Below are 144,179 nucleotides of genomic sequence, written 5' to 3'. Positions count from 1 at the left end.
TTGTGTTCGGCGCACGAATCTAGGACTCTAGAAACAAAAACACCAGTTTTAACAATGTTGGCAAGTTCATTTTTACATTTAAGATTTAATGAATCGCCAAACTTTTACGAAAATACAAACTGCCGCATTTATTTATAAACCACTCAAATACAATCAATATAATAAAAAAAAACACAACAACACTACATGAGTAGTAGGTCGTAGCTGAATAATAAATAAGAACTATAATATAAAAGAAACATACTTTTAATGACATATAAATACATCAGAAATAAATCTAAGTTCGAAGGAACGCTGATTTACAATATAAATATTACCCACGCAATGTTAGTTTATTTTATAATTTCACTTCAATTAATAATAATGTGAAATTTAAGAAATAAACATACTGCTATTCACTATTAACAAAGTGACCCAGCGTACGTCATCAGTTTTTAGAATGGTTCATATTTGGCTGACGCATTCATTGTTTGGAGCGTAAAGTCATAAACCGTGACATTTATTTTTCTTTATTGATATTAAATCATTCTGTTGGTTTACTGTCCAAAAACTTTTTTAAGAAATAGAATAAATAAACAAAGACATATTTAATTTACCTTCTGAGCAGTTCGACGTTTCAGTCATTATACACTAAGATACTCGTATTATCTTAGCTTATTGACACGGCAGCCTTCGGTGATTAAGGTAATCATGAAGAGACGCTTTACGACCTTTACGTGGCTAGGACAAGTGTTTCTGATGCCGCCAAAGAGTGTGACACTTCGTACCTTTATGGCACAGCCTCAAGAGTTCCGTTGCCATGGCCTGCCCTCCCTCACCCTGCAGCGGTGCTACAAAAGCGACCTACGTGCTGCAGGTCTGACATGGCGGGAGGCGCAAGAGTTAGCATTGGACCGAGGGAAGTGGCGCGAACTTGTGCTTGCCCTATGCTCCAATGCTGGGTATAGAAGGTAAACCATTGCGCACTACCATAAAATGCTATTATGAAGACCACCGGCCGCCACTGTATGACCACCTTTGAATTCTGTTATCTTTTGCTTGACCAATACTTTCCACCCCACTTGATCTTCTGCTTCTCTCAGGGCAGAGTAAAGGCTGCTCTTTCACTGGATCGCTCTAGTGCACCAATGCTCTTCCTGTGCTTTGCCTTCTCTGGAGGCTACTCAAAACACGTGTCTTTCCAGGTTATCCGGTACATGCCGAACAGTATGTCCAAAAAAACTGCAGAATGCATCTCAAACAAATTGCCAAGAGCCATTCCTTTATCTGTAGTCTGATTAGTGGTAGATGATTGATTAGAGTTTGTCATGTTCTCATTACACTAAATTTCTAAGACATCAATTACCTTCCGATCCCTTGCCTTTAGGCATATGACTCGACGCCGTACAATAATATAGAAAACACTTATTTTTGCACAAGCATCAATTTCGTGACAAAATGAGACGCCTCCTTAGCAATCGAGATCTTTACCTAGGTCTGAGACTGCGTATGGTACGTTGTTATGTTCTCTCAATTCTTTTCTATGGTATGGAAGTATGGACGCTAAACCAAGAGATGTCACGGAGACTTGAAGCTTTCGAGATGTGGCTGAATAGACGCTTCCTCAAAATTCCTTGGACTGACCGGGTGACAAATGTGTAAGTCCTCAACCGAATGGGGAAGGACCGAGAAGTTCTACGTAGTATCAAAACCAGGAAACTACAGTACCTTGGCCACATTATAAGAGGACAAAAATACAGCATTCCCCAACTTGTCATTCAAGGAACGATCGATGGTAAGCGTAGCAGAGGACGGCGCCGTATTTCGTGGCTTAAGAACCTCCGTGATTAATACGAGTGCAGCTTCACTGAACTGTTCCGGGTAGCAGACGACAAAGCTAAGATCGCCTTGATGGTGGCCGACCTCCGCTAGGGGATGGCACAATAAGAAGAAGCACGAATTTCTATTAAAACAAAAATTACCAAATAATTTAATGAATTATGATAATTATAAATAAAACTTTTAAAAACACTCACGACACTTTAGGCGAGTATCAAGATGTAGATAGGTACACACATCATTTTAAAGACTAATAAAAATAATATGTTATAACGTTATCAATTTTCTTTATGTGTACATGACTCAATATTACATTATGGGATCGATACACCTATTATATTTTGTAGCGGTTATTAAATTTGATGAGAACATTAAAAATTGCCATTTCGAATATAATATAATACGTATGTTATAACCTAATTGCAATTCACATAAATAATACAAGTTTAAATAACATCTAATAAGTTAGTGATACCCTGAAAGCTTTTGTTATACGTCTTTACACTGTGGAATCTATATTGTGCTGTAATATCATGTTAGAAAACAAAGATAATGAAATATCTTATCTCTAGTTCTCCCATTTTCCCATGTCCAATAGTCCTATTTCCTACCAGAAGTGTTTATTTTCTTTTGCCATTCCGACAAACGGCCAAGCGGACGTCTTCTGTCAATATTCATTACTTCTAGAATTCGTCGAGGGAAAAGTTTGGACAGATCTACAAACGACTGAGCTTTGTTAGGCGTAACGCTTATACCAGATTATTATAGAGGACTGTAAGCCTAATAATGTCAATATAATGAGAAATCTACCATTCTTGCCAGTGTTAATGGGAATGTCCCTGTAATATCCCTAATAAATCGGTAGATCAATATTGTTCTTACAAATAAACCTTAATTGTAATAAAAGAACAATTTTTGTGTCAACCAAATAGATTCGTATATCGATTAAGGGGGGACATGCTCGTCGAAGGTCAAAATTGAGTTTTTATTGTATTTTCAAACCATGATCCTGGACACTCCTTAAACGTTGTAGATAATCTATTTATATAATTTTGAAGCCTTATTATCCTTTATAGTTATTTTAAACATTTGATGACTGCATAAAGTATTTTTGTTACATAAAATAGTATTCTTTTAGACCTCTCGCTCTAACGTTTTAGAATATAGTCATATTTCGGTACATAACTGTGCAGTGGTGTTAAGATTTTTTACATTTATTAATTTTTAAACGCATTTATAAAACCATTAGCATAATTTATTACGAGATAATTTTTGTAAAATATTCACGATAAAAAATTATATTGATAATCTCTGTGATCCCAAATTTGACAAGAATTAGGCATTTTATTATTCAAAAAATCGGCAAGATTAACACATTTAAAGATGATTTTAAAGATATTTATTATAAGCTATGTCTTTGACCATTCAAGTGTGATAAACATCTTATGAATAATGATTGCTTTATAATAATTATTGACCTAAGAATTAGGTAGTGTTTTTTTGAAATACGCCATTTCTTTTGTCATTCCTCAGTGGTTAAACTACAACATACGGCCGTAGCCATAAATTGACAAACTATAATTGAAGTAGGGAGTAAAATGATATTGACGCGCGTGTTTGAACATGTACCGTTTAAAAAAAAATTTAAAAAAATTCGATTAGGTACATGTTCAAACACGCGCGTTAACATAATTTTACTCCCTACTTTAATTATAGTTTGTCCATTTATGGCTACGGCCGTATGTTGTAGCTTAACCACTAGGGAATGACAAAAGAAATGGCGTATTTCAAAAAAACACTACCTTATTCTTAGGTCAATAATTATTATAAAGCAATCATTATTCATAAGATGTTTATCACACTTGAATGGTCAAAGACATAGCTTATAATAAATATCTTTAGAATCATCTTCAAATGTGTTAATCTTGCCGATTTTTTGAATAATAAAATGCCTAATTCTTGTCAAATTTGGGATCACAGAGATTATCAATATAATTTTTTATCGTGAATATTTTACAAAAATTATCTCGTAATAAATTATGCTAATGGTTTTATAAATGCGTTTAAAAATTAATAAATGTAAAAAATCTTAACACCACTGCACAGTTATGTACCGAAATATGACTATATTCTAAAACGTTAGAGCGAGAGGTCTAAAAGAATACTATTTTATGTAACAAAAATACTTTATGCAGTCATCAAATGTTTAAAATAACTATAAAGGATAATAAGGCTTCAAAATTATATAAATAGATTATCTACAACGTTTAAGGAGTGTCCAGGATCATGGTTTGAAAATACAATAAAAACGCAATTTTGACCTTCGACGAGCATGTCCCCCCTTAACCAATTTTAACTTTTTAATTTTTTTAAATGTTTTTTAACGTTTATGAAAATTTGAAAATCGATGTAGTTGCATACCTGTTACTATTGTCATTATAATAAGGTAGGATGCAGGTAGCTTAAATGGTAAAGTACATTAGCCAAAATCCGATGGATGCGGGTTCGAGTCCTACCCGGAACCATTTTTTTTCAAGATTTTTTTAAATATATTTCATATTATCGTATTGTGAATATCTGTAGATTTTATTGTGTCATGATTAAATGAATAAAATTTCAGTTGATAAATGAATTTAAATTATAATTAATTTTATGACAAATAATCAGTGAACAAAAATTTAATGGGTGCACATTTAACGTTATTAAAACTGGTTCTGAAACTTAGGATAGCAAGCTGTTTTTTAGAGGATTGCCAACAGTAAAAAAATAATGACGATGATAAAAATTTTAATAATATTATGTACTAAATATTTATTTAATTTAAAAAGGTTACTTCACTATTATAAAAAAAGGTCGCGACTTATAAAAGATAAGGAGCTCAAAATATCATGGATCCATGTTTATAGGATCGATTCTTCTTATTGTCGATTAATTTTATCATAACAATAGCATATTTTTTTTATTTTTTCTGAGGTATAATGGGCGAATCGAGCCGAGTTGCTGTTCTTCTGCAAACTGCATAAACATAGTATACTAGACCAACTTAATTGCATAAGTATGAAATATGAAATAAACTGATTGATTTTGAGGTAGTAGTGTGTCGTGGATAAACTTTCTTAAATTTTAGATTGAGTCGTCATGCAACGAAAAAATAAATACGTCGTGTATGTATACAATTTAATATAAATTTAGTGGCGTCATTTATAGTCAATAATTGAGGTAGAAATTTTATATTTAAGTATATGATTTTATTCCTATCGGGTGTCTTACTTTTTTCAAAAAGATTTTTTCTATTAGTTATCATATATTTTCTCAGTGTTTTTCAAAATTATGTATGTTCAATAATTAGAATATCACATTCTTAAATCTTGTGAATTATTCATTGAATAAAATAAATGGTTAATTAAAAATAATATGATTGTAAAAAAAATGGTGAAAACAACAATTTTTTATTTCTTTGAAATTCGTCAGTGTTGGGTAGCGGTCAAAATTCGTTAGTTTGCATTGTGGAAATAGCTGTTTTGAATTTTTTTTCATATTTATACAAACGTTAACCGTAACACGGTATTCATTTTCGTTTGAATTGCATCCCGGAGGCTTATATTTTTTTTAATCCGTCAGTATTTGTAGGCGTATAAACATTAATGGCATTCCTCTGCCCAAAGAGTGGCTTAATTTGCATTTGTTTAAATAAAAAAAGCAAATTTTGACCAATGAAAAACGTAATAAATTCCAATAATAACTTATAAAGACACAAATAATATTGCGTAATATTATTGATCGCAAAGACGTTTTAATGTGTTTTTATAAATGTAGGTAGATAAATGAAGAAGATGCCAGTTTGTATACCATTATTAATATGTAATACCTATGCATATTTAAATAAATTGAATAATATTAATTAAAATTGAACACCTTTGACACATAATTATATAATAATGATCAAGACCAATTTCAAATAATAATTTACAAAACTGATTTAAGTAAACAAACTCAGTTTTTGTTATTATATTATTATGTGGTATGCTTTTATTATAATTCTATGTAAGTTAATATACTGCTTCTTTTATTTAACAAATAATTCAAAAGATTTGAAAATGTAACATTCTATTTATTGAAGATACATAATTTGAAAACATCTCATGCATATAACCACTAAAAAATATTTCCCGTCAAACACACCAGTCAGGAGATGAACGTCATATTTTTTCTAAAAAAGATCTTTTCTACCGGGTATATGCATGAGATGTTTTCAAATTATGTACTTATGTTGTATGTAAGTAGGTACTTGGTTTTTTATGAAAACTTATAGTCCGAAAATATTGTTATTGTCTCAATATTAATAACCCAGCTGCTGATACTGATATAGTGATTATATTTATCAATATTAAAACAGTTTTGTTGTTACATTATTTTGTTTTTATACAAATATATAGTTTTATATGCATGTATAATATATAAATGTCTGTTATTACATGAATAAAAAGTAATGAGTGCCTACGTTCTACGTTGAAAGGTCAAATATTAAATTATTTAAGGGTTCCATCACTATAAAAGTATAAGAAATACTGATATTATATTGAAATATACTTAAAATATTTAAATACATATACAAAAATATTACACATTGACATGCTATCGAAAACGACTACGATAAAAGTGCATCGGGAAAAAAATGTCTCTACGAATTCGTCATAAAAGTAATTTTTTGTACGTAGCAAACATTAAATGTAACACATGACTGCGAAGTTGACGCCCGCGTACTGAATAAGTAATTTCAATTTGTACTGACCATCCCTTTACTGCCGATTTGCTTCGAAAGCGAAAACATAGCGGGTCCGAAACTCAGAATCTAATTCTATTTCGCTTGACTTCGGTTCTATTTTAAAACATGGCTTATGTTAAATGTATGAAGATAAACATACAACCCGTACTCAATGATTTGAAAAATGATTTTATAACTTTTTTTTACAAAAATAGGTGCCTAAGATAATATGGCCATTTTGAAGAAAAAAAAATGTAAATTAAAAAGTAATATTAATTTATTTCTAATAATAGCAAAAAAAATGTAAAAAAAATCCAACATCAAATGCAAAATATTATAGAGCTCATATAGTGGAATGATTAACCAAAACCAACTAAAGAGCATAAATTAATCGAAAACTGGATAAATTTTAGTATACATACTATTTTGCCCTGATTGGCGTAGAATTTGCCTGTACTATTTGTTCATTCCTTTAGCTTTTTGGGGTATTAATTGATCTACGAGGTATTACAGTGGTATAATAGCAATGAAACGATCACAGAAAAACCAGGCTTGAAAATCATGCAAATATAATATTGTAATCTCGCCGAGAATTGCATCCGGAACTCTCGTTATGATAAACCAGTGGATCAGAAAATGGATTACGAGGATTACTAAGAAATGGGGTAAATTAATACATTCATAGCTGTATTATGAACCTAAATAGTGCATTATTTTGGTCTTCAAAATAATTGAGGTTTTTTAACAAATTTATTTATGGTGAATGATTTTTAATCATTCACTAATCCAATAATTTGCCTAACTAAAATCGAAAGATCAATCAAACATAACCTGAACCTTAGGAATCTACAGCTGCATAGAAGGACGCTCTGCCACTAGGACTACAGACTTAATAAATTATTTTCAAAAAATCTAAATATATAATATTATAATTATAATGTATAACTTTCCTGTACAATATTTGGCAACAATAATATTTTAATGTTTAATGTGAATTATACGTATGTATAATCTCTTTACGTTAATTAACTTTTCCTAAAATTTTGACTGCGTCAATGTCTTACACAGTCTGTAAATTAAGTTGTCAGATTAAGAAAGGATTAATAATAACTTTTTCGTAGGAATTATAGAATGCTTCGAATGCATTTAATAATACAATTATTAGCTACATATTAATTAATGATAATTAATTATTATTAAGCTTGAAAAAATGTTTTTAAAAATATCCAAAAGCAATTTGTAATTTCCAAATAGCTTTTCCCCGTTTTCGACAGATAGTAAAAAAAATAGATTCCCTGAAAACAAAATCTCCGGAAAACTAATTTGGTAAGTTTTTCTCACGATGAAACAACACCCATAAAGTACCAAACACTTTGTGAATACTTTTAAAAAATATGCGAGAAAATTTGGCGGGTCCCATTCCATGTCGGGTAAAAAAAAAGGAAATTTTCCCCTGGATATATATGAATTTCGGGCGAAGAAAAAGAAACAGAGGAAGTAAATAGCAAACGATAAATCATGCGTTATATGTAGGGAACAATGAAAAGTATTTCTCTTGCATGTTATACACTGGCGCACTATCAAATTCGTGATGGAAAATGAAAGAAAAACCACTGCAGCACATAAAAGCTACATCTATATAATATTATTCACGCCTTTTTTTATATTGCGTACATTGAATTAATATATTTGTACTTTAGTTAAGTACTTATTAAATATTTAATAAATAATTTATTTCATTTAAAATAACTATTTGGATGAAAATAACAGTACGTTTTCGTTAAAAAATAAATGTTAGATTATACTATGGGTATATATGACACCAAGGTATCTTTACATGCCTTATTTTGCATAGATTGGTTGCTTTTACTGTTGGATGTATCTTCGTTTTTCAGCAGTGGTATAACTCGAGTTTTGGCCTCCTCAATCGCTCCAGTTGACGCAATCCCATTCATCAAATTTCCATTTTAAATAATTAATAAATAAGTCTCTTGCATCATTCTTCACGCTCTCCTGCGAAGCGCGTCTATAGCCTACCTAATGGTAGTCGATGCATAAGTTTTTTTTTATAATATGTTATGATAATTAATTTCAATAGTAATACCTATAACTTATTTGAAACCATTATTTTAAAACGCAACGCGTTAATCATTATTCCAAAATTCCAAAAAAATATGTGTGTTTTGATGTCGGTTAAGAATACTATCATATCACGCATTCATGAATAACCTACCAACAAATAATGGTAAGTAATATAAGCTGGACTGACTATTATTTTGATTTTTTATAAGTTTCTTAAAAAGGTTAAAGAAAACTATAAATAAAACCATCATAAGTTTTTGCTTAATAAAACAAAACATTGTGGTTATAATAAATCTAAATTCAATACACTAAATTACAGAAAAATAAAATTTCGAAAACAAAATACATATTCCGTCACTGAAAATGTCTATGTTTTTGGGGGCGCATTGACTAGTCTTGCAACCCTTGCTAATTTTGCTTGATGGGCTTGACACGAGGAAACAATTCCGACTTAGAATAGATCATGATTACGACCACGTAGGTAATTGACAGGTGCATGTCAATTCAAATTCTTTAAGACACCAGGATTGGAAACCATCCCTCGCGATAACAAGCAAAAATGTGTCAAGAGCAGAATTAGTAACCTACGAGATTCAAAAGAGTGAACTGTAAGCATGCCTTGTAGAAAGGCAGTTAATTAAGTAATTAGGTTTATCTAAATATAGGTACTTAATAATGTGAAAAAACATCATTTTAATTCGGAGAACGTCTTTGGCGTTATGTCAAAGGTCACCAACAAGCGCTTAAATGTTGTGGTTATCAAAAGCAGAGAACGCAAGATCCATTTGCCAGTTTATTTTGTTTTATTGTAAGAATAAATCGTGCTCAAGATATTATCACTTTCACATCATTAGGCCATGGAATATTTTTATAGATATTATGCCGTGGAATGAAATTGATTTAATTTAAATAGCTACATTATACATTCGTATACATCACCGGAAATGTAAAATATATAAATTTATAAAAAAAATGACGCACATAAAAACTCAGTGGGTAATATAAATTTATAAAATTAATATATTTTTGCCTATTAGCAGCATAAAATCACACAACTGGCAATTAATTATTTGAAATAACCATCATGTAAAGGAAGTCATGCATGTAACATTCAGTACTAATAAGTAAAACATTATAAAAGGTTAATAGCGCTGCTCAGTAAACTAACATTTCAACGCCAACGCTGTATAAAAGTTCGCGATAATAAGACAGTTCTAAAGGATCACCTCCCATATATTTTTAACGTATTTTTATGAATATAATTAATTTTCAGGAAGTTTACTTTCGTTTCTATTTTTAAATAAATACCATCTAAACAGCTTAACATGTTTATGAATATAATGTTTTTTGAACAGAGGTTTATCTATTTTTATCAAATGATGAACAATCTACAAACTATAAATAATCAAATTATAAAAGTTTTATATGGAGAAAATAACATCACATATTGGTTTAGGGCCACCATCAGAGTCAGGCGGAATCGTGTCCTTGCTATATTTCTTTTCACCATCCTTTTCAAGTTCATACTACTAAAGTCACCCTAACAATGAATCTGTGCGAGTTGGAGTATGTCGATGACGTAGTCCTTTTCAACAACATAATTGAGTGCATTCAAGAGACAATCGACAGGTTGAATCAAAATTATTAGTCTCTCAACGGTTTAAAAATCGTTACAAAGAAAATGTTTTATGCAATAAAATCTGCCTAGATCCGGATTTTTCTCCAATTAAAGATGTGTAAGACACCAAGAGTATTAGCACTATTAAATACCTGGGACTCTGCAGAAGTTGAAACTTTGCAAAAGGAACTTATTATCCGAATTAGTTTGAACAACATGAAATGCAATGCGAAATATCTGAAGCTGATGATTATACTCACTTAAAACCAAATATCGCCTAAATGATGCGTATCTTCTGACCATGCTGCTTTACACTAGTTATGGTACATTACTAAGGCTTATAGTTATAGTTAACTGATATTAAGTATATGATCAGTCATCATAAGTTATTATAACTGATATAAAATAGATGATTGCGGTTGATACTGATTATGCGGTCATATAACTTTAGAAGTAACCAGAGGATAAAACAGCGGATTATACAGCCTCTTATTTAATTGAGAGTGAAAAGCGACTTAGGACTTTGCAGGAGAATTTTAATCTGGCGTATCGGTACTTTAAGCCAACTGGATTTTAGTGTCCTGAAAGACTGCTACATATTATCAAGCTATGGAATGCTATCAAGACCTGACTGGTGAGTGATATGGATTTTTGGAGGCGATATTTAAAAAAAAATATAATAATATATATAATGAATTTTTGGAGGTGATATTTAAAAAAAATATATAATAATATAATATGTAGGTACCTTTACTTCTATATCACTTTAGTAAAATATATTGTGACCTAATCAGGAATGAATATAAATATTAAAAGATTATTAGTTTTTAAGTCAACGAAATCCTTGCTAACTAATAATAATAAAAATAATTTTGTAATGCAATAATAATTATAATCACACCATCAATACGTCATCGTTATTTATGAGGACAAATTATATTATGTCCATCAGTTTTAGTCAAATATAATGCTGGCTTTATGCATTTAAATTAAATTCTGAATTTGTCACCATTGTCACCTTCGGCTTGTATTTACACATACAAATAATTTATTTTAAATTGAGCAAATAATAAGCAAGAAAAGTAAAAACATTTAAAATTATATGGTAAGGTAAAATAATTCAATAAAATTCAATTTATGTAATATAAAATTATCTTCTATAACGGATTTTCACACTACTCATTTTCACTTTCGTCTGACCGTTTTACGTACAACGGTAATAAGCATAAACCGTAAAAAATATTAAACTACTACGGTTATTGTATACATATTTTGATATTTTGATTTGGTATAAAACAAAATATAAATTCAAAATATGTGTTCGGTGACGGTCAAATTAATTATCGACTTTCCTATTGTGAATGTTAGCATTACAGGCTGGATAATAACTACTATTATCCGACTTAGAATATGCATATAGTGTAATAGAATAGCTTCAACCCTTTTGTATAATCCTCTTGAAGGTAGACAGACTACCATTAAAATGCACTTTTCAATTACTATGCACACTCACGTAGTTCAGCACTTTGAGTTCAGTTACCTCAACATCTCCCTCCTAGTTTAATAAAAAAGATTTACACGTAGATACTAATCTTGACAATAGCCTAGTCAAAGGTTTTTGTCAGTGGTGAAAATATATTTCTATATATTTAATTTTCAAATTCATTATACTTATTACCTAGTAAATTGGGAAAAATTCTTTTTTTATTGTGCCATTTTTCAATAAAAAAAAACATTTCAATATTGCAGTAGGTACCTACTTCACATTTACTTGTGGCATTAATTTCTTTAATATCTGGAAACCAAAAAAACTAATCAAATCACAGAGTTCCTATAGCTGAGAATTTTACTCCCGTCCATTAATGCATTCTGCAATAATTCTCGGTATAACGACTTTCAATGTAAAAGATATTAAGTACTGAATACTTCAAAGATGCAATTTAGTTGTGCTTCAAAGCTTTCAGGTAATTCTTATTATTTTTTTTTTATATATTACTAGCTGAAGTACCCGGCCCGCACGGGGTCGCTTCGTGGTTATATTTATCTTAGATATTTGAAAAATAATAAGAGGTAATTATTTCTTTAATATTAAAATATCTGTGTAATACAATATGGCAATATGAAAATAATTATAATAGGAGTAAAGGTCAAACATAAGAACACTAAATTAAAATCGAATCCAAAATATGAAAACGTTATTAATGTTATAAATATGTAGTAAAAAAAAAATCAAAATTGGATGGAACAAACAAACAACAAACTTTGTATGTTATATAATAATAATTTAGAAACCGCACACAACTGACAAAAGTTTCATCGCAATCGGATGAATGGTATAGGAACGCATACGAATAGTAGAAGAAGATGATTTTCTAATTCAGAAACCTTCGTGGGCATGCGCATGACAACTCACCAAAGTTTCATTGCAATCGGATTAATGGTATAGGAACGCATACGAATAGAAGAAGAAGAAGATAGTTGTACTAATTCAAAAACCTTCGCGGGCTTGCGCACAACAACTGGTCAAAATTTCATCACAATCGGATGAATGGCTTAAGAACGCATACAAATAGAAGAAGAAAAACATGATTGTAGTAATTCAGAAACCTTTGCGGGCAAGGGCACAACAACTCACCAAAGTTTCATTGCAATCGGATGAATGGTATAGGAACGCATACGAATAGAAGAAGAAGAAGATGGTTGTACTAATTCAGAACTCTTTGCGGGCGTGCTCACAACAACTGGTCAAAATTTCATCGCAATCGGATGAATGGTATAAGAACGCATACAAATAGAAGAAGATAGAATAGAAGAAAAAGAAAATAGTTGTAACAATTCAGAGACCTTTGCGGCGTGAGCACAAAAGTTGATCAAAATTTCATTGCAATCGGATGAATGGTATAGGAACGCATACGAATAGAAGATAGAATAGAAAAAGAAGATGGTTGTACCAATTCAGAAACCTTCGCGGGTGTTGGCACAATTACTGACGAAAAATTTATTGCAATCGGATGAATGGAATAGAAACGCATACGAATAGAAGAATATAGAATAGAAGAAGAAGAAGATAGTTGTACTAATTCAAAAACCATTGCGGGTGTTACCACAACAACTGACGAAGGTTTCATCGCAATCGGATAAATGGTATAGGGACCATACGAATAAAAGAAGATAGAATGAAGAAGAAGAAGAAGATGGTTGTACTAATTCAGAAACCTTCGCGGGTGTAGGCACAATTACTAACGAAAATTTTATTGCAATCGGATGAATGGAATAGGAACGCATACGAATAGAAGAATATAGAATAGAAGAAGAAGAAGAAGAAGAAGAAGATGGTTGTACTAATTAAAAAACCATTGCGGGTGTTACTACAACAACTGATGAAGGTTTCATTGAAATCGGATGAATGGTATAGGGACCATACGAATAAAAGAAGATAGAATGAAGAAGAAGAAGAAGATGGTTGTACTAATTCAGAAACCTTCACGGGTGTAGGCACAATTACTAACGAAAATTTTATTGCAATCGGATGAATGGAATAGGAACGCATACGAATAGAAGAATATAGAATAGAAGAAGAAGAAGAAGAAGAAGAAGATGGTTGTACTAATTAAAAAACCATTGCGGGTGTTACCACAACAACTGATGAAGGTTTCATTGCAATCGGATGAATGGTATAGGGACCATACGAATAAAAGAAGATAGAATGAAGAAGAAGAAGAAGATAGTTGTACTAATTCAGAAACCTTTGCGGGTGTTGGCACAATTACTGACGAAAATTTTATTGCAATCGGATGAATGGAATAGGAACGCATACGAATAGAAGAATATAGAATAGAAGAAGAAGAAGAAGATGGTTGTACTAATTCAAAAACCATTGCGGGTGTTACCACAACAACTGATGAAGGTTTCATCGCAATCGGATGAATGGTATAGGGACCATACGAATAAAAGAAGATAGAATGAAGAAGAAGAAGAAGATGATGATTTTTCTAATTCAGAAACCTTTATGGGTATGCATACAACCACTTACCAAAATTTCATTGCAATCGGATGAATGGTATAGGAACGCATACGGGACAGACACACAGACATACAGACAGACAGACATTCATTTTTATATATTAGTATAGCCTATACCCTTCCCGCAAGTGCAAGCAATAAGTTTACAAAGTTTTATTGCAATCGGATGAACGGTATGGCTGCGCATTAAATACGAACAAACAAACACACAAATATTAATTTTTATATATTAGATTATGTTAATAATTATGATGAATATATTATTATTATAAACATTATTAGCCACGAAGAAGTTTACTATCAGATTATTATTTAACTAATAGTTATAAGCTATTCCGTCTATATTGGCAAGATTTTTTAATGAAAATTATTAAAATTGACTTAATTGATATTTTTTTGTTATTTTAATTAATTTTATTATATCAATCTAAAAATATCATTTATAAAATTAAGAATGTTTTAAATAGGTACATTATTATTAAAATATTTTCAATCAACATTCCCACTCAAAATATAATAAAAATACATACAGCTTTATGGATAACAAACACTAATAATAATATACTCATCATAAACATGAAAATGTGTTGATATTCGATTTGAGAGCACACTGAAGTGTAATGAGTGAACTTATTGAAAAGTTATTCATTCGAATACAAATACTTTGATCGTATGATTCAGTTATAATTAATAATTTTCACTTAATTAATTGGTCGATATCGCTAGTCAAATTGGATACAATATAGTGTCACTATGCATTACTCTCCCACCAGGAAAATTAATTTGGACCGAAATTTTCAATCAAAAATAAATAAATTATTAAGCTTCCTGCTGAATTAATATAACATATTGTGAATGGCCGGCAGCTGGTAACAATTTTTTTTTTTTTTTTAATCTTTCGAGATTTTTGCAAATGATCGTATAATACGAGATATATAAAAATAAACTATCATGCACATAAGAACAAATAATAAAATTAGGATTTACACACTAATCCGGAATTATTTTATTTCAACACATCAAATAACTTTTCTGTGTTGTACTATAATATATATACTAATTTTATTAAAACTTTTCTTATAACAATTTAATCTCTTATCAGATATATGATAATATCCAATGTTTAAAAAATCTTAAAATTATTAGGAAATTTATGGATAATTGGATATTAACGTAGGTAATTCATTAATCATATTTATATCTCCTAAAGATTACAATGTTATAAGACTCATTGTAATACAAATTATGAAATTCATTTAAGGAGGTCATTAAGAAAGTATAACAACTTAAAAAGATACCTTGCAGAAAACATAAAGGCATATAGATTTCAATATATTCGGTTCAAAATATTATTATAATATACATTATTTCGTCACCGTTCAGGCAAAAGTCACCAACCCTGAAAATGGCAGTTTTGAGTTGAGTATGTCACCCGAAGCGTAAAATTATGTTCTTTAAGATGCAAAACTCACCACGGTACATTAGTTAGTAAAATTTTGCTTAAACCCGAATTATTTGTTTTTCACTAAATGACTTTCGATAAAATCTTAACAAGCAAAAGTCGTCATAGGGGGAATAGACATTATTGACTATATAAAAAAAATAAATCCTTCGTTATAAATATACAAGCAAAAGTCACTATACTATGGATGGTGAGTTTTACTGATCCTTCTTTTGGCTAACATTGTTCAGATTATTAACAAGCAAAAGTCTCCAAACCATAATTGAGCTACCTTGCCTCCTTCAAAACCTTCCAGATGTTTTAATTAGCATCAAAAAGTAAAATTATCTTAAAGAAGTTATTAAGAAGACATGAAAAAATAATTTAATGAAAATAAAACCTTAAAAACATTAAAATCTGATTTTTCCTGCATTTTCAAACTTTCAAATTGCGATATCTCAAAACTATGTTTTTAGGGTTGGTGACTTTTGCCTGAACGGTGACGATTTGTCCGTTTCAAGGTGTTTGACCATTAAAAAATGATGCCAAAAAATATTTGAAAACTTTGAGGTAATGATAATGCTTTATATTCATTGGTATGCTTAAATTGTATCGGTGGGTAGATAATTTTATATTTTGGTATTGTTTTTCCCTAATCAATAATATACTAATACTAATACTAGTATATACTAATCAATAAGAAATGAATAATTTTGTCGATAGTGATAATGAAAAAAATGAAATCAATTTGCTTTTAGTAGTTTGAAAAACCACCTGACTATTGTTCATTTCATATATTACGCCAATTTTATTGGCACTCTCCCTTAATTAAACTGTTTTAATTACATTCATTATCAAATTGAATCCCAATAATGAATATAATTAAAACAGTTTTCATAAATTTTGCACAACGTTTGGAAATGGAGTAAGTATTCAAAAATTCACCAAAGTCGATCGTTTCATTACGCCTCACTGTGTTAATAATCATAATAAATTATGTTGTATGCCATTAGTTAACAAATCAAATTGAATTATTCATTCAAACCATATTCCAGTAAAGTTAAGGTTGAGATATAAATCATATGAATAAATATATAATCGAATTTACACAATATTAATAAATCAAAACATGGCCCAATGAAACAGATTAAAATATTACAGGTAGCGATACCGTTGATTTATAATTGATTACTTTTCATACATTTTAATATTTCATTTATAAATACCACAATATTAAATTCTTTATTATATAATATAGTACTGTGACGTACTTACATTTGATAATTTAATTAATACCGATTCACCACTTCAACTCCTAAGCGAAGTATATGAGTATCCGCAGGGTAAAAAATTTAGTAGTATTAACCTTTTTTTTATAAGGACTGGGTTTTACCTTCGGACAACCATTAAGTTTTCACAGATACATTAAGGACCCACACGCTCAGCGTTGGTCAAAATCGAGATTTTATGGTATTTTCAGAGCATAACCTTGGACATTCCTTAAACGTTGTAGATAATCTATTTATATAACTTTGAAGCCTTATTATCCTTTATATTTATTTTAAACATTTAATGACTATATAAAGTATATTTATTACATAAAATAATAATCTTTTAATACTCTCGATCTAATGTTTTAGAATATAGTCATATTTCAGTACGTCCATGTGCAGTGGTGTTAGGATTTTTTAGTTTTATTAATTTTTGAACGCATTAACAAAACCATTGGTAAAATTAATGTTAACATTATATAGTGACAAATTTACGACAAAAAATATATTTTATAATCTTTGGGATCCCAAATTTGACAAGAATTAGGCATTTTATTATTCGAAAAATGTTTAAAATAAAATATAAAGGATAATAATGCTTCAAAATTATATAAATAGATTATCTACTACGTTTAAGGAATATTCAGGGTTATGCTCCGAAAATACCATAAAAGCTCCATTTAGACCAGGGGAGGGCAAACTGCGGCCCGCCGGGTATTTTTTTGCGGCCCTCCATCATTAATTGTACTTCAGATTACGAATAACTTTTTTATAATTTTTTAAAAAATATTGACAATAGATTAAAATTTGAAGAATTTGTTGTTTCGTAATTGTATTATCTCAGTACGTCTTCCTTGCGTCTTATCTCACACTATGTAACCACTATTTTCTACGTTGAACATCGTGACACATTTAAATACTTTTAACTCCGCGTTGCAAGGAAAAAAATATATGCCCATGATATGGTAAAAAGTTTGAATGGATTTCAATTAAAACTCAAGTTATTCCTTCGACAAATATCGAATAATAACGTGGACCACTTTCCTCAATTACCTCAATCAAAATTCTTTACGATCAAATATCTCCGATGCCCAATTACAATATTGATTAATTGATATTTAAGAATATCAACTACAAAATTAACACCTGAATTTAAAAAAATGTACAACAGTTTCATTCTTCTCATTATTTTTTTGTAATGTTTATTTTTCGTGATAATAAATAGTGTATATCTAAAAATGGTATTTTACTTGCGGCCCGCCGCTCATTTTGAATTCTTGAATTTGGCCCTTCACCCAAAAAGTTTGTCCCCCCCTGATTTAGACCTACGCTGAGCTTGTGGGCCGTTAAACCAATATGTTTTTTGAGCGTTTTATCTGAACCCTACTAATGATTCTAGAGACAAGTGCTATGTCAATACCATGGGCAGAGTATTATAATAATGACTTTATGGTAATTAATAATATTATTTTTATTTCGTCTTCTTCGATCACTACACATCCTATGCTGAACAAAAGTTTCTCCTATTTTTCTTCACTACGTCTTGTTTTGTGTTCTATAACTAGGTTACTGATTTCAACGGGTCTTTCAATGCATCTGCTGATGTTACATTCAAAACTTCTATTCTAGATCCATAATCGTCGACCCACTATCAGTTAGACTTATTAAGTTATATGATAGACAATGATTATTAATATTTGTGAGATTTATTTGCCAACAAATATCCGTATTTATGATATTTTGTCACGGTAAAATTATTAACAATTATCGCAATAAATTTATGTACTTGATTGACTATCATGGTCTATATTATTATTATCTTCGATCAGAGTGTCATCACGGGGAGCACATATTATTCGAATATCCAAGTTTTGAGCCATTGCAAAGAACCTGAATACATCTTTCAGCTTACTGAAAACAGCCTTAACACAATACGTATATTATATTAGGTATGTATAATATAACATCATGATCTTGTTATTTATGGAAAAATGTTTTTGCATGTGTATATTCCAAATTTGTAAAGCATTTCCACAATATGATTTTTCTAAAAATGCATCTAACTTATTTTACTTTTTATCTGAATTACATATCGCATAAAATATACTGTGTATTTGAATTGAGTTTTATTCATATTATGAAAAAACCAATATCTGCAGGTTGTCATGTATTTTTGAGTAGATTCAACAAAAGCAATTTATTGAATTTCCAGAAAAATAAACATCCAATAATATTAACAATATCTACCATATCGGCTATGATTTCTAGAAACATTTACGTGCTGTTGCTTTTGAATACTTCACATGTCATAGTATTAATATTTTTTGAGATGATAAGCAGCCGGATATTGGTTTTCCCATTCCGTGCGTTCTAAATGAAAACCTTTCCGACCCGTCACAGCAGCCAGCTGCTGACCCTGCTACCAAATTATGCGTTAATCTTCTTTAATCAGTGGCGGAATAAAATATCAAAAAAATAAAAATACATTTTTCTCCCAAATTGTTGGCATCATCGACAGATAATATTATATACCATAGCAGTATGTACCATATTCACAAAAACAATGGATTTTTTTTTGTATATAAATAAATCATCAGTGTGCTTTAAGTACCTACCTATCAATTGTACTTGCATCTACCCACTAGCTTCCATATAGTAGATAAATTGAAGTTAATAGCTCCATCAAACCACACGCAGTGTTAATCGGGCGTATCACAGGATCCTACGTTTTTTTTATAACTGGGAGTGTCTCAGGACCGTTTACTCAAGACTGAGATCGCCACCACTCAAATCTACTTTGACTAAATTTACCTGACTTAAATTTAATAATACTCATGAGAGATAGGATCACTTAAAGGCAAAAATAAAATCTGTAGCAAGTTATTAATATCGTAAAACCATACTACGTTGGCATAATGGCGAAAATATGAACTGGCTAGCTCCTCCAATTTTGACACACGTGATATCCGTTTTAAAATATGATCGCCCATAATTTATGTCAATTCAATAGGTAAAGTGTTGCCACAGTATATATTTTCCCCCGCTTTCTGGAGCGTACATTTGAGTATTTGGTCGCTCGTCAAGAGTAGTAGTACTGTAAAATGTCTGAACTAGTAACACTAACTGACGACAATCTTAAAACCATACCACTAGAATAATGGAATAATCAATGTCAACATAAAATCCGCCAAGAAGACGATTCTGTGAACAATAATCATCATTATACTACAATAATGTATTATTTATAGAAAACGTACAGTTCCTTAAATCTATTTAATAATACATATTTCTTTATGACTATAATAAATATAATTATTATGTTTTTAAAAACTTATTTTATAAGGATTTTTCCCCACAACGTTGACAAGATTTTTTAATCCATAATGTCCACTGTGCCGTGATCGTGTCGTTTCTTCGTAGCAAAAATAGTAGTTTACTTTATAATTTACTTGTATCTATTTCAGTTCGCGAACTAACTGTTATGTGCCATAACAGCTGATATAAATTTGAGTTAAATGGTACTTATTAGTGTTTGTTTTAATTACCATTTTCTCTCGAAGACAACATACAATATATACCGGAAATATGTTACTAGATTTTAAAAAAGTTTCATTCTTGGTTATAATACTAACTAGTAACCCATCGATTTCATCGTACTTTTACTACTCTTAATTTCATCCAGAATCAAATTTTATATTTTACTAGCTGAAGTACCCGGCTTCGCACAGGGTTGCTTCGTGGTTATATTTATCTTAGATATTTGAAAAATAATAAGAGGTAATTATTTTTTTAATATTAAAATATCTGTGTAATACAATATGGCAATATGAAAATAATTCTAATAGGAGTAAAGGTCAAACATAAGAACACTAAATTAAAATCGAATCCAAAATATGAAAACGTTATTAATGTTATTAATATGTAGTAAAAAAAAAAAACAAAATTGGATGGAACAAACAAACAACAAACTTTGTATTTTATATAATAATAATTTAGAAACCTTCGCAGGTGTGCGCACAACAACTGACAAAAGTTTCATCGCAATCAGATGAATGGTATAGGAACGCATACGAATAGTAGAAGAAGATGATTTTCTAATTCAGAAATCTTCGTGGGCATGCGCATGACAACTCATCAAAGTTTCATTGCAATCGGACTAATGGTATAGGAACGCATACGAATAGAAGAAGAAGAAGATAGTTGTACTAATTCAAAAACCTTCGCGGGCGTGCGCACAACAACTGGTCAAAATTTCATCACAATCGGATAAATGGCATAAGAACGCATACAAATAGAAGAAGAAAAACATGGTTGTACTAATTCAGAAACCTTTGCAGGCGTGCGCACAACAACTGGTCAAAATTTCATTACAATCGGATGAATGGCATAAAAACGCATACAAATAGAAGAAGAAAAAGATGATTGTACTAATTCAGAAACCTTTGTGGGCAAGGGCACAACACTTGATCAAAATGTCATTGCAATCGGATGAATGGTAAAGGAACGCATACGAATAGAAGTAGAAGATGATTTTCTAATTCAGAAATCTTCGTGGGCATGCGCACGACAACTCACCAAAGTTTCATTGCAATCGGATGAATGGTGTAGGTACCCATTCGAATAGAAGAAGAATATGATGGTTGTACTAATTCAGAAACCTTCGCAAGCGTGCGCACAACAACTCACCAAAGTTTCATTGCAATCGGATGAATGGTATAGGAACGCATACGAATAGAAGAAGAAGAAGATGGTTGTACTAATTCAGAAACCTTTGCGGGCTTGCGCTATTGGATGAACTATATTGGATGAATGGTATAAGAACGCATACGAATAGAAGAAGATAGAATAGAAGAAAAAGAAGAAAAAAATGGTTGTATCAATTTAGAAACCCTTGCGGGCGTAAACACAACACTTGATCAAATTTTCATTGCAATCGGATGAATGGTATAGGAACGCATACGAATAGAATAAGATAGAATAGAAGAAGAAGATGGTTGTACTAATTCAGAAACCTTCGCGGGTGTTGGCACAAATACTGACGAAAATTTTATTGCAATCGGATGAATGGAATAGGAACGCATACGAATAGAAGAATATAGAATAGAAGAAGAAGAAGATAGTTGTACTAATTCAAAAACCATTGCGGGTGTTACCACAACAACTGACGAAGGTTTCATCGCAATCGGATGAATGGTATAGGGACCATACGAATAAAAGAAGATAGAATGAAGAAGAAGAAGAAGAAGAAGAAGATGGTTGTACAAATTCAGAAACCTTTGCGGGTGTTGGCACAATTACTGACGAAAATTTAATTGCAATCGGATGAATGGAATAGGAAACGCATACGAATAGAAAAATATAGAATAGAAGAAGAAGAAGAAGATGGTTGTACTAATTCAAAAACCATTGCGTGTGTTACCACAAAAACTGACGATAGTTTCATTGCAATCGGATGAATGGTATAGGGACCATACGAATAAAAGAAGATAGAATGAAGAAGAAGAAGAAGAAGAAGATGGTTGTACTATTTTAGAAACCTTTGCGGGTGTTAACACAACAACTGACGAAGGTTTCATCGCAATCGGATGAATGGTATAGGAACCATACGAATAAAAGAAGATAGAATGAAGAAGAAGAAGAAAATGATGATTTTTCTAATTTAGAAACCTTTATGGGTGTGCATACAACCATTGACCAAAATTTCATTGCAATCGGATGAATGGTATAGGAACCATACGAATAAAAGAAAATAGAATGAAGAAGAAGAAGAAGATGATGATTTTTCTAATTCAGAAACCTTCATGGGTGTGCATACAACCACTTACCAAAATTTCATCGCAATCGGATGAATGGTATAGGAACGCATACGGGACAGACACACAGACAGACAGACATACAGACAGACAGACATTAATTTTTTATATATTAGTTTAACCTATACTCTTCGCGCAAGTGCAAGCAATAAGTTTACATAATTTTATCGCAATCGGATGAACGGTATGGCTGCGCATTCAATACGAACAAACAAACACACAAACAAACAAACAAATTTTAATTTTTATATATTAGATATGCTTTAATATAGAATCATCATCATCTTCAACACAATATAATGTGGGTCTTGACAGTTTCCAGGAATTGTGTCTACTCTACTCTATCTACCACTAGATTTTCTCTATCTTAGGTCTATGTATGCTGTCTTTCTTCCTAAACAATCCAACTATTGTGGTTTATATCTCCCAAACCTATTTTTTCCTCTATATTGAAAAAAATCCTCTAGAGTGGTGGCGTGTCCTCTAGCTTTAAGGCATTTTCTGCCTAATAGGAATGCTCCAATTTTATGTATGAGACGACATGGGGATAACTTCACAACACTTTTAGCTATGTACCTGATTGGGCTGATTATGATCCCAAATCCTCATGTATTGTTGTTCTTCAGGTGCTTAATTATTTACCGAGTCAACAATTGCCCATGATTGATACAAAGGCAGTTATTGGTAGACCACGATCGTGTCAATTTGAAGTGTGATCATCGCCTAAGCAATAATTCAATTCGAGTCTCATTAGAAACCCAGTCAATTAGACCACCTAATCAATCCGTGTTACCGGCACAGGGTGTCTAACACATCTGTACGACATTTGAAGCGCTAAATTGGATATGGTTTGAGCGAAAGTTGCGTCTCATTGCTCATACAAATTTGTCATCACAAACCCCAAAATCCCAGTGTACCGTGCGAGTGATAAATATAACCACTTGCATACTGTAACATGAGTACATGAACCTGGAACCTGGTCCAGCCAGGCACCTGAACAACATCAAGGTTAGTGCCTGGATCGACTACCATTTAAACCGCTCTCTCCTAGCGTCTACATCCACACTTATTCCAAATTACAGTCCACTGAATAGCGCAGCTAGTACCTTTCCCACATCATGCCATCCTTGTAATCTAAATAATATCCTTAATAGGTAATTAATGGTAATAAGATTTGTTTTCCAATTCAATATCATTTGGTTAATATATCATCAGAATATACCTGTCTACTCCTGCACCTAATGCGTATCGTCTTATATTATTTTCATAAAAGATTAAATGAATTTAATATTACTGTTTTGCATATAGTGTAATGTTAATCCTCTTTAAAGTCTGAGTACGCGCGCTACTAGATTATAGGGTCCCTACCCCAAACGTCAACATAAACGTTAACCTCACGTGTGGCGAGCCGCGAAGGGTTAAGATAAATGGAATCAACCGTTTATATCCCCTCTAAAACTAATAATAATAAAATAAAAATAGGCGCCATAGAAAGCATGATAAATGCAGTTATATTGTAAATGCCACAAATCATTATTAATAGTGCATTTTTCTCCATAATTAAACCAATGTTTAATAATATATATAGATCAGCGATGTGCAGTGACTTTTAAAGTAAAGCATGCTGTAAAGGGAAAAAAGCGAACAAGGATTCATTTAGTTTTTTAAATTCAATTTTCACTTAAATTTAAAACTCGTTTTTAACTAACGGTGGTGAATCGATTTTATTTCATAGTTGTGTAAATTAAAATTTTAATTAAGATAAACATGACACAAAACGTTTATATTTTAGAATAACTATTATACATGCCCCAAATCTACTGCATGTATGGACCGCCACTGATATTTATTTATATATATAATACCTACCAGTATATTTTCAAATAAACATTACGAGATAACATTATATTCAAATCAAAAAAATCTTTTTTCCAGTACTCCCAGACACGCAGCGTCCTTCTCTTAGTTTGATCATCGTGTAGGGCGTAGGTGATCTACCTCTTCCTCGTCGACGAACAATATTTTCGCCGACTATTAACCAATCCAACTTATTGTTTTTCTTTCTGCCTGTGTGGCCAAAAAACTGTAGTTCTCTTTGGAACCATACAGAGACACGGTTATTTACATTTGTTGTTCCAGAATGGTGATGTTTGTCCTTTTTATCATCCATGAAATCAGTGACGTCCCGTGGGGGTAGGCAGATTTAGGGTCGCTTGGGGGCGGCAGTTACTCGAAGGGCGGCAAAGCGAGGAAAATTATTTTTAATATAATATAGAAATATCTATCTAAACTTAGTAATAACGAAAATTTATCTTTCCATTCAAAAAATTAGCTCACTGGTTTTGTCGGGTTTGTGATATCTAGTTTACTTCCGTTGCTCTTCGACGTCCTTGGTGACCAGAAACGACACGTGCAGATTTGCGAATAATTATTCTGATATTTTGTTAGTAATGTATCCATACAACACATTTCTTAGATATTGGACTCATGAAAGGATGATAAAAATAATGTATAAAATATAAGGCGGCATTTTATCTAGGGACATCACTGCATGAAATACTCAGCATGCTTATAAATAATATGAAAACGGTCAAATTCTTGACCAGGAAAATTTTGGTCAATTATAATATGGTATTACTTTTATAAAATTTTCAAGGCTGTCATTGCTCCCTTTATATTTTATATTCCTCGTTTAACCTTATTTGTACACCCTTTGATAAGTGTAATAGAAGATTCAGGATAAAAAAATGTCAACCATCCCCAGTCCTTGAAATGCGTCGATGTTTTAGATTCATTTGTCTTAAGAGCCATGGCCCTACTTTCTACGTCTACGCGTTTAATACTTTGGACGCTTAAGACGCACACGACGCGTAATGACCAGGCGGCCGATCGATGTAATTAACGTGCATTTTAAAGGAGGCAATTAAAATCTCATTATCTATTCAGCAGCGAAAGCGTTAAGAAATGCATCCATTTCATGTTTGTATGAAGTACACCGTGATATCTCACGTCTCCGACATTTCAAGGAGAGGGGAGAGAATCGAGTGACTGTACATTTAAATCGATTAGGAAAACACGTGTTAGTGACATTTGGGGGATGCGGTATATTGTAAAGTCAAAATACAACATTTGGCAGCGACACTTTAGTTCATTAAGATACATTACGTATTACAAGTTACAGCAAATTATCAAGATATTCACGATAGAAATGTTCAAAGTATCCACAACTACCATACGAGGTAGGTACATACGAATGATGGAAAAATGAAGTAAGTTTAACTTCTATATTAAATACACAAAAGCCCTCAGGCTCATAGAGATATATGGATGGGTCATTATGATAAAAAAATTACGTTGTCTTGTATATAGGTATTCTACAGAAAGAATTGCATTGTTCAATATAATATGGTGACTTTGGAACTGCATAAAACACAAATCTCACAGTGGCCATCACACTCATCTCTTCGCGTGATGACAATAAGTAAGTTATCATGAAAATTTAAGCTGTACTTACCAGTATGTCGTGGCTACGGATGTCTTAGCGGCAATCCTACAGCGGAACTACAAATCCCCCGCTATTTCACGTACATATTTATATAACCCGACCTCCGGTTCCGTCCTTCACACTACATACAGAGCTGTGAAATCGCAGCCATAACAAATTAGTTGTAGAATATAAACGTTTAAAAATATTTATGAAATATCACTATTAAAACAAACTAAACATTTTAAAATAATATGCAATAATGTAAAATCAAATTGGGCTTAAATATTTTTTTTTATGATGAATTCATATTTTTAGAAACATTAAAATCATATTTGTAATACTCTACCCTTTGCATGGGTTAGGTTTGATCCCGCGGCTGGAAAAAAATGTATGCTTGCTACAGTGCAAGAACACAATCGGTTGGGTTCATTCCCCAAACAGACATTACTCATAAAAAAGTATGTATATCCGCTACTCCGTGAAGGCCTATATGTTGCGCTTGAGAGTGAAAATATTAAATTTCTTCTACTCTAACTCTACCATCCTTTTGTCAGAATACTATAAATTAAATATAATATATTATACTTACTAACATTGAACCAAAAATTGCATGCTAATAATAAATTCCGATTCATAGCCAAAAAAAAAAGACCTACCTACTCTTAGACCTGCAAATTAAAAATACTTATATATAAATAACTCAAAAAATATTAGTGTCACCTGTCGATATTCTTGTTTGTGACCCGATTAAAATCAACATGTTTACCTGTATGTTTTTTCTCGCCTTACCCCTTTTATTTTCCATGTACCTATCGCTCTCTCCCACACAATATTAACATATGTTTTCCCTCATGCTTTAGAGATAGACAGATAGATATACGAACACAAAATAAAAATATTATTGCAATTATTCCTAATTAGTTAAATTATTATTATGGGATTTATACGTAACGTATATATTATTATGTATGCCAACTTTTATTATAATGGAAAAAACTGCAATTAACCATATTTGAGTGCTTGTATGTATTGTGTGTATGCCCACGATGGCCGAGCGGCGTAATCATCGGCCTATAATGTCGTGGGTCCCAGATTCGAATCCTGGGTCTTGCAAATGCACATATTGTTTTTTAATGTGTGTTTCAGTCAGAGTACGGACGTAATAGGTTGAACAAGTGGCTAACATATATTTCTCGTAAAAACAAAAATCTGTTAATTCAAACCTCCACTCTGTAATGGCCCATATCGTCTTATTAGAATCAGATATGTTAAAAAAATGTACATAAGTTTTACGAGAAGGCAAATTTTTGAATCAGATTATGCACCAAAAATTTGTATCTAGTTTTCATTAACCATTTTTTTTATATAAAATTCTAGATAGAGATTTAAAAATAGAAGAAAACTTAAAGAAATGGTAATTACACTTTTATAATTAAATTTAGTGCCTACCAAATTTGTTATCTTTATCTAGTTTTGATTGGCCGAATTCAATGAAGTTTACTTACTTTATTACATAATACCTAGATACAATTTATAATAACATGAGTTTTGTTTAAATCGGACAAGCCTGATTTTGATTTTAAACATCACATAATATAACGACGTATAATATAGTTCATATAATTATGCTTGTTACGCTATAATGCTGTACTGTTATGCTTTCAAGTAAATTGGTAGCAGAATTACTCAACTAAGCACTACATCCTGTTTAGAAATTCATAAACAGTGCATTGATAATAATAATTATAATGTGCCCATTCAATCCACACTGACGTCCTTCAAAACGTGAAAGCACTGCATTCAATTTAGTAGGTATTTATTAATTTTCATATTCATGTAATTTTAAGCACACGTCATAATGTATCTACATACCTATGTTATTATTAAAACAGTCAGCACATAGAAATGGAATGTTAAATTTAGTTTTAGAGATTGAAATAGTATTCACTTTTATATTTATTAGTATAATCTTTATAATGTGAAAGTCTCTAAATACGGTTATAAATAAATCGAGTAATATTAAAATAATAAAAAAAGAACATTAGGATATATTTGGTAGGTACTACATAACGAGTAAGAAATATTGAATCTCCGGCTATTCAAAAACCTACAACATGTATTTGATCTGCCGCAAAGACTGGGCGAATGTTTACTATCTATTCATCCTAAACAGTATGTTAATGTAACGCAATAGAGGTATATTTACTCTAATTATGAATATTACAAAATTTACGTCTACTTTATTGGCATAACGTAATAAATCTTACTTGAGAATTCATATTATTGACAGACCATCTATTTTTGAAAATATGGAAGATCGTGGATAGATCTGTTTTTAGTATTAACCAATAAACATTCCTTATTCCATATATATTCCTTACAGTAAAAATAGTCATTTACCTTTTTGCATAGATTCTATAATCATGATATTATGTAGATCTTGCTCGACGATGTTTTTTAATAAAAAAAATACGAGAAATGATGGTTTATATTCAATCTGACATTGGAAAATCAAATTGTGAATTTACTATTACATTAGATTCGAACCCGTCACTCACGATTTCAGAGGTGGACCTTATGACACTCGTGAGTTATGGACGCTTTTTTGTTATATATCGTTTAATAAGATACATCTTCGGTGGGTGTATTTCCTAAATGTCAAAGTTCTATATTGACATTGGTTTCATCTACTCGAACTAATAACATGAAGTCATACAAACTAAAGAGACGTGTTCAATTTGTACACACACATCTGTCGCACATTACGGCAGCCGGCTTTTGCCCCAAAGTTCTGGCAAACAAAACAATCACACTTGGAAGACAAATGGGAACATTGTCACCGGGTAATTGTTGAGGCATTTTGATTGGGCCACCACGCCTCGCGCTGTGCACTTGACGGGTCATCAACTGCTGGACGTCTTTAGATATTAGACCTTAGACGTCGGCGGGATATATACGTAGACAGTTTATATTGGGTAACTTCATTCCCGAAAAATAAATACCTACAATCAAAATCTATATTTTTTCAAACAGCTCCATGACAATATGCCCATAGCTTGTTGAAATAAATATATGAAAGATAAAAAATTAATTATCTCTTTAAAAATAATATAAATAAATAAATATAAAACTATCTCTTTCGCATGTAATTCAATAATATTAGTAATATAATAGTCGTATAATAATTACCAAAATAATGCTATATTCTACCGAAAGTATGTAGTTTTTAAATATTTCAGACATACCTATACATTATTTTAGAAACTAACTTCTTTTACTTTCCGAGTGAGTAATCTTGCCTTTGAGCCATCGATCCGTTTATGCTTAATATGAATTATTTCCAATAATTACGTTTCATAATAATAATATGTACTTCAAATTACGCCAATCATTATTACTTTGTACTTCAAATATGTATATAATGTTACCCCTAATACATCTACAAATCAGCAAGAATATCATACTTAGCTATGCATCTATAATTTTTTTAAATACTAATTATATTTAATAATTAATGTAGAAATAAAGAGAAAAGAATCAATCAGCCTAAAATTAGTTAATTATACATTATTAACATGAAATTGAATGAATTCCATTCTCGAAATTAAAATACTCTACCAATAATAAGTACTATTGTAGAGACATAACAGGAAGTTGTCAGATCAATTATATTTTGAATTTCTGTATTGGCAAATTTGACTGATGTACACCGAGGATGACGCAATATGCATCGATTCATGTTAGGCAGTATAATAATTACCTTAGGGTTAATTACTAATCATCGCTTAACCGTAGGGCGCCTTAGGTCATACATATTAACATAATTAGGTATTAAACATTATAATATCGGCAAAACGTTCGTAATGCAAATTACATCTTCTATGATTGGCATAAAATCTTCCTTTTATCTATATTTTATGTTTGAGGTATTCTCATATTCTCACACACTCATTTATTATAAAACTTGGTATTTTTAACTCTGACGTCCTATTTTCGTAAATATGTTATACTGCTGACATTATTTTTATGATTTTTAAACGACACAATAGTATAGATAACATAATATTGGTTGCGCTTTTATAGTGGACTGTAGTTTTTGTATGACTGTGATGGTGGATGTGAATGCTGGAAGGAGGCGGTTACACGGCACATAGTCCATGCACTAACCTTATTGATGTTTAGCTATCTAGCTGAAGCTGATTCCTAGTGCATGCTCTCACGTCTTAGTAGGCACTATCTCGGTATAATTGGGTATATATGATAAAATAAATAAGGAGACACCTTTTGCCGGTAACACGGCTTGACAGATGGTTTGATTTACTGAGTTTGCACATAGACTCGACTAGAATTATTGTTTTCACGACGGTTACACTGTACACACTCCTGGTCTGTACTTAACTTTCTTAGCCACTCTGCATGCGCTTTGAATTACTCGTTAACGACAGTCAAACTGTAACAAGCCTAGACGCGCACGCTGTCATGATGTAACTGAAGTAAGTTTATTAATAACGGTCAACTGATGACTCGTAACTGATTTGCGCCTAGACTTTTGCGACAATACTTTGAATTATAGGTAGGAGGAAAATATTGGAACGAAGGCGACCATAATATTATTGGTCCAATCACATATTCTTGGCCAATGTTAGATGGTCATTATAACTAAACTATAATAAAAGTTGTATGTAAATTAATAGTTACATGTTTTCTACACTAACTTAGTCCATAATAATTTATTACTGTACTATCTATACATGCTGTATAACTAATTCTTGTACATAACTAAGTGAAGATGTCAAATTAAATAGTCCCATCTAGTATATAATTTAAACTAGGTTAAAGAATATAACGCTCAAGTTGTATTACCTTTTACCATTATCAAAATTTCTTAAGTAAAAAATTATAATATAAAATTACGCAGTGACTTACATTAATATTTTAAACATTTTGTAATAAAAACTGACAGTTTCCGTACTTATCCGAAATCATGGCTCTAATATTATTTTATTTGAATTTTACTATTGGATTGAAAAATATACAATATTCCAAAGCTAATAAAAATTTGGGATTACGGGCCTCAATGGATAATAAATATTTAACGCTGTCATTGAAATTCAATGTCAGTTTTCATAAAAAAAATATTAAATAAGGTCAAATTCACGACAACAAAGGATAATGCGAACTAAAAGGTGACCCTCCAAAAGATGCTCATTTCAGCCGACGTTTGACGGAGGTTGACACATAAAAATGATCCTTTGCCATCTACTTACACCCTGCCTTCCCCTTTGTACCCTGATACAGACGAAGAAATTTTATATCAGGAAGTTACTTACAGAGAAGCAGCTATCGGGTAGGTTACATGTCAATAAGTTGACAATATTGGCTGTTCAATCAATTACAGTGAGCACAATGTTAAAAAAAAAACACGGTCATCCAATGAGATAAGCTTGGGTAAAGAATAAGTTTTTTTTCTGGCCATCACTCAAGACTGAGAATTGTTATCACTCTGGAATAATTTCTACGGAGTAATATCTGCTTTTTCGACTATTCATTATAATCTGCAAACATTAAGGTGAATGATACTATCTGTTTACCAATGAATAAATAAACTGGAACTTGTCACTCCATCACATAGACGTTCGCACTCGCCCCTTTTATCTGACACTTCCCTAATTAAAAATTAACCGCTGAAACCCTACTAGGCTACGGTGAATATTATATCCGTGGAATCGCATAATAATACGACGCATTTACACAAATGACAGTCTTTCACGGATACACTGCTCATAGAGTATCAACGTATTGATTCCAGCCATTTCGCCTGTGTTACCATCAGCAGTCTTTTCTGACACTATATATCTCAAAAACGTAGTGGATTTTTTTATCATTGATCCAAATTATCCAGGATTCCACTAGGATGGAAAATATATATTATATTTCTTTCTTCTATTGTGTTAACTTTCAATTTACATTGTATTATTAGTTTAAATAAAACGCAAATTTTATCGTACTGATTCGACTTTTATTAATTATAACTGGACTGGTTTCGTCCATCTCAGTGAACTTTTTTTTAACTAAATGAATATAAATTAAATACCTACATTTATAGTAAAAAAAAACAAAGAGACAAAATACTAACAAATGCATTCAAATAATAGCTTATCAAACAGTATTAATCAGATTTATGTTATTGTAAAAATAAATTGAATTTTAATATTTCATAATGAATCCTAAGAATCTAACCCAAAAATTGTAATTATTTACATAAAATATTATAAAAAAATAATATACTTATCACAATATCACAAAAATATATCACAATAATAACTTATTATTTAATAGTATGATAATTTTAGGCTAATAATCAATTTATAATAAGATGTATTGTTTCAATTCAATACTCAAAGAATGGAACAGTATCAATTCTTATAAAAAAATATGTTAATCACAATAAAAATAAATAATATAAAATCTACGTGTGATGTTCATTCAATCAGCCAATATCCCAATCATTATACCGGAGAGAACACAAAACTCAATTGATCATTCAATAATAAATTGTGAATTAGGCATAAATGTTTACCTACTAATTCCTAAGATTTCCTGTTTCAAACGTAAAATTTAAATTTTTCAATGATGTTAAATGAATGGTTATTTACAGATAAATGGTTGCCAGACTCATCTCCTTTTTTAGCACAAGCTAAATGTTCTTTAATTCTAATATTAAAAAATTTCCCTGATTGTCCGATACATTAAGCTTCACACAAGTATCGGATTAATTAAATTAGTACGATTAATTAAATGTGCATAATAACCATTATTATAAGCAATTTGCTAGATAGTCCTTAATTCCATCTATTTATTCTTCTGAAATTGTCAAATATCTAGCAAAAATATAGCATCCAACAAAATAATTCTGATTCTTAGTTCTACACTCACATGGATACAGTAGCATGAACTATCCTTTCAAATGATAGAACATTTGAGAGAGAAATTGCCTATTTTAATCCATCAACCTCAGAAAAAAATTAGAATGCAAAGCTTGTTTTCATGACAACTAACGGACTTATGTAGGTATAGAAAACTTGTTGCATAACTCAGGTTAAGAATCCCTGATTTAAATTAAGGTACCTATTTATACAATTTACTTGTGTAGAACCTTCGTAATCATCAAGGTATTTTTTTTCTTCCCTATTCTATTTGAACAACACACACTCACACAAAAAAACATGTGACAGGAGTCTGATGGATACATTTATTATTAAATCACGTGGCTCATTGAAATAAACCAGGTTGAGTTACATCCAAGTGGCATTCTAAATAATTTAATGCTTGGTATGAAGCCACCCAAACGTCGCTAGCATTCCTTACCGTTTTTATGTTCGCCCTGAGGTAATACTGCATATTGTTATGAATACACTGCAAATGAAGTACCTAAGTACGAGTAAGTAGATATATTTTCCCGTATTATTTAACTTGAGGTGTGCCAACCTTAACGTCATAGTTTAGTTATACACATTAGATACTTTTAGACAGATATGATATAAGGCTACCTTGGTATGGACTACAGTCGAGTGAGATTTCTTAGAGCTAGTTTGGTGAATTTAAATTCACAATTTACCACGTGATCACAAGGTTTTTTTTTTTTTAACAAATGGAGTATTGAATACTACGTATACAATATTACAATGTTTTTATTAGGTCGTATTCTTATTTGTCCGATGGTTTTTTGTCTGGTACAAATCTTGCAATCGATTTTTAACTAACTTTCCGACTAGCTAGACATTTGAAACTTTTAGAATAGGTATAGAATAGAATACAATGCCAACGCATTTTTTTTTAAACTTTTAGCCATTTGTAAGTAGAATTAAATTCATTTTCAGTTAATTCAGTTTTGTATGAAAAGTTATTTCGGAAGAAATCCGTAATCAATCCACTATTATTGGTCGCTAGGGTCCTAACAACAAAATTATTAATAATATACGTGCGTTACCATGGAAATCAATATGAGTGTCAAAATGACATTTCAGTATTATTTCTATCAAATACATTTTTTTTGATCGTTTAAGCTAGTCAAGTCAAGTTTATATGATTCAAGAGAAAATTTAAAAACGTTGTGTATAAAAAAATCTTTTTATCTTGTAATTATTTTTATTTGACCTGACTCTAACCGTCTCAGTGAGAGGTTTCGTAAAAGGTTTTTTTACAAGAAACTGGTTGTAATCTACTTTCTTAACCTATTAAGTTCACCATATGAGTTCAAACACACGTCATTTGAATTGGTCTGATCTGGAATTCAAACTCAAGATCCATTAAGTCATCCGCCGATAAATTTACGCTCGGCCATTACGTTGGTTAAATATATATAATACATTGCTATGGAATGGGCGGGGGGGGGAGGGTGGGTTAACTTTAGGCCTCGCATCCAAAATTTTCTTTTGCTACATTTTAAACACGAAGTTAAGGCCTGATAATTATGCAGGAGCTTTGTTATTCGCTGTCCAATCTCGGCTGGCAAAAAAAGGTTTTTTCAGGTAGGTAGGTACACGGTAAAATTGCCATTTTGCGCGAATAGTAAGACTATTTTTTGAATTGTAATATGCGAATGGTCGAATACTCAAATTTTATAAAATTAGACTTTTTCCCGTTTTGAGAAAATATTTATTTATTTATTTATTTCACATACCCGCAGAAGCCATACTTTTGAATCTCCTGAGCAACCTATATTTTCTAATACCAGCAAACGCACGCCGAGATAAAAATCTGGTGGTAAAAGGCTCAAAAACGAAAGGCACCGAGAGTAGACGCCATAATATATCCATTATTCCTGACGGACACAATGAGACTAATCCTGCATCTGATGACGAAGGTGTGAGGAAAATTTCATCAACTTAATTGAGTAATCATCGCGAAGAAAACCAACATTTTTTTTTATCACAATACCAACCAAATACTCCAAAAACCGTAATTAGATAAAATATTTCAGTGAATAATAAAAAAAATATGTTATACGCACATAAAACCGAAATAGTAAATATCCGAATAAACAGTATGATATATTGCCACCATAATATTCAACTACTACTACTAATTCAACCACAACCAGAAAGTTTAGAAATCAGAAAAGTACCGTAATAGAAAAAGTGTTTAAAGACTTCTTCGAGTGTTATAGCCTGAACTCTTTGCTAACAACGATAATCCGTGTATTATTTTAAAACAATATAACAACATTGAGTTAATTTGATCTTCACAGATCGGATGTAAACAGTAATTATGAATAATCATGTGTTTTATTATTATGTAACTAAATACACACCAAACTAAGTTCGAAGAGAGGAGTTTTCTTGAAAATAAATTATTTCGTATTTTCTCAGGTTCACTGAACTCCTGAAATATTTTGAAGCTGTTTGAAAATAGATACTGTATCTTATAATGTTGATATAGCAACTACGCAATAATAATTATTATTTCATTATGTATTTGTGTATTATTAATAATTGTGTGGATCGTAATTAAACAAACATTAGACACTAACTATATTTCGCGATATTGTGGTCTTTACAATGTCGAATCTATAATCTGTTAAGGGGGCCATTTAGATATTGTCAAACTCGAATATCAATATACGGCATCTTTTCCATGGGCGTATCTGTTAAGCCATTTCAATCAAAAGAGGGGTAAAATTAAATAAGATCTCGATAGATAGAGTAAATGATGATTTTGACACACTTTAAGTAGGTAATCATTTACGGTGGCAGATTGTATATTATATTTTAATAGAAAATGGCTTAAAAAGACTAAGAAAAATAATTTTTAAACATTAAGCCACGTCAACAATAATATTTCAGACAACATTGGAAATACATCATAATACTAATACTAATTAAAATTTATCTACCTAACAATACGTTTTTAAAAATATATAGGTAATTAAATAAAAATATTGTGTTTTTTTAATATTTTTTTTATTATTCCAAACAAATAGTTACATATCATATCATATATAAAACATTAATAATTATTATAATATATTTAAGAAACAATAATAATATTAAAACGTAAAAACATAATAAGTGACAAAAGGTGTAAAATTAAACAGTATAAGTACCTACATAATATTATGTATTATGTAAACCAATAAAAAAATAATTATAAAACTATTGAAATAAGCTAGGTTTTATAATTATATAAGTTTAATGATTGAATATTTTCTGAAACTTTAACAAAATTCTACTCCGTTTTGACTATTTTGACTCAATTGCCTTTAGTTACATAATTTTAAAGATAATAAATGTATGATATCTAAAAAACAACAAGAATTAAATCAATATAATTTCATAAACATAGTTAAAAAATATCATTCCAGCATTTAATTTAACATTGTGGTGTCAATCACAATATAAAAATCGCTCTACTGAAAAGTTACCGACCGAAGAGTAGTTCCGACCTTATACGTAGGAGGTATCGACGGGTCTCCAAGCTGCGTTAAACCTCTGGTGATATAGGACAGATTTGAAGAATAACGCGGTTGAGTTTTTTCGTGTGTGCGTTCGAAGTGTTACCAAACGTACTGTAATAAGATTATTGTATTTGTACTTATACCCACAATGGCCGCGTAGCTTAAGCGTAGGTCTATGGTGTCAAGGATCCCAGGTTCGAATTCTGGGTATGAAAAATACATATATTGTTTTTCAATTTGTGCATGAGTCAGAGTATGGACCTAATAGGTTGAGCAAGTGGCTGACATCCAATTCTCGTAAAAATAAAATCTGTTCCAGACCTTCACTCTGCGGAGGCCCATATGATCCTATTAGGATCGGACATGATCGAAAGAAAGAAAGAATTTCTACTTTAGACTGTGAACCATGAACAATGGTAATAATAGATAAATATGCCAAATATTCACGCATTATAATTTTGTCAAAAATAATCTACTGAAAAAAAATTTCAAAATAGTCTCAATTCTGACATTAAAAAGAAAATTTTCGACAACTCATAATAATATACAAAAGTATTTTATGGTTCATAGTCAAAATTGGGTTACTAGCATATTGTAAGTTTGGAAAATAAAAAAAACTATGAGTACATAGAGATCAAACAGAGGTACGTAGACACAATTTTGGGCAAAATTATATGGATGTAATTAATTGTACTTATATACCTTTATACATTGTAAAATAATACAATAGTTATTAAATAAGTTTAGGTTGATATTTTATGTTAAAAAACTAAATTCATTATTTTTTTAGGAAATATATAAGTACATACTTGTAATAAAAATATTTTTTCTAAACCGCAAAAAGACCCTTTATACGTACATTATGATTATACTATGAATATACTCGTAATATAACAAAAACGTATTATTTTTAATAATGTGATATTTTGAAAGTAAAACCATTATGTGAGTTCTTGTGACTGGTTAATAAAAACGTTGATCTTTTATAAAGTCAGTTGTGTAGAGAAATTCATGCATAAATTAGCAAAATGCCCTTTTTTATGAGTGAGCCGAATAAAAGCTTCACAAATTCACGAGCCGTTTTTAACCAATGCTGGTGACTCCATGTTCCGTGACGCAATTAAGATTTTCTCTGTAATTATAAGGGTGTGGTACACCCCACGGTGTTTGCTCGGAGGGCGAGAACGGAGGTGGAATGGGTCAAACCCTATTCTCTGATTCCCCGCGACGGATTGATGATCCGACTCATGATTTACGTCATTATTATCAAAGCTTTATGACATTTATAAAAAGCTCGGCTTATCTTTTGAAAAATGTTGACTCACGCAATCGCATCAAGTGGTGTTGGAAACTTTTAAATGTTCACACGGACAATTTATTCGACTGAATTAATAACGCCTCACCGCGAGAATGAAAAAAAAGTGAAAATTTGCTTATCACGCAAAAGTTGCAAACATTAATATCGCTGAAATTCCTGACGTATAATTTTCTACTTTTTTCTACTTTCCTATAACATAATTATGGGTTTGTTATGTTGTAACATAATATTAAAAATCAACACAAGCCAACGAGCTTTACACTATGTGCAAATTGTTAGTTTTAGAGCACTAAATTTTATGGAACGCTTAAGCTGACGAATTAGCAGTCACAAAAGTGATAAAATTCATAAACATATTATATGTAATTATAATTATTATATTATATTAGCACTACTACATGCCATAAAAGACGGTCAATCTTTTCATATGAAAGAAAGATATTTTAACTAATGTGATGTATATTTTATTTTTACTTACATATAACATTGTTTTTTTATAATTTTTTTCTTCTCATATGAGGGCAATTAATTGTTATATTATATTAAGTAAATATGTAGATATTTTTATTTAACCTATTTAAATAGAAACAGTTTTATTTTCAATTTAAATTTCATGCTGGGAACGTCCTGAACTCTGATTTGTTATGTCTTATTATAGTAGTTATTTATTTAGAAAAGAGTTTTATGGCATTACAGCGATTTGCCAACGTGCCATAATACATAATAAATACAAATTATAAAAATAACTTAATTACAAATAACAACCAACATTACAAGAGAGTTTGTGCTTATGTAGATATTAGAGTAAAATGATAAATACAATTATAAATTTAACCTATTTAACACGTCCAAAAACATGATATAGTTAATAAAAAATAAATCAACCTTTATGGTGCTATCAAATAAATAAATCGCATGATACACAGCATCATGAAACATCACATCCGTCCTGCGACGGGGTATCACGAAGACCGTAGAGTTACGAGTGATATTGGTGGGAACACAATATGGTGTCCACAATATTTTGTATTTTTAAATAAATATATAAATAATATTCAATAGAAATTGAATACTTCATATTATTAAAAACGGTAGGTACACATTATTCAACAATTAATACAACTAGTTGAATTGTCGTGCCACAAAATTCGATCTGTGGATTCTGAAAAACATTTTTAAAACCACTGTTTTAATAAATAGCATTACTTTTCTTTGAAAATTAGGATATATATTATCATCATCCATTATGTCTGTTAAATATGATGAGAAAAGAACATTCTATTATATATCTACTTATATATATTATATTGACGTCGTTAGTATGCAGTAAAAACCATTTACTGTGATTTTTTCTTATGTATAAATATTCTCCAAAGCAGAGCTGATTTGTGACGCGACGACTCAATAATTTTCCTTCATAGAAAATTTTAGTTATAGAGTCAATATTGGTTACCCATTGTTCTTTCAATAAAATGATGAATTTATGTTGCTTTGAGAGAATCCAAAATTTAGTTGAAAATTGTTTTTGAACGGATGCGGGCGGAAATAGTGTAAAGTTGATAACAAATTAATTAACAATCAGAAATAACACAACTAATTTAAAAGTTAGTCATTTTTCGCCTTTACTTTTAGATATTATTTAACATTCGTTTAGTCGGGAAGTGTTTTTCTAAATTCCTTTGCCACAAACTGTTATGGGCACATATTATAATATTAGTATCGTCATGTAAAATTTATATTACCTATTACCTGTGTCACCAATAAAAATGTGTAAATGTGAGTTAATATTTCAGAAAAATATTCATAATATTATATTTTATTATCGTATATAGGTCAATTCAAGCTGCCTTTTATGTATTTTCTTTGTATTTCGTATGCTATGCTGTCTTCATAATATGAAAAAATCAACTCATATCTTCAACATAATATAGTTAAGAATATAATATTTTTGGTTTTCTACAGTTTTACTATTTGCATAACGCACAACGGTAAAGCATTTTGAGCTCCATTTGTATAAAAAAATTGACAGTACCCTTCTAAGTGAACAAAAGCAATCATGATAATAATTAATTTATCACGGAGGTGTAGAATTGAAAAGGCTTATTTGGGTTCTACCACTATTAGATGGACGAAAAGTATTTTTTTTATTCATAGATTATATATTTATGCATATAATATTTCTTTACTTTATTAATATATATTTACGTCAAAAACTTCGAGCCGAATAGAGAAATAATGCAAATGTTAGCTATTAATAATGTCATTGGCCATATCTAAGTGTACTCTTACCATATAAAATGACATTTAAAAACACCATGCGATAAATATGTAAAATAGTATACAGATGAGAATTCTCTAACAATGTGAGGTGTAGAAACAAAAAATGCGTATTGCCTCTCCTAATTCTATAAATAGCATTTACTTGTAAATTATTGTACCCCTAAACATATAGAATCCTTGGAATAGCCATCTTATTACCATTGTAGAATAATTCGAGACTTATTATAATTTTTAATGTTTGTAATAATCTTATTAGTATAGATCTACCATCATAAATTGGCATTTCAGCGAGGGCGCTAGTATGACATTGAGAATATTACCATAACTAACAAAAAAAATGGTAATTTTATAAATTTTTATTGGTAGTAGATTTCTGTACAAATATTATGCAATCCATAATTCGAGAAACATGTTGTAAAATTAAATGGCATTTGTAACAAATTTATCCTCGATAGACAATTTTAGTTTCAAATTTGACCGGCTGCCAACTTACGATGGTAGATCTTTAGTTGTGCATATTTGTGATTTTAATATAAAATTTTACATCTGAATAGGTGTGTTAATATTTTTAAAAACAATAAAAAAAATATTCACATTGATGTATAGAACTTGCTTACAATGTAGGGAAACAGTCTTAGGCTAATAAAATTGTATAGAAAATGTAAGAGTATAAACGTGTTACGATCAATAAATTGGGGTAGGTATAACTCTCATACATAATGTGCGAAGAGAAGAAGTTGTTTGCTGACACTACCAAGCTGCTCGCATGTGTAAACGACTGTGACAAGCACACGTTAACTTATTGTAAATGCAAATGAAACCACTTAATTGCAAGCTTCATTTGGAGAATCTAGCTAATTTTAAACTCTCCTGGGGAAACTGGATGGAGAAAATTAAATTAAACGTGTCGTAAATTCATTTAATTTATCCTATAGACATAATATTTATTTATGTATCGTATACAAATATTTTATACTTTTTAGATAGCATTATAATCGATAAAGAACATTGGGTTAGAATTTCAATGATGCACGATGAGTTATGCATTTGAATTTCATGGGGTAGATAAAATGAATGTATTTAAATCGAAGGCGCGTAATTACCTTAAACATAATCATAATAAAATATGTGTGTAATACTGAATGCTGATCAAAATTTTAATTCTTAAACACAAAATAAAATAATAACTTAATAACTTTTCAATCAGAAAAAAACATTTTTTTTTCAAAATACCTTAATAACCAAGTGTACAAATATTTTTTTAACAGTAAGACGACGTTTAATGAAAAAGAAATTTTAGTCATTGAATCTATACATACGGTTATATTAATAGTCTGGATTGAATATTGATTCTGTTAAATTTTAAATGTGAACATTCCATAGTCATAGATGAAGGCTGTTTTTGCGCACTGCATTAGTTTTAACTTAACATAATAATACGGTAGTGGCATTTCTGTTTATTGAATTTTAATTAATTATTATTAATTATTAATTAATTAATTTAACTAATTTAAGTATATAAAGATAACTGATAGTCTAGTAATCTTTATAAGAATCATTGATTAGATATTTGTGTTTCATTAAGCATATAAAAATGGCACTAATGATAAATTATTGAACTTTTCGGCAATGATTTTGGTAAAAAAAACTATAGGACACTCAAGTTTGATAATAATTTCTTGAAATATATTTGCTTATTTCAAAATTTATCAATAATTGATTGTTAATTAAATTTTATTTATTGTAGCCGTCAAGAATTGTCCAACCATTATTTATTGTGACATCCTTGTACACTATTATGAAATATGTAATGGGTACATACGATTTGGAAATGTATGATTGTATAATACTACAATACAATTATGCTTCTAATATAAAAATACGAAAATCCTCAGAAATATGTGAAACCTGATTATAATCCTCGACTAAATAGTGTACATATTCGAATCCTACTTAGCTTTAGATTAATTAAGTCGATATTTTTCAATGAGTTTCGTGAGAATAACTTTATTCTCTTCGTGAAAAATCAATATTAAACATAATAACTACCTACGACAAATATTATTGTCAGAATATTCACTTATAAAACTAACTTAGAAAAAATACTGTACTTTGTGAGTTTATCAAAGTAATAATATAATCTCCTTATTATCTGAATATTATATTATTATGCATCACTTATAGAAAATGTCATTATGTTCTATTAAATTTGAAGTAAAATATTGATATTCGTTTTGTATGGAAAGAGCCATTTTTTATGTTATTTACATAAAAACATATTTTTATTCGAAATTAATTTGTTTAACATCAAAATTTCTTTGAACAGTTTGACGTTGAAGGTTAAATTAGAAAATTTTTGACTTTAATAATTATTAATTAAGCTAATAGTACCAAAATGTAATTCAAAAATAATTTCAGATTGGACTCAAATTTTTGAATGCCAAGTAAACAAGAAAAGTATTTGCTCTCTGGAGCACTCCAGGAGCTGGAAGATATTTTGCTCTCCGTGAACATAAATAAGTTTCTTACTTTTGGCTGGGTTTTGTTTGAACAACTCTTTGCGATGAACTTTTAAAGTTTTCATAAGAAATGGACTCGGCCTTCATGAAACCCATTCATGTGCAAGAATTACAAATTCAAATGAAACCATAAATTAAAATAATTAATTGCTTATATTATATTTTATTATTAAACAAGCATATAAATACATCTAAATATTTATTCATTAATAAACCTTTTATATAATTGTAGTTGACAATCATTAATAATTTTAACTGACGTGAATAGGTACCATAAAAATCTGTCTGTTTTGATATTCCTAATGTATAAGAAATTTTATATAGAAACGCGGCTCTTAAATAATTTAGAAGACTACATTACTATGTAATACAATATATACCCCGTATTCCCATAATTTTTGTTGTAAAGTTCCACCAATATGTGAACACTCATTGTGTTTCTTATCATTTATTCACAGAACCACCCGTCGTAAATAGGGTGTAAATACGTAGGTAGTATTTTTCCAACGCTATGATTTAAACTTGGAACCATATAGACCAGAATTTTTTTTTGTGGCATAATATCGCCTCTTGAAACATGTATTGCTTTAACGTTCCCTATCCATAAAAAACATAATGAACATTTAATTTTAATAAATACAAATTGCTACTGTTCTTATAATAACCAAAATGTGTCACCGTATAAAAATACATAAAATGATTCGTGGGTTTGCGGAAGATTTGATCACAAACATGTTATTATAAAATAACAAAAAACCCCTTCAAATACGATGATTACTAAATTGAAAAGCTGGTTTTATAATAGAGGTTTTGATAAAGTTGTGAAGATCGATAAAATTATTGTAAACTCTGTAAGGAATGAGTGTAATTATATATGTTTTTTTCGCTTACCCGTGATGGACCAGTAGTAAGATGTCCGCTTATGAAGTCGTATGCCATCGTTTAATATTCCGGGACTGGAAGGAATCAGATGTTATTTTTCATTGTGTGTTTAGATTCAGACCACAAATATTTTAGGTTTAATAATTAGCTAACATTCATTTCTCGTCCGTAAGTGGCCTAGTACCTTCTAATCATCTTTTTGTCTTTACAGCGTCCCTTTATCGCCATTTTATCTTTCAGCGGAAATTGCATCCACTTTAGGAAAAAATTATCAAGCTAGACTATGATGACGTGATCTTTTATAGTACTAAGTACCTACCATCTATTACGAGCTTTTGTGGTGTTCGGTACCATTATATTTGGTATTAAAATAGTATTATTCACCTAAATGTCCTAAAGCATACCTGTCTAATGTTAGAGATAATATTAATACTATACAGTAATCTACCGCAAACCATGTCACACAATTATTTGGTCGATTCAAAGTTATTGTTTTAGTTTGGCAATGTGATACGGCTTCCCAGTCCGCAAATTAAACAGTACAAACCATTTCAGATCGGTCCTCCTTGGCGTAATGGCGAACGTGGGATAATAACTCAATGTGTCGGTGCGTCTAGCTGCGGCCAATGTTCCGTAGTTAAATCCGCCGTGAGACATTAATCAGTAAGAGCTCTGACGTAACTCAAGCACCGTTGGGAAATGGATGGATTCACCACCCTTGAAAAACTAGCGGTCTGACCTTCCTCGGCTTTTGTGCCCGCCTCGAAAAAAACGCAAAACCGTAAAACGATGTCGGCTCGTGTCGAAAAAAGACCACGAAACCTTTTCTTTCGCGTAACATCAAACGAGAGCATATTTGAGGTCGATGAAAAATTTCACAGATTTGATCTCGAGCGTTTTTATCTCTTTCTAATGAACGGACAAAAGAATTAGCACACGCGCTGTCAACTATTGTTTAACGATGTTTTACTGACAAAGAAAATCTGGTTTATCTACATTCTCAACAGTTAATATATTAATTTAGTAACATTCTTTAGCTGAAATGATTTATGAAAACTGTCAAAAACAGAACTGAAATTAAAATCCATTAAACTAGTGGAAACAAATTTACTTAAATACCTATAAGTAAGTATGTGATATATATATATATATATATATATATATATATGTATATATTGCTGTGTTTGTTGGGTTAAATTATTAATAAAATATTTTGTTTCAGAGTAATGTCTGTATTAAGTTATATAATAATATGATGATTCAACCAATCCCTCATATGGCTAAGTAAATAATAAATATTATGAAATCTAGTTTCTAAAACGTAGAGTTTGCATAGAAACAATAAATAACAAGCTGCTAGCCTTCGCGTAAATCGAAATTACTTGAACGTCATCGCTATAAATTATAAATGTGCAAGCCATTATTCATGAAAATAGTTTTCCTCGTAGCCATTAGCTTTGCATATAATTTTCAATAAAAAGTCTTGCCTTAAGCCATTTCATAATATCACTTACTAATATATATTATTTTAATTATCTTTTTATTGCTAATCACTATTGACTAGGTAAATACATATTTTTATAGAGTAGTGAATAGTTTATACATCTATATTTTTTCAGAATAGTAAGATTTCATATAATCTGAAAAATACATATTAATACAGAAATAAAATTACATAATTTACTGAACAGTTTTACGATGTATTGTGTATAGTAGTTTTGTAGTCACTAATTTGATTCGTGATAATAAAATTCAGAGTGACACTCAAAAAATCTATGCATATCTACATAAAGATGTAACCCTGTAGTAGGTATATTATAAATAGACTTACTACATACTTCCCGGTTTTAAGTGTAGCCGAAAATGGTATTGTATGTTTACACGCAAGAGATCAAGAATTTAATATATTAGATATGTATCTTATATATAATTGTAATACTTACGTATAGAGGGACAGTACACATATTTAGTCAAAAATTTAGACAATTAATGATAAATATTTTTTTTTAAATTGTATTTTGTCCCAGTTTGGAAAATAATAACTACGATAAACCTAATCATAAATATTGAAGTGTAACAGTTAATAATCAAATATATAAATAAATATTAAGTATAATTATTATCTAATATTATTTGGTAAGCATAAATTTCTTACATTATGGTCTATTATGAGATTGGATAGACGATGAAGGTCTCGGTCCGGTGTGTTGCGTTTTTTCGTACTTCTGCAGAACTAAACTACGTCGTCGATCTAACGGCCTCTAGGTCAACCTTCGTCCAGTAATTATTATAATTTATTAGACCTATGTATCAAGGTTATTTTTATGAGGTAAAGACCCTATAACATTGAATATCATTGTTCATATAATAGTATGTCGATGGTTTTCTAAGATAATTATTGCCTAAATATTGTGTAGAATAACATATTTTTATGAATATGAATTTGTGTAGTATTTATTAGCGACAATTAATTGTTCCATCGAATGAAATAAAATCTATAATACTCTCCAATATAATGATTTATAGCTAATACAGTAGTCTTATGAGGTCCCATTTTCAGTCAGAACCGAAATAAGTTTTCCCAATAATCCTACAGATCCGGCTTAGAAAACTAATAATCGGGTTATAAATAAAGGAGGAGATCTCTTCAAGACTGGATAACGTTACTGATATTAAACTAACGGCTTTAAACCCCATTTCGTAACTGAGCCAGGCTGGGGGCCATATTGGCTCGTAAATTTGAATATGTCTTGGCGGGGCCTGGTGCAGGCGACGCGTGCACCTCGACAATTGCACCCATTCTCCTTTGCAAACTTTATTAAAGAGGCCACGTTAGAATTATTCTCGTATAAACACGGAAATACAATTGAATATTATATAATAGTGAAAAAAAAAATATTTTTGTTTCAATAGAAGTATTAGCGCGCAATAAATTTAATATAATTATTATTAAACTAGGTAAGTACCTATATTCTTTGTGAAGACACGTGTTTTTGATAAACCTTTTTCAAAAAGAGATAGGTAATTTTCTATCATAAAAATCACAGAACCACACGTATATCATATTATTTATAGTTAATATCGATTAACAAAATAAAAATTTAAAGATTTACAAGTACTTATAATAATGCTAATAATAAAAATTGGGCTACAACTGACGCCTTCTACGTTTTGTGTATATTAAACATTAAATAAAAAAATATTCGTTTTTACAATGAAATCACATGGTCACAATAATCAATAAATTTCGTAAAAGAAAGTTTACGTCTTTAGAAAGGTACTAAATAATAGGATAATCAAATAGTTCCTAATTTGACTTACAACTACACATAAATACAATTATTATTATACTAACTTACTTCACGCTCTCACACTCCAGCACGCGAACATCTTATGATAATCATACAGTGACGCCATTTCCCTTTATCCATCACTACATCCAGCAGTTTCTTTCATATCTGACCTGCAGTACGTAGATTATTTTATAGTGTCACTGCAGACTAACTGGCGTATGCATATAACAGCAAACTGCATTCAAGCTATTTAATGCAAATTTGCGTGCATAAACCTAAATAGAGAAAACCTAAATACGCGTCATGCCGTGACTAATGTTACCAACTTTTAAATTTTGATTCCCCGATAATGTGTAAAAATGTGCAAACGGTATCACATAAATTTAATAATTATAAATGAGTAATGATCATGAAATTTAAATAATGTATTTGTTATAATATCATATTTATTTTATACTCCTTAATGCACGAAAGGATAAAGTATACCCAGTAAACATTTCCATAATATGGAATACAGCTTCGCGGACTCGTTGACAATATTGACATTTCCATCGATCCTCGATATCTGTATACATTTTTACAATTTTAGCATTTTTACGATCATGAATCCATCTATAGCCCAATGACGACGGGCAGTTAACTTTAATCAAGATGAACTAAACCTACTAAACTCTTGTTGTGATGAACTCATATATTAACGTAACACTGACAGATCGCGCAGATCGCCGCCATTTTAAGTTTGGTGCGCATTCCTGTACGTATCTCCGTGACGTATGCATTTTTTATAGTTTTCTAATTCGGCCGATAAACCACTAACTGCGTTAAGTGCGGTTCAAGACTGTATGAATACGGCTGAAAGAGTATAATGGTCGTATACGCCAATGAAATTCGTGCATCTGTAATACAAGAGTCCAGAATGTTACGCCATCTAGAACGCATGTTACAGTCGCGTAAAGTGCCCCTTCGTCTTCATATTACTTACGGCAGATGTATCAGCATACAAACTTGGGATTGTGTAATACTATCATACCAGTGTACATACCTCTAAAATAGATATCGATTATCGAAGATCAAACATTGAGACCCTTGGGTATTGGTAAAATGTCACGTCTCACGGCTATATACGAGCATAGGTGGCACGCACATGTTGAACGACCGATATTTTGTTCAATTTCACTAGGAAGCATCATCAGGAATCATGACATTAGTATTTAAATTTGGTCACCAAATCAACAGGCAGAATGGAAACTCACAGATTAGAATGAGTATACGCAGGCTCTGGTTTAGGTATTTACCGTATTCATATGAAGAGCCACATGGTTCAAGTTAATAGCGAGCCTTTTCACGGTGAGCTCCAATAATTTTATTGTCAAGTGAAGGATATTATACTTAACTATATTACACATTATATTATATAATATTATGATAATAAAAACAAAAACGGTGCAAGTACATAGCCTCATTGAAACTTAACGTAATTTTCCCGTAGAAATGTGTGTTTGTGTAGGGGACACTTATCATGGTTTACAACGATCAGCCAGAACGATTTACGATGAGATATATCAAAATAATTCTCATTATTTACAAAGCTGCATGTAACAGATATGTCCCTCTTACATCTGCTGCAGGAGGCATTGGATGGTATGTGGTCTAATCAAGACTTTCTTAGAATAAATCCCCAGTGTTATGCATGCAAAACTTTTAGTGATATCCAATCATGGACAAAATAATATCCACGTGAACCTTCTCGGAAACACTGAGAAGAGTAACACATCTGTAGTAATTGTTTAGTTGAGTAGATAATCGTAGTTGAAAAGGATTGATTAATTATCTAAACTATAAACATATTTCTATATTACTTTCAAACTCTAGTAATTTTACCTATAATTTGAATACAGGGTTTCTTAATTATTCCTTTTGATCTGCGATAATAGTTTTATTTTAGCGACCCAAGAAAAAATCTATCCATCAAAGTCGAGACCTTTCCTTCCGATTTTTTCCATCTTGCTGGTTCTTGTACAACATTTTCTTAACTCCAGAATTCTCAATTTTGTTTTATTTTTGAAAAATATGTCCCCCCCCGCTTAATATGCCAAATGACCCAATTTTAGATCGCGATATAGGTTAAAGATCCCCAGCTTAATGTAATAAAGACATTTTTTTAACTTTTTTCTCATGTCTTTAGGCTACATCTACACAACAACAAAAAAATCAATGACATTCACTTTGTAAAATTTTTAATAAGTTTTATTTTCAATTATATATTGTTAAAACAACCAAAGAATGATTGAATAATGCGGTTTTTTCGTAATGTCTCAGATAGTCGATGATAAATCTAAGATCACTCTAATTGTCGCTGATATATGTTATGAGATTGGCACAAAAATAAGAATATTTAAATAGACATCTCAAAGTGAAGATAATATAAAAATAATTAATATTAAAATATACGAAAAACTGAAGTCTTCACATTAAATAAATTGTCCATATATGCTACTAATATATGTATAAAATCATCAAGAAAATCAAACACGAACATAGAACAAAGAAGAAAACAATATACTTAGTCGAAACATATTAATAATTAAGTAGCTTTGATTGAGATCAGAGCCGATCAAAGAGTAGAATACATTTGAGAATATGTTTGTATGAAGTACTCACATATAATCAAGTGAGGCATTCTACGTTAGTGTATAGAACAGGGTATTTTTATAAAGGCATATAGGTTGAATACAGTATAATATTCTATTCATATCTTATCATAGACGTACAAAATAATTATACTTTCAGATACAATTGAATTTATGAGTAGCTATTTATTCTATAAATAAATCTTGAAAATACACAACATATAATATAACATGTTGTATATTTAGTAAAGTATAGACATAAAAGAGCATCACTTACCTCAAAAGCGATCTACGCGCTGTAGATCACATAATAGTAAACGCAAAACATGGCGATGGAGCGAGGAAAGGGTTGCAACCTTGTAGTTCTTCTATGTTCCATCACTGGATTGTAACAGTGTAAGTTATGAATTAAGCTTATACTGGTTTCTTAAATAATATTTATTATTCAGTTTTATTTTTGAAAGATGGTTATCTGTATATTTTTATTATGTCATTGCTGACGATACTTAATTATTAGTGTTGAATTAATATAATATACCCACTCTATTTTATTTTATCTACAAAATTATTCAGGCAGTTAGACCGTTTCAATTTAAGTGTTGGCAGTAATTATACGCTAAACTCTAATAATAATATTTTTCTAGGGAGATTAGCTAAAAATCTATTGTTTTTTTCATAAGATATATTTAAAATAAATAGTCATTTTCGTTTATACGTCATAAATTATGTTAACAAAATGGATGCATAACTTGGACTAAAAATAGATTTACTAAATAATATTGATTTTATTCCAGGTATAATAATATTCTAATTTGCATCCATATAAGTGCTTAATAGTATTATTGTAGTTATCGAAGAATCATATTATGCCCATTAACCAATCGTAGGTTTATAAGTTGGAAGAAGTCCTTGGTAAAAAAATAATTTATTAATAAATATTAAGTACTTCAATCGGATTTATGTGATATTGTCAAAGAAAAAAAAATAAAACAACTGGATTATTTTTAAAGTTTATTAAAAAATATATTTACATAAATTCAACATAAATAATTATTATACCATATTATTATACTTCAAGTTATATACAAATACAATGAATGCTACATAAAGGATATTTTATTAATATTAATTTCACGTAACTTTGGATAACAGTGTTAACAATGCTTAGTAATAAGCAATGATATGATTTGAAGTATCAGTATGTTAACATTTTTTAGATAACTTTAGTTACAATCTTTAAATAATACATATCATAATTAATTTCTAATATATTGGTACTTAAATATAAATGCATTCATTATATCTAAGCTTATTTTAGTGGTTAGTAGGTATGTTTTTTTGATAAAGGATTATTTTGTATTCAATTCCATTATATAAACATATTATGTTTACTGGTGAGTTTATAATATTAAAATTACCTCAAACAAAATGAATTTTGAATATTCCGAATAGAATATTTATTGTGTGTTGTACTTACACAAACAAACTTCTTGGTGTTTTGATATTTTCATGAAAACTTTTGAAACTCAAACAAACCCGTTGAATATTGGTAAGTATAAGGTTTCCAAAAAATAAGTAACAATAAATTTCGTATTAAAATTATGGATAAATTTTATATATAAGTACAGGTAAACTTGTTGGTAGGTACTGATTATTATTGTAATATTTATCGCACTTTGAATATTTATTATGTCTTTGTTGATTTATTTAAGAAATCGGTTTAATGGAAAATAAACTACAATGGAATATTGAGCGCAGACAAATAAGTAATATATTTTAATATATTTATATTTTTATCATGTCTTTGGTAACTTTAAAAATGAAAATTCATCGGTATTATTTATTCAATTGTTTGTAATTTTGAATCAATCGAATTTCTGAAGGAGAAAATTATTAAACATTATTTGTTAAATTGCGAGGGAACAAAATGTTCAACACGCAATTATTATTTTGTACTATCATAGTAGTATTAATTTTATTTTATAGTACATATTATTTTTAATAAGCTTGTGAAACTGACCTATGCATCCCATGCAATTGTTCTTGCAATCGATTTTCCGGGTAAAAAAAAACAGGACAATATTATCGCTAGGTTTGTTTATTATTTGCAGTTGCATAATTTTTCGTAATACATGAAAAACATACATATTATTAATTAAAATAAAACACAATTTGATATTAATTCCATAATAAGTCAAACTAGTAATACAAATTGTGTTTATTTTAATTAATATCTATAATGTATTTCCATAAATTATTGATAAATAATAATATTGTAACATACATTATTATACTTGTATATCAGTTATTTTTTTCTTATGTTTATTCACAAAATTATAAATATTTTATAAAAAATGTCACTTCCATAAATTCTGTGTATTTGTATAAAAAATATGGGTAAGTAGGTACAGGAAATATAAATTTATTTATTCATTTGAAACAAAGTTTTTTTGTTAATTCTATTTTATCGAAGATATTAATGTTGATAGCTGTTGCTATAAACCCATCTTCAGAACGGCTGAGAAACACAAGCATCAAAACCTTTTTCATTATAATAATGTACTTGTACCACGTAAACGCCAGTTCGATTACATTATAATAATATGTAAGTATTTAGTTTTACTATTATCGTCAACACAATATTATTGAGTCTTGGCGAATATAATTCTATAAATTAATAAAATAAAATATATAAAGGAACATAAAATATGTAAATACAACAAATTTTATTTATAAAAAAATCTTTGCAATATTAAAAAAAATCTCTGAGAGAATTCCATCTATTTTGACGATTTCGTATATTTTTATTTAATATGCAAACAAAATCAATATATTATTTATTCACCTTCTTCGATTCTGTTATTTATACTGTTATTTTTGTAATATTATTTCCGAACCTTAAATCTACCTAATCAGATTAGTATAAACACACTTCACAATCAATAAAAAGAGTATATTTCAGGTTTGCATGTTATTTAACTAATTTCGTCACCGATGAAACCGCAGATATTGTGTCGCGTGATGATAAATGGCTGATAGTGTAAAAAGTCCCAGTACGTATCGCCCACTGCTGGAAATTCCTGCTGACCCCGTCTGCATGGCAGCCGGTATTTCCCCTAAAAACAACACATTGTATGTTACTATAAGTTAAATTTTGTTTTTTTTTTTAATAAATAATTACTAAATAATGTACTTTATAGTACTTTTATACGCATACCATATTAATTATCATACATTTTATATTGGTTAGTATAAGTACAAAAAACTCATATCACAGTGGTTTTCAAACATTTTCATTTCACGATATCATAAAAATATGTTCTAGAATGCCAATTGAAAATTTTCTATTCGCTTTCACATTCAAGAGGTTTTTGTGCTTTTATGAGCTGTCAACTGATTTTGTTTAACATTTTCCGTCCTAACGAAATCAGATAGGCATTCACACGGATGTTTTTTATGAGATATTAGATACTTGCTCAATCTATTATGTTCATACTCTGGATTGAAATACAATATCAACATGTGAATTGCCGGATCCAAGATTCCAACTCGGGACCCACAGCATTATAATCCGAAACGTTACTGCTCGGACAATGGACAGTATATCTATCAAAATTAGATGAAGGTGTGTTGTCTCCTTCAAATATGTGCAGTATTTTTTAAAATATTAGTTTTCCATTCCTAAATTTCAACAACACTTTAATACGGATTTCGAAGTAAAACATACTTTATATTATGTTTTGGAAAAAAATAATATAATGGATACAATGTTAAAAAAAAGAACTTAAATTTACAATAATTAATAAATCATTCCGTAGTTTTTGTCATTATGATCGTGTATTGAATTAATATTCTCTGAAATTTATTTATTTTTCGAACAGCCTGGGGCACTCGCACTCCGAAAAGTTCATCGCGTCGCGACACATACTTTTAATACCAGTGCTTTATAATATATAGCTTAAATAGTTATATAACATTGTATATTATTATTTAACTTATACGTAGGTACTCAATATATACTATAGAAATTACTGAATTTTTCGTCGTTATTAGGATTAAAAGATACTATGTGTTTTAAAAATAAAGACATTATTTTTTATCTAAGCTACCTACTTAAGCGCATAAATTGAAATAGTAATCATAGTTTTTATACTTCTGCTCAATTGGATACGAAATGACAAAATATCTATGTTTTATGTATAAACACCCATGGTGGCCGCGCGGCACAAGCGTTGGACTATCACGCTGTGGGTCTCAGGTTCGAATCCTGGGTCTGGCAAGTACACATATTGTTTTTAGGTTTGTGTGTGAGTCAGGGTATGGACCTAATAGATTGAGCAAGTGGCTGACATCCATTTCTCGTAAAAACAAAATCTGTTAATACAAACCTCTACTCTGTGGAGGCCCATATGATTCTATTAGGATCGGACATGGTAAAAAAAATAATGTATAAAATACATCGAGAGTGCTAAGTAAAATATGAGTAAGGGAAGTTTTAGGGAAAATGATTAATTTATGGCGTCGATGGTTTGTAATGCCATCTTCAATGTCGCAAAAGTGAGATATGTGTTAATCCTCTAAAGAAATTATAACACTTTTGATTAGTTAATGAAAAATATGCTGCGACACAAATAAAATTCTAATTTAATATTGGTCTCCTGCATGTTCGTAAATTGTTACGCAGGATTTTTTGTCTTTAAACTCTCATATTAAAACGGACGAAAAAGATTTTGGTCGTTATTAAATTACGCGAAGGAAGAAAATTTTAATTTTGGTTTTCACCAAGGACAGACAGATAAAAACTTTAAAATGTATTTTGGTGTAATAATGCTTCAATAAGTACATACATTAAAAATCCTTAAATAACTAAATCATTATTGCAATATGCCTCAGAGCTACCGGTGGTTGGCCATGATGCATGTTTAAGAGTGAAACCAAACTTTGAAATTGAAATTTCAAAAACTCTTTTTGTTATGTTTAACGAACCGTAATCAAAACTTTAGTAGTCACACAATAATAAAAGGGAAACTTTTGCTTTATTTTAGTTCCCTAAAGATTTCATTGTGATAAAACGCCTTTATTTCGTTTAAAATAATCAAGCAACGATACTATCGACAAGTTTCGTTTTTCTGTATGAGAAATTTACAACAAAACAAAATGTTTTATTTTGACTACCTACCTAACGTAGGTAATTAATAACACGAGAGAGTTCATTGATCTAATGACAATTAAAAATACAATTTTTGGTTTGATTAATTTTGTCTTTTATTATTGTAATTATAATTTTATTCTTATGTTACAATAATTATACTGAATTATTTCTTTAAATATATTTAACAATTTTTGAACAACTTAAGTTAGTTTTGTTGAAATATGATATAATATTTTTATATTGTGTCGAATTTAGACATGGTTAAAATAATTTATAATAATAAATATAAAATAACATTTTCAGCATAATAAAGAATAAATCTTTAATCTTTGTTTTTATATTTAATAGCTAATACAATGTATAAAAAAACACACAGACTCGAGTAAAGTCGTCAATAAAGATTAAAGTTAGTAAAGTGTAAGAAATGATATAATAAAAAATACAAGCGTCCAACGAAAGCACAGTTTATAGCAGTTTTTTCTTTAATTGTAATTTTATCATGGAATTAATTTGTTTTTAATGTTTTCATATACTTAGGTATGTATTGATTATTTTAAACACGTGATTATGTAAATTTTCAGTGAATTATTTAAAAAAATCATCTTTCTTATTATCTATAGATACTTTCAGCAAAACAACACTAGTACTAACTTCATTTTACTTTAAATTAATATCGGTTGCTGTTAAAAATTGGTAAGTCGATAATTTAGGTATTTAGAGTTAACAACAATTATGTGTCAATATATAAATATGTATGCTAGAAAAAAGAGGGTAAGTCAAAATTCAAATTGCAATTACTCCATAACATAATTTTGAGTATTACTAACTTTTTATCAACATTGTGTCATTGATACGTAATAATTTACTAATAAGAACATTAGAGGCAAAAAGATTTCTCTCCATTTCTGAAATGCACAATAGTCACTCTTTAAAATATACAAATTAAACCAAATAACTTTATTATAGTTCATTTATGCAATGGTCAAAGTCGCGCAGAACTAATCTACACTTTTTAATATACTATATTTAATAATATCTATAATAAATTTTGTTAATATAATATAGTAAAACTTAATAAAGCTTAAAATTCATTAAAGCTGTGTGATTATTTTTATGCGCATTTCTCAATGTGTAAGTCCTTTTGAAAATGAGAATACATAATTAATACCGTTTTAAGTACATACACAGTTGTTAATATATATCATTAATATTTATTCGGTGGCGAAGACTCGATGCTATGCTACTAAGCGATTCTTTAGCGCTTATATTAATTCGTAAAAGTAATTTAAGCTCAAAAAATTTCTTGACACAATACATACTTATATTTTATTTCTATCCGTAAATAATTTAATTATAATATAAAAATTAGTCCCACTTATAAATATGCCCGAATTCTTGACTTTGTAATCGTAATATCTGACAAGATTTTTTACTCACAACACACCTAATCCATTTAGAACCCTATTTAGTACTGGATTTGCACTGCATTTGAAAGTAAGCAGACCAAATTTAGCAGTCTTCTTATCAGTGAATATAGTCTCTTTCATGGATTTGTCTATTTAAACCGCTTATTATTTAAATTCTGATTAGCCCTACAGATTTAGCTATATTCTAAAACTGAAGGTTAAGGAATTTACGGTGATATAAATAATGTGGACTTTCCAAATGCTATACATATCTCCTGATTTAGTGAATATTTGAATTCAGTTTGATTTTCTATAGGTATTATAGGTATAACATGTATAAAACTATATTAATTTATCGATAAATTCATAAATGGCTTTTAGATACATGCCTGTGATTCCCAAATGCCTCATATTATATGGACACGTCGGCTGCATACTCGTAATAAACTTGTGGTTACATAGCGAAAAGGTTTTTCATAACAATTAGTCACTCACCATCAAGCACGTGAACCCGAATGCTGGCAACATCTGCATTGGACGGGCTGCATGAGTATTTTCCGGAATCAGCGAGGTCCGCAGCACGCACTAAAAGTATTGACGTTGTTAATAGCTCCCCTTTTTCTGTCACGACCGACACGCCACTGCGATCTTCATTGAAGTTTATCACCTGCACATAGAAGTACCCGTTAATGATTTTTTCAATAATTATTAGGTAACTCATTTTAACTTTTAGATCCATGTCACCGGCTTCTTTTATTCCTTTTCATACTATTGAGAGATATAATATATATTACATGTTTGAAGAACGTGTATGTTAACTACAATCTCATGTGACTACCCAGGACCCTTATTTCCTCTATCAAAAATCAGTACAGTCCCGCTAAAAATATTCCGAATTTTTTGGTGAATTTTATGTAAAGTATTACTTAAATATTTTATAAATTGAGTACCTATGAAATAGAATACAACTTAAAGTAGTTTTCGTAGTCTAAAGCGCAAGGCGCTGGTCTCTGGGGGCCCCAAGTTCGATTATCGGCGAGGTTACAATATATTAATGTTTTACTACACTACTTAACTGGCATTGGGCCTCAAGGCTCGTTATAGTAATTATAGGGTAACAGATCAATTCACTCAATACATTTAATATTTTTAACAAAATTAAAAATATCGATTTTGGTTGTTTTAAGAAATGATTTTAATATTTTATGGCCAACCAAAATATTATCATTTCTCTAAATAAAAAATAGATATAACCGCACGCCTTAATGCAGGGGTTCTTAACCTTTTTGCGGTAGCGGGCGCATTTAAGATTTGGGATAATAATGGCGGGCGCACACCGGTCTCCCAAAAAAATAAAATTGCTGGAATCTATTTTCAAATTGCTCTAACAGCGCCTTAAAATGATTAATAAATAATTTTATGTCAAAATATTTTCACCAATCACTTTTTTCAGCCTTAGAAAATATACAAGAGAATTTTTCGAAAAAATATTTATCCAAAACTGTATTTTAGCTTTGAAGGTTTTTATAAAACTAATCATTTCTGCTATATCTTTATTTTTTCCCTGAAATTCAAGATTTAAAATGTTTTATTTTTCAGCCATAAACGCCAAGTCCATCATCAGCCAATGATGGCTATCTTATTTTTCGAATGTTTGACCTTTTGAAATGAAATTTTTTAATCTCTTTCAGAAGATCAAAAAATCGACTAGGAGATATACCCTTACTTAACCATCTCATATCTGTATGTAAAATAAGATTAGCTTGTGAGGAATTGTCCTATTCTACAAGGGCTTTAAATATTCTGTGTGATAAAGGATTTGTTCGACTATTGTTGATTATTTTCAGAACGATACTTATGACTTGCTAAAAGGAAGTACCTACGTGAAGTATTCATATCTCTTGCAAACGGAACTGAATACATTATTGTAGCCCACCATTACTAGAGCACCATCAGTAATATTATTGCTGATACCTTTTTTAAAGGCATATTAATTTCTGTCACGTAATTTTTAAAGATATTAAAAATATCTTCGCCCCTATTCACTCTTGCATTAGTAGTAACTTTAATAGTTCTTCTTTTACACTAAAATCACTGAATATCATCCTTACGCATACTGCCAATTGCGCTGTATTAGATATATAAATATATAATCACATTTTTTCATATCATTTTTCAACCGACTTTGTAAATCAGTTGACATCTTCTGGATTCTCATAGTAGTTGTGTCATAATTTGCCGAAATAATTTCTCGCTTAAAAATCCCTCAAATAGCGTATCGGCACCAGTAAGAAAATTTTTCTTCTTTCTTAATTAATTCGTAGTCCAATAAAAACTTATTCGTAAAAAACAAAAAATGGCTATTTTGTTGCGATTTCAATAAATAATAATTGTATCAAAAATATTTTTTTTTTCATTATTTAATACTTTGCCGGGGGTGCACGAAAATGACTCCGCGGGCAAGCGGTTAAGAACCCCTGCTCTAATGTGTAGGTTGTCGTTCATGTAAAACCATTACATTTTTTCATGATTGCTAAAATCACTTAGCACGACTAAATATAATATCGCGTGAACATTTTATTATTATAATATGACATTTCATTCTGCTATTTTAATCATAATATAGCTATAAAGGTATATGAAAGGAAAAATACGTCACAATCTTTGTGAATAATACAAGCATAATATTATAATCAGTAAAACCCACATACATAATTTTCTACCAATATTTTAACTTATATGACGTATGTGTCTCCATGTTGTGGAGGTTATATTATTATCAAACGTTCTTAACCATTTTCCCAATCCATTAGATTCACGCACCGGATCAAATGCATCTTACATTGTTACCAGCAATATAATAAAATTCATCCCATCACATCAAACTAATTTACATGTTATAAAATTGACGGATTTATTATTATAGTACTAATTCAAGTTTTATATTATATATATTATACTCGTATTATATGTTCTCATCAATATAATATAATATATAAACAAAAAATCCGGTATCTTAAATATATATTTAAAAAAAAGTCTTACCTCACCCTGGTGATACCAAAAAATGAAAGCAGGTGGATCTGGACTGAACCTTATGGTGCATGTCAGATTTATGGTGCTTCCTTTATCAACATGGAGGTCTGGGCCTCCCAGAATCCTTGCAGTAGGGACTGCTTTCAAAAATAAATAATAACATCAATATTAATCTTTTTATAATGCTGGATATTGTAATAGTTATTTGATATGACACTATATTCAGTAAAAATATCTGCAAATATATATTTTACGATATTATGCTTTTTTTAACATGTCCATATTGTGTTTGTTAAAATTCGAAAAATAAAAGTAAACACACTTTTATAATGTTTTTTTCAATATTAACAGATCTGGTAATATAGATTCTCAGAATATTTTGTAATGAGATATTAAAGAAGACTATTTATTTACCTTACAAATATAAATAATTTAATATTATAAATTTACATTTACTTTTATACTAATAAAGTTATAATGGATTTCAAAATGAAAAATGTTTTTGTTAAAAATGTTGAAAAAGTCATACGTATTTGTTTTTATTGAAATAAGACTACAATTTACAGATGGTATTGATTAGTTTTTAAAAATCAATAAAACCCTGCCTAAACCAAACCATAATAGTTTTGGTATATTTTGGGCGATACGACAAATTGTGAACACTTTTTCATTCATACTTTTTGTTTTCGTTGGAGTAAGAACACATATTACACGTAAATGTTGTTTATTTTTTTTAATTTATTAAGCCCTGCCTCAACCAAACTATAATATATAAAACATATCATTCTATCTATAAAATATTCAAAGTTATGTATGATTAAATTGCATAATTTTAGATATTTTATAGATATACGAGTGTTTTTTAACTATTATCTATTATGTCTTGGTTTTCGAAGGGATTACATGAATTTTATAACTAACCAACACCATCTGTAAATTGTAGTCTTATTTCAATGAAAACAAATACGTATGACTGACGTCCACTATTTATCGCGGATCTTAACAGCCTACCTCTATCCTTCGCCACTGTTGCCTACTCAACCTACATAATTAAATTTAATAACTATCGTGACAGATTATGTTCGCTTTTTTGATTTCTTATACTTTACTTATCATATTTTTGCAGACTAGTTTAAACCCATGTATTTAAATGATACATTTCCGAAACTTTCTACACAACAAATTTTTGATATTACCCGATACTTACATAATAATAATGTATAATACAAATTTATGTATATAATAAAACTTTTATGCCGAAATCTTAAGTTTTTAATGTATATTATTAATATTTTGTCCTCACCATTGCATACGTAGGTACTTGATTTTAGAATCTATGTTTCATTCATAATAATTATATAATATATAAATCAATAACTCAAGCTGATTATAAATGCAGTTTTACATAAAATGATAATTAGTATACTACTCTCCACGTAATCTTGCATTTTGGAATATTTTTTTTTGAATTATTTGATGAAATCAGCCAATCAGGCGCCTGGCATTTACTAATACACTAATATGAAGTGCGTATTACACACAAGTCTTGTCATTGTGTACAATTGCAAAGTTACGTGGAGGATACTTTAATAAACAAAACATACACAATACTTGATAAAAACAAAAACATTGTAATCAATATTATACTAGTGGTTAGTTAGAAAATTTTAAAAATTAATAAACTTAGTATTTTAGTATAATATTCTCCTGTTTTGATTTTCCGTCTCCTACTCGTATCAAAGGTTTGCCACACCTCCCTAATATTAATTATATTAAATTCCATAACAATTATTTCAACATATAAGTTGTGGAATTAAATAATATACCTAATTAATATTACTACTAAAGTAAATTATATATCAATTACGTGTTAATAATAATTATTCAATGTCCAATATTTAATTTTGGGAAATACGATTACTTCAAAAGGGATTTAATCATGTCAGCTTTGGAATTATATTTTAACAGAACGGAAAATTAATTTTATTACCACTACAGTCAATATTAAACATGACCTGGTAAATTCGTAAATTGTTATGTCAAACGAGTTGACAGAGTGTTTGAATAAAAAGCGATTAAATGGTTGTAAATATTTAATGACATAATTACCACACTAATGAGATTTACCCAATCGATTAGTTTATTACAAGTAGATTACTGATGTTACATTGATTCTGAACTGCATGTTTAATTCTATATGGTTAATATGGTTAAATAATGTTTATTTGAAGTACAACCTCGGGATTCTTATTCAACAGAATATAATGCATTAAATATTGTGTAAACTTTTGTAAATTAAAAAGAAAATTCATGTAACATATTATTGATATTATTTATTAATAATTAAAAAAATAAACAAAGTAATGTAAAAAATTTTCCATTAAACGCAGTAAACATATTTAATATATATACTTTATTATGTCTTGTATCTTATAAAATTATTCATTTACAATTCAATATGGATCTTGCCTACCTCCCTAATAATAATTGTAAACGAATAATTTTAATTTAATTAATAAATAATTTAAAGTAAGACAAGTACTGTCTTACTTTCATTTTTCATAACAGATTTATTGTGAAAACAGGTGGTTAGCCATATTATGCTTAATCTATTCCGTGACATAATTTCAAAATCACACTGAAAAAAACTGCATGTAAATATTTTGCAGGACATGGGATTCAAATCCGTAACTCGTGGTTATAGAAGTGGGTATATGATAGGCACTAGATTTTTTATTGATTGATTGATACCTATATTTGAATATTGACATGTATGTAAATGAGCAACTACTCGAACGACATATTATAATATTAGATGCATGCAAAAGAATATATTTATTGATTAAATATTACGAATTTCATGAAATTATTAGTTACACTAAAAGTCACGTAAATTTATTTATGTTAGAGAAATGTTAGGAAAAATCTTGTTATTTATAAACAAATTATTTATTATTTTACAGTTTTTTCAACCTTGATCCGCATACATCGTGTGATAAATTTCGTCATGAAGGGTTGTCCGAGAACGCGAGGGTGGTTGCCATCGCATCGGTGAATCATTTTCATAGGATGGTATACCATAACCTAATATAAATCAATATTATTCAATATATTGATAAAAAAGATGATTTACCAAAATATTAGTATTTTTGCATAATACATTACACTTTATTATTTCTTTTGCAAAAAATAAATTACTATAATTTCCTTAGTGGAGCAAAATTGAGTCTATACAGAGTGGAGGTTGGATTAATAGATTTTTGTTTTACGAAAAATAGATGTCAGTCACTGTCTTGCTAAATTTATTAGATTCATGTTCTGGGTCCAAACACAATTTGAAAAAGAATAACACGTGACTTCACCAGACCTACGACTTTATAAGCACTCTATCGAATATAATATTCATATAAATGGTATCTATTATTTTATGAGAAAATGTAAATACCTTGAAACTATTTATCATTTAAAATATTGAAAAAATATATTTTTTTGTTTTTCTTTGCAATTTTATTCATATATCTAAAACTTAACACTAATTATTTTTAGTGATGTTTTTTTTTTTAATTTAAGATTTTTTATAATATTAAGGAATATCTAAAAATAGCTCTAGTGATTTGCCGAGTATATTTTAAAAATTATTACATGATTTGAATAAACGTGAAATAGAAACCATATATTAATTATTTTCATATTAAAATTTTTAACAAGATTACCAAATCGCATCAATGAATAGAAGGTTTATTAAATTTGAAATATTCATTCAAGATATTTCTGAGAAACAATACATTATATTATTTAATTTTACGTAAGTACTGAATTGGATATGAATATTAAAAAGACACACAGACAATAAGTATTCTTACCAACAATATTTAAGTTCACAAAGAAGCTTTTAACTGGTTGTGTGGAAATCTGGCACTCGTACATGCCAGAATCTCTTTTCTGAGCCCACTTTATCTGAAGCGTCCATTCATTTGATTCTTTTTGATGCGACGCCTGAAACCGCTGGTCTGTTGTATACGTGTAGCTGCCCACTGTCAATATGTGAAGATCTCTGTGTCGTATCCATGAAACCTACGGAATTACATTTAGTTTATTCATTAAAAGGAAACAAATAATATCAAAAGAATAATATTGCACTACAAAAATAACAAAGCAAACCGAATGTTTTGATTTATTATAATTTTATTTGAATTTATCATCTATTTTTTTATAATATTATGTTAGTATTTTTATGAGATAAAAGAGTAAACTAATATCAATAAAAAATTTATAATATTTGTTAAAATACTATGGCCTTTAATAGAGTTGTCTGAATTTGCTTTATTATAATTAAACTATAATGAAAATGAATTGATTTTTATATTTTTAGCCCGGGATAGTAACTTGCTTTTCCCTCCACCACCCGCCACGTTTCCACACCCGTTATGCAGGCGTATACCGTGGCGTAACGAACGATAGGCGAAATTTGTGCCGAAAGTGTCCCAGGAGCAACCTTGGTTGGCGTGCACTAGAGTGTGCGTGATCCCTAATTCCATATAATGTATTACGGTCAATTCACGATGAGAAAAGACCTTCTCGCTCGCTGTATAATGCCGCGAACTTTTTAGGGATAGTAACTGTATAAAACAAAAAATAATACACATATTATGCTGCATTTAAAAATTATAATCGATTTAGGTACCTATTCTTAGTTTTGCTTTTTGCCATCTTTGGCCAGTATCTATCTTGTGGGCTGTGCTACGTATACTAACAACTGAAAGAATTTTAAGTTTGTCACTGTTTATCTGCTAAAGTATCTTAATAACAACACAAATAAAGGAACTCTCCAAGTACAAGAACATCTCATGTATTAACATTAGTTATTAAATTAAAAACTAATTTTTGATATTTGCTATGCAATAAGTGATACCTACTTACATTATAATTTAAACGTATATTAATAATAGTACACATTATAATTATGTCAAAATATATTATTAAAATTTAGTTTCCATCTAGTACCCTCAGTTGACAGTGTTAATGTTCATATCGAGTGAGGTACGTCAAAAGTGACAGTTCAGTAAGAAAGCGATACGAATTCTCTTAATTTTTGAAAAGCACAATAATCATTCTTTGAAATGTTCAAATTAGACCAAATAACTTTATTAGTTTAAATTCAAACAATGGTCAAAGCAGCTTTCAGTAGACTCTATTAAAGAAATATAAGTAATAAAACTTATAATATACCTCAAATTCCCTCAAAATTGTCTCATCACTTTTATTTCAATTTGTAAGTAATGGAAAAGCCCCTTTGCTTTTTTAACCTACCTACTCAATTTTCGTATTTTTTTCTGATTTTATGTGGTATTAAAATTTATTTATTTAATTAATTTGTTTGTTTATTTATTAATTATGTATTCCAAATACTTGTACATATATTATTGATTAAGTAAAACAAAGAAATAACATTAACAAATAATACATTATTTAGTATATAATTAGAGAGAATAGGCGCTGAATTTTATTATGCATTATCGTGTATATAAGTAAGTATGCATATGAGTAAGTATTATAAATATTGTGAATTATTTAAAATAATAACACGTAGGTATATTATGTCCACCTTAACAATATTTTAGTATAAGTATTATAATACTATCCAGAAACATTGCATTTTGAGATTGCTAACCCGAAAGGACGTAAGTAACTAGAATTATATTCTGTTACTTATTCACGAAATTACTCATACTATTGTGGAACCATTAGTATGCGTCAAAGTGATTTCTTCTCATACGCATTAATAAGGCAGGCATAATGAAATTATTATTCCGGTTGCTATTACCGACTCTACTTACGTCTAACCAATTATTTTATTGCTTTCTTTCTCTCTCGGTGCCCATTCCACCGTATCTTGTTTCGTACCAAAACTATTGAACTTCACGATAATGGATATATTTACAACCTACTTTTGGGACACTGAAAATCATATTTTAGACAATACAAAATACATTTATCCGTGTTAATTTTATTTTAATAGATTCTTTTTTGGTTTATTACCCTTGATAAATATACACGAATATTTACTAGAATATGCACTGTAGTATTAATTTGGTTGCTTTAGTTCTTTGTTCGTAGTTTTGATACAATGTTGCAACATCAAAACTTGGAAACATAATTTCATTACAAATTTCAAATGAGTGAGCTTTATACTACTGTTGAATAAAAGTACCGTTTTATTTCCCAAGTTGAACACTCTGCAGCCGAAGTAAGCAGTTTTTCCGACTGTTGCAGTGACGTTTCTCGCCATTCCCACGTCAAAGTAGGGTTCTGCGGGTGACAATGTCGGCTCACTTTGTTGGAAAACTGTATCCAACAAATCGTTGTTACCGCCATTGTTGTGGACTTCGGCTTGAACTATACAATTTCCTGTCAAAAAGAGAAAAGGCTTTTGATATTATGTTATTATATTTCAGTCTGAAAATTGTTATTTCATTGTTTTTCGTGACAAAATGAAAGGCATTACAAAAGAATAATTTATTCAAAATAATTTAACCGTTTCTTTGTCCCATTTAAAATGAATAGTTTTAAAGTTTTACAAAAAACATTTAAGTACAAATAAGTATGTGAAAATTACTGTACAGTCATCATGGTTAAAACATATATTTTATAAGTTACTGTAATTATTACGCTTAAAAATAATATAATATTTAGAATAATATGATCGGAGGTAGGTATATCTAAATCTAATAAGTACTTTCATACATTTATTATGTACGGAATATTGTTAAACCACTTCACAAATCTATGGTTTCAGGGTAAAAGTGCTTACGTCAGTTTGGTTGCAGCTGAGATAATCGGTTTTGAAATAAATCACACTTTTCAAAATACTCTTGCTTAGAAGTTAATTGTTGTATTTTTTTTATTTATTTTATTTTATTTATGCATTATTAAGTTTTGATATTATGTTGTATTCAAAGTTTTGAATATAAGTAATTTTAATTAGAGTTAAACTGATTTTCTCGACTTAGCTATTTCAAAATATCTATTTATTTTGTTTACATGTGAAAAAATCTATCGTACACAAAAAAGAGCACAATCAGCGCTCAAAATGGAAATTTTTACGAACCGGAGCGCTCGATAATTTTATGACAATATGAACGTTGTTATCTAATTGTGTATGTATTTTATAAAAATAAGTCTGTTAGATTTTTTATTATATGACATATCTAGCTCAGACGGTCAAATTAATATTTCCACAAGACGAAGCGATAATTTTGGAGATTTTATGAACCGAAACGGCGCTGCGGTGCGTTCCGGTCCATTTCGAGCCCTGAGCACAATGCTCTACAAACATTGGCATTAAAATCATAATTTCGTAAAAACACGACTTAAGACCGTTTACCCTACAACCACAAAAAGTACAAATTTGAAATGTGGTGATGCAATAATTATCCCTTTAAAATTATATAGATAACATACCTATATCAAAGAAGGAAGTTTTAACAATAAACAAAATTAGTAATATTCTGTTTTATTCAAATAATTTGACATCATATGGATAATGTTTCAAAATATTTTTTATAGGATTTAAGTTAAAAGTTCATATTGTTAGGCTTAGTAATTATTTATGCTACCTACCAGATGTAAAATTATTGAAAAATGGGATGAAAAATATAATGCAATGTTACCACTACCCAGTAGTATTGTGTTCACATATCTTTGTTCTTTTTAGGATTTCTTTTCAAAAAAATATACCCCTGAAGAAAACATCGAGACCTTTTTTTCAATATGTATTAAACAAATTGACACTTGATCTACTCTCAACGTAGAGGGCATGTTATTTTAGATCCACTGACATTTAATTATTCTCACTGCGTATTGAAAACTATACAACTTCATTTATAATTTGACACGTTAGTGTACAACTGATGCTTTATAATATATTATTTTGTCTATATGTGCATATTTATGTTAAATGACAGTTGAAACTAAATATATTGATAAGTGGGAACCACGTTTCAACAAAGAAGATTAATTTTTTAGTTGAATTGGATGAAGCTGTGGTCTTTTTTTCTTTAAGTCGATTTAATTAAATTTGATTACTTTTGTTTATGTATCCCAAATTCCATTTATCTATTTTGATCAGTTTCCTTCAGCTGGCCTAATTTCAACGTAACGCTTAACGGCTCTGCAATACGTTCAATACTCTATTTATCACCCGGTTATACCTACTTTAAATTAATCTGATAAACTGTTAAATCTTCATAATCTTGTAATACTTTCCAACGTCTTCATGAATTACATGCTTACTAACAAATAAAACAATTGAGAACATCGATAAATTGAATACTGTTCTAAGTAAGAAGCCGAGCAAAGGATGAAAATAAAACTGATAAAATACAGGCATCGAAGGGGCATAGCTTTAAAAGCAGTCAGAATCTCGGTCGGGGCTTCCCGTGAACGTGAGCGGGCGTCCTCAATCTAGTCGGATTGCGTTTTGAAGCGCGGGCCATTTCCCCCGGCCGCCATTAGAGCGGCAATATATCTCGCAGTCTCCGCTGGACCGAGAAACAAAACTTGCATTAGCAATGCTCCGCCGGTAGACCGGGCTTGGGAATATCGAACAGGGCTGCTAGCAATCTTGAATGTAAATTTGAGGATTTTCGATATCTAGCTACGGTCTTTGTTTTATGTACCTAGTACAAAACGTCATCGCCGAACTTTAATAAAGTAACAGTTTACTTAATATCATTGCATGGGTCTAGACAGAGTGGAGGTTGAATAATCAGATTTTTGTTTTTACGTGAAATTGAACACAAATTGAAAAACAAACATGAAAATTTTCCAGACCTGGGATTAGAACTAGAGATCCACTGTATTATGAGCCAACGCTTTACCGCTCGACCATCGTGTGCGTAATATAACATAATGTCACCGACAGGTTTTTCCGCCCCTGAGGGGGGCGCTCCCATAAGGAGTAGTGCCACCCAGCCGCTCGGTCTGACCCTGGTAGTCAATGCGCCACCGATGAAATGATGATGACCCTTGGCAAAGCTGAACAAAATATTTCATGTGTTAAGTCCCGCAGTTTGCTCTGACAGGCCCCACGGCTTCTCAGAGTGAACTGTGGATGGTTAAGTCGGTCGCCACAGACCATGTAAATAATAGGTAATAGGTAATATAGTATAAGATTAAATTTTTGTTTTGTTGTCAATATGGTAAAGGGTAATTAAATTAAATGTGATTAGTTGTAATAATAATGTATAGTGTAAATTGTAAAATATTCATGTATAATGCAAAGGGTAACCAAGTAATAAAGCGGGATTTATAGATGGGCGTTGGGGGTATGTAATTAGATAGTTAAGATGTACGTAGTGATAAGTGCATATAGATCGATGTCGCTACGCGTCGCACGTACACGGCACAGTAATTGTTGATATATGCTCATAGGCCTGTTGCGAAGGCTCCCTTTTGCACGTATGTGCAATCACAAAGCGTAGCAACACTTAGGCAATCATCGATCCGATTATAATCACGATCCCGCGTAATTAATTTTCATTTCAATTTCGATTATTAATATCCGCGGTCATTCCGCGCGCGGCGTTTCCGAATCGGTATTCTGGCAGCTTTCCTGCTCGCACATACGACGGCGTCTCTGTCGTATGTGTAGAAACCGATTTCGCGATACAAATTTTCTCGCTTTGCAGTGACAGAGCCCCTCTCGCTCGCGTGTATGACGGCATCACGCTCACGCACGACGGGAGAATCGGATCAATGATTTTGGTCGATCAAGGAGACCACGTACTGGAATAAAGTGCGGGAAATCTTTGATCGGCTAGGTATGAGTATGTACTAAGCAATTATTACTGCCTATATGTTTGGTTGACGGAATGACATCCGTCAACTAGTCGTAAGTATGTGCCTGCGGCGACACCGAGCTATATTAGTTGTTAACGTGAGAAAGATTGCACGACCGATACATTTATATATTAGAATCAAGTAACTTCCCCGCGTAATATCGTTTTATATTAAGCTTTTATTTTGTAGTCAGATTGCCAATCTACCGAGTTCATGTTTTTAGACCAACGTCAAGTAGGTATTCAGGCCGTCGGGACGCCTCAAAGTTGAGCCCCCCGACGGTAGTTGGCCGAAAGATTGATATGCGCTGTCGTAGGCCTGGTGCCACAAATATGCCAATTTAACCACTGGCATATGACGCCATATCATCCAGGCTAACTTTGTAGTACTCTTGTTTCTGAGTGAGAGGTACCTTCGCCCCGCTAGAGCCCGGAAAGCCGGCCGCCGCGCGAACGCCCCTCCCTCAGCCATGAAGAGCGCCACCACGCGGGGGGTGTGCTGTATCGATAGGTAATTCAACCACGAATCCGTCGATGCCTCGCACGCCTTCGTAGGTGCGTTTTTCGTGGGGCTGGCCCAGAAACAATGCAGTATTGCTACAGCAATTACACGATCTCAGTACTCCTAGGTACTCGAAGGACGTACGTGACGAGTGAGCGACGCTGCCCAGCGGCGAGCGCCGACTCGCGCCTATAATTTTTCTTAGTCGGCCCTTACGTAGATGTCGCGGGTAATTAGTCATAGCACAATTTCCGCCACTCTCGTAAGGAAACCGTTAATTAATTTTGTCACCCGAAAAACGTTGAGCTAAGGGATGAAATCGGCCAGATTTGCATATAAACCCAATATTTTTAAATTCAATATCAGTCTTCGCTTGGATTTACGACCCTGAACCTGCGAAGGTCAGCGGCGTAATTTTATCCATATATTTACATACAAGTCCCCAGGACTTGTGAGGAAGTGTGCGCCAAGGTTCGATACCTACTGGTCGACCCCTCTACCTTCATACCTACTGTCACTCTGACAGATCGCGAGTGTCAGTCAGCGACTTAGTCGTTTTATTCGCGCATTTTTTTTTTGTCTTTGATTATTGGACTCGGTCCTCAACCTTTATACAACAAGGTCCCGTGCTCGCGCAATCTCGCTAGTGTTAACGTAGTGATAATAATAAGGCATTAAATCTTAAGTTATAATAATAAGTGTTCTCTGACTTTTCTTCGATTAATTAAATTAGACATTTCGATAAACATTGTAACTTTATTGTGGTTATGGTGCTAATAAATCAGACTATAATATAGAACTTTGTGTTTCAATAAGTATAAACAGTGCCTACCTGCTCTCCATCATCTGAATGTACCTCCACTCCAGGCCCGGAGCTAGCCGAGGATTCGGAGGCCTACATCGTGGCGCCCAACAGTATGGTGCTGTCCAGGTCGCATGAACCTGGTCGGATCCCAACCCTGAGATCCACTACAGCATCAGATATACAAATAAAATAGTGAGTACCATTGGTAAAATAACATTTGGTGTACCAAGCTCACAGGAAGAGCAGCGTAGTGCGAAAGGAACTTTTGTCGCTAATAAAAACTATATATAAAATAAAAAAAAATATATAATTATAAACACTTGTAAAATTTTCGTGAATTTTCAAAAACACTTAGTGAAATTTTTGCGATAAAATAAAAAGACTTGTGAAATTTTTCGAAATTATCTAAACACTTATAAAAATTTGGTGTTGAAAACACTTGTAAAATTTTCGTGAATTTTCAAAAACACTTAGTGAAATTTTTGCGATAAAATAAAAAGACTTGTGAAATTTTTCGAAATTATCTAAACACTTATAAAAATTTGGTGTTAAAAACACTTGTAAAATTTTCGTGAATTTTCGAAACACTTAGTGAAATTTTTGCGATAAAATAAAAAGACTTGTAAAATTTTCGTGAATTTTCAAAACACTTAGTGAAATTTTGCGATAAAATAAAAACACTTGTGAAATTTTAAAAATAAAACCCGTAGACTTATAAAAATTTTACGAAAACAAAAACATTGTTAAAAGTTCGCGTAAAATGCCGAACAAAGCGACGCAGCGATGCCAAACAAACGCTGATACCATCGTATAACTTGTCAGCATGCGTGGGCAGAGGCCAGGATCGGTGAGACCCTTGTATACAGAATTACGGGGCGAAACATGAACGAGCAGACGAATCCGGACAGGAGCCCGCGTGCGAACGCGAACGCGGCCCCTGCGGGACCGGAGGCATCTGAAGGATGGAAGGCGGCCGTGGAGAGTGCGGCTAACGCGCCCGGCACCGCATCATCAGCCATGGAGCTGACGACGGTCTTCTGTCAAGAATAGTGTCAGTGGGTGATGGGATGATGTCAGTGGGTGATGGGATGAATACGAAATGATGAATAGAGGACATGCATCGAGTGCCAGGGAGGTGGACGAATATTATTGACTTTTCTTTGAAAGCGTAATAGATATATTCCTTTTTTCTGTAAACCTGAATAAAATTTATATGTCATGTCCAACTTTACTAGGTACTGTCACATGTTATTAGATTTAGGGGTTTTGCATAAGTCCAGCGAAGCGTGTGAGTTGCACCGATGGATCCGAACGTGGGTGGCATATTTTGAGCCAGTAACCGTTTGGACCAAAGCCATGTGTCTAACAACACAGGAAATTAAAAAAAAAATATACGCGCATCAATTCGCTTCTCTTTTCTGTCGAAAACGAATCATAGCTTGGGATTGTTATTTTAGCAAGATTAGTAAACATTAAATCCCAAGTCTGGCAGCAAATAATATTAAGAAAACAAACCGTAATATTAAGTCAATTTTAGTATGAAATCGCCATGCTTTGATGTGGACATACCAAGGCCGACGCGGTGGGCGGCGCGAGCCAGCTGCCCGCCCGAGAGGTGGAGGAGGCTGCGGTGAGACTACAATCGAACAGCCGTTCGACAAACGGTAGGTGCTCTGTATCGACGCCGAAGCTGGCGTCAACATTGCGTAGTGAAATAACCGACTAACATTGTGTCAACTCGGACTAATAATTATTATGCTAACCGATACAGCTGAATCTAGCACCCTGTGTAATCGATTGGTGATTAATACTAAAATTGAAACTAACAATTAAGAAAAATTAATAGTAATAATAATTTTAAATGTGCATGGGAGATTTTTATTGGACATATAACTAGTAGAAGCGGAGGCGGCGTGTTGCATCAATTGCCGTAGCTTCTGGTGGCTTTGACCACGCGCTCAGGCGAGACACGACGTCCCAGAACCTGTGCACCGTGACCGGGATGACCAGGCGGAGGTGGCCGGAGTGCCCCTCGCGTCAAAGACCATCGCCAGGTTCACCGTGACAGGGGAGATGTAATCTTGGCCGGCTAGAAACGATCGCCCCAAGACATGCCATTGAGGGAGCCTGAAGTGATCGCGAGCGCACTGTCGGGGCACACTGGAGTGCGTTGATGTGCGATAGTGACACGTCGCCTCATACAAAATAGGTTCTGGCAAGAGTGGCGAGTTGCGTCATTTGCCGCAGCTTCTGGTGGCTTCGACCACGCACGTAGGCGAGACACGACGTCCCTGAACCTGTGCACCGTGACTGGGATGACCAGGCGGAGGTGGCCCGAGTGCCCCTCGCGTCAAAGACCATCGCCAAGGTTCACCGTGACAGGGGAAGATTTAATCTTGGTTGGCGAGAAACGATCGCCTCCGCAAGACACTGCATCGAGGGAGCCTGAAGTGATCGCGAGTGCACTGTCGGGGCACACTGGAGTGCGTTGATGTGAGACAGTGACACGTTACCTCATACAAAATAAATTCTAGCAGGAGTGGCGTGCGAGCGTCGTCAGCCTGAGCTTCTGGTGACCTTGGCGGTGCCCGTAGGCGAAACGCGACGTTCCAGAACTCACGCACGGCGTCTGGATGATCGACGAAGTTGCGCGGAGTAACCTCTCGTCCAGTGATCGCCGGAGGCTGCCGTGGTGAGGGAAGGTGGAATCCTGGGTAGCTGACTCGATCGCGCCCAGGACAGAACGCCGCGGAAGCGTGGACTAGCCATGGACACTTCGTAGGGGGGCGCTGGAGGGTGACGGTGGACGGCCGTCGCACGTAGCTCATGTGCAGCGTAGCAGGATGTGTGACGGTCCATTTTGGTTTCTTTTACAGGTTCTTTCCTTTTCCGCTTGGCGGGACGCACGGGAAAACGGCGCCAAAAAGGGTCCGTTCTACCGGCGTCCGAAGACGTACGGTAGGAGCCCAGAACTATACGTCGTTGTTTACTACCGCTATCCGGATGCGCGCCAGAAGGGTCACGCACGTAAGGCAACTAGTTGTGGGCCAAAGGAGTGCACACCTTAGCCCACTAAAACTCTCAAACAGAAGGCTCTTACGTGACGTGACAGCAAGGACACCGCGCGCATAGATGGGACAGGGGCCCAGGGTAGCGGAGTACTCACACGGGTATGAGTTGGGTTCCACCGCGTCGAAAGGGAGTAGGCGGAACGGCGATATTATTTTATTGTTGTTTGTTTTTTTTTTTTTTTCTGTACTAATATATTGCGCATGTAAATTTTGTCTCTTGTTGTAAATAAAAGAAAATACCATGTATGTACCAGCGACGTCGAGGATACGACCGGGGGAATCTCCCTGGCGTATGATTCTGCAAGTCCCAGAACGGGCTGCCTGGCTCACACCGGGAAACCTGTACACCCACCCCTGACGATGGACTGGTGGAAAGGTACTTTCTTAAGACCTTGTCCTAGTAAACACTCCACGTCAGGAGGGTGACAGGCAGACTATTTCGTCACCAGCAGCCCGGGAATGAGTTACTTAAAGTCCCATTTTTGCCTTATATAAAATTTCGTTTTTTCTTCTATATTCTTGTACCCGACTCTGGGCCAATAAATAAATAATAATTACCCTTTCCTTGTCATGTGCATGCCGTAGTGGTTATAATTATTTTAGATATTTTTTTTTACGTTGATAATTGTTGGTTTTGTCTTGTGCATGTATTGTTTTGTCTTGTGAGGCGGAGCCAAGGGGGCCGGTGGCTAATTGAGGTCAGATCCTGGCGGTGGTTTTGCTTTGGTTGGGGGGATTTGTCACCGACAGGTTTTTCCGCCCCTGAGGGGGGCGCTCCCATAAGGAGTAGTGCCACCCAGCCGCTCGGTCTGACCCTGGTAGTCAATGCGCCACCGATGAAATGATGATGACCCTTGGCAAAGCTGAACAAAATATTTCATGTGTTAAGTCCCGCAGTTTGCTCTGACAGGCCCCACGGCTTCTCAGAGTGAACTGTGGATGGTTAAGTCGGTCGCCACAGACCATGTAAATAATAGGTAATAGGTAATATAGTATAAGATTAAATTTTTGTTTTGTTGTCAATATGGTAAAGGGTAATTAAATTAAATGTGATTAGTTGTAATAATAATGTATAGTGTAAATTGTAAAATATTCATGTATAATGCAAAGGGTAACCAAGTAATAAAGCGGGATTTATAGATGGGCGTTGGGGGTATGTAATTAGATAGTTAAGATGTACGTAGTGATAAGTGCATATAGATCGATGTCGCTACGCGTCGCACGTACACGGCACAGTAATTGTTGATATATGCTCATAGGCCTGTTGCGAAGGCTCCCTTTTGCACGTATGTGCAATCACAAAGCGTAGCAACACTTAGGCAATCATCGATCCGATTATAATCACGATCCCGCGTAATTAATTTTCATTTCAATTTCGATTATTAATATCCGCGGTCATTCCGCGCGCGGCGTTTCCGAATCGGTATTCTGGCAGCTTTCCTGCTCGCACATACGACGGCGTCTCTGTCGTATGTGTAGAAACCGATTTCGCGATACAAATTTTCTCGCTTTGCAGTGACAGAGCCCCTCTCGCTCGCGTGTATGACGGCATCACGCTCACGCACGACGGGAGAATCGGATCAATGATTTTGGTCGATCAAGGAGACCACGTACTGGAATAAAGTGCGGGAAATCTTTGATCGGCTAGGTATGAGTATGTACTAAGCAATTATTACTGCCTATATGTTTGGTTGACGGAATGACATCCGTCAACTAGTCGTAAGTATGTGCCTGCGGCGACACCGAGCTATATTAGTTGTTAACGTGAGAAAGATTGCACGACCGATACATTTATATATTAGAATCAAGTAACTTCCCCGCGTAATATCGTTTTATATTAAGCTTTTATTTTGTAGTCAGATTGCCAATCTACCGAGTTCATGTTTTTAGACCAACGTCAAGTAGGTATTCAGGCCGTCGGGACGCCTCAAAGTTGAGCCCCCCGACGGTAGTTGGCCGAAAGATTGATATGCGCTGTCGTAGGCCTGGTGCCACAAATATGCCAATTTAACCACTGGCATATGACGCCATATCATCCAGGCTAACTTTGTAGTACTCTTGTTTCTGAGTGAGAGGTACCTTCGCCCCGCTAGAGCCCGGAAAGCCGGCCGCCGCGCGAACGCCCCTCCCTCAGCCATGAAGAGCGCCACCACGCGGGGGGTGTGCTGTATCGATAGGTAATTCAACCACGAATCCGTCGATGCCTCGCACGCCTTCGTAGGTGCGTTTTTCGTGGGGCTGGCCCAGAAACAATGCAGTATTGCTACAGCAATTACACGATCTCAGTACTCCTAGGTACTCGAAGGACGTACGTGACGAGTGAGCGACGCTGCCCAGCGGCGAGCGCCGACTCGCGCCTATAATTTTTCTTAGTCGGCCCTTACGTAGATGTCGCGGGTAATTAGTCATAGCACAATTTCCGCCACTCTCGTAAGGAAACCGTTAATTAATTTTGTCACCCGAAAAACGTTGAGCTAAGGGATGAAATCGGCCAGATTTGCATATAAACCCAATATTTTTAAATTCAATATCAGTCTTCGCTTGGATTTACGACCCTGAACCTGCGAAGGTCAGCGGCGTAATTTTATCCATATATTTACATACAAGTCCCCAGGACTTGTGAGGAAGTGTGCGCCAAGGTTCGATACCTACTGGTCGACCCCTCTACCTTCATACCTACTGTCACTCTGACAGATCGCGAGTGTCAGTCAGCGACTTAGTCGTTTTATTCGCGCATTTTTTTTTTGTCTTTGATTATTGGACTCGGTCCTCAACCTTTATACAACAAGGTCCCGTGCTCGCGCAATCTCGCTAGTGTTAACGTAGTGATAATAATAAGGCATTAAATCTTAAGTTATAATAATAAGTGTTCTCTGACTTTTCTTCGATTAATTAAATTAGACATTTCGATAAACATTGTAACTTTATTGTGGTTATGGTGCTAATAAATCAGACTATAATATAGAACTTTGTGTTTCAATAAGTATAAACAGTGCCTACCTGCTCTCCATCATCTGAATGTACCTCCACTCCAGGCCCGGAGCTAGCCGAGGATTCGGAGGCCTACAATAACCATATGTAAAAATATGTCTACCTTAAGCTTACATTTATTTAAATATGACAACCTCGGTCAGGTGGTATTGACTTCTGTAGTATGAAGTGGAAGAGAATGATAAAGGCGAACAGGGTAAGCACTCAACCATGTCAAATTTAGATCACGTGGTCATGACTTTGAATATATTGTGATAACAATATCACCAATATGTGCTATCCCATATAGGAATTTGATTATGGCGACGACGCTGTGTGGAATGCCGTACAGAAGATGGCGCGGACTGTCGAAGGATTTTTCGTAGTCCATGAAACCATTGGCTCGGTGTGAAGTATCAGCATTTGCGAGAAATTTGTTCACGCACTTGTTCGGTGACGCACTTTTGTGAGATAAATACAGTACGCAACATCGCTTTCACCTTTAAGAGGAGCTTTGACCATAGCTTAAGAGCTTAAATGGTTTATATACATATTAATGAAGCGTAGTTAGAATTGTAATAGCTATCTTGATATTAGACTTACGTTTTCAAATAATATATTTAAAAAAAAAATACATAATTATTTATTTTTAATTTTATTCAACAGCCCTGCCATTATCTAAGCGATGCGATTTCATATTAATCCATAGCTTTACAGTTTATCACAACTACGATTTAAAATGTTCATTATGAAGAAACATTAGTTACAATGGCTTTCACAGGATCACAAAAACATGGTACGCTCTATCTTTATAGGCGATTTACTTTTCAATGAAAGTTTATTTACTTACATATACTAATTATTGACTAAGATGGCATGAAGTACATTTTGGAGCCTGAATACTATCTTCAAAAGTGACCTCCCATTGTATCTTAAGCAAAAGGCGACCAGTTAATATTTGAAACCAGTGGTCAGGTGAAACATGGAGCCTAGATGTAACATAAAATAAAAATTTCAACTAGCGCAACGTGGTATGTATAGGTGCATCTTAGACATAACGCGGAAAGATAACATTAGAAACCTATAGATAAGGAGACGAATAAGACTACGAGATGTGATGAAGGTCGTTAATGGACATGTTGTTGGGTGAGTGGACAACCGTTAGACTAATGTCATATAGTGGTACCCAAGGAAATGAACGAGTTAAGCGATGGCGTGATCGGCAATGTTAGGAGACTACAATGAATCCGCCAGGATGCTGCAGCAGCTCGCAGATAAATAATTGTGTCTGAAACAACAGAACAAAAACAGTAAACCGAAAGATTTATTAGAATGTTGACAAGTGTTACTGCCACCTGGTAATATTTTCTAGTATTTAAATAATTATGCAACAACGTATTATTTAAAAATATGTGTTTTATTTAATGTACATCATTGTGGTTTTATATAATTTTATTTCCTTATGGAGAATGAAGAAATTCAACCTTAACCAAACATCAAAATCTTTATTATAAACAATCTTTAAAAAATGGTTTACCTAACAGTGGTTTCCTGTTGAATCCGTGAAACATTTCTGCGGTTGGAATGTTTTAAACCAGAATTTATTAACTTTCTTCTTAAGAACACAGTGGAGATTCTTATTCATAATAATTTATTGATAAAATATTGAAATATTTCGTATTACAACACTCAAACCAAAGTGCTTATAATGATATAAATATATACATACCTACAAAATATGCAACTTGCTGACAGTATGTAGGTATTTAAAAGTGGTTTAATCAATCAATAATAATATGTATACATATTAACAAATACGATTAAAGAAAATACATTAAAATAAACTGTTATAGAATGAGTATTAGACAATTCTTTGTATTAATAAATACTTTTTTTGTACTTGATAGAAATACTGAACAAATATAGAATACTGAAATGTCATTTTAACATTTTATATTGATTTTAATAGTAACGCACGTATATATTAATAATTTAGTTGCTAGAACCCCCTTAGCAACCAATAATAGTGTTTTAGTTTTTACGAATTTTTTCCGAAATAACTTTCCATACAAAACAGAGTTAACTGAAAATGAATTCAATTCAGCTTAAATATGGCTAAAAGGATTAAAATAATGCATTGTTATCGTGTTATATATTATAATATATTCTAAAAGTTTCAAATGTCTAGCTAGTCGGGAAGTTAGTTAGACATCTTCAATCGTCCAATACAAATCTTGGACAAACAAGAATACGAGCTAATAAAAACGTGGAAAATAAAAATAGCTTTAACCTTCGTATGCATTTCGTTTTATGATTATTTGTATCATTAAAATTTAGTAGAATAAGTTTTCTTGAATGTGTAGGATAAATTTAATAAAATTTATGTCATGATAAATACAATTTATTTTGAAGTGAATTTGTTACGCACGCAAATTGCCAATGAAGTGAATCCCACTGGAGCGTGACAAAAAAAACATCATTATTGTAGTCAATCGAGACAACACTTTTGTATATTATCGTATCGGCAGCGGTCGGTCTCGAAACAGAGATCTTTACATTTTCTGATTCATACGATGCCAGTTACGTTATTCCGGCCATTGTTTTATTGATAATTTTCAACAATGACATTTTACATTAAATTACCTTTTCAATGCGTCATTTCAAATTAAAATAACAATTAGATTAATACAAAAGAAAAAGTATAGGTACCGGAGATTTTTACCCGGTATTTTGTATCAAAAAGAGAAAAAATGATCAAAATTAATAGTAATTCCATCGTATGCCAGTATTAACTACAGTAGTTTTTGTTAATGAGATGACTTTATTAAAATATCATGTTAATAAATTTATGCTTATTTTGTTGTAGTACTTTTTATCAAAACCAAAAAAGCTGTTTATCTTTTCACCATATTTAAAATGGTTTTATTTCCACAGTGCGCATACATCATTTTATTATGCTCATTAAAAACATATTTTTTAATTTATTAAATTCCAACCTAAGTACCTACTATATAATTAACACTCTTTCAAAAGTTTTTTTTTATTAAATTGGATGTTTTGTAGTTCCGTGAAAAGATATTCCTAGCAGTAGTTCACTCTCTTTAAGAAATAATATAAACATGTAGATAACAATTAAAACAAATCGTTTTAATATTTTTTACTTAGAATATTGCATTTTTATTGTCATAATAGTGAAGTGGAAAATCAACATACTATAGTCAAGCTATCAATTCATTCATACATTTATTTAATACAATAAAATCATTGCATTTAAAAAAGAAATCTGAATCCCGTGAGGTAGATTTTATCAAAATTTATAAGTTTAAAAGTACCACTGTCACCTGTAAATCAATATCTTATGGTAGAGAATCCTGGACCATATCGATTGCTAATGCCTAAATTGTGGATAGGTTCAAATATATGGATCTCTATGCGATGGAGAGTTTGGTACAACTACGAATTTTATAAAATTAAATGGTAGGATCTACGACTATTATAATTATTATGTATATAAAAATTTTTGATAGTTTACCAGGAAGGAAAGTCCCGTGTAAATATCGAGACATTAGTAGAAAGTTAATGTGAGGAAGGATGCCAGTGAAATGTTGCTGGTGGACGACTGGAGAGCAAAAGCAGAGAATTGAGTATCGTGGAGACGGGGGATTTCCACCTAAGAAAAATTAGTAACTTAGTACCACTTCTTTTCAAAGCATATACGTATTTCGCCTCTTAATAAGATTTTACGTAAGTATGTGCATTCAAAGCAGTGTGTCTGATAATTATGGTAAACAATGTATTTTTATCAGTTTTATAATGGTGTAGTTACATACAAAAATATTATTTAATAGGTATACGTAATCGTGGTTTATTAATATAAGTATTAGTTGTAAAATAATCAATGAATGGGTATTGAAAGGTTTATGTATGTTCTATATATTTTCATTTACTCACTTTTATCTTATTGTAAAACTACCGCAGACAGTCATTGCCATATTTTGATCCATCGGTTTTCGAGACTTTGCTACCCAAATTTATAATCTGCCGTTTGTATGGTGAACATTAAATATATTTGGATTCAAACTTCATTCTAGGTTCAATTAAAACTAATAAATCATACGTAAGATAAGATATACTTGAGGTATTGAATAGTAATAATTGTCTAAAACAGTTTCAATGCCTGTTTTATAATTACTTTAATGGTGTTAGCTATAATATTATATAAAATACATTTAAGTAATTCAATAATATTTAGATTTGCGTTAAATTGGTAGAAATCCATTATAAATAATATATATATTTATGCTATGTTTATAAGCCTTAATTAAATAATTTAAACATTAAATTTCAGTATGCATTAGCCATTTGTGTTGAAAAAAACGACTTTAAATAAATTTTGATCGATTAGAATTAAAATAGTTTTAATCGATTAAATTATTTATCTACCTATATTAAAATTTTTCTTAGATACCTAATAATATAATGTCGTCATTTTTTATTTTTTATGTCAGTGTAAGGATATACTTTTTGTATATATTACATTATAAATATTTCACCAATGCACAGTTAATTATTACCTCCTTTATTTTGCTTAAGGCGATACATCAGTGAAACGGCAAATAATTTTCAACTATAGGCGCGACGAAATTTTGGACTCGCTGACATTCGGATAGAGAACGTCGGGTTGGGAACACGTCAATTTGTACCGTGATCGCGACGGGGGTATTAATTCTTAAATCGTGTAAAGATGACTAAAAACGTTAGGTACCCATTTACTTGAAAAAGAAAACATGTCAATGAATATAATATTATTATTGTTACTAATAGAACAATAAACAGAACATTAAATGGACGCATGTTAGATTTATATTATGAAAAATTATATTTCGGTCGGCATGCGTCATTTGCACCCGCAATCCGCTCATCGCCTAGCCACTGTCTTTTTAGACCGTGCCTCAACTGAGGTTTAGCCTTAATGCACCCTATACATTTAAGACCAAGAATCATGAGGTCGTGTTCAATAGGTATACTCACAATCGTGAGTCATAAAGTGATGAGGATAAATGACCACTCTGTTTGGTACCTAAAACTATGCCTACATGAAATATATTTTTTGTTGTTGTCAATAGTTGAGAAAGTCCTGCAAACTGGGAAAAACTGGTGCCGATTATTATTAAATTATGTGGAATAACAAACTACTATAATATTGTGTTTTATTTCAAGCTTTGTAGAAAACTTACCCAAGGATGTATGAAAAAATATGTAAATTCTTGTTAATTACTATTGAAAATGTAATGCTTGCATCTATAATAATATATCAAGGAATGCGATTTATTTAAAATAACAGATTTTTTCCTTAAGTCCCCCTATATAGTTTGAACGTAATCCCATCACAATTTTATCATGTTGTCAAGGAAAATACATAAATGTATGTAAAAGTATTATTTTCATTGGCATTGTAGTAAAAAAATTTTGAATAAATCTTATTAATGCTTTGCAAAATAATACCCATTATTTTAAGGAACCGAAACAATATATTATAATAAATACGGTACGAAAGTATACTTGTAATAATATTTGTCGTGAATTATCTGTCTATCAGATAACATATGAACTGTCTCTCTCTGAAGTACGTAAATTTGTATGCGAAAGATTTTGCTCTTTCGTTGCGCGATCGCTTAAATAGAATACGCACTTTGCATCCATCTCATACACGCTGCTCTTAATCGCTAAGTCACGTATATGCATTTTGCTCACATGCTTAGTCGTAAATTACATCGGCTTTGTTGAAATAGATACCAACCAATCAAAATTAGTAATATTAATGACAGGTGGCATCGCTATCAGGGATTTTTTTCTAGTTTATTTAATAACTATTTTTCAGTGGGTATTCTTAATAAAAACACCACTATTTTCATCTGTCATCGACTTCAAAATAACGTTTTTTAACTTGGAACTGCATAGAAGAGCCGTGCAAATTTTAATGTTGTAATATGTGAAATTTTATAAGTATGTATAAGATAATACCTGTTATAATATAAAACATTTTGAAGTGAATAAAACAACTGGTTATAATATTATACTCCTATATTGGTACCAGCAAACCACTGGAATAATTGAAATACACTATTTCCGCCTATGGAGTGGTCAAGTCTTCAATTTGATTTCCGTTTTCCCTTGAAAGTTTCGTCAAGAAGCAAACCACGCGCCGCTGCGAGCCTCCAAAATGTCGACCAATGTCGCGTGCTTTCACAGGTCATCGATCAAAGCTCGCCCACGTGTGAAATTTCCCTTATCGATCTTCTGGAAATGGAACACTCGCAAAGGCAACCAAAATACTGAATTTTATTAGCTCTACTGATCAATACCTAACAAAGCATGTATTAATAATATTTAAAAAAAAAGTGTATTTACGAACATGGAACATGTAAAGTTTTTGAGTTGGAAACTAAATTCTTAAATTAATACAAGATGGTACCTATCGAGATCGTTGGTTTGATGAAGCATGAAACCCAGCCAACACATTTTATCAACTTTACCATGCAATACATTTTTTTATGTCTTATTATTATCTAAATTATACTGTGCATAATAATATGTATCTACTTAATAAGAGTTGTGCACACCAGATCATTTATGATATTAAATAATTGTATCTTAAAAACCCATTCGCTTTCATGACACAAGAATGATATCATAAATTCAATAAATTGATTATACAATAATAATTGTTCGGGTCAATTATGATAGTGCGAATTCCATATAAATATCCTACCCACGTCCATAATTATTGCCGCCATCCAGGCAATGCACTACCAGACATATTAATTAATAAATGACAGGAAGTTACCTCTTGACCATAAAGCGCCAAGACATGCACTCGTTTGACCCTAGCGTCATCACAGGAATTTAATTACAAATTATCGGTTCGTCCAATGCTGCGTAACGCACCGTAATTCATAAACAATCAAAATCATGACCCAATCATCTATTAAACAAACTACAGAGTGACCCAAAAAGTACAATGTAACTGGGAGAGTGAGAACCAGACCTGGGAGTCAACCTCATCATCATTAAAGATCAGTTTTTGGAATCCTTGGAATAACCCCCCCCCCCCCCATCTAAATCATCCCGTCCTATTACAGTCCACTAAAAAGCGCAGCCAATAATATATCCTTGAATGATAAAATTTGGTTCTTTTTCGCATTGATGGCAAAAAATGCTACATTAACTATTATATTCAATGTTATCACATTAAAATTCATATAATACCTATTGAAATTATACGTATATATTGTATATTGTTATTAGGTAGGTAAATAGTGTTTTTGCGATGCGGTTTTCGCCGGGAATTATTTAACTATAATTTATACTACTATTAATCACATAATAATGCATCAGTAAAGGATAAAAATTAATATATTACGAGTATCATGGAAATGAACATAATTTTTAGGACACAGCATCCCCCATTGCATTGAATTTTATTAGTCATAGCTCAAAGAAATTGTCTAGAGATATCCTAATAAATAACAATATAGTATAAGTATTATATTATGTCAACCTTTTCTGATATTTTTTCAACCAAGTCAGTCACTCCGTTGACCGTTCTGTAAAAAATCATAATAGCACCATCACTAGATTACCTTGAGTAGGTACAATTTTTTTCGGAAGACGCGGAATTAAATTTCCCATCCCCTCTACGCCGTGTAAACTTAATAGAATGGCTTTCTTTTTATAATAGTTTGCTGATGTGAACTGTAAATTTCTTTATGCTCTTTTAATGTTGTTTTGTTTAAGTTTATTTGAAGCTAAATGTACCTAACTAGTTTTATTTCATTTGGTTATTTTTTTGTTATACTTGAATATAACGTTATTTTATGTCGTCACTGCTTAATTGAATTTTTTATGTAATCATTCAGATAGCTTCTACTTTCTTTTGTTATACTCATAGTATCCAATTTAAAACTGTCAACCGTTACAAAAAATATGACTTTTCATTATGACCGTACAAAATTTGAACATTTGAACATTACAATCTAGTACAAGTTTTCCCAGAGGTATCGTAGACGCACCGATAAAGGGTAAACGCGGATATATGAGCGATCATAGTAATTAATAAAAATTAACATATTAATAAAAGCAGTGTTTACATGGTAAAAATAACTATACTGATAAAAACAGGAAAATAATGGTTAATTAAAGGCTTGTAAATCACAACCGCATTTATTTTTAATGTTTCAAGTTTGAAAAAATCATAATAATTCACCGAAAGGAAATAATATTATAGATATTTTCAAATAATATTTTATAATATATATAAGATTTTTTTTAAATAATAAGAAGAATAAAATCCATATTTGTAGTATTTTATTACAAAATGGTATGTTTTTAAATATATTATATTGTAATTGTTTAGGTACCTCCGAGTTCACAGATACGTTATTTGGATATTATGGTTTGTATATCAAACTCCTATGTATGTATTATTACTACAGATAATAATGTAATGTACTGAAATATTTTCTGCAGAAAAAAAAACAAATAAAAGAATCTTATAAAATTTTACGGTAAATAATAAAATATATTAATATATGTAGGCACATAAATGTGCCCGTGGTCAGGGGCCGCCGGCGTAATGAGTTTACCAGATAAGTGAGATAAAAACACATCACAAATTTCCACTAATAGTAAAAAAAAGTCGCCTGCTGCGCTATTTTACTTCGTCAATAATATTTATACGATACAGTTTTGATTATTGGGCCGATACTTGAATACTCCACAATTCAAGTGGATATGTTCATAAACATAAAAAATCGCTAAAATACACTGAATACCCTAAAATTTTACCTAGAGCACCATTTGAAAAACGATACTATAGAGTGTCAAACTGTCTTTAATTTTACTCATAGGTAGGGGGCCCATCAACAATCCTAGCCTGGGGACCTGCTTCAGGATGTGAAAGCCATACCATACAGTCTATATTTGTGTTACCTCATTAATTATTTTCTTTTTCAATTGGGTCCACAATGAGTTGTGAAATTGGCCACCTCGATAATAGACCTTGGAAACAAAACCTAGTAGCCGAGCAATACATATGAAATTTGGACATTCATTTTCTATATAATATAGTAGTATATTATAATGTGCCTACTATTTCAATTTCACTTGTGAAATAAGAATAACTTATTGATTATTAATTATTAATTAAATTGTTTTTAACACAGATTTTTAGGATTTTGTTAAGTGAAAATATTGTGTCAAGCAACCATCTTAATTTTTTCCAACTTCTTCGCTTACTTACTAACTGCCGAACTATCAAATTGCTTGTTGTCAGTAAGGTAATTTTATTGATTTCACCGTTGACGTCTTTTACTATTATTATTGTTATCTTTTTCATTTAAGAAAGAATCTTTGTACACATTAAAATTGATATATTACTTAGTTTTCATATAATATTAGACTTTAGGAATATTAGTTTTGGTTAAAATTGCAGTTCACTAATCTAAGCCTATGCATTAAAGTAGGTATCGTTATATTGTGTTAATATTTTATATTGTATTACATAAAATCTCTTTCTATTAAGAATTTACGGTTAATATAATTAAAATGAATTATATTAATTTAACCCAGAATAACACCTATTATTAATAATTGTAAGTGGCAACATAAATTATTGCACTTAATATATTTCCAAAAAATGATAGCTCTACTGTCTTCATTTACTTTTCACCAATGGCGTCTCTATTTGCCATTTTCAAATTTATGATCAACTTTTTCGCCCGCATGCAATAATATTTTATTACTTTCTTTCACAACTGACAAACTGTTCTCGAAAAGTTTCCATAACCGAAAGGTAAAATTACTCAATGGTGTACACGGTGTGCCGCAAACACTATAACCGTTTCTCACAAAAGGAAAAACTTTGGTGATTTATTTGTAAACAAAGAATGAAACTCTAAAAGAATATAGGCACCTATATATATTCAGAGAGCATTTGTATCAAGCTATTTTGTCTAGAAAGAAATATTCTGTTAGGAAAATTTCATATGTTCGACGTGTCAAATTTAATATTTCTTGGCAAAGTTAATATATAACTTATTAACTTGTTTTCATTTCGTGACATTTCAGATTGTTTGCAAATAGTTTAACTCTGAATAGTGTAAGTTTTTAATAGAATTCTTAAGAAAGTGTCAAAGAAATTGTTATTCGAAAGACATGAATTTTAATTAAAATTAATGATGGAAAATAAAACAGAATGCTAATCTCTTTTATTTCCCAAATTCGTATTCCAAAATGTTTTGCTATAATAATGTTATATATTATTAAAAAGAATTAATTTATAATCGAAAAGTTTAAACCAATAATATTTCCACGTTCGTTTCATTAGTTGTGTCCGATAGTATAGAAATGAATAGATATTCGTATAGGTACTATTAAATTATATCATAATATGGCAATTGCATGGCACCGTATTTGGTAAAAAATAAAGACAAATAAGACCACAAATAATAAAACTAGTCTCAGTGAAATCGGTAAGACATCAATCCACGCAATAGCCTCCGGTTCAGCTTTGTGTATGGCTGATATTCTTCCGGAGAAGCCATATTATAAACATACTGCAAGGCTCAGTGATGATGAGCTTCTATTTCTAAATTTTACTACAGTCCCAAAGTGGGGAATTTTTCAAGTCTCACCAATGCACTATACACTAGATACACTAGATTTGGTTCAGATACACGCTATATTTTCAAATCGCTAATCAATTATGTTATAAATTTTGCCGAAAACTGGAGCCGTATAACTTAAAAATCATCCGATTTCAATAGTGTAGAAGTAAAAAAAATCAATTATAACCAATTATAATAATTAATATTGAAGAATCATATTACATTGACTACTTAATTATAATATAAAAAGTAATATCAGCAGCACAACATAAAACAGTATTAAAGTCTTAATATATACTTTTGAGTTACAACACGTAAAAATAAATGCTAACAAAACATTATTAGTTACACATGTCGCTTTAAGAAAGGCTTACTTTCACTTCTACTAAACCAATTAGTCAAGATGAATAGTTTTCTTTCGCTTGATTGAAACACAACCGGAGTAATCAAATGAAAGGGAAAACACGGGCACGACAGAGTATACGGGGTAGATTAAAAACGTCACATCGCTTGCAAGTGCAAAGCACGCGCGCCGAAGGTTGTTTTGCGCTGTCTGTCATACGTGACCTAAATTTGTAACGCGAACGTCTTATGTTTGCGGTCGTTTGTGGCTGATTATCAATTAATACCTGTGGATTCTACGTGCTTTATCTCTCGCAAAGCTTCTAGAACAGTGCTATCTTTGTATATCAAGCTTTAAGCTCTCTTGATGACATGCATATTGAATTTACATCTAAATTAGACGAAAACTATCTCCATAATATTAATTATAATGGTTTATAACATTAATTTGAAATAAAATAGTGATCTATTTTTCATTAATATTATACTAACTATTGTCGCATCATCGATCATTCATAGTACTGTAGCCAATTGTTTATATTATGTAAATACCCAAGCTAAATGTTCAATAATTGTGTATTTTCATTTAAGGGTATTTTAAGGGAATTCTTCATTCAGCAGTGCCTAAACTTCGGCTGATGACACGATAATAAAATTATTCTAATATATTAATATATATTATTCAATGACAATTAAAATTACTTAATGCAAATATCCTATAAAATGTGTTTTTTTTCCAAATTTTTAATTAAAACATTTGCGTTCAACGCACCCATATTTTCCAAATAGGGTGAAGTATATTTTTTTGTTTGGTTACTTTTCATAATCAGTATTAAGTATGTAATATAATGACGTCAATATAAAATAAATATTGTACAAGATCTACACTTCTCAATAAAACACTTTTACTTTTATATTAATTATAAAAATATAATATTATGTAATGTACTTATCTAAGACATGAACCTTAATGTTTCATGCTGCCATAAATCTTTATTATTTTTTACCAGAGTAGTTATTATACTTTTCCAGTATGTAATATATATTTTTCTTTCTTAGTTATTAGCAACCAATTGGAAAAGATGTCGTAAAGGTTGAAAAAGACGAACCAAACGCTAACTTAGAGAAAGAAAATAGATGAAACGGAATAAAAAAGATAGCCTTGCTTATGACGACGTAATGGCATATGTGTTGTCGTAAACAGGCAGCTTGGAAAAATATTATGTTAAAAATCGTCAAACATGTAATACGCAAAAATATGCCACGGGCAAATTTTAACAAAATATATATGTATTCTTTACAAACGGCATAAAAATATGTTTTTGGTATTTTCATTTTTTTAATAATGACATTTTAAAATACATGATAATAATATGTACCCAACGTAATAAATTAAATAATGCCACCATAGTCAAACAATAATTCTCAATTATCTTTTGAACATGATATATTATTATTTTTAAACGAAAATTCAAAATAATATAACATTTACATAATCATTATTTAATTGGGATAAATAATTTCTAATAATCAGCTGATAGGAATTTAAATAATTTAATTTTGATAAAATATTTTTAGTCAATGTTTTTTAAGTACAAATTATTTTAAAATTAAAAAAAAAACAGGAAAACGGGGTTTATTTTTTTTCCAAATCGATATTTTATCGATATGCTCGGGTGTTATGTACGTATATATCCATGTAGTTTAATACCCCAAATACCTTGTCACATCAAGATATTTATATTTAAAATTATAAACTTAAAATAAAAATTTGTATTTAATATTATAATTGGCTTATCGTCACCGGTTTTGCCTTTAGACATCTTTTAAGTCTGTGTGTACTCCCATATTTCTATACTACGTAGGTATACGTATGATAAGTATTTCAGTATTGTACAGTGCGACTAAATAAATAGCATTATATTATTTAATTTTTTATGAGTTGTATAATATAAGCCAAAAATAAAACCGGAGTTAGTGCGAGTGAAAAGCAGATATTTTCAAAAATTTGTGTTTTGAAATTCATAATAATATCTATATTTTATTACTGCTACATGTTATATAAAATTCAGTTCAAATTTTTACTTCACTCTTTATTATATTAAAAATTTTCAAAATGCATTTGAGACTAAGCCAAAACATCCCCTGCAGTCTTGCAGCAATTTTTATCTTTATTTTATCGCATTAACAATGGTGTTCATAATGCACTGTCACCATACGTTTGAGGGTAAACAACAATAAATCTTGCCTAGACTCAGACACCTCATTGTATCCTAAAAGCGATGTCATCATATTTCTTCTAGCGTTGACATAAAAAGCGTAACACTGTCAGGTCTGCGTATAAATAGCTCTAAAATAATATATGAAAATAAATGAATCTTCTAGCTTATTAATAAAAGCAGTCTTTTCAATTTATCTAAGTATAAAAATAAACTAAGCTACGTGTCTTGATTTACAACAAGAGTGATGGCACTAGTTACAATGTCAGTTACCTTTTACAATGATATTCACAAAATCCGTACGCCATACAAACTACTCCATAAAGAATATTTGCTTCGGCAAATGTAATAATGAAAATAAAAATATAATAATATATCATTTTCATGAAAAAATCATGTCTGGAATGCGTTTTTTGTTTTTAACAATAAATTGAGACTAATATGCAAATCATTTGTTTAAAGTAGTTTTTATTTACATTGACAATGAAGATTATATTATTCAAATAAGTATGTATGTAATAAAATAAGTATGCCTTTTTATTATGCATATTTTGCTTCGCGCCCGAATAATATGTCCGTAGTTCAGAAATTATGTTTTCCGTGAGCACGGTATCAAACGCCGGCGCGTGTACGTACTAAAAGAAATATTTTGCTGGTAAAATGGATGTGACACCGTCGCACCGCGTAGGTCCTGCCAATAAACCTAGGTATTTTACGTTCAACAACTGTAAATGCGCATTGTGAAATAAAATGACCTAAAACATATTCAAATTATTATAAAATGTTTTTTTTTAATTACCCAAGAATTACATTAATGGCTAATAGATGACACAAACTTTGTAACATTCAAAACTAAAAAACAGTGAACTGGATTTAGTTTAAAAAAATACATCTTAAAATTTATATACAAATAGAAAATTGTAGCCACTTAAGGATAATAAGGCTTCAAAATTATATAAATAGATTATCTACAACGTTTAAGGAGTGTCCAGGATCATGGTTTGAAAATACGATAAAAACTCAATTTTGACCTACGACGAAACAATGTTATATATTTAGTAATACTAACGGTCTTTACTAGGTAGGTATAACCTTATCATGTATGTATGTAAATAATTATAATATTTTTTTTAATAAAGCTTTTGTAACTCTGAAAGATTTCAGTTATAATTATTAATACCTATTTCAGGTTGTAAACCCCCTGACAAAACATGGTTCAGATTGAACTAAACTTAAATACATTTTCATATGGTTTGGAATATCGTGCCTGAGTGGAGAGCAGGGTTTTCTATATAATTATGTGTGTGTGTGTAAAATGCTTTACACAATAATATATTTGCTTATGGAAAAGGGTCATAAATAAACTCGCAAGAATATAATAATATTATATGTAACGATTATTTATTTGATTGAGACAGAAAGAAAAAAGAGGTGTTTTTCTAATGGTATTAATTATTAAAATAATTGTAACATAATATTATAATGTTTGTTCTACCATATTCGTTATTCTACATATCTTAATGTATTATATTTATTAAAATCTTTTAAAATGCTGAAATGTTTTTCCCTTTTAATATTTTTTATACAAATCATAAAATACGGTTATCATAAATCAAGGCACAGCGAAATTAAAAAATAATAATACCTAAGTATGAAGCAAAAAACGTCGAGTTCAGCTATCAAATTTCCCAATTTCAGCGAGAAAGTACATCACTTCAAGGTCAAAATTTCATTTTAAAAATCTCCCAGTGACTTTAAAAATTTATCTTGAGAAAATCAATCGAATTTTGACATTTTCTCACCGAGCCCGGATATTATCTTGATGTCATTTCTGCCTATGGCGTTATTTGATTTGCAAATTGCTTTTGACGCTTATTTGAATTCAGAAAATTTCTAATAAGTACTCATTTACAAATTCTTTATTTTTTCGTAATAAAAAGAAAACGTTTGCAAAAATCTGTTTCATGAGTCACTTTGGCACCAAAGGTCAAGATATTCATTTTTAACGTCCTCGGTAGGTATATGTTTTTCCATTTAATTAAAAAGTCCAAAGAATTTGACTCAATTTCAACGGGACTTTACAATCAAATTTCAATAAATATTGTAACAGTACCTCCAACCAATTTTGATTTTTGTTAGCTCATTTATTACTTTTGCGAGGACAGGCTGATAAATTCGCAACCTCGAAATAAGAAACAGGTAGGAAAGCACCGATTCTTCTGGAATTGTGGCCACGCCGAAATCATTTTGGTGTGGTCTTTCAAATGACACTAAGTCATTTGAAAGACCAACACCTAAATGAGTCGCGTGCACTACCACGAGAATCTGACACAATTCTACTAGAATATGATTCTATACAATTTAACTTTAAATAAGTATAATCTTCTTGATGAAGAACTATTGATGCATTAAAATAATGTTTCAAAAAAAACATTGTTCGAGTAATTTTTCCTTCACCGAGATAATTTTTTTGAGATTCGCAATAATATGGTTAAATTCTGACAGTCTCATGTCAGGTAAATGAAATAGATGGATCGACGTAATAGATTTTTGGGTTATCCCGGCGTATTCTTCCCTTTTCTCTCTTCATTGTTTTTGACTCGCAGAGGTCATATAACCAAATACCTAATAGATATTAAATTTTAATCTAGTATCATAAACGTCAAGTTAATGCAACTAAATCTTTTCACTAACCATGTAATAAATTAATCCACGACACACCTTAAGGTCACTTAAGATGTTTCTCGCATTAGTTTAAGACCAATTAAAAAAACCCTACGTAAAGTTGATAACAAATATTTTTAATAATATTAGTTTTTTTTCATATTATTACACTTTCTATTCTTTCTTTCTATTTACTATTTTATAATTATTACACATTTTGTACTTTTCCTTTTTTGTATTATTAGTTGAAGAACAATGGTTGTGCAATAGTACTATGGATATTTAAAAAAAAATAGTCACCTTAAAATCCGCTGAATCGACAAACTCACTCAATTTGATAAATTTACGTGGAAGCATAAATATTATGTAATTTCCGCTTATAAAAAATATTTACATTTAATATAGTTTGAAAAAAATATTTTAAATATTGTTTGATTAATAAAATTAGCAATCACAGGTGTATTTTCTTTTTCAATAATGATGTCTTAATATTAGTGTTTTTTTTACCATGTCCGATCTTATGAAGATTATAATAAATGAGCTTCCACAGATTGAAGGTTGTATTAATAGATTTTTATGAGACTTTACTATTTTTTATGAGATATTTGCTCAGTCTATTACGTCCATACTCTGGTCCAAACACACGTTTAAAAATAACATGTGCATTTACCAGAAGCGGCATTCGAACCCAGAATCCACGACATTATAAGCGGTAGAAACTCGATATTGCGGGCGTTATAAAAATTTTCGAAAAAATAAAAATCAATTTTAAATATAATTGTTATGTGTTACCTAACTAATGACGTATTATTATTTTTATGAATTTATAGTACCTACCTTTTGTTTTATTTCAGGATCTTTATTAAATAAAGATATACTACAATGGCTATATTATATTTAATTATTGCCATTAAAACTTTTCAAAGCTATTGTGCGTATCATGTCTGGCAAATAAATTAATGTAAATAAAAGTTTTTGGATCGCGATGTTGAAGTTCGATGACCTTAGGCAATTATATTATTAAAGTGAGATAGAAATCAAATATACGTATCTGCAGTATTAAATAATTCTTTTTGAGTTATGAATAATTGGATTCTAAAGCAATCAGATAATAAAATAAATATCGCACAGACATAAAAATCATAATAACGTGACAATATTCAAATTTTAAAATAATTTCATGGAAATATAATATAACAATCATAGAAAAGTAAATTTACAATATTCTCAAGTAGTTATTTTCTTATTAATTGTAATAATGGCATAAAAAGGTAAATATTGTAATCATCTTGATTAAGGTCTATTGTTTCATAATTTTATATCATCTATATCGCAACGGCAAAGGGTGGAGGTAGGGTGTTAAAATCCGACATAAATAATGCCAACTTAACTCAGTCAGTTAAACGTTTTTGTATTTAATGAACTAAGACTACAACGTGTAGATAGTGTTTTAAAATTCAATTAAACCCTGCCTTATATATAATATTCATTTATCTATAAAATATCCAAAATTATGCTACGAGTATTAAACCATACTTCATTTTAGATATTTTGTAGATAGAAAAGTATTTTTATCGATTATAGTTTTATTATGGCAAGGTTTAAATGAATTTTAACAACTAACCAGGACTATCTGACAAATTTTGTATTAGTTAAATAAAAACAAATAACTATGCCTGACAAAGTTTAGTGTACACTATTTATGTCAAATCGTAACAGCCTACTTCAACCACTCACCAGTGGACTATAATATCATCATGCGTAGGTACCTAGTAAATAGTGAGCGGTAATATACTTAATATAATAACTTACTAGAAAAATATTAATTGCTCTTTGTTAATATTTGTTTTGAATTCTTAGTTAACGTTAGTTAAAATATAAAGTAATCCAACGTGTTCAGTTGTATATGTAGCCAAGCATCTTCAATATAATTTTTGATAGAGCATAATTATTGACCTAAGAATAAGGTAGTATTTTTTTGAAATACGCCATTTCTATTGGCATCTCCCAGTGGCTAAGCTACAACATACGGCCGTAGCCGTAAATTGACAAACGATAAATGAAGTAGGGAGTAAAATCATGGTAACGCGCGTGTTTGAACATGAAACGTTTTTTAAAAAAAAAAATCAGAGTATGGACCTAATAGGTTGAGCAAGTGGCTGACATCCATTTCTCGTAAAAACAAAATCTGTTAATACAAACCTCCACTCTGTGGAGGCCCATATGATCCTATTAAAATCGGACATGGTCAAAAGAAAAAAAAATATTCAATTTCTGTGCGATATCTTTAGGTATGTGTATTTTTGCAAAACATGTTGATAATGTATTGCAAACTCTCGCAGATGTGAATACATCGAAATGAAAACGTGGAACAATAAATTAACAATTTTTGTCTTTACGCGTGAAATGAAAACGTTCGGCAAAACTACTTTCATATTATTATTAAATAAATATAAGTATGTATCTCTAAATACGCAGTTAAAATCAATAGAATCTTCATTGTGTGCATACAAATTAATAAAAAATATTTTTTTTAGAAAAATCTGAGACAATGTTGGACCGAGTGGGTCTCGAATTCACGTCTTTTATCTTATTTTTGAGAACTCCGGCCTTTAAGCTATCGATCTAAAATGATTAGAATTCTTTCTAATTGGTCTGTTTCTGTGATTTCTTAAAACTATGTAACTTATGTATTAAAAAATCATGCAATCTTAAATCTTGTGTGTACTGAGCATTGGATGTTTATATAAATAAATGCTTAATGAATAATATAATAACACTTAGATGACCAAAAATTTTTTTTTTAACTATAAGTAAAATAATGAACCAAACTGTATTATTATACAAGCTTAAAAACGTTTACCTACTGATCCTTGTTAAAGTCTGTAAGTTAGATCTTTTAATCCCAGAGTTCAATGGGTCATATTGTATATTAAATGTTCATGGTTGTAAATTATGCCATGTTATTTTGGTAAAACAATATTGATCAACATGAAAATTGTGGCATGTGATCATTTAAACAACAGCCAAACCACGTGTCTTTAATTTATACATCAGATTGCTTGGCAAAAATGAGTAAACTTTAATCGCAAAATCTGTAAAAGTTATTAGAAATAGCGACACAGCTTGGCACCGGAATGCGTGATATTGGCCCGTTAGCATTTCGTTATTAATTTAGCCAAGCAAACTTACACCCAGATCAAAAGCTATAAAAGAAAGCAATTTTTATTTCCGAGATTAAATAAAAGGGAATGATATATATTCCGCTTCGAATAAATGAACGTTTACGGAGAAACGATTGTTTCATATTATATTACCCTGCTTATAACAGTGTATTCAAGAAAATTTCTATTGTATTATTCGTAAGCTGTTTCATAGTTGTAAAACTTACCAAATAATTAATCATCATCAGCTAAGATGAATCTACTAATTAATAAAGTTAGAGTCAAATGAAAGGTGTATACTCAGAATCCTCAAAGTGGTAGGTACTCCACGATTAGAAAAATATATTTTTTAAAACATTTATGAAAAAACTTTGAGACAAACGAAACAACTATTGTCGCGTGAATAAATTTGCAGGGCTTAAAACTTATTTAAAATAATTACCTATTGGTAATAAAATAAACTTATATTTATTGTAAAATTTTGCTTTTATAAGTTGTTATTTGGGGGCACCGGAAAGTATTAGCCCACAATCCGTGTAGTAACGGGATCTGCAAAATACGTGTTATTACATTTTTTTTTTTTAGAATTATTAATAACCATATCCTTGCTTTTTCGTACAAGGTGGTTGTTAGTAATTTTGAACAATCACAAACACCCAGGCTTTCAGAAAATCACATAAATATTGTGTGTCCTGACCGGGAATCGAACCCCGGAACTCTCGGGTGGAAGACAAGCGCCTTACGCACAGCACCACGAGAGCCGCCCATGTAATTCCATTGCTCTCAATCATATTTGTTGCGTTTCTATATTGTACTTCCATAGAACTACAGTTTTTCATAGATTAAGACATGGTCTCTAGGCCTATCTAACGTACGCTATCTACTTCTTATAGAATTCTAGATTTATCTATAAATTATCTTTTCTTCGAGTTAAGTTTACTGACAATACAATCGATAATTCTCAAACGCTCCTTGTCGAAGGCACATCCTTGCATACACGATGATTCGGACAAGTGAAGAATATACAAGTCATGTAATAACTTCAGTTATACGGACTGCAGGAATGGCTGGAAAGATAACTAGAATATTTGAAAAAAGTCACGGTCATCATACGAAAACGCATAAAACGTACCCATTGTTTTATTGTGAATTAAATATATTTCGAATTTATATTATTTTATTATACACATTTAGAAATCTAAAATTTGATTTCCAAAATTACACAGCAATAATTCATGAATAAGCTGTAAAGGTTTGGTTTTATTTTGTTTAATAAAATAATAATTATTCTTATTAAGGGGGGACATGCTCGTCGAAGGTCAAAATTGAGTTTTTATTGTATTTTCAAACCATGATCCTGGACACTCCTTAAACGTTGTCGATAATCTATTTATATAATTTTAAAGCCCTATTATCCTTTATAGTTATTTTAAACATTTGATGACTGCATAAAGTATTTTTGTTACATAAAATAGTATTCTTTTAAACCTCTCGCTCTAATGTTTTAGAATATAGTCATATTTCGGTACATAACTGTGCAGTGGTGTTAAGATTTTTTACATTTATTAATTTTTAAACGCATTTATGAAACCATTAGTATAATTTATTATGAGATAATTTTTGTAAAATATTCACGATAAAAAATTATATTGATAATCTCTGTGATCCCAAATTTGACAAGAATTAGGCATTTTATTATTCAAAAAATCGGCAAGATTAACACATTTGAGGATGATTCTAAAGATATTTATTATAAGCTATGTCTTTGATCATTTAAGTGTGATAAACATCTTATGAATAGTGATTGCTTTATAATAATTATTGACCTAAGAATAAGGTAGTGTTTTTTTGAAATACGCCATTTCTTTTGTCATTCCCTAGTGGTTAAGCTACAACATACGGCCGTAGCCATAAATTGACAAACTATAATTAAAAAAGGGAGTAAAATTATGTTAACGCGCGTGTTTGAACATGTACATAACCGATTTTTTTTTATTTTTTTTAAAGGGTACATGTTCAAACACGGCCCCCACGCCCCCTAGGTTTCACGCTCGTGTGCTCTTACCACTAAGGTATGTGTGTCTTATCTTATTACTATGAAGTTAACTAGTGGTTTTAATAATTGTCACTGAAGTGCTTTATAAATTTTATTGTGAATTATTATTCGAATGAATAAAGAAAATAATTTATGAAATATTACTTATATTTTACATAATACTATAATATAGTACAAATAATATTAAAATATATCCATTATTAATCTAACCTTAAATAAGGTGTCCAGTGTAATAAATTTAGAGTATTTATTATCTATGTTATATTCTAATACTTGCTTGTAAGTGATAAACAATGTCAATAGACTTAGGGTAATCTCAAACAAATAGGAGTAGGTAAACCAGAGCGACTGGCGTTAAAACTTAATTTGTCGTAACACTTAAGTCACAAAAGGCATTGAAACTTGCAGGCTGTAATTACCTGCACCACTTCTTAGATTGGATTTCTGCAACGTCCTATAATTAGTTTGCTTTGCAAAGTCATCTTGAATTAAATTGCTGAAAATGACTCGGAAACTGTTCACGGAATAAAATGAGAGATCCATATAGACTGCATTTAAGTTTAGTTTTTATTACACAGCTTAATTAAATTTCTTTCAATTTAAAATTACTTCGGTGTTAAGACCTGAATAAAAATGTCAACTAAATATGATAAAACTATCACTTTAATAGTGTTGTATTCAATTAATTAATTAGTAATTCAATTAACATACATTCAATTGAAAAATCGCAATCAATTATAATACGAATAATAAATTTAGCATTCCGTTTGTTTAAAATCAATTATTCATTCCTGTAAAAAATGGTACACTAAAAAATGGGTGAGATTTTAAATAATCTACCTCACAGGAAAAATGCGGAAATTATTTTTCGCAACAGAGCCTTTTGTCAAGTCGTGTAAATGCGTTTTAATTCTCTTTGCAAAAGGCTTTCATACCACCGACTGGTAGACGGGTAAAATAAAAGCTACGCCATTAAGCTTTGGACTATTATATAAAAAAGCTTCTATCTTTCAAATTCTATACAAAAACAGTGGTGCCATTATATAAAAACAAAGAAAATATGTATTATTATATATTTGAGATACTTTAATCAATAAACCATTTATTTAGGACCATTTTCATTTCAGAGATATTTTTAAAGGTACGAGTATCATTAATTTATGACAATTCTGATAATAATGTTATTATGTACTTACTACACAAACTATTTATTTGAAATACTCAATTCAATATACCTATCTCCATGCCAAATATAGGTAATTTTTTTTTAAATTTTGGAAAGGTATCATTAATTATTCTCATAATTAATAAAGTTATTATGAAGGTACTAGATAGATAAAATATTTTCATTTGATAGTTGTGACGTCTTATCCAATGTAATTGAATTACGATGTAGTATTGGAATCTATATACCTGGTTGAGATTTTTAAGATGACTGTAATTATTTTTGGGGATGATGAGGAGGTCGGATCTAGGGTTGGGAGCGATGGAACAGAATGCCAGACACTGACCTTTGTGATGATGTATGATGGATCCGTGGTCTGGTTTCAACTTTCGCTCGCGCGGTGTTGATGTTTTGGGTCACCCGGTTCGTACACTCACGCACTTTGTGACACAGTTGTATGGATTATATGTGAGGGTGTATGAATGATGATAGATTATGAATGAGTCTGTATCTATTGAGTCAATCACTTAAGCGACGGAAAGCTATTAGAAGCCTTCACGCGCCCGCTGTCGAGATGCAACTCAATGTTCTCTGTAACACCGTCTTTCCTGACCCGTAATTGCTTATTGATTGTCTGGTAACAATAACACCGGGGATTAGGAGGTGGGTGAGAAGATAAGGAGTGTAATGGGAACATACATGGTTCAACCAATACCTACACTTGTTTTTGTGAGATGCAGTCCTAATTTTGTAGTAATTAAATGTAATTATTATAATTATATTTAAATATTATTATATATTTTAATAATAACAACCTAAAAAGTTTTCATTAATTAATTCACTATCTCAAATTTATTGATTTAATTGGGTCATTTAATATATTGATGAATGTAATAAGTATTATCTGGGAAAATTATTTGACTATTGCGTAAAAATCATGTCTCTCAGGTAAATCGTTATAAACAAAATATGTGTCCGCTACACACAGAGATGAATGTAGAAATTTTAATAATCACTCAAAAATGGGCATCAGCTGTATATTTTACATTAATATCTTCACAAACGCGTGTTTGTGAAGCGTACTTGTGCTTGATTAAACCTCATAATATGTTGGTTATAGTACGTACGTACTCTCGTACTTATTTATAATGTGTACCCACAGTGTTTCATAATCTCAATTCATATTAATAGATGGGTACATAACCCTTGTATTAGGCATGTCAAAATTATTAATAATTTTACATCACATCATGTGATTAGTCACATTAAAAAGATTAATTCATAAATGATTGATTTTTGAGTAATTTATCGTTTTTCATGTGCAGCATTGATAACCTAGGTCCTAGTACATACTTAATAAAAACCATATTATTTATATTCAACTATCATGAAGTCGTTACTGGTTTAAATCGCGCCGCCTGAAAAAAAATATTTATCCGTCAAAATATATTTTTTAATTATTCTCATGCTTTAAAACTCAAATCAAAAATTTGTATTTTTATGGGGTTAATTATTTAATTAATATTTTTTTATATTGTGAAATAAAACATAATAATATGTACCTATATGAGCATTATACAAATATTTTGTTTTGTTTACTTTTGACAAACAACATGTTGCGTTCATGAAAAAGATATTTGTGAAAGTATTGTGCTGAGAAATGACTGGTTGGTTCAACTGTAAATAATATAGAAAAGTTTCGCCACGAAATTCATCTGTGTCACCTAACTTCAGCTGTTTGTCATATCCAACAAAACATTGTTAATTTTAACTTTATGCTATTTACTAAAATTTCTCAGAAATTCAGACAGACATTCTACGAACATGACAACTTCAAGAACGCTTAAGGGTACTGATGCTGTATGACGATCAAAAATAAAGAGTTAGGGATATCTTTCGAAGCTACATCTAAATAATCTGTCAACTTTTTGGAAAATAATATATAATATAATGTCACTATAATATACTATATTATAATTTTCAAACTGAATGTCAAAAATGATAACTTTTGATAATTATATACTAAGATATTCTAAACCAAATCGCAAAATATTAAAATTTCTTAAAAAATGCGAGATAATTAAAAACTATATGGTTTTTTGTGCACTAGGCCACAAAATCTAAGAATATTAAATTATTCTTACTGAAAATTCATGATTTTGAAAAAAAATACCTCAAAAAAAAACTCATATTAGAAAAAGTCTTAGAAAAGAAGTTCGGTCAAGTGCAACTGGAATATCACAATTTTTTTGCAAATTTTTAGTCCTAGTTGGCTTCATTTTTTTTAGGATCTTTTTCAAATATGTATTAAAAATGATATGGTTTCCAAAAAAATCTTATATAATATTGTTATTTTTTTAATAAAACTAAATGTATAATGTACCTACATGTTGAGAAAGAATTAATTTTAATTGGTGCTATTACTACGAACACCTGAATATGGTTTTATTCTCAATTTCAAACATGGTTACAACAAACTAATTTCGAGTATTAATGCCGTTGATTAAAGAATATATTATAGCATAACACTTTTTCACAACATTTGCAGATTCTATGGTTCCCAAAGATGTCCCCAATTAATGTTCAACCTTAAACACCACGTGGACTCTTAAGCGTTTTAATACTATTTTTATAGTAAACATTCTATAATTTTATATTTAACAAATGTTATTATATCAATTACAAATGATTGCTTTCATATTCTACTTTTTGGAGTACCTTTTTTAGCAGTGGTTGGCGATGATTCATTTGTGTACATTATATAATGTTGTAATTTTCCGTCGCTTTCTAGCCCAGATTTCAATATTATATTTTGATCAGATAATCCAATGGCATTCAACTTTTATACATGCATTTATTATCAATAGGTAACAAAATATAATATAGTATTATAATAACACTATAATACTCAACGGAGTTTAGTTAAAATGTCCTGTTAAAAGGGAGAGTCAGATTATGATGGCATTTAAATTATCCGTATTAAGTATCAGATATTGTAACTTTAACCAATAAATAAAATTATAGTTAATACCATTAAAGTAATATGTATATTAAAGTTGTAGGTTTGCCTTAGATAAGTGGTATAGTATGCACCAAAATCAACTCAACTTGTTTGAAAAAAAATCCTGATCATCTTAAATCAACTGTAATTATCAACATGATAAGATTTTTATCCTTTAGTGGCTATTTTCTTTAAGCAATGATAATATATAAACGCGGCATTCTAATTTTCTCTTATGACAAACATCAAACACGATTTCCCTTCTGAATTTTACTGAGCGACTTTGAACGCCACACCAACCCATTAAATAATTATAGGTAGGTAGTTATAGTAATTGCCTCTACAATTCAATAAAAATCCAGAAAGGAAAAGAAAAAAAAATGTCAACACAATGACTGTAGGGTAACGTATTTAATATTTTTTCTCAAAAATAGTATTTAGAGTGCCGTGAAACGAAAAGTTTGACCACCCCTACCATAGGCTAATACTTTTAATAATGTCTATCCTTTCCTTACTTTCATATACATACATAGCTGCAATGAAAATATTATTGTAAACTTACTATCAACAAGGGAATCATTTATATATAGAAAAAGTTATTATCAACATTATGCTCGGTAGAAATATGTAATTTTGTAAGAAAATGTCTACAATAATACTTTCAAGGTTAATAATACACAGCGGCCGCAATATCATCCGGCGGAATCTAAGCTTTTATCCAATATTACTCCCTAAACGTCAAACTAAAAACTTTATAACTCGAAAGAAAATCTAAAAAGAATACTTAAAAATACTATTTATAAAGATAGGAATAGTTTTTTTACATAATGTAATTACTATATCTCTATAAAATAGCGCGTTGGTGTGCTTAAGGGGATTACTCTTATCTGTCCACTGTCTTTGTGAAAACGCTTATCTCTCAAGTATAATTACTATAAATGATATATAATAAGTATAAGCCTTTTTATTTTTCATGAACCATATACATGCCATCTTTCTGCGTTTATTCTAACAATTATTTTTAAATTCGTATGACAGTAAAGTTACAGTTGTTTTCGGGTTATACCAAAAATGTACATATCCCAAAAATATTTTAGATAGTATTAGATATATTTAAGTATAATATTATATATATTATATAAACATAAATATTCTTTTTTACACTTTATCAGTAAGTGTGACCCTATGACAGTTGTAGTGTAATGAAACAGTAGTGTATTTAGTAATAGGAGAGAAACAATCACTTGTGTGAATTAAAAATTAGGATGTAATTACATAGTTTACTATTTGATCAATAGAAAATTCATTTCGTCTAAAGTAATGTCACACCCCCAAATTTGACCATTTGGGGAGGTCTCCTCTGGAGGCCTACATAGGACGGAATCATTTTCGGGCGGACTTATAGTGGTATGATCGGGGTCGATTACGAACGTATCAATTTCTAGCACTCAAGAACATTAATGTATAGCCACTCTTTGACAACTTAATTAATACTTATCATTTTTAAATAATAATAGTCATTCTTACTTCATATTAATTTCAGACTAATAATAATGAGTAAATGTTTCTACGCCGGTCTTAGGAAGGAAATATTAGATGTCCTTGCTGGCAGATATTGTTTGTAGATCAATACTCGAATAGATATTTTTCTAATATTTATATTGAACACACGTGGCAGTCAGATGCTGTTCGATTTTGTTGACGGAGATTTTGTGAAGTGTCTCATCCAATGATATTATTAATGGACAACGCACTCAATAGTTAAGAAGCTATAAGACATTCGCACATGTATAGGTAGACGTCGAACAATTTCCATTATGCGATATTATGCATCGGGAATTTATAGCAATATCACTTTTATTGTAATAGAGCGTTAGAACAGTGTTTCTAGTGTCAATGTTCATTTGAACGAACCCATTTGAACCGAAGCATTCGGCAGACATGACAAAAATCATCGGGAATTTACAGCAATATCACCTTTATTGTAATGGCGTTAGAACAGTTTATGCCATTCGGCAGACCCGACAAAAAAGTGAGTGTCATTTTTTCCAGATGCTTAGTCCATATTAATGTCATTGGTCTCATCAGACATTCGGCCGTTAAAACTGCTAGCACGGTCCGTTGCATATTTTACCACGTTTTTATTAGCTTGTATTCTTGTTTGTCCGGTACAGAATTTTTCTTGTGGAGTACAAATTTTTTCTTATTTGTCCAAGATTTTTAACTAACTTCCCGACCAGCTAGACATTTAAAACTTTTAGAATAAACCAGAACACGACGACAATGGATTCTTTTAATACTTTTGGCCATCTTTAAGCAGAATTGAATTCATTTTCAGTTAATTCTGTTTTGTATGTTTTGAAAAAAATTCGTTAAAAGTAATATTTACTACTCACTATTATTGGTTGCTAAGTGGGTCCTAGCAACTAAATTATTAATATATACGTGCGTTACTATAGAAATCAATATGAAATGTCAAAATGACATTTCTGTATTTTATAATAGTTATTCAGTATTTCTATCTAGTACAATAAAAAGTTTTTATTAATACATAGAATTGTCAAGTTTATATGATTCAACAGAAAATTTAAAAACTTGGTATATAAAAAGTTATTTTTATCTTGTAATTATTTGTATATAATTTTATTCAAAATGGAACCACTGTTATTCGTATTCTGCAATAAACCTCGCCGTTTTCTTCACCATCCGATGTGTTTTATCACTTTATTTGTCACCAAGCAACAGACGATGCCCTCAGCTAGCCAACTGAGTGAGAGGGTGAACGCCTTTCTCCTTACACATTTGAACGGAGGTGATAGTAGCTATTGGATTGTTATCCTACGATGATACACATTTCCTCAAAAACAACGAAAAAAGTAACGGTACAAGTCGGTTATGGGGAAGCCAGCGGCAAACACATTTTGAAAATATACGATATATACTATTTATACTATATGCCGATATACTAGATTATTTGTTAGGTTGGGTAAATTTAGGTTAGGTTAAGTTAGGTTTACATTCTTGAATTCATGAATTTTGCCCAAAATCGGCTATGACAATTAGCGCGGTTCCCGCCTTGCTTCCCTATAAACCGACTTGTACCAAGGTAACAAATTGGCTTAGAAATTTACTATATTTTTAAATAGTCCTTTAAAAATGAATAGTTACGTAAATAAGTCTACGTTAGACTATATTATTTGTAGGTACTAATGAATGAGATAATGGATTGTTTAATTTAATTACATACATAGTCAACATGTTTACAAAACAAACTTCATTTAATGAGGCGTTTTACTAAGAACGTGAGCTTTTGAACTCATTAGCTAAATTGAGATGCACTCTTAAAGGACGCGGGCCGAAAGTAGGATACGTTTTTGAATTACAGGAATGTCTTGCTGCGAAAGCAACGCGTCGCGACGTCTCTTGCTTAGTCTTGACACTCTGCCAGTGACGCTCATTAGTCAAGTCGTGTTAATTGCATTGTAAATGTCGCAAGATTGCCGCCCATAAATTTATTTACCGTAAAAGTACACTGATAAAAAAATTACATTATTATTACTTTAACTGAGAAAAATGTCTTGACAACTGAGGTTCAAAATAAATTAAAGCATATCTTGGCTTATTCAGTGTTTTAACAACACTGTTGCTTGAACTGAAATATCTCTTCTGAAAGAATGAGGATTTTTTTTGACGAAAATAATTACTTAAATAATATTATTATTTCACCTAACAACTTAGAATACTATGACTTGGCAAGATAAATTATCATATTATTCGCTTAAAAGTGGCGTATTTGAGTTGTCACAATGTGGAAGTTATCAAAACATACCTTATTCCGAATAACGGAAGGTATTCATATGCTCAACTAATTAGGTCTCTTCACTTAAATTGTTGAGCAGCTTTTGTGTTGTATATTTTTTATGTCTACGTGCTCCTGTCTTCCATGGGCATGTATGTTAACTCAATTAAAGCACACTTGAGTGTGCTGAAACTAGTAATGCGTAACTGCTCCTGAGACATTTCAAGTCATAGCGATTGATGATGCTTTACATCCAAACGTCTCATTATACGTCTCATTATGATCGGGTGTGGTTTGATGGGACCATTCACTTCAATGTCATATTGGTAAATACCGTATTGATTACTAACATATATTTTATTGTACAATGTAATAGACGTAGCGTATGGGTCTTGACATTAGTGAAGGTTATAATATTTAAGACTTATATAAGACTTATTTTATAAAGATTGGTTGTTAACTATTCGCCAAACGCATATGGTCCTTGTACTGGATAATGAATATATAAGAAAACACAATATGCATCTTTTCCCGTCACGGAATCAAACTCACAGCCACTCACAGGTATATAGGCTAACGTTTAAATTATTTAAGCTATCGTTGGTGCAAGATTTAGGATGAGAATATTAGGTATAGATACCTACAGTTTCCTCCAAATATTACATTTAGCTCCTACCTAATGTTCTTTTTCTAACACACATAATAGTGACTCAACAACTTCGTTGCCACTTGCATGTACCGAGATGATTCCGCGGGTAAATATGAAATATCAATATCTATAGTACCTATGTTATAAAAAATATGTCACGAACTACAAACAGTGCTTATCAATAGTGTGTATGTGTAAATCTTGTCAACCATAGACAACGCCCAAGATATAAAACCGGTGCTTAGAGTGAAGGAAGTTCGTGCCACCTACACCACCAGGTGAGTGCCCGGGATCCCTTATTCTCACAATCGCAATTCACTTATTTTTCCACCATCTACATACTGTAATATCATTTACTCACTCAGTTTACTTAGTATTACAATAATAATTAAATGTGTAAGTATACTGTCTGTCTATATAATATTACCTATTATGTCTATACGTATTTTTTTTATTAATGTTGAAGGTTTAAGTATTTTATGTTATTTTTAGATACCGATGATTGAATAGAGATATTTTATAACTAATATTTTGAATAAATAATTTATATGTTTAGCTATTTCGATACAAGTCGCAATGAAATATTGTTAATCATAAACAAAATCACCACTAAACTTACAGAGTATTATAATTATTTTAGATAGCTTTATAATATTATTTATTATGTATAATGGTCAGGCAATTTGATTATATCCTATTTTAAAAACGGAAACCGCCAATGAAACCATCAATCATTCATTGAATTAAATGACAATTAAAATTGAAAACCTGTCAAGCGCTTTCGAACGCGAATAATAATTATATTAACAATAAAATAATTACCGTGAATTGTTCAATTTGCAGTTTTCTATGTAATATTAAAAACGATTGAAGAACTACTATTTTCTAATTTTCCATTTTATATAAAGTTTCACTGATATTGATAGAATGGTACTAGATGCTATAGGAACATAGTTTCTTATATATCAAAACATTTAAGAGTGAAAAACTGTCAGGAATTACTCACATTTACCTTTTAACTACTCTTATATTTTCTAAAACATTAAGATATTCTATATAATTCGTTCTACATACATAAAATTATTAGGTGTGTTTAAAGTTCTGCGATCAAGTGTTAGTAATCAACATCTAAATGGTTTGAATAACTTAGTCGCATTTAATGAATGATTGGTGTTCAAGTTTTCACAGATTACATCAAACAACAACAATCATTAAAGTGGCCGTATTATTTTTATAGCTGTTTCGGCAAGAATCCTAAAAGCTTATGGATTCCTTACGATTTTCCGCTTTGTCATACTCTGCTACGGCTCTATCTCTGACTCCATCACCCGGGCTTGGCTGCAATCCAAAAGCCTCGTTAACCAACTTTCGCTCTAAGAGCTTTAAAAAAACTAAAAGAGTGTCTTGATTGTAGGACAATAAAGCTTTTTTGTGTTTTTTTTCTCAGAGAGAGTTATAACATTTTCATTTTGATTAATTTTACCTAAACGTTTATCTATTATATGATCATGTCGTTATAAATTAACTTGGATTAAAAGCTTTTTTTTAATAAAAAAATATATTAATTTTTATACAAATTCTTCGAGTTGAGTTTTCTCTTGTAGCAATAAATTATAATTAAAATAGCTTAAAGCTTTGAGTAAATTATTTGGACATTAGATAAATTAGGTTACTAAAAATTATGTGTTTATCAGTTTAAAATATTTCATATATCTACTTAAATAGATTGTTATAATAATATAATATTTAGTCTTTGTCGGGACTTCATGACTGAATATCATGACTTGGTTGATTTAGCCGTCAGATAGGTTTTTCAACGATATAATATTATACTTTTAAAAATTGTCTTGAATGAATTTTCTATTTTTATTTTTCCGAGTTTAGTCAAATTAATTAAAAGAAATCAATTAAGTACCTAATTAATATCACTGACCATAATATTATTTTCAAAAATCTTTGATACCTAGGATCCAGTATGAAAACTTTACATTATAATATTATTATTTATAGTAGATGTATGAAAAGGAAGAATTAACACGCCATAATTAAATGCTTTCGTTATGAATTATTATTGTGACTTCATATTTTTATTATAATAAACTAACATTACTGAAACCACAAAAATAATCTTCAATATTCTGGGCTTCCCATAACATTAATTTTCGAGAGTAGTTAATAAACTTAGTATTTTGTATCCTTAACCCGAGCGTTAATGACTTTGTGGAAAACATTCGGATAATAGTCCGGGATGGGCTGCTCAATCATTAACGACCGGAACTTTACATATGTCAGATTACTAAAGACAGAATAGTTTATGAGGCATGCATGCCTAACATTTTGGAAGATAATTTTATATTGCTATTGACAACCTTGTAAACACAAACTGAAAAGAAGAAATAATTTTATTCAACATTTCATTCATAGTATTAATTTATTGTTTGGTTAATTGCTGTATTTAGGTCGATAAGTAAAATGACAAATTATAATTTAATTCAAAAACCATGAATATACTATATGGTTTTTCAAATAATATTATTAAAGTATTGTAAATCCATGACGTAGATTTCTAGGGCATTGGTCGCAAATCTATGTAACACGTGCCACTAGGTGACATGCAGAATTTTTTTAATGTTGACTTAGCGTGATAATGATTTTTTTTAACTAGAATATGTAAAGAGTATCATTATTTGGATAATGGTAAGTTAGTTGCAATTATATGAATACTGGGCTTCTTTTGCTGAAAAAGATGAGATTTATGAGAAATACTTTATTAGTTGCTCTCTCTTTTTGCTCACGAGAAATCAATGACATTTAATATGGACGAATCACGTGGAAAAGAAAATGACACTCACTTTATTGTCGGGTCTGCCGAATGGCATAATCTGTTCTAACGCCATTACAATAAAGGTGATATTGCTATAAATTCCTGATGCTTTTTGTTGGGTCTGCCGAATGGTTCGGGTCGAACGGGTTCGCTCAAATGAACATTGACATTAGAAACACTGCTCTAACGCCATTACAATAAATGTCATATTGCTATAAATTCCCGATGCGTGATATCGCATAATGGAAATTGCATGACGCCTACCTATACATGCGAATAAGCGAATTTATTTGCTAGCTACTGTATTGAGTGCGTCGTCCATTAATAATGTCATTGCGAGAAATATCTAAGGAAACCTAATTAAGTACCTGAATAGTATAAGTATTATATGTATACATGACCTACTGATAACCATTTAATGAGATACATACTACATAGTGCATATGAAAGCAATCGTATGTGCAAAGCACTGGTTGGTGAGCATGGCCACCCATAGTTACAGCTGAAAGCCGAGAGTTCACAACTAGGGTCAAAGCGTGGAGTGTCTGAAGTCAGTTACGGCGCGTGTGGGACAAAATCTGTTAGCAGTAAGAGTAATGAGAGTCGGTGACGTAAAATGCAGTGAATAAGAGAGGTCAGTCGCAACACCGACTAGATAAGACATTTTCGACATTCACAAGACATCGCAATTCGACATCGTCTCCGCTTCAAGTGTAATTTTACTTGTTTGTATGGAAAGCACACTTCGTAGTGTATGATTACCAAAGATAGCTGAGGATATTGGTCATATCCAGGGATGGATTTACCAGTGCAGGAGTAGGGACTCTGCGCAAGAGCGCCCCAAATTGAATATGTATAATATATATTATATAAGAGGAAAAATAACCAAAATCATTGGCAACCAATTTTAGAATCATGAAAAAATGTTCTTTTTTCAATATTGTAGAAATAAGGAAGACAGAGGGCAACAAAACATAAAAATATATTGAATGATACTGAAACACTTGCAACTTGCCAAAAAAAGGGGAAAAAAACATATTGTGGAAACAATTAAACACTGAGATTATAGAAGGCATTATAACGTGACCTGTGAGATTTGAAAAATATAGGAATAAATGATATCGATATTGGAGCCATGTACTTCATAATAATTATTCTATTACGTGTGATATTGAAGATACAAAAAATGAGATCATCGAAAATTAGTGAGTACCTACTTGAGATACTGATCGCGTCAATTTAAAAAATGAACACCATATTAAGGTAGTTGAAGCTTGTTAAAAATAAAATATTATGTATTGTTACTATAGAGCCCCCCAATTAGTGCTACACGATGGGCCTCCGAATTATTAAATGCGAAGCTGGCTATAATATCTATGCTGCGCATAAGTCAAAATATCGACTCGTATTTTTTGCAAAAATACTGATTTTTCCATATGTAGAATTTGTGTATCTACATAAAATAAAATATTTACAAGTTTTTGATTACATTTATTTTTAAATAATACAGCTGCTGCAGTATAATAGTTGCTCCGAACTGGTTTAAACTTGCCGATACACGAGGCGTAATAAATAAATTCATATACGACCGCAGAATTTGAAACCAGCGGTAAACTATTAAATTTACACGGCCCATTAGTCCCGGTTTTATAAATATATCGTTAAAGTTTTGCGGCCCACGGTATTCTCGTAAAAATGCCAACGTTTGTTCTAATTTGGCTATATTCAGCCATTTTGTGTCCTCCGAGCAAATGCGAATGTATGTATGCGTGAGGGTGGGATGTATGTTAAATTAAAACATTTCTAGACGAAACGTTATTACAAAACATTATCTACCCTAAATAAATGTTTCGAATGTTCTAGAAATATTGTGTTTTAGACGAAAAAAAATTAAAAGGGAAAATATTCTGTGATCCAAAATAATTAAATTCAAATGACAAACTAAATTTATAAATCAATAAAATAAAGTGCTAATACAAAAAAATATTTCATAGATATTTTTAAATATTTAAAACATTCTTTGAAACAATAATAAGATCCAAAATTCGATCAATCATTCTGATTAAGAAAAATGTAAAAAGGCAAAAGTAATATTATTACATATTAAATATAAAGAAGAAGAAGAAAAAGAAAAGAAGAAGGAGAAAGAAATATAATAAGAATGCTACGTATTAGGTATTTGAGATAGAATTTTGTAAAGGAAATAATAATGTGATGAAATCCATTACAGATTGACCTTAAAACACAATCACTGCTAAACTTTTAATTACCACATTTTAATAACACGTTAATTATATCTAATGACCAAGTACTCAAAACGCGTCAGTCGCGATGTTAGCACTAAATGAGTTAAGGAAAACGAATGAATTGTGTAACATTATTACCACAAAACACAATATTTTAATGCAGTGCTGTTTAACCTTTTTTGTTTTACGGCATCCGTGGTGTATATAGATTCCTTTCAGGCGTCCTAAAAAAATATGTTCTGACTAGCCATTTTACAGCTACAATCAAAGTCGAGGGCTAGTGAAAAGTGTAATTTTATCCTAATTATTCTTCGAAATTAATTTTCAACAGACAGTTTAACAATGGCTGCATCGGTACTAATATTATGCCGTTCCTCTTTTCTGGGAGGTTTGATATTTTGTACTATCTTACTGTTTAGTTTCTAGTTTTAATGCTACGTATAATTTCTCAGTCTTTTTCCATTTGCCGAGGACCTCAATATTTCATAATTGACATGTCGGTTCGATGAATTTTGACGGTTCCTATAGAGACGCAAAATTTTAAAACCCCAAATCTTCGTATTATTTCATTGTTTATCGTCCATACATTCATACCATAGAATATATAGTTGAAAAGAAATCTGTGATAAGTATGATTTTTATTTTATAAATACCTATATGTGAATGATTATTAATTATGAATGATATTTATTTTGTTACATAAATACGCGGCAGCAAAAATAAGAAAAATTACACACTTTAACTTTAACTGAGTCACACTTAATAATATAATAATATGTAGATAAAAGTTATTTTTTTTTTGTTAGTTAAAAGGATTTAAATTTCAAATTAAATAATACAAACTTTATAAAGTACTCACAGATAAATTAACATAAATATTCTTAACGCAATGACCTTTGTGTAACTAATTCCTGCTCTGGAAATACTCCATAGTTCATACTATACTTCTATTACACATCTTATGTCCACTCAAAAAACAACGCATGCGTCTGAGTGTATTGCGGTAATCATATTGTGTTTCTTATATATTTACGCACAGGAAAATTCACTTCAAGTGTTCGGATACTATGATCTCTCATGTCAGATTAAGTCATTTGGACTTTGTGAAACAGTTTTGATTTATTACTGACGCGTGTATTTGTATTATGGGAGAGAATTCGAAAGTCGGTGATTCATTTTGCATACGAGCAAAAATAAGCAAAGCTCTGCTATTATTGTCTTGCTAGAGATTGTTCAAAGCTTGACTGGAGCTTTCAGCTTCGCAGTATATTTTATTTCGAAAAATAGTTTACATTATTCTTTGTAGTATAAGGAATACAATGATTTTTTTAATGTTACTTATTTAATAAAAATAAACAAACATGAGTCGAAATGCTTAGGGGCTTTCAAATAAATATCGAAACTTTTCTTCCGATACGATAACATAATATTTAAATGCTTATTTTTGTCGAATTGAATTCATTTCAATATTCAATAATTTAACCATCATTTTTTGTAAAGTTTTTTTACATGCGGAGCATACAGATGTAAATTAAAAAAAATATTTTGTTTTAATATTCTTTGTCTGTTGTTCGCCAATATATAATGTTATATCGTAAATAACATATCAATCAATAAATAAACTGATTTTAAGTTAATATTATTTGACAGTTGTTTTGAGTCGATGTTTCAAAACATCTTGCTCCACAGTATGATCAATAACATATTTTAATGGATAACAAAATAAATATGTAAGTACTGTGAAATGGGGTAAGATTAGACCAACGTTTTTTTTTTCAAAAAAAATTGTTCCAAATTAATATTCTAATCCTTAAATTATGATAAATAGTCATTCAATAGATTATATAAATTTAGTAATATAATATCATGGTTATTGTTTTCCAACAAACACTGCATTTTTGTAATAATAAAAAGTTTCGATACATTATACCCCGTTTACACGTGTATAGATTTACTACTGACAGTAAGTATTATCGCGGCAATAACAAAAAATGCACGTGTAAACACCTATTATCGTGCAAATTGTAAGATTGCATGCATGAATCAAAAAAGTTCAGAAGCTTCTGAATTTTTACGCGACAATTGGACCGTGCAATATCTGCGCCTGCGCAGTAGAACAAAAGTGGCGAACCTACCGGTAAAAAATCGAACTATATCGCGCAGACACTCACTTTGAGGTTAACCGTTTTTCACAATCTGTCCAATAGTACGATAAAAAGACAACATCGCGTCTCGCTTACTCTTGAATAATGACGTGCACGTTTACGTGTAAACCATAAGTAAAGTTGTCATCCCGATAATTTAAAATACACACTATTAGTGCAAGTATATCCATGCTCGTGTACAGACGCTATTATTATAGATATTTTCATTTGATACGATACCGATACCAAATATCGACACATTTTCTTTCGATGTCCCCCCGGACCTGATGGGATCAGCAATGTGATTGCCAGAAGGGCGTGGCTTCAAGCGCCTCATGAGATAGTTGGGCTGTATGCTGACTGCATGAGCAGGGGCATCTTCCCGGACTGTTGGAAGAAGGGTCTCCTTAGGATTATACCTAAGATGAGCACACGACCACCGCATGACCCAAAAGCGTACCGTCCAATCACTCTTCTGTCAGTGCTGGGTAAGATATTGGAGCGGTTAATCAGCAGAAGGCTGGAGGACCACCTTGAGAGAATCTACCGTATCTCGGATAGGCAATTTGGCTTCAGACCCGGCAAGTCTATTGAGGACGCCATCAGATTTGCACAGAAATTTGTTGACGACTCAGAAGGAGTCATTGTGGCAGGCTTCTTTTTGGACATAGCCGGTGCCTTCGACACCGCATGGTGGCCATTAATTCTGTCTAAGCTTAGGCTCCGATAGATCCTGGGGGACCTCTTTGCCCTAGTACAAAGCTATTTTAATAAAAGGGAAGTTATATACGACTCTAGCACTGAATTCATTTACAGGGAGACCACCATGGGGTGTCCGCAGGGTTCCGTGCTAGGCCCCTTGCTATGGAATAAACTTTTTGACGATGTTTTGACGTTACCTCTGCCACCGGGCTGCGCGCTCGTCGCGTACGCTGACGACCTTCTTTTACTAGTTGGCTCGTCGAGCCGTCCGACACTCGAGCGCGTATCTAAGGACGCATTATCGAGAATCCTAAACTGGGGTATGCTTAATAAGCTTGCATTTGCACCTGGAAAAACGGAAGCTATCCTCTTCAAGGGCAGCTCAAGGATAAACATAAATGAGCGATCACCCGCAGTGCATTTCGGCGACTTTGCTATAAGGTTTTCTCGAGAGGTGACCTACTTGGGGGTGGTTCTGGACGAGAAGCAGACCTTTTTGAAGCATGCTAAAGTAATTATGGCTAAGGCCAACTCAGCCTATCAGAAGGTTGCTCGCCTGGCGGGAAACAATTGGGGCCTAAAGCCTCGGGCCCTGAGAATCGCCTACGAGGCTATATTCATGGGCATTGCTGGCTATGCCTCCAGCGTGTGGCATACCAAAGCCTCGCTGACAATTGTGAAGAGGGCTCTGCTTAGTGGACAGAGGGTTGCTCTGATTGGCCTTACTAAGGCCTATAGGACCACATCTTCGGATGCCTTGGCGGTGCTTGCGGGGGTCTTTCCCGTCGACTTGCACGTTCAAATTAGAGGATCGATCACTATCCTTATGAAGAGGATCAATACAACTCTCGCCCGTGTCCCTCTGACACCGCCATCAAGAGTAGAGGGCGTGAGCTACAGAAAAAATGTATCTGAGCTGGTCTACAAGACCGCATATGCGGCATGGCAGGCGAGATGGGTGGCCTCCCCTAAGGGCCGCCAGACTTTTCTATACTTTCCAGATGTCTCGGTGAGACACATGACGAGGAGACTGGTGCCGACCCACTGGACTAGTCAATTCATGACTGGCCATGGAAACTTTGCGGCCAAACTGCAGGAGTTTGGTTTGGCAAGACATGGGTCGGGTTGCTCATGTGGACACGACCAGCAGGACGCAGAGCACGTCCTGTAGGACTGTCTACTGATGGGCCTTGAACGAGCGGAGCTGTTTGCCCGGGTCCGACCCCATTTGGGCCCAATAGGACACGCGGACATGGTGGCAATCGAGGCCAATTATGCGGCCTTTACTAAATTCGCCAGAGCGTACGGGGAGCGGGACACTCTCGACTCCCCTTGCGACTCTTCAAATTAAAGTCACTCTGATAGTTGCCATATAAACTAACATCATGCATTCGCACTTCGGTGCAAGGTTGCATCACCAGTCCCGTGCGGACAAAATGAGGGCTTAAATTCTTTGATCTGGCACACGTAAGGGTTATGTTAGCCGGCCGCGTATGACGTGGCTGCATATACATAACGGGAGCGGAGGTGGAAGTTTTACACAACATGTCCTAAGTATGCTACGTGTGAATATTATCAATCTATTTAACCACAATTACAATACAAAATAATGTCATTGCAATTATAAATAAATAATATGATTCAAAATATATTTAATTTGGTTTAAATGTCATATTTTTATGACTAAACCATATTTAAATCTTAGTTATAGTACTTTCCAAATTATTGGCATTGCTTTTAGCTCCATAAATGCTCCACAAATTATATTTGCAATACGTATAATATCGTAAGTGATGGGTGTCTACGGTAGAAGCAAAATAAAAATAAAACGTATGAGCGATAATAACCAAATTGACCAAATATCACACATCTTGAAGATTAAATAGATATGGTTGGTACTAGATTTGGTGTTTTTTTAAAGAAATAAAAACTGGCTGACGCTTTCGAGATGTATTGCTGGCAACGACTGATAAGGGTGTCGGGATATCTAGACCAATGCTTTAATCTTGCAGGAACTGAGTATCAACGAGGGAGTATGTGTGATTTATTATGTGATTTTTACTGTTTTCCGAAACTGAGAAAGCATTAAGGAGTTAATTGCGCTTATTATTATTTATAGTGAAAGAGGTTGAGAAGGATAATCTAATGCCGGCGCTTCATTGGCACGCAAGTCAGACGATTTACAGTCTTCGGACATTTTTTCGCATGGAGCACCCCAGATCTGCAGACTTTTTAATCCGCAGACCAGGCTCGTTGGATTTCAAACATGTTTGATATTTTACTCTCCGAGTTGCCGGACTTCGTCCGTCGATCACTATGCAAATTCGATTTAACATTAATACGCGATCATTCGGGCCGAAAAAAATCTGTAATTGTTTTGAATATTTTTATTGATTAATTTGTTAATTTACAAATTAGAAAATGAGAGATTTATCAATTATTTTTTATTTGTATTTCTGAAATTCATAAATGAAAACGTAAAACTTGTGTTGTTTTCACTGCTATATTATTTTATGCAAGTCTACATATAAATAACACAAAATTATAGGATTATCGGAAGACATTACAATAATTGCAACTTTTCACTTTTGACAGCTCAACTTTTTATTCGTTCGTTGATCAGTAGCAGAGCATAGACAAACCGGACGTTTTATTGTCTTCGGACTTTTGGCTCGCCAATGGAGGGCTGGCATTAAGTGCTGTTAAAAATTAAATTTGTAGGTGGGGGTAAAGTGAAGTGCTATAGGTAGGGACGTCATATCGAAAGAAAATGTATCGATACCTGGCATCGTTATTGTATCGAAATAAGAGTACCGGTATTCCAGAATATTGATACTTTCTCGACATCCCTAGCTATATGTGCTCACTGTGTGAATAGTAAAAACATCATATTGTGGAATATGAAAATGCAGAGACTGCATTGGATTTGTCACATACCTACACAATAATACAATACTGTGTGAGCTACCAGCAGATATTATGCTATGTAGGTATACACCTTGAGGGCAAGAGAATACCTAGACAGGCTTAAACTGAGATTCAAAGCTACGCCAAGATGGATTCTAGAATGGTCTGCCAAAGTAAGTCAAATGTGATGTCATTGTATCGAAGGTAGACTGGAGAAAGTTTCTGGAAGCAGTCAAGATCTAAGTAGATACCTACCACTTTTTTGTTATTTTATTTCAGTAGTTTATAACCGATACTTGTAAAAAGTCTGTTAGGTTAGGTTACTGTTTCTGTTCACGTGGCCGTCGTATTAAGAAATATAATATTTTTAATTGTTGTGTACTCAAACAAAAAGTAATAATGATTGTTTTGTATAACAATTCCCTAATAATAGGTAATAATACTTTCAGTTGAGATTAGTTTAAAATCATCTGAGACTATTGAGATGCTAGGTGAAAATTCTATCCAATAGATATATCTGAAAAAGTAGTTAAATTATTGAACATACGTCATGGGAACCCAGTAGGAATTGAACCTGCGTCTCTTGTGATTCGCGCCCACGCACATCGACCACAATGATATAGGCATATTATTTAATTGCGACAAATCTTAACTAATGGCTTTTACGATACTCTCTGAAGCGCTTTCTACATTGAGTTACTATTGGCAATCGGTATGTAGGTATGTTCAATAAAAAGAATGTTACATTCTTAAATCTTGTGAATTATTCGTTCAATAAAAAAACAAGGTAGTTTTAATTATTGTTGATTATTAGAAACTTTATTCTGGTATCTATAACATATAAACATGGCTCATGTAAATCAATAGAAAAAATTGCCTAACATCCCCCTATAAAGTTGATACCCGATCCTATAATCATTTTTATACCACTGCCAAGGAATATTTATTTTATTTTCACAATTAGTAATTATTAATGAAATCCTTCAACTGGCCAGAACATCTACCAAACATGACATTACATCACCATATTCAAACCTAAGGGGATCGTATGGATCTCCACAGAGTGGATATGGCATTCACAGATTTTTGTTTTTACAAGAAATGGATGTTAGCCACGTCTTGATAAACCTATTAAATATATACCCTGGATCTCAACACACGTTGATAAAACTCCACGTGAATTTAACCCGGCACCCATACCATTACAATTACCGCTTGGCCATCGTGACATAATGTCGACCACAAAATATATCGTAATTTAATTTATTACTTTTGCAAATTTATCCCATTATTTTAAGGAACTACTACAATATAATAATATACACATATAATATATCATCATCAGCCTGAATCTATCTACTACTGGATGAAGTCCTCTCCAAGCTGATTCCACTTCTCCCCATATATATTATATATTTTTAATAACAAATATTTTTAGTGAGTAAAGCGAATGATAGCAACGCTCAGTTATACTGTTCATCTGTCATCGACTTTAAAATATAATATATATTTTTAATTTTGGGCTTATTCTTTTATAAAATATAAAATTATATACACAATAGAATTATTTGTTAGATACTTAACTTAGTAATAACATTATGGTCAGCGCCAAATAAATATTCGTTGAATGGTTAAACACTTAGGTAGGTAATTATTATCAGATTAGAAATAATCTCCTAAAAAAGCATATCTTTTAATGGTCTTTAGCTCTTTAGTGATACTTGAACCGACGAATTTTATTTCTGCTGGCATTAAGTAAAGAAGCTGAGCAAACAAATACTGTTTGGGGCCACTAATGGAGAAGGGTCATCAGCACGCAAAAACGTTTGCCCTATAAAAGTCACTTCTTCTAGTTATGTCTATTTCTACCCTTTTAAGTAGGGAGATATAAGGTGTTCAAACACATTGAAAATGTCATTAAGAATAGTATGTGGAATCCCTAAAGCTAATAGAGATAAAAATCGATTTGATTTACAATAGAATAAAGCCAACCAAATGATTTAACACAAAAAATATATTATTAATTTGGAACACCTCAGAAATACGAGAATACAATACTTATATAAATTGTATAATTGTAATATGTTATCTAGTCCTATTCGGTTTTTGAATGTTTTTTATGAAATGTATATAATATGTGTCGCTACATTTCAAAATCAGCCAAGTCCACCTTTAGGTATTTTTGACTTTTTTGTGAATTTCTGAAGAACTACTGCTTTCTAATATTTCTGCATTATCAAAATGTGGAATTTATTATTTTCAATATTCTATACTCGAAATAACATAAACTTTCACTCTTGTGACTGTGTATTTGAGAAAACAAAAAGCTGTTTTTCTTCTATTCATCTATTATGGACTTGGCTGATTTTGAAATCAAGCAACACATATATTATTATAATGTAGATGTATTAATTTAAGACAGCTGTAATATTCAAAAATCTTATGTAGCTTCCATTAAATAAAAAAAGTTTATTCGAAATTACATATTTTAAAAAAAGTTTCGGTTATGTGGAATACAGCGGCAAACACATTTTGAAAATAGCTGATATACTGGATTATTTTTTAGGTTAACCTAACCAAACCTAACCTAAACTAACCCAAACAAACAAATCGTCACTAATTCGAAAAAATGACATATTGAGTTAGTTATACCAAAATGTTCCTTATTTCAAACTTTACCGTCCGGAAACCTTCTTAATAAATAAACAGTTTTTATTTTAAAGTCATCCTTTTAACGATTACTTAATAAACTCACATGATAGACCATTTCAAACATTTTAACAACTTCAAAGTCAAATTACTCAAAACTAGTATTCTCCAGTTAGTGTGTTCTGCCAGAACAGAGACGAAATAATCCAGTATATCGGGTATTTTCAAAATGTGTTTGCCGCTGTATTCCACATAACCGACTTGTACCAAAGTTTCTTAGTTAGATATTTTGGTACTGTATTAATATTATTATGTTTGTTTTATTTTTTTCATAGAAAAGTTACCCACGTCTATGAGTACACCCACGGTGGCCGCGCGGCTTAAGCGTTGGACTATAAAGCCGTGGGTCCCAGGTTCAAATCCTGGGTCTGGCAACTACACATATTGTTTTTCAATGTGTGTGTGTGTCAGGGTATAGACCTAATAGGTTGAGCAAGTGGCTGACATCCATTTCTCAAAAAAAAAAAAAAATCTGTCAATACAAACCTCCACTCTGTGGAGGCCCATAATATGATCCTTTTAGGATCGGACATCGTCGCAAGAAGAAAAAGAAGAATGAGTACTCAATGGAATAATACAAGGATACAGCACATATTTATTTAATCTTATTTCATAATCCGTAAGCTTCGTTTCACATACGCAATAGTGTATTTTTAGGAACGTGGAGGTTCGAACCATTGGAAAAATTTGAGCCCCCTCCCATACGATTAAATTTATAAAAATATGTATAAATTAAAACTACCAACTTACCTACTAAACATTATATTTATTCAAGATGATTGTGATAACACAAGGTTGGAAAAAGTTGTATCGCTTTGCACAATATTTTTATTTAATTTGTTAGAAATACATATGCATCTTTTAAATTTTTCGTATATTTTAATATATAATTTTATGTACTACTCTTTTTAACTGTTTCAAATCTTCTGACAAATTTATTACGTCATATTCTTCAAAGAAAATAGCTTAATATGTAATATTTTACCAATTAATAATATAGAGAGAATGTTAAGCTGAAAGAAAAATATCAATTTATGTGATTAGATCATTTAGAATGTCATCTTCTGTATCCCAAAAGTGTACAGTTCAATGACAAAGATACAATTATTTTTGGGAAGCTACAGCACTCTAAATCAATTGAAGCACACTGGAGCGCCGTTTTGGTTCATACAATCCCCAAAATCATCGATCCATCTCATGGAAAAAATAATTTGACCATCTGAGATATATAGGCCATATTATAACGAAAAATCTAAAATAATTATTTTTTAAAAAGCATATAGAATTAGATAACTATGTTAATATTTTCATAAAATTATCAAGCGCTCTAATTCGTAACATTTTACAATTCGAGCGCTGGCCGAAATTAACCTTCCAAAAAATTATAGTAGAGATATAGGTACATAATTATAAATAATTTAATGTAGTAATTCTTATTTAAAATCGCTCTCATTTAATGTTTTAAATTGTCACTGATGACCTCTTTGGCTTAGCAAACATGATATTATAAAAAATATGAAAATTTAAATAATTTGATGAGTATTATTCTGTGAAAAAAAATAAAAAAATCAAGATTTTTTTGCTTAAACGAAAGGTAATTTCAAATGTAAGCCCTCGCTTCTCACCTGTCAAAATGCTGAGCAGAATCCAGGTCACAGTGTGCTTCCCCATCCCTTCTTTGGAAGCGTTTCGATGCTTTGCTTCACCGCCTGCACACATCACTTTGTTTTTTACATACACAAAATTTAATGCACCCGTTTTTAGAACGAATGTGACACATATTCATTGTTTTTACACTGATGTTTCAGTCCGATTCATTTTAAAATTTTCTTTGTATTTCGAATGATGAATTATTTAAATCTTTTATTATTTTTATGTAAATTCAGCTCAGACGTCTGTAAGATAAGCTCAACGTTATTTGGAGATGTAATACCTTATTTATATTCAGAATTATTTTCATCTTTTATTTAATCCTAAAAATCGACGGCGTGACTATATACCTACATGATTTACTTATAAAAAAAAAACTGAATTCCACCAACTCTTAAATTTTATTATAATGCTCAGTCGATTTCAATAAAAATGTGTTATTAAAACACCTAACAATAATATTTAAATACACTTAACTTTTAACAACAGCTATTGTTGATATAATAAAATAAATATTCAGAACACAATAAATTATTATTATCTAGTATTTTGAAAACTTTTAAGAAACTCACTTCTTTGTACCACATATTATTATATTAGTAGTGAAGTGAGTAAAATCTCTCCAAAAATACAAAAATTAAACTAAGATCTTCAAAGTGTTTTCTTACACGCAATTTTCGTCTACTTCCTATATACACATAGAGTTAAAATTCGGCAGACATTTGATATTGTGGTGACAGTGAATTTGATTCAAATCTTGGGTTGGTTCGCATCTCCAAACAACTTCATTAAAAAAAAAACTAACTATTGATATATAACCTTCACTAATGAATTACACTCAAACGATTTCTAAATAGAAAAAAAGGTGCAGTTTGGTTATGAGGAATACAGCGGAAAACATATTTTGAAAATACCCGATATACTGGATTATTTGTTAGTTTAGGTTAGGTTAGGTTAGGTTTATATCGCCTATTTTTAAAATGTGTTTTCCGCTGTATTCCTCATAACCGAACTGTACCGAAAAAAAATATAAAATAAGTAAGTATAGATTTTGTTGATATTTTTTTCCAAGCGGTAGACAGGAAGGAGTCTCAATAGTAACACATTATAATAAATTACTTTGTTTAATTATTTATTTTGGACTATCCTATTATTCTAAATTGTAAGTATTATTATTTTCAGATACCTACCTTACTAATTTAGGTACACATAATATATATTTTAAATACACTATTTTCACTAAAAACTGAAATACCTGTTAGTTCCTACACTTATTCTTAAAATCAAATGATATCTAAATAATATATTCGAAATACTTAGGTACATACGAATTCGTGTATGCTTTTTATACAATACTAAAATCAAAGCTATAAAATATATTGTAAATAAATAAAGCTACTTTCCAATCAGTTCTTATTATAGATTTTACTTATACACAAAGGCATGTTGGTATTAATATGTACGATGTATTTTTATTGAGTGCCCGTAAATGAACTTGACTTCCGTTCCATATCATATAAATTATAAATATACTTGAATGAGATTTTTAGGGGTTAGGTAAGCCACATAGCTTATTCTTAAAGTAATCTTTAACGGGTGTTTTTGCAGTTGGCCATATGGCCGGTTAACAGAAAACGGACTCATTCTAGATTCGTTTATTTACACTGCATGTCAACGCGGTTCCCGGTTACTCATCGGTAAAGCTAATTTCCCTTTCATCGCTTGCTTGTTCACACTTAGAATAGGTAGCGTGTTTTGTTTTTAAATAATGTTATTTTAGATTAATCTTGTATTATCTCTTAGTCAATCGCACATTGAAAATCGTCTCGACTGGGATATAGTCATTAATCAGTACTGGTCGCAACATGGAACTTTCTTCCGTGCGCATAGGTGAGGCTATACCAGGACATTGACGTCACCCAGAAAGCAAACTTGAATGAAATTTTGGAATCATATTTGCGCTGTATTTCAGATGAAGTTTGTTGCGTGCAACACCAGAAGTTTTTTTTTCAATCTACAATATTGCAATCATGCGGTGTGCGGTGCTATATTGAGTGAATTCCACAGAACAGATTAATAAATAGAAATGTAAAAGCCATCGCCATGGAACAAAGTTCTGAAGCTGAATAATTTATGGCCTTATATAATATTGAAAGCACGTTATAGTAACGTGACAAACTTAAATGCATATTATGATACAGAAGTAACTTTTGAAAATAGCATATTATTCTTTAACACGTGTTTAAGTTTATATCATTTTTTTTCAGACTGAGATCTCTAGGCTGTTATACCAAACCCTGTTTATTTAATGTTACCTGGTGAATGCCAATAAAATCACATCGACAAATTTGACGTATTAGAGTCAAAACGAAGTTTTATGTATATTATTACTGTAGTTACCTATGCTTATTAACGTAGAGTAGTTTAACTTTTCATGGTAAGTTGATTGTTGGAAATAACTTAGAATTATCTAAAAAAATCAATAGTTTGGTATGTAACTATTAATAATCTTACAAATAATTGCAATGACAAATTTATTATTGCATACGTCTTAAATAACGATAGATATTCTAGACATATCTGTATGAACCGAAATTTGCTTATCGAATTCAGACTTCTAATACCTTCTCAAAAAGAACAAAATAACCAAATGTTACTTATGTATTTAATATAATATAAACATAAAGCAGCTTGAAAAAAAATATAAGATATAGCTACAATAAAAATCTAAATGGTTTTAAAATGTTAGGTACCGGTCAATACAGATGTGAACATCGACAGCTCAAAAAAATCGTTCGTCATTAGATTAATTTCACGAGAAAATCTCAATCTCGAGATTCGGGATTTCCCGAAATGATGTAATTTTAAATTATCGAGATTCGGGATTTCCAGAAAATAATTCTCGATAATTCCCGAGACGTCGGAAAGATTAAAAAAAACCTGTAAAAATCCTAAAACCAGTGTAAAAACAGACAAATTCCAAAAAAATATGTTTTTTTTTCATTTATGTAAGAAGACAAACAAATAGAAGTAGGAAAACAAACATAATTCCAAATATTACTTATTAAAATAGGAATTCATAAAACACAGACTGTCTCGATGCGTCTGACAATCGCGCATGATTTTGAGACACAAAATTCCCTGATGTTGAAAAAATGCGCTCACTCTGAGTCGACGTTGGCTTACTTGTGTTAAGTACCCCGATCAGTCTTTGAACGTTTTGTATTTCCTGTCAACTTTTTTCATATAGAAAAATCGTTTTTTCATATAATATTTGATAATAAAGAAATCCCGAATCCCGAGAAAAGATTCTCAAGATCCGGGATTTCCCGAAATGTTAAAAATTTCAATTCTCGAGATTCGGGATCGAAAATCTCGAAAATTTCTCGAGAATTCCCGTCGGGAAATTCCCTAAACCTAACTCTAGTCGTCATAATAACTTTTTTTCAATACAATTATAATAATGAAGTTTTACAGTGTAAACGCAAGTAGATACTCACTTAAGCACCTATATTAGAAGGGGTGAAAATAATGGGTACATATTTATTCATTTATTTAGGTAAGTATAATATTACGTCTATCAAAAGTATTAGAATATTTATTTAGGTATATATTCGTATTTGGCGGAAGAATCAAAACATTTCCATTGTTATCCATTAAATAATACAGAAATGATTCATCATCTGTGATGAGAGATCGCTCCATTGTCTGAGGGTAAAAGACATTGTTAAAATATTTGCGTAATATTAAATAATACAAAGTATTTTGCATAGGTACTATTAAACTGTAGCTTTGATTTGTAAAATGTGATTATGAATAGAATATACCACGAAATATAACCATTTAATATAGGCACCTTAGTAATACAATTAAAAAGAGGGGGAAAATCAGGTATGACGATATAATATACATTAGAACTGTCATTAGATAATATTTGTTCCGATATTAATAGGTACAATACGTTATAATACAAACTACAAACAGCGGAAAAAATATTTTAAATATTGTTTTACAACCTAGGTATCTTTATTAATTTTTATATTTTTAAAATTAAAACTTCATTAATATAAACCTCAATTTAACTATTAGATATAAAAATTGCATGCAGTTAAAATATCATCATTACATGATGAGTTCAGAATGCAGGATGTACGAGGTGGCAAAAAACAATTACAATATAATCATCACCGTTTTGGTACTACAAGATATAATTATCCTCTTTCATGTTGTTCCATCCTGGACAATTCAGCGTCGATGGTTTTCATTTGATTTGGTTGCACATAATCAGGTGTCCCGTGGCGCAGTCCTGTCATCTCAATCTAAGCCTTACAGTTTTTCTCTTGACCTATGGGGATGCGTGCATAGCTGGATTACTGGTAAATCCCCTGGAATCTGACATTATATGCACGTAACCGTTTTAGATTTTCATTTTCACATAATGACACGTTATCTTTTCACCCCCTTAAAGAGTGTACAGCTCCTTAACATACCTCGATCTCAAAATACCTTCTTCTTTAACAGCCCCAAAAATTCTTCACAGGGCTCTTCTCTCCAAAATATCCATCATTATCTGGCCCTATTTATTTTGTTGTGTATCTAGTATTCTAACCCATACGTTTATGCTAGATGCAGTAGAGTTGTTTAAAGTGAAAGTGTCTTATTTTTCAGAAGTCTTTGGACACCAAAATAACATCTGTTCACGAGGTTGATCCGCCGATTTATTAAGTGGTTTGTATTTATGACAAGGCAAAGTTTCAAAAGTATCAACGTCAACGATACCGCTACTAATATCGTTAATTGTTGCACTGTGAATAATTGGCATACATTCTTTTTAAGTTTCGTTTATTTGGAGTTTTATGTTTGTAACAGCTTCGTTTACTGAAATAAATGCCTCTTTCAGGACATCTGGGAACATCGGCGTATGCTAAAAATCGAATTGATTTATAGATTATTATTGAATTGACTTTTCATTGACCCTTTTTGAGGGTTTCGATAAACAGAAGGCAGACCAGTACATCTTCCTGTCTAAGTCAATAGAGGCAGTGTTTTACAAGTTTCTCGGAAATATTTAGATCCACCTTGGTGACATAAATTAGTATCTATTTATTGTATTGTATCCAGTATATAAACGGATTATTATACTAAGCTCTATAATTATTACAAAATATATAGCAGGGTAAAAATTTTGTGTGTAAGTGATTGTACATTGGTAACGAGTATTTATGACAAGAAACTAGGAGAATTTTCTGTCAAATACAACTTACTGTTATTATATAAAAACTCACGGTGGTAATAATGAAATTTATATGGCATAATGTTATATCCAGAAATAAGAGTAGGTACCTAAGTCCATCAACGTATTATTAAATATTTAGACATTGAGTTAGTTACTAATAGAGTGGTAGTTAGTTATACCTATTATAATTTATTTTCTACACGATAATATGAGTAGGCACTAAATCAAATTTATATCATTAAAATTGACATGAAGTTGCTACTTACTAATGACGTTTTTATATTTATTTTTCATAATTCTTATTATAATATTCATGCTGTCGGGCACGCTTCTAGCATGATAAATGATCATCGTGAAGTGAATGTGCCAGTGGAATATATATATATATTTGTAAACAAGCATGCTTTTAAAGTTATGAAAAATGGTTTTAAATGAAAGCTCGCGGAACTCAATCTAAATCAACACAGCAAATAGCGAGAGCGTTCCGTTGGAACGGTGACAAAGATATTTCTGGATTACTTTCCACTTACTACATCAGCGGCATTAATCAAGCGGTCGAAATCCGTGAGGTAGCAACCTGCCGCGTTAGGATATTCTCTTTTTGCATTCTACGCAAATTGTTCGGTTTAAACTGTGGGTTGATATTTCACTAAAAATACGCCATAATTATTAATCACACGATATAGTACGTATTTATTATGAATAAAAAATGTTCATTCATTCTTACATCAATCATAATATACTTATAATAATATGTAGATTATATAAAAAAAATTTATATATTTACCTACTCATTTCCTAAAAAGGTATAATATGAACTATTGGTTAAGTGCTGGCATGAGTCCCGTATAAAAGTCTGTATTGGAAAATTTGAGTATGATTTTATAATCAATTTTATAATGTAATTATGATAAATATATGAATGATTTTTATGTCATTATGATGCTCGATCGTTTCCCATAATATGCAATATATATTAATTAATGATCAAATAAAGTATTTTTATATCATTAAATAATAGTGTCATTTTAAGCCTCTTCATTATTTTAAGTAAAGTCATATTTTGTTTCATAATCAAATTAGCACTTTTTCAAATTATTCTCCTTTTAATCATTATGCATGTATTGAATCAAAATATAAAGAGTAAAATAATAAAACAAATGTTTTCATAAGGCAAATAAATCAATAAGTATACATAAGGCAATCATAAACAATAAATTATATATTTTTTCCGTTGATAGTTACAGTACCTACATATTATTATGAGATATGTTTCGTACCTATCATCATCATCATCAGCCTGAATCTATCCACTGCTGGATGAAGGCCTCTTCAAGTTGCTTCCACTTCTCTCGGTCCTGTGCATTGCGTTGCCACGTACTTCCGCAGAACTTTATCATTTCATCGATCCAGCGGCCTCTAGGTCTACCTTGTGGACGTTTTGTACTTCTTGGATACCACTGGATGACTAGATTTGTCCAACGATTGTCTCTTCTTTATTTAATTATATTTAACGTAGGTATATAAAATTTAATAATTTTTTTTAAATGACTGTGTACTTTTTCTTATTGATATTTTATCATAATATTATGTAAAGGGTAATACGATATGACACTTTAAAAGTATAAGCATGGAATATAATACCAACAATTGAAAACAGGAGTTAAAGTGTCTATACTTCAATTATTGACACCCACACAGCTTTAATGTTATTTAATTTTATTTGTTGTATGATATTGAACGTCTCGATCTCTTATTCTATACTATAAATTATTTTGAAAGTACATTATAATATCATAATATCTACGTTAAAATAATACGAAATTTACATAACATATGTATTAAATGTTTTTATTTAAAATCTTGTGATTTATAACATACATATCACTTGCATACTTTTTAATTAAATAGAATCGATACCAATGAAAATAGATTTATAATTACATCTTATTAAAATAATTTAGATGAATTCAAATTGTATTATCAAAAAACTGGTCAGAGATTGCGAATAAATAAACAGTTTCAATTAATTATAATATAGAATATATTTATGACAGTTGACTATTAAAATATTTAAAATTACGATGTGTAATATGCATATATATGTAGGTAAGTATATAATTTTCCATGCAGCTACTGCAATCAATTTATTGTGGAATTATTGAGACCCCTTGAGAGAGTGATTTATAGTATCGATTTATAAGACTATAAGAGTACTTCGTGACTTCCTCAATAAATTAGTGCCACTTTTGCAAAATTTGAAGTAATTTTGAGGAAAGAAGAAGGAAGTTTTTGCGGACGGAAGCATACTCTTCAGTACTTCAGCCATCTGTGGTATAAGTAACCCTTTTGGGAACATTATCTGTACGGGATTAACGACTTGCGTTTTGTTTTCCCTTTCCCAGCTTAAAAAATGCTTCCTATGGCTTATCGTATAACACTGGAGTTTTTCATGCGGCAGAAATGCTATTGCGTAGAAGCTTAGAGATTTTATATACCGGAGCAGTGGCAAATTTATGACGTCATACTTTCCTCGTGTTTATGTTATTGTTATGTTTGGTGTATTTTAGACAGTGTTGTTTCAGCGGAAGCTATATTATTCTATTTCGGGAAATTATACATCGACAAACTATATTTATCTGATGCAAGTCAAATTTTATAAGACCATTTTTACTTTAGGTGAAGTTTGGCAATCTTTTACAATTAGATAGTTTGACAAAAATATGGTAAGTTTACGTAGATAATATAATATTAATTGTTACGTAGTTTTACATAAATACATTTTATACTAACCACCAAACAAAATTGGGCAGCAGGCGAATAATTTTAAGAAAAAGAAAAGAATGATAATAAATACGGCTTTTGTTATCATTTAAAGGTTTAAAGTAAATAGTACAACATTTTTCACGCCATTGACTTCTTTTCTTAGTTCAATTGCCATAATTATGTCGATAAGATTTGGCAACGATGAGAGCGCAAGAAATTTCATCCATGGGCGCAAGTTATCGATCTCTTTAGGGTCAGAACCATTAAGATAAACTCTTTTTAATTTCAACATATTATTCATAGTTTTAAATGATAACACTATCTGTTGTTTTTAATGTATATTTGATCCAGTGAAAAGATCCAATGAGTTGGGTAGAAGACTAACAGCTGTTACTATAAAAGATGTTTGTTAATAGAATCTACACCCTGTGAACGTCTATATGCTCCGCTTACGATTGAAAATGGTATTTTTTAATGAAGAAATTAAAGTAGTAAATTATGTTATACTGATTTTGTTGTTAAGTGTTATGTGTATATATATGTTGTTATGTGTTAATAAATATATTATCATTGAAATGTGTCTTTTTAGAAAAATACGGTTTAATTTTTTCTTAATATCACCAACATTTTGGCCTGTTACAAATGTGATACATTTCTTTCGTGTTAATCGAGTTTGAAGATTGAATCCAATTTTATTATGTTAGTATATTCTGCAGAGTATAATTTTATTTCGAGTGGCAAAAATGTTAGCCGATCAATAAAATATGTCCAATACCGACTAAAGTAAGATTAGTTACAATTATGGTAAATGTCGCAAATGGGGTGATGTTATGACAACAGTTTACGATAAAAATAGTTCTTCTTATTAAATGGGTTGCAAATGTGGCTTAAAATTATTTATGGTTTGATAGTATGCATAAAAGTAAACGTTCTTCGTTATTGGCAGCAATACTTCGATTGATATAATAAATCAGAATAGTATAATTGAATCTTCTTTGTACAAAAAAAAAATACATTGAGCAAAAAAATTCCACCTGTATTTTGTATTTTCTCTCGTCTCACTTCGTAAATATACGTAGAGGATGTAGGTACGTAAATTTTTTTCATGTCACGCCTCTATATCAATTTTGTTGCGAGCAAAACGCAATGAGAGTTTCAGATAAACTTTTATCAGATAAACACGTACAAAACTACATTAGGGAATGGATTTTTTATATGTTTGCGAAGAAATATGGCCACCGCATTGCGTTATTATTATGTTTTCTTTATTAATAATAATACGATATTCATTTTGAGAAGGTTATTATTAACTTTTGTATTTACGTGATAATTCTCCAATAAGTTTATAACTTCCATAGCTATTGGGCTGTGTTTGAAAAATGGTAAAGATATTTCTGCATTATACACACCTATTCTTATATATTAATTATTTATATGGCATCAAACTTCAATTGATTTTCTATGTACCTAAGTAAGTGCTAAATAATATGAAATATATAAGAAACTATTAAATATTTTTGTATTTCGGATATTTTAATTCTAATATCATTTTGTTATAAATTAACACTTAATTATTTTTTTGCTTAGGTATTTATTAAAACCTGAGTTTTTTGAATTAATGTAATTGTCAGGTACCGGCATTTAAAATTAAAAAAAACTTAAATAACGATATTATTTTGTGTATTTTAACATAACTATTTTATTATTGAGAATAACTGATTATAATATAATATAAGCTTCATAAGATATAGTGTCATCAACGTGTTTTTTTCTATAAAACATTATTTTATACAACAATCATTCGAACGATATTCTCGTTTTTTTTTAAAACCGGTTTTAAAAGAACAATAATGACGATAAAATAGGATACACCTATATATAATATTATATTTTAATAATTCATCCAATTTTTACAATAAGCTTGAAAATTCTCAAATATGTTTATGGCGCAATTAATCAAAAAAGCCCTAAAGCGAATTCTTAATGATCCATCCAAACTGTTTGACATTCACCCCTGTTTCAATTTATTTCTCATTAACGTTTCTCTGAAATTCGTATACCTATCTAAATAATGATATTAATAATTCCATCTAACAAATATTTGGTCAAATAGATGTCACTGCAGGCAAATCGTTTATAAACTCTCAATTTAGATATACCTACAATCAGTAAATAGGTACTGTCTACCAACATATTTCCAATATGACACAACTTTAACATATTATTATGTACACACATTGCTTTAATAAAAAAAATATGTACCTAATAATAAATACACTAAAATAAGCTTCTGAATACCATCGTATGTAATTCAAATCATTATTGTAATAAATTATATAATAAATCATTTCATAAAATGATTCAGTATGATATATTTCATTGTCAACTCTACAAAATTATTACACCTAATAAATTTAATACACACCCATTAATATTTGTTTCAAAATTATAAGTAGGTAATTATGTCGTTTGTATCATCTTTGTATGACACTGGAAATATTCTCATCTACATACTTTTAATTAAAATATTATTATTTATTATCTTTATATAATATACGTAGGAAGCTAAGTGAAAACAATATTTTTTTTACAACATAATTATAATATATAATATAATTATTTTCTCATGACATCCTAATTAATTTGTAAATTACAATTATAATGATTTTGACCATTTTAATGTGTCGTAAAAAGGTTATAATATTTTGACCTAAAAAAATATTTTTCTCTATTACATAAACGTATAGGTACCTCTTACAGTTTATAATATTACAAATAAACTATTGTAAATATCTTGTTAAATACATTTTTCTTTCACTAAGAAGTTTCTAGTAATATTTTATCCCGCTCAAAAAGTTTTCTTCCGAAACTTACATTCCTAGTTTATCCGTTTATATATCGTTCACGATATAAACACTGCACTTTTATATTTTATTATTCAGGATACAGCCACACTTAAAATAATAAACAGTATGAATAACAACACGCACGGCAGCGACCCTTACAAATATATGAGGCTTAAAGCATACACCCAATAATAATAATGAAGGGTTTCCATATTATAAGTATACGGTTTGACTATACGAAACGTAAGCTCGGCTAATGCAAGGTTAGGTTTGCCTCAAAACTCGAGAGTTGTTCATCGAACAGCCGCCGCTCGTAGACTGTCGCTGCGAACACTTTCCCGGTCGGCACACTGATACTTCCATTTTCCATACAAAAAATATCCAGCCTCTTATTAGACTACAAATGATCCACTGATTTTTGTCCATGGTGGTATGTATTATGCGAGTACATAAAGAACCTTTTTCTTTTGTACTGTGGCTACTCAAGAGACACATTATTATAAATCACGCCTTTCTCGAATCCTTCGCTTTATTAAATTTAGGATTCGTAGATTTTCATAAATTTACATAAAAAGTTATTCAAGAACTTATTTTAAATTAAATCTAGATGTATGGTAGTATCTACACTGAAACATTCTAGATTGAAATTGATTTTATAAATAGGTAGCATTACATTTTCTTTTTTCATGAAGAGATAATTTAATGCAAACCAATCAAATATGATTATATGTAAATATTATAATAATAGCATCTGTTTTCCTATCCACTCTCGCTGTCAACGTGTATTTATAAGAGCATGCATTACATAAAATTAATGTATACTGACATAAACAAATAATTTCAAAATTTTAATAAATTCTATTGTCATGTTTTATATAAAGTGTGATTTGCGATGATGATTCAAAAATTAAATAAGCATTTTTGCGTCTTTTATAATATGCTTATATAGTTTTAATATTATATGGTATCTTCTTCTTCTCTGGTACTACAGCTCGAGGTGAATCTTGGCCGCATCTAGTAGACCCTTTCTTCTCCAGTTCATCACATCCAGTACTCGTAAATCTTTTTGTTGAAATTCAAGCCACTGACATAGTGATATTCCCGCACTCCATTTTCCTTCTATAACATTATAATTTAAGCACTTCGACGGTGATTATCCATCCGTACGTGTCACGTGACTGGTCTATTATATGCGTTGGGTTTCAATGAATCTGACGACGTCATGCTGATTTCATCTTGTTGAGTTCATTGCTATATAGTGATTCCATCGTTGCAGGTTGAGACAAAGATCTTTCTAATGAATATGCGCTCAAATATAATATCATAAAAGTAAATAATAATATGTGGACCAATGAAATTTACTATGTTATAAAATAAAAATATTTAAATGTATTTATTATATTATATATTTATTGATACATAAAAAATAGTCTTACAAATGGAACAAAATAAAAACTTAAGGAAGGATGTATTATTGAGTAATGATTTAACAACTATTTTTTGGCTTATAATATGTCCAATTTATTATGGGGAATTTTTCGTTAACTGTTACTGATAAACTACTCGCAACTAATATTGAATTTTTTCAAAAAATACGGTTATCAGGAAAAACAAAAATAAGTGGGTTTCACTCGTCATAGCAATCAACCATCTACACAGTTGATTACAAACTGTTTATTTTCTTATACACATACATTCGAAAAACACGGAAATAGAGAAACAATAATATAAGAACGGTCAGAAACGAATGTAGGCCTAAGCAAACGTTGTAATGAACTCACATCTCAAAATCATTACTCGAAAAATAAAATTATTTTTACTGGTTCATTAAATATTTTAATGAAATCCCACAAGAATTCCGATATTTTATGAATAGGACATAAAAAAACTATTCATTAGATAACATAAATTGCTAAATTCATGAGTTTATAACGGTAATGGAATATCTCCTGGGACGATAATTTTTGATATCATGATATTAAACATAGCTACCTTATGAAAATTTCATAATACGCTTCTTCCGATAAGTAAAAAAATGGGATAAAAAAAAACTAAATTAGGTACTCAAAAATACCAAGAGAAAAAGAAAATGTGATAACGGTAGGAAACTGAATTCAAGGCACTTTTCAGAATTGGTGGATAAAGCGTAAGCCATAAAGATTCTTGGTAATATTATTTCAGTGGTAATATGGCTTTAATCACCGTTCGGGTATAATTGACACCATTTATTTTATTTCTGACTTGTAAAAAGAGTTTTTAATAATGTGTTTTTTTTCAAGAAAACGGAATTATCCATAGCGAAAAATATATTCAATTATTTATGTAAAAAGTTATTTTCGTCTTAGAAGCGAGCAAATAATAATACCTAATTATTTTAAAAAAAAGTTGTATTACTATTTTAGATCAAAACCTGAGCAAATGCCGATTTAAAATATCCACAGTACACACGAGTTTTAACACATTATTATATATGATGATTTGTTGTTAGTAATTAAATTTATCTATTAGGTTCAATCAATGGATCTTAACAAACATATTATTGTTTTCGTTTTGTTGCATGATTCGAACTCTTTAGATTATTTTGTAGAATTTGAAATAACCCAGTTAAAACGTAGTTTTAATAAACAATACACGTGAATCATATAAGGATGGATAGCTTAAAAGCGAAAGCACTAATCCACACCGTTATGACGTCAAAGACATCGGGCAATGCATTAAGCTCTGCATCACATTATATAGGGTTATAAACTGAATATAAGTTTGTGATATGTAAGCTACATGCACACAACAACCACAATATTCATTTCAAGGACGGTTTGAATATGGGGATTTCACGTGAGACATGCAGAATGCTGCCAGCGCATCAATCAGGCAGTAGGATAATCCAATGTGAATGCGGCACCATGTCCCAACCTTAATTTCTCATGTCCAATAAATCCCCGAAATGAACACCTGGACTGCACTGCAACTTCTGGTAACAACTGGTGGTTTTGTGTAACATCAGTTAAATTACATTTAGAATTTATCACAAATGCATCACTACGTGTAGACTTCAGAAAAACATCTCAGCATTGCACGGTTTGCGTCTCTTGCGTGAATAGAACTCTCTTGTAATGTACGACTCTCTGGCGGCTCACGTGTCAATCTTTGAAGTTAGTTTAAGGTTAGTAAATAATATTATAGTCATTAATAGTCATTGGAGTAAAGGTATGGTTGTTTGTTAGTTTAATCAGTCTGTAATATAATTAAATTTACCAGACCTCAAGTCACATTTGCGTTGGAAGCTGTCAATATATTTGTTTACTATAAATAAACAATGGTGCTCAGTGCACGCAGCGCCAGATCAATGCGGGAGGTCCATAAACTAAATACAAAACACCGTGCTACAAAATTAAACCCAGTATCTAAAGATACGATGCTCGAATTTGAGATTGCTTTCGAACAAAACGTGACAATAACTACTTCATTTAATTTCAAATAAGTATTTTTTAAAAATCAAAGAACATGAATTCTCATTAAAATCTAAAAAAAAAATTAGATACTATTCAAATAGGTATGTAAACAATTTTATTATGGTTCTCGAAAGTTAGTTATGCATTTTTTCTTTCTTTTGACCATGTTCGATCCTAATGGGATCATAATATGGGCCTCCACAGATTGGAGGTTTATATTAACAGATTTTTGTTTTTTACGAGAAATGGATGTCAGCCACTTGCTCAATCTATTAGGTCCAAACTCTGACTCAAAACACAAAATGAAAATCAATATTATGCGTATGTATTTGCCAGACCCAAGATTCGAACCATACAAAGTGCTTATATTATTCTATCTAGTTTCTACTAAATGGTTGGTAATGGTTGTAATATTATTAATGTTATTGATTTGGAGCTGTGTTTGGTAAACTGCGATCTCGTAGGATTTTTTTATACCAAAATTACGATTGATTTTTTTCAATATTTACATACAATAACTCTTCGTAACTAATAATAATGTCGGAAACATTATACACACCATACAAACATCCACGGAGTGGACCTTGTATTAACATATTTTTACTAGAAACGGATGTCAACCACTTGATCAAACTATTTGCTCCATACTTTGGATCCAAACACACATAGAAATACCAACATGTTAATATACCAGACCCGAGATTTTAACCCGAGTCTCATGGCAGTATAAGCCGATACGCTACCACTGGGCCATTGTGGACGTAGGAATTTATATAAACTATTAATTATGTATTTAAAATTATTAAAATTATATTGTTCAGCTTTGGTTGGTTGGGAATAGGGAATCCAATCCCGGGATTCCGGGATCCCGAGCTATTTTCGATACCTATGAATCCCGGGATTGATAAACATAATCCCGGGATTTCGGGATTGATTTTTTTATCAATTTTTATGGAAAATATAACAGAAAAAATACTTTTAATACAAAATAACTACATTAGAAATAAACTGAGTTTGAATGAAGTTTGATGTGTAGGTTGCCAATTCATTTTATTTTTTCACATAGATTATTAAAAATGAGAGAGATTGGTAAAAAAACAATGCTTCGCAATTTTAACAAAGTAATTCCACCATGATATCATACGGTTTACGGTAGTTTCATATTTGGCTGACTAATTAGATTTATGAAGCGGAAAGGCCATAAGTACGCCATGATTATTTGCCTTACTATTTTAAATCTCGCTGATCTATTCATTATGTCTTTACTATCAGAAATAGCTATCTCATATTAAATTCACATTATTATTTATATTATAATATTATTTACTCCATTAAACTTGTGTATTTCCAAGATTTAACGTATACAATATTAACAATAAATGTCTTAAATAGTATGAATTATACTAAATTTATTTTTGGCCGATTTTATCAATGTTATTTGTAAATATAAAAATTTTATATTAACAATGGAAAAAAATCCCAATCCCAGGACCAGTCCCGGGATCCCGGGATTGTCAAATTGTAATCCCGAAATCCCGGGATCAGAATTTTGGCTCGGGATTGGATTCCCTAGTTGGGAATCACTGGACTATAGATATACATACTTTCATCGTAATATTTACTTAATTTTGTTTCCATGTAGGTACATTGAAATGGCGAATTTTTTAAGTAGGTTAAAAAATGATTTCGATTTATTTTTCATTTCAAAATTGCACAACTCTACCACAATGTATGTCTTCTTCTTGTAATTATTCATCTAGTAAATCTACTCTGTACAAGTCAAAATTGGTTTTTTTGTCATTAAAAAAACTATTTTAAAATTACGTGTTATGTACCTACTGCAACATGTTGTTCATCTTAAAGTATAAATTAAATTTACCCAAAGAGCTTATTTGCTATAAATATACCATAAATAATGAGATGCTTAAAACGAAACATGCACCAAATATTCTCGAAAATTAAGACCTCCCACCGTACTTTGTGCATATACCTATGGCGTGACTTCTAAATTTGTCTGCAAATTTGTTACAGTTTCATTACGTTCACTCCCCTTGTGATTATTTACACATCAACGCAAGCCGTCTTAACAACACTATAAAACTCGTTCCACGTATTTATTTACTTCTCTTTCGTAGTTTTTTGACTTATTTCCGTATTGCTTCTGGTTCTGTTTCATGTAAACGTATCTAGTTGTATGTTCTTAAAATGTAAACCGGTGTTGTATACTTCTTAAAAAAACCTTAGTTAGAAAACAAATATTTCTAGGTGTTTACCTACATAAAATGTCTAGCAAAGACTTCACAGTGAGCAGTTATTCAGCGTTTTTTGTAATAAAATAATTTTATTTAATTATTAGTAGATACCTACTTATGCAATTAGTCGTAAAAAACAACTTGATGTATTTGTCCATATTTAATTTAAGAAGACCGTGAAAAATTAAATATTTATGATTTCATTGATGCTACGACTTCTTTAAAACACCCTTTTTTAAATAATAAAAAATCGTGGCATGCTCATTGGTAAAATAAAATCATGCTAGTTATAATTCCTTAGTAAACCATCAATTTTGTAAAGTTATATTTAAAGTGTTTTTCTGTGAGTTTATATTTTGTTAATTACAAAATACAAATGACTCCAGAGGACTCGAGTTAATGTTATTATATAACTATGATATCTCGGCTACAATTTTATGGCACTTTATGCAGTTATCAAGACTTTAGCGGGGGTTGAGGTCATAAAATACACCTGAAAGTGCGGGTGGGAACGTAGTTCCATAATTCGCCGCTAATACGTCCGTAGTTATGATATAGTATTAAGGTTATAATAGGCATGCGTATTTATTTAAAAAAGAGACAATTTTATAATGTAATCGATCTTTTAATTGTCTAATTAAGTAGTATTACATCATTTTTATATATGGTTTATTCATCAATATTTAGCATATTTCATTACTTCATTACCTTCCTTCAACAGACATTTTTCGCCAATCCATCGAGAATAATATAATTATTTTTTTTATAATTTATATTGAAAGCTATGTAAAATATCAAAAAAAAATCCGATTACAATTCCAGTTTATAGTCATATTATATTATATATTGCGCATTTTTTGATAACTTCACATCTATGGGATGACTTATTTTGAGTGATGTTACCTATTGATTTAATTAGAAATGGTTAATCGTTGCTCAACACCTTTGTATTGTATTTATTTATATAAAATACAACAATAAAACCGAATATCCATAATAATAATAATAATAATAATAATAATAACAACAATATTAGTAATAATAATAATAATAACAATATTAGTAATAATAATAATACTAATAAACATTACAGTCAGGTATAATTTAAACCTACAATATACAAAAAAATCAGGTAATAGATAAAAAAAGAAAAAAGGGCACCATATTATCAAATTATAAAAATATGTTGAGTAGGTGTACAGTTAGTATGGTAGTAAAGTTTACTAGTATTACAGTAGTACACCAGAAAAAAATCATTTAATGCAGTGCTTAAAAGATATCAATAGAAGAACTATTAGAATGAAAATAAATCATTTGCATTGAGGAATAAACAGAGAAGTTGGCTTTAAATAAATCAACGTGGAAATGGCAATTTTTTATCTGCCTAGTCAAGACACGAAACTGAAGCATACCTAATAGTTCGGGGGAGTAGAAAATTGAATGTATGGTGTTTAATATAACCAAAAGTTCAGCTATCTGTATCCTCGATTTTGGACAGATTAGTCATATCTAAAAAAATACTATTATAATAGTCAATAGATTCAGTTGGAATACCAAGTTTAGAATTAATACAACGTAGAAATTAACACCCACGGTGGCCGCGTGACTTAACCGTTAGACTATAATTCCGTGGGTCCCAGTTTCAAATCCTGGGTCTGGCAAGTACACATATTGTTTTTCAATTTGTGCCTGTCAGGGTATGGACCTAATAGGTTGAGCAAGTGGCTGACATCCATTTCTCGTAATAAACAAAATCTGTTAATACAAAACCTCTACTCTGTGGAGGCCCATATGATCCTATTAGGATCGGACATGGTCGAAAGAAGAAAGAAATTTACGTTGACATCTTTCGATAGTTTGAATGTGAACTTTATAATAGGGAAACTATTATATTGTAGAAATGTATTCAAGAAGTGAGCGCACAAGAGAAATATTTAATATTATATAAGTCTTATTATCAATAATGTTAATAAACTAACTAGAGCACAGCATGATAACACCAAGCATTTTATTAGCTCTTTCCTGACATATGTGTCGTCTTATAAGGTTCGTGTTTTGAATAGGTTTTTAAAATAATTATTTATGAATTTAGGTTAAAAGTCTGCTATAATAGCCACAAGTCATCGACATCATCATTAGCCTGTATCGATCTACTCTTATATGAATGAATCTTTGATATTTCCATTATTCTTAGTCGTGGTACTTCTGGTTAATTTAACTTTCATCAATCCAATGACATCTAGGTCTACTTTTCGGACGATTTATATGCCTTGGGTACCACCGAATGACTATATTTTTTAACCAGTTATTATTTCTTCTTCAAATTGTGTCTTCTTCTTCTTTTGGTGCTATCCTCTGTAGAAGGTTATATAACCAAATTCAAGTACATTTCAGTATCCTTGGCTAGTGGTGTCAGATCCCCAAAACCTTGGATATTGAGATACTTACGGAGGTTGCATAGACAAGAATATCTCTTCTACCTATCATGCTCATGCTATCTTCTACATTTCCCTGAATTTTTACCTAAAGTAAATCATACTTCTCATCTAAAAGCATGGCCGAATTAGCAATATTTTGTGTGTTTGATAGTTAATTGAAGTTAATAGTCTTACCAAATCACTCCCCCCGTATCACACCAAAGCTTAGGCCCAGTCCAGCGAAGACGCGTTCGGCGGAGCGTTGAGCGGCGCGCGCAACTCAAATGACGGGGCCTTAATTACGCGTACCGCGGGATCCTACATTTAATGATAAGCATCAGTGTTTTTTGATTTTTTAATTTCAAATTTATTTATTTTACAAATTTAAATAAAATAAGAAAAAAAGTACATGAAACCACACAGAGTGAACTAAGTTGATAGACCCTATCTTAAAAATTAATAAAACAACGTCCACCTAAATTTACCCTCACGTAAGGGGAATATATCAATATCAGAATAAGATTTGATTAAACATAGTTACTATCCTCCCAATTAGCATTACTAATAGCAGGTTAGTTCTGCACCATGGGAGAACAAACTACGGATACCTACCCCGATTCCTAAGATAATTATCAGAGACACATAATCCAATACCACCAAGAATGGCAGAGTTTCCATTTACGCCGCGTATAAGTCGGAAAAAATATGTAGCTAAATAATGTCCCTTCTAAACTTTTAGCTACAGTATGTAAGCATACCTAAGAGAAAGTCAGCCGTCAGCCACGGATAATATCCATACAGCCGATAGTAAAGGAGTCTCGAAAATTTCTTCTGGACCCTCTCAACCATAATGCCGTACTTCAACTGATGCGGCGCCCAAACAATAAACTCACTCTCAAGCTCTAACTAATGAGTTACAGAGTAATACGATGACTGAAAATGTCTCGGGAATAGTTACTCAAACTGAGGTCGCCATGCAAGCAAGTTGTTTCCTTTGTACTGTTTCCTCGTATCAGACTTATAAAATAGGTACCAATATTGAGGACTGCGCGGTTACTCAATATGGTTTCTAGAGACGTAAATATTTTCAGTGTCTGTGATAATATTTTTCTTTTCTGTGTTTTTATCACTTGATTTATTTAAATGTCATGTTGTGCAGGCTGTGAATTGTATATTTTTTTATTTTTTAAATATATTATAATAAATCGTTTGAAGAAATGATTTATTTATCGATTTTCAGATTATTATAGGTATACACGAGAAAAATAGTCAGTTGTTATCATTTTGAGAGAATTTTAAACTGTAAAAAAATAACTATTATCAATCATTAAGCTTTATCAATATTGATTGCTAATGTCAAAACTTCTCTTTGAACCAAGATGAGAAGACGTATACGTTGTTATTTTGAAAAATGTCTAGAACATTCTGTTTTCATGGAGCCAAGATAATTAATTAGCGAGACTGTTAGATTTATTTTAATGAACAGTTTATTTTAAACACTTATTGCAAAATCAATTTGTCTAGTCTCTTATGTGAAAAATAACCTTTAAACAATAATAATTTATCATCCAATTAAAGCTCTTCTTGATATACCAATTTTGGTAATAAATTTCAGACTTTTTATGTAATATACTCGTATAATAATATATATTATGCGAATCTATTATTTTATGGCATCGTTAACAAAAGAAAAAGTACATTTTTATCGATACAGTAGCCTACAGTGGACTCGAAATTGATTACAGGTTGATTTATCTTCTTAGAAGTAACATTTTTAGCGAAAATACTTGAACTTTACCCAACGTTCCCCAAAATAAGATTAGATATATTAGTATAGAAGTGACCCTGGTGTGACCTTTGTCATAGTAGGTTGAAGGGTTCTGTCAGATAAATGTGAAGCTTTGAAATCAAACATCACTGACCATAATAATTATTGCATCAGAGTAATTATTGAGCCGTAAATTTATTATTTTTTTGATAACATATTAATAATATGGTGAAACATACTATTTTTATAGACATTTTTATATTTTATTTCTACTCGAGTATCATTATTTAATTGTATTTATTTTCAAATGTGTAACGATATTTATTTAATGTAATGTATGTAATGATATTTATACAGTATTGTACTTAGACGTTATTCGAATTGAAGCAGGGTATACATGACATAAATACTTATTTATTCATATATATTTTTTCTAAATGTATATGATATTTTTTGAGACATTCACGGTCAGTTAGTTGTCACTTCGTGTTATTCTTTCTTATTACCTCAACGTTTTGAGATAATTACAGTAAATCTTCATAATTGAGTCTGTTACTAACCCAATACGTCAAAAAAGAAGGTAAAAAAAAACACAATGACAATTCAAAAACCAAATAAACCTATAAACGTATTCGCTCGATAAGATTTATTTTTATTTAAATTATCATTTTAGTTCCGTAAAACATAATATGAACTACGAATACCATGAATTGCCAGACATTTTTACAGATATTTATGAAAGTTGATTATTAGGAATTCGCTACCAATTTTTATCCCCGGTTACTAAGTGGAGAATTTTTGTGGAAAAAATGGGAAAACGATAACAACTCTTGCGGTGGGTCTAGAGTGGAAGTTGGTTTAGGGTGAGCGGTAAGACATAATTTACAACGTAATTGTATTTAATCAAATAATATAATATATTTTCTACATAATATTCTTATAAGTATGACGTTTCTCAAAATAAAAGGTTGTGACCTAAATTGAAATATTATGTTTTATAATATTGTAAATGACTAACAACGAATAATTGTATGCATTTTAAAAGCTTATGTAGACATAAAGGCTACTGAATCGATCGAATAGTTTTTTTTTTTTTTTTTTGTGATTTTACCGAGGCTTTGACTGCGACTCGCTGTCATATCGCCTCTTCTCTTCTAGAAGGGGATCCTTCGATCAGGTCCTCACTCCTATTCTGTTAAATGGCTTTATAATTATTTTGTCTAGCTCTTCCGTCTTTCTTTCTTTCTTCTTTAGACGCCAGTGTTTTATGCACCAGAATCGCTCTCCTCCGTATCCATCCCTTCTGTATTTTCGATACATCGTGTAATCATTGAATTTCAGATAGTCTAATTCAGACCTCAGCCAAGTCTCTGAGATTAATGCTATTGAAATTTTTGTCTTATTAAGTAGAGTTCTATATCATCCTTTTTTTGCTTCATACTTCTGGCATTCCATTGTAAAATCCTAATTTGTTTTTTATTATCCATTTTGCTCCAGAACCTCCCCTAGAATTTCCTTTAAGTGTCCTTCTTTGAATTGTTTGCATACCCAGTCCACTGCTTTAATTATTAGTTGTTTAATGATCTGCTGCCAGTCTCCCCCTTTCAGCAAGACTTTCATAATTTCTCCCATCGCGTTAACCTCTGTCTTCCCCTTTGAATTTTTCTTATTTTTTGTAGGCTTTACGCTACTACCTGTAGATATTATTGTTGAGCCTGAAGCTTCTACCACCGCTTCTTCTTTCTTTTTGTTTTCCTTAGTTTTTTGAATTGTTTCGCTTTCATCTCTTCCTACGATTTTTTTTTGTTTTAATATGTCAGCATAGCTATTATTTAACATATTTTTTTTGCTTCCTTGAAAGGTATGTTCATTTTTTTCATTGCTTCTTTGCAATTCTTTTCCTCTTGCCACTTTGGGCATTTTTGGCTGTTTGCCGCGTGGTTACCTTTGCAATTGATGCACGTAATTTCCTCATTTTTTTCGCAGGTTTTGTGGTTTTCACCACACTTAGGGCACGTTTCTACTGTACGTCCGCAATTGTTCGCGATATGCCCATA

The 144,179-nt window shown here is 31.2% G+C and overlaps 1 protein-coding gene and 1 long non-coding RNA gene across 3 annotated transcripts; both read right to left on the bottom strand.

Moving 5' to 3' along the window:
• Positions 1–51,303: 51,303 nt before the first annotated feature.
• On the bottom strand, positions 51,304–132,536 carry LOC147072108 (zwei Ig domain protein zig-8-like). 2 transcript variants are annotated; one of them, XM_085946641.1, is made up of 8 exons: positions 132,262–132,536; positions 121,361–121,630; positions 65,502–65,698; positions 63,154–63,364; positions 62,264–62,374; positions 59,300–59,430; positions 56,750–56,921; positions 51,304–52,812 (listed from the first exon to the last, which is right to left on the bottom strand). In XM_085946641.1, the coding sequence occupies exons 2-8, from the start codon at positions 121,452–121,454 to the stop codon at positions 52,685–52,687; spliced, it is 1,044 nt and encodes a 347-aa protein (XP_085802767.1). In that variant the 5' UTR covers positions 121,455–121,630; positions 132,262–132,536; the 3' UTR covers positions 51,304–52,684. The 2 variants fall into 2 exon arrangements, with proteins under 2 accessions (XP_085802767.1, XP_085802768.1); XM_085946642.1 differs by having other exon boundaries at positions 59,300–59,427.
• LOC147072109 (uncharacterized) lies at positions 68,201–76,588 on the bottom strand. The gene is made up of 3 exons (XR_015070604.1): positions 76,508–76,588; positions 70,464–70,600; positions 68,201–68,326 (listed from the first exon to the last, which is right to left on the bottom strand). It is a non-coding gene; the product is annotated as an uncharacterized LOC147072109 (long non-coding RNA).
• Positions 132,537–144,179: the final 11,643 nt, after the last annotated feature.

The sequence above is a fragment of the Rhyacophila brunnea genome, unplaced genomic scaffold, assembly GCF_057557595.1.
Source record: "Rhyacophila brunnea isolate RB1 unplaced genomic scaffold, BYU_Rbru_1.0 scaffold_2, whole genome shotgun sequence".
In the NCBI taxonomy this organism is placed as follows: domain Eukaryota; kingdom Metazoa; phylum Arthropoda; class Insecta; order Trichoptera; family Rhyacophilidae; genus Rhyacophila; species Rhyacophila brunnea.
This window is presented reverse-complemented; position numbering and strand designations above follow the sequence as displayed.

Coding starts and splice junctions, on each gene's coding strand:
- LOC147072108 (XM_085946641.1), bottom strand. CDS start 121,454: ATGTGTGCAGGCGGTGAAGCAAAGCATCGAAACGCTTCCAAAGAAGGG. Junction 59,431..62,263: donor CACGATGTATGCGGATCAAG/GTTGAAAAAACT, acceptor TATTTTTGAAAG/CAGTCCCTACTGCAAGGATT. Junction 56,922..59,299: donor TTTGGTATCACCAGGGTGAG/GTAAGACTTTTT, acceptor TTCTATGTGCAG/GTGATAAACTTCAATGAAGA.